Genomic DNA, 126,795 nt, shown 5'->3' with positions numbered 1-126,795 from the left:
CTACGCCACTGTCTATGGGGCATGTTTGAAATTCTACCTGGGTGTTCCCCGGATGTCATATCATCCTTGTTTACCGAACGTTAAGGAACACTCGGGTGGAAATCAGAACACGCCTCTGAGTGAGTAATAAAAGAAAGCTAATAAAAAAGAAAAAAATTATAGCTTTATAACTAAAATTATGCAAAACAATGAAAACAAATTGTAATTTTTCGGCTTCTTGACATGGATTTAAAAAAATTTTATATTATTTTTATTTACTTTTCCACTAAATATCTTTAGAACTCTAGTAATAGAATCATCTTTCTTCATATCTGCCCACATAATACAGAGAGTTCAAAAAGAATTTAAAAAGAATTCAGTTGTTATGTCATCTCTCTCTTCTTTCTCTCTCTCTCTCCCCCCCCCTCTCTCTCTCTCTCAATTTAGAATTCATTTTCAAACACAAAAAGAATTTTTTTTCTAAACAAAAAATTCTGAAAAGAATTATTTTTCCATCTGAAAATAAATTCGAAATTGTGTGATGACAATACGACTGAATTCTTCTTGTTCTATCTGGGTGGCTTACCATTAATAAGGAAACACGCTGTATCACAGTCGTGCCTATTCCGATTATTAGAAATGCGCAAGTCTGAATGAGACATATAATTTTAAAGCAATCATAAGAAGAAGATAATGACCTATGTGTGCATACATGCTATTATTTTATGACATAACACAAAAACGAATAATCGTAGGTCGGATATTAATAGTCGGTTTTTACATTTAAAATCATCTTAAATACATACCGAGAAAAAAATGATTTATTGATTAAATTAATTTAGTTCGTCCTTATTTCTTTCATTATAGAGAATGTATATGTTTTAAGTTAAATATAATATATTTGTTTTAAATATGTGTGTATATTCTTAAAAGAAATAAAGACAAAGTAAAATTAATTTAGTCAAGCAAATAATTTTTTTTCTCGGTATGTATTTACAATCTTACACAGTAAAAAAGAAAATGTTAATTTTAACATTTTTTACATGTCCCAGGAGATCCACTCTAAATTTTAAGTTAAAGTAACTCATTCGTCTTGTGTTATTTATTAACGAACTAGTAATGTTAAATAATTGACACAATACTTTACATTTATATTTGTTATTTCGACTTTAGGGATGATTTAAAACTAACATATAAAATAAGTAGAGTACATAGAAGAGTAGTTGCAGTAAATCGTAAGAAAATGTTAATAAAACATTTTTATTCGTACAATGTGAATGAAAAAATTCTTAGACGTTAAATTTACTTTGAGATATATAGATTAATTGAAACAATTGTGTTAAAAACACTCAAAATAATATTCCATTTTTAATTGACATACGCAATTGTTAAGTTAGAAAGGTGACATGAATCTAACACATCAAAATATTACAAAAATAATAACATATCGGTTGTATGTTGATTTTACATTGAAGTAATAATCAAAATGTGGTAACACAAGAAAAATTCTACATATGGATGCACGATTTTTTACTGTGTAAATGTAAGAATCAACTATGAATATTCGATTTATATGGCTACGATTGTTCGTTTTTATGTTATACTTATAAAACAATAGCACATAAATGCACGTAAGTTAAATAAACAACTTTTTTTTCTCAGTGTAACCTTTCGATTTTTTAAACCAATTACAGAATTGTATTAGCATTTTAAAACATAACTTGGAACGATTTTGAAATAAGAACGAACTATGAGTAATAAACATAATTCATAAGCTTCGAGACTATCGAAGTTTCGTAACATAGATAACTATATGGGTAACTATATAGATAACACTAATTTCCTGATATAGATTCGATTATCCTACATACGTTCGAGTAGTATATAATTCCATAAAGTGCGAGTAGTATATAATCCCATAAATATCAGAATTAAATGTACATACTTGGTATAAGTCATTGCATGCTTATCATTCTGTAAAATGTTTCGTCAAGTTAAAATGTTCGATAAATAAAACAGCCGTTACAAAATTAGAAAAAAAAATTAACAGATATCATCTGATAGACAATAAAATAATATTTTGCAACAATCATCTAATTGCTGTTTACAATCTGATTTCGTAAATCAAATTTGCTCAATAATATAATAGATTAATATCTGTTTAATCTATTTACACCTTTTAGACGCGCAGCCGGATGTACCATCGGATGCAGTTATTGTTGTTATATACCGACTCTATGAAAGGTCAATTTACAAAGAAAAAGACAGACATTGACCTAGAAAAAACAGATATTATCATCGGCAGAATATTTTATCACTCGTGTCGACAATTTTATTTATCTAGAGCCATAATCTTATTATCAATTGGATTACGATTAGCGCTAACATTTCAATCAATCAAAATAAAGCAGCCACCGATCGTTTTACGCTGATTGGTTGAAACGTAATCGTGAATCACAATCGGCGATCGCTAATATGATTACGGCTTAACGTATAGAATACAGAATCGTATAAAATATACGTAGTTAATCAATGCTTTATTTTTGCTTTGTGTCCAGTCGATGAATGATCAGAGAATCTCCAGTGAAAACAATAATCGAGATGGTCCTAACTCACCCCCGACCAACGTCTCCAAGTTGCCGTGGCTGGGACTCATAAGGTTTTTCGGCACCGGCACGTTAGCGACCAGGCACTTGATCGCCAATCGCCACCTGCTGGCCTCCCGCAGATTATCCTCGTACTTGTCGAAGCTGCGGAAGCGCAGAGTAATCGTCGTACGTTCGCGCCTGAGCGTGACCTTCATGCGCGTCTTCTTCAACGTGTACGCGTATATGTAGAGGTACGCCGACGTGTCGAGCTCGTCGCACTGCTGGTAGAGCTCGGCCGACTCCACTAGCTTCATCTGCGACTTGGACGCGCCCGGTCGGCAGGCGCAGCTGCCCGCGTTCCTGCGCTTCGACCGCATGCATCTGCAACCGATGATGTCACCTAAGGCGATCGTCTCGATCTTCGTCGCGCCGTTGTGCTCCTTTTGCAAGCTCAGACCCTTCTCCGTCAGCTTCACCTTGTAATACGTGTTCCGTTTCGACGTCACGTAGAAGATCTCCTCGAGGACGGCGCTCGAGGTTCCTTGCACGCTGTCCTCCATGGGCCAATGCTTGCGTTCCACCATTTGTTCGGGGAACAAGTTCCGAGACTATGACTTATTGTTAGAGAAAAAAAAAAAATATATATATATATATATCACCCCAATCCGAAATCACAGCTGCAATATCTTTTCTTTCTCGCTTTATCAGTCAAGTGTTATCGCGTCGGTCGGTCAGTCGGGTCGTCACGATTCTTCGCCGCTCTTCTCTGCACGCCCGCTGATTTCTTATTCGCGCGCATACGGCGATCGATTGAGCGACGATCGCATTTAAATCCTAAAATAAGAAAGAAAACGAACGATGAATTATCGTAAACAAACAAGATATCCCGGGCAGGATTATTTGCACATAGATGTTTATATAGAGCGTTGTGAAACGCAACCGTGCGCGGTTTATGTTCACTCTGTCACGATAACGTAATCAACGTAAATGTAGTAATGAGAGATCGGTCGACCGGCGTTTTAACGTATAGATAGTACTCGTGGCGGTTAGCACGTGCAGGCGAGCGGACAGACGGACGGACGCAGGTACCTCCTATAAATGACTATCGCCGAGGCACCGCGTCTCCGGCTCAACAAAGCTCGTCGAGGTATACTCCGAAATGACGGCCCCCGAATGTCGCCCACCGTGTCCTCCGCCCGTGGAAAACTACTGAATTTTCCGATATATCAAGAAATCACAGACATTGTCGACGATCTTCTTGTAACCACCATGCACACCCGCTTAAGTCGCGAACTCGAGCAAAAAGGTCCACTCTCCGGCGAAGACTACTTATCAGTCACTGCTCGGACAGACGCGCGCCACCGACCCGCAAACGGCACTCCAAGTGACGTCGGCCGATGTTATTCAAATATACGGGTGTTCACGAAGCGACAAAGCCGAGAGACGATTTCCCACCCCCCTCCCGCCCGCACTGCCGCCACCCCTCTCTACGATGCATAGCCTGACTTACCTCTCCCCTCTCCCGAATGTGCGGATTTCCAGCTGCGCGGTGAACTTTAAGGCTGCACCACGCCGACGAGGTTCAACGAGGTCCTGTAATTCAGTCTTAACCATTTCCGGTTAACTTTGGGTACTTTGTACCTCTCTCTTTCAGCAAAAAACACAGATGATACAAGTATCGTACAATGAATTGTAATTAATCATCACATTCTTAACCGCGGGTCGATTCACGCTCATTACGCTCGTGGGCATTATTTATCTTTGTTTAACTATGATAAACAAGGATAAAATGATTTCAAAGTCAAAGTGAGCACGAATCGAACCGCAGCACTCGTTTGTCAATATGGAACAAAAAATGAAATGATGTTATACTGCTTCTCTTATCGGAAAACGATATTCATTATCGGACAGTGTCAAATTAAAAAATTGCTAATTGCAAAACTTAAAATTAACTAATCGTATTATTTTATTTTCCTTGCATTATACTAAATTATAATTTGCTTTTTTATTTAGTATTATAATTTAGTATTATTTTTGTAAAATGTAATAACTTTTTAATTAATATAATTAAGTTTAATTAAAATAATTAAGAAATCAGGATATATATAGAGATAATTAGTTTTCAGCTTTGCAGAATTCTTATAATTAATTGACTAAAAAAAATAAGCAGAGATAGGACCGGCTCGAATTTAAGATACAGCCACAATAAGAGGAATAAGGAATTAGGAATAAAAAAAAATAAAGATTTCAATATCAGAAATCGGATACACCGGAATACCCGGTTTCTGATAGGTTGAAATCGTTATTCCTTATTCTTGATTTCTTGTTCCTTCTATTGTGGCTGCACCATAAGAATTGCGTTTTAAGGCCGGAGCACAGATCTTTGCATAACGCATAATGCATAAAGTATAAGAAAATCAACCAATCAGTCTTTTATTTTATAGAAAGGGAGAAAATGAAGGACTTTGATTGGTTCATTTTCTTACGCATTTTCTTATGCACTGTACGTTATGTAAGACTCTGTGCTCCTGCTCTCTTAAGGAAAACTTTATATAATATATCTTTAACATATTACATAAGTAACATGTTAAAGATATAATTTGACGATTAGTTTTTGTCATGATAAAATAGTGATTTGATAAAATAAATAGTAATTGGCTCGTTTATAGATAATTGTAATAAATTGAGTTTACAAGATGTTCGTGCAATGGTACAATTAGCAATAATCTTTATGAACTGTCAACATCTTTTACTTGAACGTCTTATAAACTTCCAGTTCTTTAATACTTGTTTTAGGATTTTTTTTCTGTAAAATATATAATTTGTTAAAATAAATATTCCTCTTTTAAACACATTACATATACATGCGCAATTGTATCGAAAAAATATTTGTAGGCAGTAAAATTAGGAGTAAAGAAAATTGCTTTAGAAACAACACACGAGATTAAACTATTTTATACTTAAAACTATAAAACACACAAATGGGAAAAATAATATACAGATTTCGTGATTCTAAAATATTAGTGTTTTTTTTTCTCGTACTTTGTGTTATAATTATTACAAATATATGAGAGCAGTTTAATAAAGTTAGTAACTTTTTAAAAGAAGAGTATATTGAAAAATAAGTCGAATTTTGGTAAAAAAAAAGATAAAAACGTATTTCATTAAGTATGCAGTAAAATAAGATTCTTCCGACAAAGAAATGTCAGAAAAAATGAAAAAAATATTATTCATACTAAAAAGCATCATGTTTAAAATATAATTTAAAAGAAACTATGATGAATGTGTAATACGAAAAATAAACAAGATATATGAATGCCTGTTTTAGAATAAACAATATTTATAAAATACTTACAAAATATTTATAAGTTTTATTTGAATATTTACGAAACATTTATCAAAATATTTTGCAAATATTTTTTTGGTTTTAGATTACATAGATTATAAAGATTTATCACTATTCATTTATATTATGAAATATTTATCATAAATATTATGAAAATATTTAATAAAAAATTAGCCACTAGATCTTTAATACGGAAGCCGCTATTTCGATGATCCATGAAGACGGAATGTTAAGGAGAGGGATATTTGATCAATAAAGGTGTTATCAAAAAGATGGAACATATAGTTCAAATATATTTCTTTTGTAAATGATCTAAAATAGTTCTATTTTGGCGAAGAAAACTTCTAGTTGCAAAACAGTATTTGCTTTATTACTATGTAAAATAGGATGTTGATTTACACTCCGTGAAATAGATGACATTTTCAGCAAATACATTTTAGAAATATTTACAAAATTATTATAAAAAATATTTATTTATATTTATCATAAATACTATAAAAAACATTTAGCCTGTATATTTTAATAATACTTCCAATAAAGCTTATATAATAATTTACTTGTATATTTACTTATAACATACTTATATAATAATTTAAAAAAATAGTAATAAATATTCATGAATATTTATCATAAATATTCTGTGCTATCTGGATAGAAGTCTGTTTAATTTAAAAAAACAGAAAAAAAACTTTATGCAGTAGTGAGTAGAGTATACATTTGCTTTAAATTAGCAAAGAGGAAAAGTAATAGAGAATTAATTTCTTAAACATTATATATATTTAATGTTAAAGTTAACTTGAAACTTTTGCACTTCGTATTTTCTCGGATTTATTTCTTTCTTTTTCTTTTTCAATTAGTTGTCTGTCACAATTTAAAATACAATACAATTAGCTATTCAATTAATTTTATTCTTTCTTTCTCTCTCTTCGAACTGTCTTAAAACTCTTATATTTAATAGAGGCAACTCAATGAATTATTAACACTATGTACTAACACTATATTTTGACAGCGTGAGGCAGCTTTAAAGTTCTTCGCCATGTAAGAAAGAAAAAGAAACAAAGTGCACAGTTGCACGCTAAAGTGACGGACAACGACACAGTAAGGGCCCTTATCATGAATTTTACGATCTACATAATGCTATATTATAACTGTAAATAATGATAAAATTAAAATATATTTAATATTAATAGGATTTGCGAAATAAAACCAAACACTTTTGAAGAATATAAATAAGTTTAGTTTTTTGTTTATTGCCATCATTGTTTCATTTTTTATTTCAAATTTCTTTTAAATCTATTTTCTCAATTAAAAAGACGCATCTATGTCTTGGTGTAAGTTCTATTTGTTATCATTATACTAGCGAAAATAAAAATCGGAGCGTTAGGTATACACCACAACTTCGCATACATTCGCTAAATATCGATCTACATTCAATATGGATAATTACGTATGTCATGTATGTGTATGATGTTTGCATACGTTAGCCATATCGTTTGGAAGCGCCTTAGCCTGAATATAAAGGAAGATAACAGAAATGTCAACAAACCTCCTATGAAGCGTAAATTGGAACGGAACGTAAAAAAAGTGTTCTAATTTATGCTTCCTAAAAGTTTTGTTGAAAAATTTCAGTTATACTCTTCCTTTACATTTGGTTTATACTCCAATTTTTATTTTCGCCAAGGTAACATCAGTAACTATAACATACTTATATAAAAATATTGATATTATAAAAAAATTGAGAATGATTTTAGAAAAATTTAAAATTTCATTTCTGGAAATTATTTCATTAAATATAAACACATATATAAGCAATTTATTATTATTATTATGTTTTTTACTATTATTATTATTATTATGTGCATGAATCTTTATTTTATTATATTTTCTTTGTTTTTATTCGTGTAATATACGCAAAATATATTCTGAGCATCCAATACCGATTATATAAATTATTAATGGCAACATTGTATAATTATTTATCGTATATAAATAAACTTTGTTTCAGCATTAATTTTCCAGAATAATGATCTCATATTCTTATAAAAAAATGTACTAATTGGAATATTTTTGCATTATTCACAAATCTAATTTTTTTAGATATCTTATAGGTATACATAACTTTGAATTGCTAAGAGGAATATGTATGTACAAAAGAAAAAGAACTTCATGCAAGTGCAATTAAATTTTATCTCTTTGGTTAATTTTTTGTTGGACTATGAGAGTAGTCCAAAAGAGTTTTTGAAATTAAAATACCGCAGCAAGAAAATTTTAAAAAAATAAACTAAAGGTATATAGTAAATAAATTACAAAAATAATAGTATAAAAATAATAGTCCGAGCAGTAAATTTTTGAAATATGAAGGTTAAAAATTAGACAATTATAAATTACGATTAAACGACCGTTTGTCTGCGCATCAATATGTGATGTATGCTAATAATTGCACACGCGTTCATAGACATTATTAGGCAAGATTGTGTGCGTAAAAAACGTTCACGTAATACCGTGTGTTACGTGTAACATTTGCCAATTTTAAGGTGAACGTAATACGTTTGTTACGTCATGTGTATATTAATTAAAATCATCATTAATGTAATATAATTCTATGTTTGGAAGGGATTTAAACATTTTTCAATTGCATCCAAACATTCGCGATTTATGACTCAGAATTGTGTCCAATTGACATTTTTTAATACTTAACAAATGTGAAAAATATTTAAGTATAAACTGAAGAAATAAATAAAGGGTGTAGTTCACTTAACATTACAAATGCCTTGAAGGATTTGATTGATCAATCAGAAGAAAGAATTTTACTAATTGATCAATCAAAGAATGCTTCAAAGCATTTATAGTATCAAGTGGATCGCAGACCAAATCAATTAATAAAGATATGAATGAGGATTCACTTTACGTAATATATGTACGAATATCTACAGATATGCATCAAATTTCAAAAATCTATTTTACTTATATAAAATAATGTTTTTCAATGTTCTGACAAGATAACAGTTGTGCAAATACAGCTTTTACGAAGTAAAAACATATAGTGATATTACAATGACGTCAACGAAAATACAAGAATAACAGTGTATTATGAAAAGTTTTGGTTGTAGAAAAGTCGTACAGGCAGATGTTTAAATCTAGAAGATTACACCAATAACAACAAACACTCACGCAATTATAATCTGCTAAACAAGTCCAATAGAACGTACTGCTATATATAATGCTATCTTACAGTGACATAGCAAATTATATTATAACATATTTTCTATTATTCTTTTGATTTCTCATTTGATAAACGATATGATAAAATCTTATAAAAATAAAGAAATAAAGGAGATGCTCTAAATGTTAATTAGTATTATTCAAGAAATAAAACATAATATAATTTGAGAGCATTTCTTTTATTTCTTTATTTTTTAGTATGTAAGATTTTATGTATGTTTACCATACAAATATAAATAACAAATGTATTGTAATTTTGTTGTGCCAATGCAAGATAGCAGCCTTCAAGGATTAACACTTCCTCTCCCAACTAACGTCAATCATCATGCTTAGTACATAGGCTTAGTCAGGGATGGGAAAGTTACTTTTAAAGTTACTTTAAAGTTACTTTTTATTTAAAAATTAAGTACAATAAATTACAAATAATAATACAAAGTTGAAGCAAATAATAAAATATGATATATGAAATAAAATATCTTAATTTATTGTACTTAATTTCTAAATAAAAAGTAACTTAAAGGTAATTTTAAAAGTAACTTTCCCATCCCTGCATTTAATGTGCCACCAATATACATGTATCCATATATAAATACATACGTCAAATGAATCCGTAAGAAACTGTGCGTGTAAATTCTTTTGCGTTAGGTATATACTTGTCATTCCGCTAATTCTAATGAATTTTGTGACATCAACCAATAAGAAAGATTAATCCAACCAAGATTGGTGCAAACCCGATCGGGCCGAAAACGCTATTAGATAATAACAGGTGCATTTTCATACAATTTTCACAAGCTGTTCAAACTAGCCGTTTCAGCGACAAAAGTCATCACGTAATCTTTTCTTTTATCGCTGAAACGGCCAGTTTGAGCCACTAAAATATAATATATTTCAGTAGTTCGAGCGGCTCATGAAAATACACCTTTATCGTAAAAAGCCTATAAAGTCTGATCTAAAATTGCGTAAGCGTAGTTGTAAGAATTAACCAATCGCAGTCAAATATGAGGAAAATATTTGATTGTGATTAGTTAATTCTTAAAGTCTATTCTACAATTGCGTAAGTGTAGTTGTAAGTGGTTGTAGTTGTAAGAATTGACCAACTACAGTTGAATATTTTTCTTGTATTCGGCTGTGATTGGTGAATTTTTACAACTACAATCACTTAGGGCGGAATCAGACTACGCATTGAAGAATGAGATTGAAGATTGAAAGATCAAAGTTTGACCAATCAGAACAAAAGAAACTAAAATTTCTTTGTCCTCATTGGTGAAATTTCATTCTTTAATCTTTAATCTCAATCTTCACTGCATAGTCTGATTCCGGTCTTACAACCAGAGTTGGAAAGCATTACTTTTTCTGTTACTTTTTATAATAAACAAGACAACGAATTGCAATTTTTTATAACTAAATGCTAAAAAGTTGTGCCAGGGTTGGGAAAGGACTTTTATCAAATTGTTTATTATTATAAAAAGTAACGGAAAAGTAATGGGCCTTCTACAATAAGCCGTAAGTCAGAAGTTCTAAGTGATCTTAAGTCATAATCGGTGAAGTTGGCCAATAGCCAACTTGAACGACTTGATTAAGACTGGTTAAGACTTCTGACGTTCTGACTTGCGGCTTATTGTAGAAGGCCCATGATGGAAAAAAATAACGCTTCCGAACTCTGCTTACAACTACGTTTACGCAATTATAAAATGGGCTTTATAAATGATCATAGTTGTAAAGGCCGCAGCACAGACTCTTGCATAATGCATAGTGCATAGAGGAAATCAACCAATCGAAATTCTTCTTTTCTACAGAACGGAAAGAAAGGAAAGCTTCTGATTAGTTGATTCGCTTATGCACCATGCGTTATGCCTTATGCAAAAGTCTGTGCTGCGGCCATAAGAATTCAGGAATCACAGTCGGATATTTTCTTCGTATTCAACTGTGATTGGTCAATTCTTACAATTATTTACAACTATATTTACGCAATTGTAGATCGGGTTAGAAAATATTAGAAGAATAATTATTAAAATTTTAACCTACCAGAAACTGTGTATTCTGGTATAATCAGTTTCTGACAAGTTAAAATCTTAATACCTACTCCTGTTCTCTCCTCTAATCTTTCTTCCATTTTGCGCAGTCTCTTATTCATTGCAATGGTTGCCAACGATTGTGCGATTGTCACGTACTCTTTGCTTCTCGTATAAAAAATCGTTATTCGAATTCTGAAATGTTTCAATTTTTATGAAACTTCGAAAAACAAAATATCATATTCTCGTTCAAAGCGCGTTCACGAATACAATCGGAGTAAAACTTGTTGAACGGCTAACCTATAACTTTTATAAATCTGCCTGCCAACTTCTACAAAGTGCAGTTGGGGCAACTCAGAGGCTTAATTAATTTCGTCAGAAGACGATACTATTATTATTATTATCATCATTTTTTCCTCTACTTATCTATCCTTATCTAATAGAATCTAAAACGCAAAACATTACGTCGTTCCATCGTACGCGTTCTGAGTGGAGACAAAGGATATACAAATAACATCAGAATTGTTAATATATCGAGAAAAAAAACCTATTTTACTTGATTTGATTCAGTCGGTGGTCGACGGTGGTCGACGGTGAACGCGGTGGACGTGAGCAGACGTGGTGAGGATACGTCGCTACTGCGCGGTGTAAACAAGGTGTAATCAGGTGTAATACGCATTCGTGTGCGGCACGGACGACGTGAGTGCGGTGAAGCCACGTTTATTATGGCGATTGCACGCTTTTAGCGGTGAACAGCTGACTCGACGAATGTTTTCCCGCGTGGTGTATAATAACGCGTGTACACACGACTCGTGACGAGTCCTCGTTTGGTCGATCGCGAGCCTACTGTTTTTGTTGACATCCGTCGGCCGCGGGAAGATGTGTATTGACGTGTCCTAATGACGTAATTGGTCGAAGAGGCGAGACGGCTCTCGCGAATGTCCACGTATGTACGTGTCAAATGCGATCAATCGCGCGTCTCTCGTATAACCGCGTACCCGAGAGGGCGATGAGCACGTTAAGGTCACCGGCGTTTATAGGTTTGTAATGAGGTCTCGCGTTTGAATTCTCGCCGAAGCTATGAAGTCCAACGGGAGGATGGTGTTCCTGCCGCTCCTAGCGTTGTTTCTCCTGAGCACCGCGGAACTGGAGACTGGTTCGAAGAAACGCGGCGATATCACGCAGAAGTCGAATACTAATGAAGAAACGGAGGAGGAGGTCGCGATCGAGGATATCGAGAATGCCTTCGAACAACTGCGCGAGCTGAGTGCTCTACGTGACACGATAATGAAGCTCGTACCGACGTCCGATCCGATCTATGAGAAGATCAACAAGCAGACTGGTAAAAAGGAGGATGGGGAGAGCAAGACGGAGACCGCCAACAAGGAGACCCTGGAGAATCCGGGTACAAGGAACGTATGGATGAAGACTATGATAGCTCAGACGAAAGATACAGACTCTATAGTTTTACATGAGAGACCATTGGATGAAGAGGATATGGAATCCTGGGAAGCTCAAGAGCTGTATGAAACGCTCGAGGAGGAGGTCCAAGAGCCATTGTCAGTGGAACAACAAGCAGGTACGTTAAATTTAGACACGCTTTGTTCTTATCAGATGACACAATAAAATTTTATTTGTGTTATTTCTTAATGATCTTTGCTGTAATAAATTTTTTTTTAGCCGAACAATTGTTTAAGAAAGCAGAAAGTATCATAAATGCGATGCGCGCTAACAAAGAAGAGGGTTATAGATTGCTCGTTGAAGCAGCAAAGTTAGGCCATCGTGAGGCAAAATCTATATTGACATGGGCAAGATTACTTGGGTCTCCCTTGGGTTCGACTACTCTGGAAGTGGCTATTAACGACATACCTAATATATTTAAAATATTCAAAGAACTTGCGGATACTGGACTCCCATCTGCTCATATGGTACGTACATAATAAGTAACATTAAATTTTGGCAGAATTTTATAATCAATTTTCTTATATTTATACACAGGGAATGGGATTTTTGTATGCAATCGGTATTGGTGGAGTTAATGCATCTCAAGCAAAAGCTTTACTTCATTATACTGTAGCTGCTCTCGGTGGTGATGTTCGTGCTCAAATGGTGATGGGATATCGTAATTGGGCAGGTGTAACAACACCAGCCTCTTGTGAACGTGCTTTAGACTTTTATCGAAAGGTAGCGAAGAAGGTTGCGGAAGAAGTCTCGCTGAGTGGTGGTCCGGTAGTTCAACGGGTTCGACTCTTAGACGAGCATGAAAATCCAGGATATACTTCCGGAATTTTTGATCAAGATTTAATAGAGTACTATCAATTGTTAGCCAAAAAAGGCGATACTCAGGCACAAGTTGGACTTGGACAACTTCATTATCAAGGAGGTAGAGGAGTTCCTCTGGATCACGAAAGAGCGGTGCAGTATTTTCAACATGCTGCTGACGCTGGCAATCCAGTAGCTATGGCATTCCTTGGAAAGGTAAAATGAAAAATTTTAACAACAATATTTATATCTATAATATTATATACAAAGTTGCATGGTTGTCAAATATATTCCAATTATATGATATTCCTTTCACATGTTTTCTATTTGCAGATTTATTTAGAAGGAAGTGATATCGTTAAGCAGGACAATGAAACAGCGTATAAATATTTCAAGAAAGCTGCAGAATTAGGCAATCCAGTAGGCCAGAGTGGATTGGGTCTGATGTACTTATACGGAATGGGAGTAGAAAGAAATACTGGTAAAGCGTTGCAATATTTCAGTCAAGCTGCAGAACAAGGTTGGGTTGATGGACAGTTGCAATTAGGCAATATGTATTTCAGTAAGTATATGTATTTATATTTGCATAATTATTCTGTCATCTCTTGTTCACATAAATAATCGTCTACTACTTTGTTATACTTGAATTCATTTTTAGGTGGTATAGGCGTGAGGCGAGATTACAAAATGGCAAATAAGTATTTTAATTTAGCTAGTCAGTCCGGTCATGTATTAGCATACTATAATCTTGCTCAGATGCATGCCACTGGCACTGGAATGATGAGAAGTTGTCCGACAGCCGTGGAATTAATGAAAAACGTTGCCGAAAGAGGAAAGTGGAGCGACCAATTGATGGTCGCACATTCTGATTATAGAGACGGCAGAGTGAACGAAGGATTCCTCAATTACGCCCTGTTTTCCGAAATGGGTTATGAGGTTGCACAGAGTAACGCAGCATTCATTTTAGATAGAGGAGAAACTGGTATTTTATCGGAAGAGCAAGGCTTGGTTAGAGCTTTGGCATTATGGGCACGAGCTGCTGCACAAGGCTATTCCGCTGCGCAGGTGGGTGTACAAATCGAAGTTGAAAAATTTACCTTTGTACTTCAACATGAAATAACTTCTATTTTACTTCAGGTAAAACTTGGAGATGCGCATTATTACGGCAGAGGAACAAAAGTTGATTATGAAGTTGCTGCGAGTCATTACCGTTCGGCATCCGAACAACAACACAATGCTCAGGCAATGTTCAACTTGGGATACATGCATGAACGCGGTCTAGGTTTAGCTAAAGACCGACATTTAGCTAAACGATGCTACGATTTAGCTGCGGATGCTAGTCCTGACGCGCGAATACCTGTAGCACTAGCTTTGATCAAACTTTCTTTCCTCTTCGGCTTCGATTACCTACAAGAATTCAGTTTAGTCGATCAATTGGATAAATGGGATCAATTGCTTGGACAAAACTGGGATTTATATCTTATTGGATTTCTCACAGGAATGCTTAGTCTTATTATATACTTTATACATAGATTTTTCTAGACTAAGCTTGGAAAGAATTTTATAAGAGATTCATATTGGAACATCATTTTTGATAACATCCTTCCTATGGCGCAAGTTGAGTAACCTCGAGTTCAATATTTCAGTGCGTTAAATGTATATATCATAGTAATTTACTTCTAACTCGGAGATTACTCCTAAATTTGTTGAAAGTTATATAATGCCATAACTGATAATTGGTGATTTTTTAATATAAATTACTTTGGTTAGTTCTCGTATGCTAATGTGTGGACTCTAAGCTTAGTTCCTAGTTTATAAAGTTCCATTATTAAGCTCACAACACAATGTATATCATGTGAGTAGGAATATTGTCCATAAATGAACGGGTTTATTACATATTTAGAGTTTCCTCTTTTTGCAAAACAGTCAAATTTATTCAAAAATTTGCAATTCTGTATATCATATTTTCTTATAAATATAAATATAACTTTCTTATAAATTTGACTACCTTTGCAATAATCTTATTTTATGATGGTTTTGTAAATCACTTATATATATATATAACTTTTTTCAGTGACACGTTTGTAATTATCTTAGATTACACATGATACATATTAAAATATTACAAAATATTGCTGTAACATAAAATACGAATTAAAAGGTTGTTGATTATTTATCTAATAAAATTGTTTTATTGCCAAAGAATATTACGATTTTTGTGCACGATATTGCAGTGGCTGTGTAAATAATTGTAATTGTGCAAATAGATTGGATTGTATATATGCTAAAATTGAGTGAAATGAAAATGTTAGAAACGTGTAAATGTTATTGATATGTAGTATATATATATATATATACATATATATATGCCAAGTATGGAAATATTTCTTACATTACGTATTCTTATTTACAACTTGTTCTATTGCATTATATATAGGATATACCAGAGTTTATGATATAGCTTACAATATTATAATGAGTAAAATTAAAATACAAATTTAAACAATATCTTTATTTACAAATTTATTTCTTTGTTCTATTATATTATTGTCGAATTATATTAATTGAAGCAAACGTAATTAATATTTAAAACAACATTAGTAGATTAGAATAGTTGGAATATCCTGTATATAAATATGTAGTATTATTTGTTATTATTCGTTAATATTTTCTTATGTAATAGATCTTTATTGTTGTATAAGAATTGTTATTTTAATTGATATTTTATGTTACTCATATTGTGTTGACATTTATTCACGCATATACCTCATACTCATGGTAGTCATGCATTTATATTTTTATAGAAGATATAATGTAAAAAGAATTATGGAAAATAATTACTTGTAAGATATATTACGTTCTTTTTGAACCATGGAAGATATATTTGGTTTTGTTGTCTCTATGGCAACAGAGGAACGGAAATACGCTAAATCAGAAGTTGCATCGATATTTGACGTTGTGTACCGAACAGTGGAGACAATGCAGTAATTTCAATCGAATTTAAAAATCTTCTTGACTCGACTTTTTATTAAATTTCGATTTCCTACGACGTATATTTCTGATATAAAAGTAATTTAAGATGAATTAATAAAAAATTTCAAAACATAACACATTTTATACACAGAGAACGCTTAAGTAGCGTATAAAAATAAAAAGATGTTTAAAAAGAAGAAACGTGGAGGTGACAAAGAGAAGAAAGTACGGAAAAAGTGTTTAAACGAACGAGAAACGGTATCTTACGAACAACAAATTCTAGACAACAATAGACAACTGTCACGGTTTGTTCATTAAGATTGAGGCTGGCACTTTGATTTTTCTTTCTTTCTAATTTGAATTTAATGATGTGTCCCTCCCGATATTTTAAGGCTACGCAGTCGAAATGAGGAGCTTGAAATCGAGGTAAAGAATTTGACGAAGAAGTACGAGCAGTTGAAAGAGGATCGATCCGATGTTGTGGCGCATTTAAAACGAGACTTGGAGGGAAGAATAGAAGAAGCTCGCGAACTAAACGAACGTTTATCGGCCATGGAAGAATTGAGAAAGCAGGAGCAAGCAGAGTATAAAAAGAAAGAAAATGCGATGGAACAAGAGTACCGTACTATGGAAAGTAATCTGAGCGCTGAAGTAAAACTTGCAGGTATAAAATTGTCACGATAAAAGAGCAGAGAAAAGGCCATACGAAAAATTGCATGTTCTGTTACTTTATATCAGCTGGGAAGCTGAATGCGTTGGAGGATTGGAGATTAGCCCGCTTGGATTTAATGCGTAAGTTTGAGATACAAGAGGAAGAAATGGCGAAACAAGAGGAAGTACACAAGACGACGCTTTATGAAACAGAAAAATCAGTCATTGTTACTAAGGCTAAGTAAACAAATTAATCAATAGCTTTTTATTATCGCAAATGTCACGTCTGAATAACAATAGTTTTCAGAAGTTGTGCAGTCTTATCTTTATATCTTTATTCTTCAAGGTTTACATGCCTTGGAAATAATTTTTAACAAATTATTTTATCGCTTAATTTTTTTATTTTAATATATTTATATATATATATATATTATATAATATTGTTTAATATACTTTAACATCAGACAAATCCTATGTATTGTAGAATGCAGAAGGAGATGGAGGAACGATTGAGGCAGCTCGCTCGAGAATTCAAAGAAGCGACCAATATTCGCATAGCAGACATGATGCATAACACAGTCAGGAGGAACATCGCGTTGAATCACGAGTTGAATTCGATGTTGAAGATTTGCCAGGATCTGGAAAGAAAGAGCGCGCAATGCAAAGAAACCGATCGTACACTCAGGTTGCAGTGCGAATTGCTCGAAGGCGAAGCCAAAATAGCGCAGGAAGATGTAATAAAGTACAGACGTGCGATGCATGATCTCGCCGAAGAGCACGTGGACACGGTCCTCGAATACGGTCGAATACAACGTGAGAACATGAGACTCGGCAATTACGAGCAAATAATGAGTGAATACAAGGCGAGATGCACGGAGTCGGAAGAGAAAGTGAAGGTTCTCGAGCGACATTTACAGGAGACCAAAAAGGCCCGGGAGAAAGTCCTGATGGAAGTGCGAAAAAAGTGCGAGGAATTCGATAACTTGAACAAGATTCTGAACGAAGCCAAACAAAGCATCCTGGAAGCGTTAGAGGTATCGTTTCTTTGAACAGACATGCGAATGTGTAGAGTTCTTCAATAGCACATGTACAACTCATGTCAAACCTTAAAACTCTTGAAGGAAAATCACTCTTTGGACCTTGGCTTCTTCCTGATTTTGTTACAGTTACAATTTTTATCCTGTAAGCTCATTGGGTAGAAATATATACGTGGTCACAAATGAATATATGAAAAAATTGAATTGTTGTTATGCAATAACAATAACATGTATATTTTTTATGTATTATTGTTATAAGTTAATTATTATTAAATTATCATTAATAGTTACATGTAAAGATTTAGATACCAGCATGTATCGCAAATGTGTCTCAATATACGTGCAATTTAAGATATTTATATCTTTCTCATGTATATGATAAAATACAAAAAACTATTATTTTCAGTTACAGGAGCATGTCTGCACGAGCGATACTTGTACTTCATGTTGCGCTGATCAGAAACAGAAGATTATTTATTCGCTGCAGAATATACTCGAGAAGCATAATATTTCCGATGTAATCGAAGATGATGATTCACAGGTAAGTTGTGTCACGTAATAACATAATGCTACTACGTAAATAAGAAGACATGACGCAGAATAATTTTACATGACTTCAGTATTTCTTAACACGATTTCTATTAGGTATTATAATATTAGAAAATTTTGAAAGATTTATATGAGCAACAAGAGAGATAATACACACGCACGCACGCACACATTTGTGTTTTATTATTATATACATTTAATATTTATATTCATATAATATATTAAAATTTAGATTCTTAAAAATATACTAGGATAACAATAGAATAATGTTTGCTGTTTTAGTTAATATATGAATAGCTCCTTGAAAATATTTAAAAAATCTTAAACATTATAATTTTAGGTGGTGAAAACCGAGCATAAATCTTTGGAGTAATATTTCTTGTTCTAATACACGCAGAGAGTTGGCTTCTGATTAATATTGATATATGCAGAAAGACGGCTCGATTCTATCAAGATTTCTGTACGTATCTTGCGATATATTCATAAACTGATTACGCGAAAGAAAATACGCGTATGCGCAGAACAGAGCGCGTGTAGCGTTGTTTATTTCTTTGAGGGGCTTGAACTCTCGCTAGCAATCTCGTCAAGTTCTCATTGCTTACATTATCATACAGAAATTGCAAAAGCAATTAAGAGATGTGCAAGGGAGCAACAAAATTTAGTTCTTTGCCGGAATACGATTAAGGCTGATATACATAGCAAGTGCTGCACGTGTATTTACGGAGCGAGGTTACGCTGGATGAGTGTACATTAGCTGCATAGTACGGTCGGGCTTGAAATCATCGTAGGAAAACACATGAATATCTAAAACATCGGCATTATACAAGGCAGTGCGTCATTTGCATTACACGCAGTCGACACTTGCGATCGTATCACTTGCGCCTCCGTGACTCCGCGAGCTTGCGTCCTCCAGTAAGAGATGTGATACGCGATTGTCGGAAGTTTGAACATTATGGAAGATAGAGGAAAGGAAGAGAACATAGCGGGCGCAGTTTTAAACGACGATCTGGAGTTTTGGATGACTCGGTTTCCGGCGCCACTCAAAAATATACCCATAATACATCTGGCGATACCCGGTACGTTTAAATCACTCTGCTTGATGCGCAGTTACACTCGTGCCTGTAGAAATTGAGATATTTACACGAAAGATAAGTCTCATTATTATTCGATTTATATTCATTTGTAAATAATGAAATGTATGATATTTTGACTTAATAAGCCTCGATAAAAGATAAGACTAATTGCAAGAGAAAGTTCCTTAATTTATATATTCATCTACAAATGTTGACTTAATATCTTTACATTAAAACATTAAAGATCCAGCTTTGACCATTATAGGCATTTAATTTCTAGTTTATCGATTGTGTTCTCACATATACGGTCTAAAATAAGAGTCTTATTAATATCTTTGCTTTTTGCATTATTCTCCGAAATATATTTGTGTAAATGAAACTTAGGTTTTGCTTAATTACCTACAAGATACTCATACAAATTGATAATTTCCAGGTTCTCATGATACCATGACTTATACGATTGATAGACACAACGACGTGGGACCAGACGAACCTGCTTTCATTCGAACGCTCGGCCGTTACTGTTCATTCGTTGCCAAGCCCATTATTTTAAATTGGTCTATTACACAACGCGATGATATCAAGCAACAGCTTAATGGCGGAATCCGATATTTAGATCTGCGCGTTGCCACAAAGCCGGGAACTAATAATTTATACTTCCTTCACGGTCTGTACGGTGCAGAAATAAGCAAGCCACTTCTCGACGTGGCCAACTGGCTTAGCTCGCATGCGAATGAGATCGTTATCCTGGACTTTCAGCATTTCTATGCTTTCAAGGAACTGGATCATCATCGTCTCATAGACAAAATAACTCAAATTTTCCGTGGAAAATTGTGTCCGGTCTCATCCAGATTTCATCACATAACGTTGCAATGGCTGGTCCTAAAGAGATACCAGGTGTTCGTGATTTATAGGAACGTTTATGCGCGTAATTATGCGAATTTATGGCCATCCGGTCTCTGGCGTACCATGTGGCCCAATACCATCCGCGTGGACGAATTGATTAATTTTTTGAATATTGAACTACAGAGCAGATCGTTGGACATCGCATTCATATCACAATGCCTCCTGACGCCGGATACACCCTACGTCATGAAACATTTGTGTGGTACCTTGCAAAGAGATCTGGTGCCTCGCTGTCAGAAAGAAATTCTCTCCTGGATAAGTCAGAAATATCCTGGCCGCGGCGGACTTAATATAGTCATAACGGATTTTGTGTCGGATAGCAACTTTCTATTTTCCAAAACAGTTATCCAGAGTAATATGAAACTTCTGCACAGTTAGTTTAATTTTACTTCTGCTTCAAAATATAAATAACATATACCAAAACTGTAGATCAAATATTTTCATCTTTCTTAGCGAAGGAGATATCTTTAAATTCAAAGCTACTTAACTCTAGCTATCAATGTTTTTTATTCACTAAAAACACCAAAATTGAATAGTGAATAAGTAATATAGTGAATAAACTACTATGAAAATAAAGAAAATGATGAAAGACCAAATATTTCATTAAGACGGATTAAAAAGTAAAAAAATTTCAGAATCCTATCTTTTTACACAAAACATATAATATTAATATAAAAAATGACAATTTGGTACTTCTAGTATTAAAATATTTTTATCGTCCTTATGCTTACTTAGTGATCATTAATTATTGTTCAAATCTTCAATTTTACACTTGGCGTATAAAGTCGTAAATAAAATTAACATAAAAAAGGTTAACGTTCAAACTTAATACGTATATTTCGAATTAATCGGTCTATTGCTTAGACAATTACATATTTCTGCTAAGCATTGTAATTATAAATATTTATGCTAAGTATACTATGGCACATTACTTGGAAAACAAACGAATAATTATTATGCATAATAAATAATATATTTTTATCTCGCATTTTACAAATTTAATGACTTTGCCTCCAAAAACTTTTATATTTCAATTTATATTATGGGAGGGAGATGTAATAATATAAAAAATATTAAACACATCCAAACAATTGTATTATATATTATTGGATGTATTGATAATTTAAATTATTTATAACTGAACTAATGATGCATTTATCTCAAATGTGAGAAAAAGAAAATTTTTGGAATATTAGATTTCTTGAATACAAATGCTGTTGGTGTTAAAGGACAATGATTTTATGGATATTTTATCATATCAGTTCGTTGATATACAGCATTTAAAGAGATATGATAATATTATATATGTATATATAGTATTCGTTAAATTTTATTCTTTTCTTTCAACAGGGAATATTATATATCTCTATAATATTTAAGTATGTAAGCTGGCAGTAGGGCAAAAAAAATGTACGTTACACAACAAACAACTTACAATTTGCAGGATACATTTTTTCACAGTCGTTTGTACTTTCTTTAATAAGTTCGATATTTCATGTAAGAGAACACTGAGTAAATATATAAATCTCAATGAAGACATAAGTTAGAATATTTCGTAGATAATTTGGACGAAGTACAATCCCATTGGAATTATTTACGAATTTTTCTTTTTGAGAATATAGAGAGAGTAGTAGATTTGTTCTTTAAAATGTATATATCCCACTTGTTAATTCTGATTATATCACAAAGCTTTCACTTTAAGTTGCTTCATTCTTGGAGCACGTTTTTTAGCCAATCTTCGTTGTTCCTTTTCCTCCCACTTCCGTTGTTTATCGGGATCCTCCTCTTGCAGAATTCTTTCCTGTTCAGCTCTCCGACGCTCTTCTCGTCTTTGAGCCGCAGCTTCGGCCCTTGCGGCGTGCGTCGTTTTCAGGAAGGCTTCTTCTACTCTGAGTCGATTTTTATCCGCTTTATTTTTACCCTACATACATAACAAAATTCATAATATAAATTACAATAGTTTAAAGATGTATATTCCTTAAAGTAAAGAAATACAGACCTCTTTAGATAACTTAAAACGTCGCAACTTATCAATTAAATAGAAAGCAAGTTGAAGTAAAGGTTTGAGTTTTTCTTGAGTCTCTGGATTACTCGCGCGACCCTTAAGACTTATATTCAGACTCATCAACAATATTCTTTTAACCTCAGGCATTGTTAACTGAGTAGTATCTCTAGAATTAAACAACATTAATATTGGAAATATTATTTGACATCAAATTGACTATTTATTCTAAAATATGTACATTCTATATATTTTATTTACTTGAATCATTGTTTAATATGCACAGTTCATTTTTACTTACTCCTGGGGTTTGCGTCCACTGAATTGATCACTAATGTGAATATATTCTATATAAGACGCAAACTTTGTGAAGGCTTGCTGAATTCTGGTGTCCAAAATAGCTGCCGTTGCTTCTGGAATCTCAGACATTACGTAAAAGCCTGATGGAAGACCGAATTTTTCCCCAGATCGTTTCTCTGGGCAATATACGCTAATATCAGCCATGTCGCGCACTAAATGCATCGCTAACCGCTTTGTGGCAACTGCTAAAACGAAATTATCTATTTCGTCTTTTGAGAGTTCCACTTCTATGTGAATTTGATCATTTTGTGGGCGTACCAATTGAGCTAATACAGCGACTAAGTCTTGTCTCTTTATTAATTTCAACTCTATAAGCATCGAATCACAGCCGACACGTCCAGAACAATACAAACTGTACTGCGATTCACTCTGTCTTATGAAACCATTATCATTTGCATTCTCATTTGATTTGCCTGAATGACCGATGAGAGAAAAATTATCCATCAAAAGCTGCTTATGATCTATTAACCATTGCTCAACTATATGAGCATTTTTTGTACGTCCTACAATATAATTTATAAAGTATACCACTAGTCCAGTGATCATTAATATTTCTAAATAATAACTGTCCCATCTTTCCCGCAGATGGAATGGGACTTTTGTAATAGTCAATGTGGAAGGTTCATCGGTTTTTGGACCAGTGTTGCCCCCAGCAACGTCCAGTCCTTCAAATTCCTCTTCATCTTGGAAATGATCAAATTCACTGTCACCATCTGTAACTAAGACATCGTCCTCTTCGAAATCTTGATTTAATTCTTCTTCTGGAGGCAATTCTGGTACACGTTCAATAAGCACACTTGGCTTTTCCTCTTCAAAATCTTCAAATTCTGCAAACTCATTATCCTCGGGTACTTCTTCCTGGAAATGGGCTGTAACCCATAGATTAGTAACGACCAATGTGATGTGTGCTATCACGATCCACAATTTCATGTTACCTAAAACAGTAAGCAGTAAAAAAAATATGTAATATTATATTTTGCACTATAATTGTAATTCAAATAATAAGCTTGCTATAATATAAACATATACAATTTCTAGATACCCAACTAATTCTTTTTCTATTAATCTCTCGATTCTAATTTTTTGTCAATATTTAGTCTAAATTAATACATAGAGTAATACTGTTAATTGTGAAAATAAATGTATTAAATAATACATGAATGTAATAAATATATTATATAATATCAAATAAATTATAAGAATGTATTATATGTTAGGATTTTCTTTCCAAATAAGCTCTGATATAGCAATATCTGTAAAAACAAACTGATAAATGAGAACTAATAATTGAGATCAGTTATCCATTTAACTTATGGAATTATTTTTAATTAATCTTATATTACAGTAAGATAATATATTTATCAAAAATATATTACGGCAATATATACAGAAAATATCGCAACATATTAAGGCAGTATATACAGAATGATAATAAAAAAATTGACAAATCCAACTGTTATTTTCCAATGAAAATAGAATAAAATAAACACTGCTCTGCAGAGAAAACCCATCATTTTTATTAGTATATAATACAAAAAATACATATTTATGAATTTGTAAAAATAAACATTAAAAAGTTGAAAATTTAGTTGGTTTCACTGATTCAGTATGTATGTTTATGGGTATGGTCAACGCGATGTTGCAAACGCTTTAAAGCATTTTTTAATTGGTCAGTTTGTAAAATTCTTCTAATTGGTCCATCAAACGCTTCAAAGCATTTGTAGCGAGACTTTGACCACAACCTATATCTCAACTTGAATGGCCATTTCCATAAAAGGAATTTATCTGAAATTTTTTGAAAACAGTTTACAGTTATTAATGTTAGAAAATATATTTAATTTTGAAAAGCTTTACAATTATTGTATAAATTTAGATGATAATCTTGAAAATATCAATGAACCACATAATCAAGCAAATATATTAGCAAAATTGATAGATTTCTTCCACAGAATAGTGTTCAATTCATTTCGATTTGTCCACTCATCACAAGATAAAATTATTTATTTTTCAGAGCAATCTTCTGATTGTCAACCTGTACATTTAAAGAAAGATTAATTATTGTTCTCTTCTTCGACAGATAAAATTTTTGTTTCATTTAGTTTAAGTATGTATACAGCGTTTTGCAAACATCAAATGTCATAAATTAAAATGCAGTCAATGGCTAAGGTTACTTTCTTTTTAGGAGACACAGTCGACATACTTAACACAAATCGACACACATCGCTTTCCATTTACAATTTTGTTCAAATTCAATCGACATACTTCGCCCCTGCTCAGGAGGAGAGTCAGTGTGTTTTGAGTCTGTTCAAGTGTGATTTTGATGAATTAAGTGGTATTAAAACGCACCCGCAAACTAATTTCCATCATTTTGTTCTGTTTTCAATATCTGGAGACACGGTAGTGTCTCGGTACTTGGTCGACGAATGATAAACATTGTTGTTAATTTTCCTTCAAATATTATATTATTATTTTTATATATTTTATTTAAAAAGTAATAAAAATAATAATAAACTTTATTTTTAAAATATATTTTATCTGATAAAAATTTTGATATACAATGTTTATAAATACCTGTAAAGTTTAAAAATAATTTTGAAAAGTTTGTAACTTGTAAGATGTTAAATCTTTTTTTGTGGAATACCTCCACCAATTGATACAAAGTATGTACCTTTACTCGAAAATATACACATCACTCCTTGCAATAATCGGATCTTGTATGTCCGTTAAGGTCAAAATTTAAATCTTTTAAGGTTAGGTATTAAAAGTTCGTACACACGATACACACACTGCACATATCGCGTTTCATTTAATAAATGTGGCAAGCTGTGTTCGAGTGTGTTATACTGTGTCGAATTGTGTCTAAAAGGAAAGCAGCCTAAGTTTGACACGATTAACCTATCGTGTGTCATAGAATTCTAATGTGATACGACGTCTCACCAGTGGATGCAGATTTTTATGTATAAAAATGTCAATTTCTCGTCATCAATCTCAATTTGAAATGATGTCCGATTAATTACAACAGATATTATAATGACAAGTTGACGACCTCCTTATCGAAAAGTAGACGATTCGCATCACTTCCATTTGCTCTATGACATGAAAGTCACTGCAAGTCGCCGTGTACCTGACGTCACTTCCTCAAAACGAAAGATTGGCTACGTTCAGAAAACAGCGATTTGCTGAGCGAAAGCGGAAAATTTACAAATATCGATCTTTATCAAATGTAGATTGATAAAGAATATATTATATTATTCTCTATAAGGTTTACATATTTAATTAAAAATTATGGATAAAAGAGGCTATATTCGGAAAATTTTTATAAATTTTTATATAATGATAAAAAAAATTATTCTTCATTTGAACAATTAGAGAAGAACAAGAAGAAAAATTCTATTTTCCTAAAATTTTATTTGTTACAAATATATGTTTTACAATGCTTCATGATGGAAAATTACTTTTATAAATTATCACATGTATTACATTACATTTTTATGTAACATAAAATCGCATATAAATATTGTACAAAACATGTAATCTACAATATGATGTTACAGAATTCTTTTTTATTTTAATATAATTTTTACAACTAAGAGCCACTTCGGCCAACTCCAATTAACTTTGATCAACGATTAGTCCATCGAAATTGACCAATCGCATTTGTCATTTTGTTTAACAATAGATGCGATTGGCCAATTCCAATCGACTAATCGTCGATTAAAATTAAATAGGAGTTGATTGAAGTGGCCCTCAGAGTCTTTTATTTCATGGAAAGAAAGGAAATGAAGAACTCTGGTTGATTTTCTTAAAGAATCATTTATACTGATTATAATCTGTCAACTTATGTCGTAATCTATAAGAATTGACCAATCATAGTCGATTATTTCCCTCGCATTCAACTATAATTGATCAATTTCTTAAAACACTTATTGTAGGTCCGGACTTAAGAAATCGATCATTCACAGTCGAATGTGAGAAGAATACTCGACCATGATTGGTCAGTTCTTTAAGACTTAAAGCTTACTATACTCTATTGTATTTGCAGGATAAGTCCGAATCTACAATAGGTGTTTTAAGCCTTAAGGGTCCTCTACATAGAAGTCGTACACAGTCGTGGAGTCCTAAGTCATAGGAAACTGACCAATTCCAGTCGAGTATTCTCCTTATATTTGATTGTGATTGGTTGGTTTCCTACGACTTAAGAAGCCACGACCGTCTACGACTTCTATGTAGAGGACTCTTTAAGGCCCAGTTTCACAATTCGGTTAACTTTTAACCGAGGTTGAACTTATTCATTATCTCTTTCCAATTCTAGAATTAGAAAAAGATGAGAAACAAGTTGAACCTCGGTTAAGAATTAACCGTGAGTTGTGAAACTAGACCTAAGTAGTAAGAAATTGACCAACTACAATCGAATACGAGAAGAATAATTGATTGTGATTCGTCCATTCCTTATGACTTAATAAATATCATATGAACACATATATACAAATTTTCTAATTAACTAATCTTTTATATTAGGTATCTATAACAACATTATTTGTTCATGCAATCTCTAGTTCAAACCAAGATTGTTTTATATGTATAAAGTATAAAACAAACTTGGTTTATACATATAAGGCAAATTATTGCGAGTCGACGTCAGAAACCGATAACAAGACTAATTTTCCAACTTTTTTTCACATAAAGATTTTGGACATAAAGTCGATCGGTCTAAACTACATTATCGCTTATGTATTTTAATTGTGGAAGATTTTTTAATCTATATAATATAAAAGCAGCTAGAAAAATACTTGTTTGAAAAATAAATCGGTAAAAAAAAACAGACGATGTACCGCGAGGGCAATACTGAGTCGATAAAGTAGAGTTCGCTCGGCGCGCCAGACTCGACTTTCCCGACTCGTTTCGTCTCGTTCGATGACGGGACGAGATATCGATTTCAAGACCAAGCACTAGCCATCTAGCCGACACTGACAGCGGCGACAGCCGACTAGCCCGGTGTCGCGTCGCGCGGCGACGAGGGATTCATTCGCGTACGTTTGACATTGACGCGTTTGATCTTCTTTCCTGTCAGAATTGTCAGAAGCATGTCACTTTCGCGTAGCGCGAGTGCCGTAAAGTGAACGATCGCGCGTATCGGCGTGCCGATTTAACGCTTCGCGATTCGCGATACTCGTCGACTCTCCCCTGTCGCGCGCTCTGCGCGAGAATCAATACATGCGGGCAAGAACGACGGCGACTCGTTGACAACAAATCCTTTGGCTAAATAATGGATCAATACCGACACTTCACAACGGAGGGAAACACGTAGAAACGGTAATAAATCAACGCAAACGGATTCCTTACAGTCCACCGTGCGTATTTCTTCCGATCGGCGGACACAAGTGAATCTTTAGAGGATTCTGCTCGTCGCTTCTTCCCCCTTGACATTACGTGACGTTACGTGACGTGCATGTACATTTTGTATATTTAACCCTTGACCGTACGGTAAGTACTGCGGATTCTATCGTCTTTGCGTCTTAGTATAGCGTATAAAAAAAGATGGTTTCGATCACTTATTTTTTTGTGATTTGTTTTAAAATTTATCGGGTACTTAGTTTTTTGCAAATCCATACAAGCTCTCGATCAACGTTATCGATAGATAATTATAAATATACTTTTCTTAATAAATATCAAATTTAATATGTAGCTTTTACGTTTTTTCTTGTCGAAAATATTCTATAAAAATGTCCTAAGTTATTGAAAAATCTTTATTGTATCTTGGCACAGCGCATAAAAAAGGAAGGTTGCACGATTATTTTCTTCTGGTTATTTTATTTTCAAATTTATAGAATAATTCCTTGCGTTATTACAAATTCTCTCGATCGACGAAAAATAAATATATCAAAAATTTAATATGTATTTTTTTTCTTGCAGATATTCCATAAAGCTGTGTTTAAATTATTGACAGACTTTGCATCTTGATACAGCCCATAAAAAATGGTTTCGCGACTTTCTTGTGATTATTTTATTTTTAAATTTTATAGAATAAGTTCCTTGTAAATGACTGTAAATTCTCAATTGACAAGAAATTTAAAAATGAATACCAGATATGTCTCGATAAATATTAAATAAATATTTTTTTTATTATATAAACATTTTCTATAAAGTTGTGTTCAAATAATTTCTCGAAGAATAGAATAACGATTATAATTTGATAGACGAAGTATCTCGTATGATGATTTTTAATAGAGAATAAAATAAATATCTGATTATTTAATACAAAATGCCAAACGAGTCTTTCTTGTTTGTGTGGTGACGATTTGTTTTGAATTCTAATGATACATCCTGTTATTTCAATACTATTTCAAGACTGGAATGCAGTCGAGCGCACTTAAAATGTAATTGGAAAATGGTCGATATATGCCTTAGACATCTGCAGGCGATATCGAGGCTCCAAAATCTATTTTCAATCCACAGAACGTGTAAAGATTACACTTGCACTTTTGTTGTTTTTTTTTACACAAAAAGGAATTCGAAAAGTAATACTATATAATAAAAATTCAAAAAGTATCGTGTGAACATTAGTAATCAATTACATATAAATAAAAAATGATTCAAATTTTATGATGTAATGTACGGTTAATATTGCATAGTATGACTTTTATAAAACATTTTCGTGCCAAGTTTTATCGATTTGGAATGTTGTGTGTGTATGCATGGCGACGAAGTATTCACGAAAGTAATGCGTCATCTACAATACTTGGAATAAGACTAAGAAATGGACCAATTACAATCGATTATTCTTACATTCGACTATGATTGTCAATTTCTTTACTCTTCTTACTCCGTATTGTATTGTAAACAATGCATAATATTGAGCAATCGTAGGTCACGGTGGACTGATTGAAGAATAAGGTTGTACTATTTAGACGTATATCTACGTGATGATGCGTGCAAAATTCTTTAAGTTTCTTATTGCATGAAGTTTCGGTAACACAATTGCCATTCTTTGTTATTTTATTTTAAATAAAATGCTATCATTCACGGAAAACAACTAATACAATCTCATTTGTTTTGACTATTGTCAAACATTCTTTCATCTTGAACAGATAAATTCATTAAAGAGATCGATCGTTATATGTAAAATTGAATTATGAAAAACGTTGAAAAGATTGTTATAGTAAAAAAGAAGTTTATTTTCATTATAATTGATTAAAATTTACATAAATTACTAATTTATATAAATTTTAATCTTTCAATAAGATTAGAATTCTATTAACATGTGAATACATAATTTGTAAGATGAAACTTTTAGTTTGAAATTATGTATTCAAATTTTATTTAGAGACAATTTAATATTCAAACGCAAATATTTCTTTTAAATTAAACTTCATGATTTTTTTCTAAGAAACACATGATCAGTAAGTATAATGATAATAGTGCAATCAACACGATAGCATGGCTTTTGAAATATTATCTAGATATCTATAAGGCAAGAATATCGAAATTTTAAGATAATTGGTATGTACATGTATCGACTTCGATTGTACAAAAAATAGTTTAAAAAAAAAAAAGAAGAAAATATTAAATACTAATTAGCCAGAGAGCCATTTAAAGCAAACAAATTCAGTCAGGATGAAGCATGATCAATAAATCCGTGCTTTGCAGAGGAGAGCTGTGTACTTCATCGCCGGTATGGAAAAATTAGACAACCAGCAGAAGACCTGGAAGAAGAAAAGCATGAAGTCGAGCGTGGTCACCGAGGTAGCGACGCAATGCGTGCAGGTGGTCGTGCGATGCCGACCGATGGACGAGCGGGAGATTGCACGGAATCACACCCGCGTGGTCGACGTGATCCCGTCCAGAGGTGCGGTTGAGGTGCGACATCCACGCGACGACCCGTCCAGCGAGACCGTCAAGGTGTTTACCTTCGACGCGGTGTACGACTGGAATTCCAGCCAGCAGGAGCTATACGAAGAGACGGTTAGGCCTTTGGTATCCTCGATACTCGACGGTTTCAACGGCACTATCTTCGCCTATGGTCAGACCGGCACCGGGAAAACGTATACCATGGAGGGTTCGAAGACGGATCATGAGAAGCGTGGTGTCATACCACGCTCCTTCGAGCACATATTCAATCACATCGGCAGATCGGAGAACATGCAGTATCTGGTGAGGGCCAGCTATCTGGAGATTTATCAAGAGGAGATACGCGATCTGTTGCATCCGGATCAGAGTCTGCGCTTCGAGCTGAAGGAGAAGCCGGACGTTGGGGTGTATGTTAAGGACCTGTCGACTGCCGTTTGTAAGAGCGCGGCGGAGATACAGCACTTAATGAACGTAGGCAATCAAAATAGAACGATCGGTGCAACGAATATGAACGAGCACAGTTCGCGGTCACATGCGATCTTTCTCATCACTATTGAGATGGGTAATATCGGTGACACCGGTGGTATTAGAGTGGGACGCTTGAATCTAGTCGATCTCGCTGGTAGCGAAAGACAAAGTAAAACTGGTTCTTCGGGAGAGAGACTGAAGGAAGCGAGCAAGATTAATTTGAGTTTGTCGGCCTTGGGTAATGTGATCTCGGCGTTGGTGGACGGCAAAACCACGCATGTGCCATATCGAGACTCTAAGCTGACGAGATTGCTGCAGGACTCTTTAGGTGGTAATTCGAAAACTATCATGGTAGCGAATATTGGACCAGCTAGTTACAATTATGACGAGACTTTGACGACTCTACGATACGCGAGCCGTGCTAAGAACATCAAGAACAAGCCTAGAATTAATGAGGATCCGAAGGACGCTTTATTGAGGCAATATCAGGAGGAGATAGGTCGACTGAAGGAGAAACTCGCGCTGAAAGGTGGTGGGGTGCAACGAAAGAAGAAGAAGTCGAAAAGGAAAAAAGAAGATGAGACGATTGATTCGGAATCCGAGGCGGACGACAGTCGAGGCGAAGACAATAAATTGTCCGAAACCGATAAAAAGCTCATAGCGGAGCAGTTAAAGGCCGAGAAGCAGGAGACCGAGCATCTTGTCCAAAGAATAAAGGATTTGGAGAGCAAGATGCTCTGCGGCGGTAAGAATATAATTGATCACACAAACGAACAGCAAAGGGCATTAGAACAAAAGGCGGCTGAAATTGCGGAACGTAAGAGGCGCGAGGTCGAAATGCAACAGAAGTTAGAGGACGAAGAGTTGACAATGGTCGGCGTGAGGGAGACTTACACTACGTTGCAGCAAGAAGTGGATGTGAAATCCAGAAAATTGCGAAAGTGCTTCACCAAGTTGCAAGCTCTAAAGCAGGAGCTAGAAGACGTGACCAGCGACTACAACAGGGACAGACGAGATTTGGAGCAGGAGCAGCACGAATTGATGAAGGAGCTCAAGCTCAAGTATCTCATAATAGAGAACTTCATTCCCGAAGAAGAGAAGACAAAGATTTTATCAAGAATTCATCTGGATGAAGAAGAGGATTGCTGGGTCGTGAAAGATCCCGAGCCATCGAGTATAGATGCTATCAAACGACCAACTTCCGTACCAGGTGCGCGTAGACCAGTTTCGGAGTATGCGCGGATCGCTCTCGCGATGGGACGAGGATGTCGTTATGCGGGTGAGAACATTCTGAACTTGGATCTCGACATGCCGGCACGGACGACTTTGGATTATCAGGGACCCGCGATTGCACCGACGATTCAAGCTGTTTTGGAAGAAGCTCTGCGCGACGAGGGCGACATAGACGTCGACGCTTCGAGCACGAGGCTGAGAACCAAAACGCGTTTGCAGTCGGCGCGAGTCAGACCGAAGAGCGTCACCAAGATGCAGCAAATCCCGGCACCGGTTTACCCCAAAACCAGAGGCCTTGTACCGAAGTAAATGAAATTGTTGAAACCCCGATCGGCGCGCTTCTTTTTTTCATTTTGTAAAGGGGAGTGTACATATTGTATGAACCGCATCTTGTACTTTATTTAAATCTTCGCGGTTACCTGGACGTACACGGACAAAGAACGGAATATGTCTACAATTCTCTAGTCATTGTGCAATGCGTAAATATATATCGCTACGTCGAGCATGTAACTGTTGTAATAATACAGTATAAAATAGCTCTTAAAATTTCTTTCCAATTGAAATATTTTCCCTAATTTCTACACATTGTAAGGATTATTTTAGAAAGATACGGTATATATATTTGATAAAAGATACTATTTTTATTTAAATTACTAAAGATACTATTTTTTTCTTGTTAATTTCATTTTTTTGTTAATTGATATGCTTTTCAATCAATTATTTGTCTCCATAAAAACATAGGATAAGTTGTTGAAGTTCGTATTACTTTGAATTAATGAAAAATACATTACATACTATTAATGTGCTACTCTTGTGATATATTTATTGAAGAATTACACTTTGATTATAGTAAATGTTGAATCCTAAATATCGTGCAAAATATTTCTACCTAAAGCGCCTTTTACACAATTTTATTGTTAAATATTGTCGCAATTTCTATGCAACAAAAGCACGATTTTTATTAGATATATTACAAATATAGTAAAACTATGTTGTGATGATGCACACGCTCTGGCGATTAGTCGGTTTGTTTTACTTACTTTCGTTTGGTCGAAGTTGCACGATATATGTAACAACGACACGTTCACTTCGTGCATATACAACTCACTCAAACACGACGTACATTCGGTCAATATACACAGTTTAATAAGACTCACTGACACGCACCCGCGCAGCGGTGATATATGAAAACTCACGCGAAAACGTAATGCGAGTTGTGGATGAAAATGCGCTCAACAAATAAAAAAGTTTTTCAAACATTATTACCTAACATACAATTGATACATTCTTGCGAGTCATACTCTCGAAACGAGATTCTATCTCATTAAAAAATGGCAATATAACAATGTGATTTTTTTTACTCTGGAATTTTGATGTGTGGATATATAGATGTTAGATTTATATAAATAAATAAAATTAAATGTAGAGATACACGGATGATAGGATGGAACATCTATAATCACAATTTTGTAAGTACAACTTTTTCTGATCAACGTTATGGGAGCAAACTGAAACGAAAGTGCTGTGCATCTATTATTAACTAATTATGAAATAGAATCTGATTCATTTCATTCGTAAAAAATATATGAAGCGCGAGTAAAAACGAGTGCAGAACTTATATAGACATCTTAGCATCTCTGCACGGAAAGAGACGGGGCTTCGGGACTTCGTTCGAGTTCATACTGACCTAATGCAGACCTGATGCCCCGCGTGAATGTTCATTGAAGTTATTGACGAAGCGATAGCACATTTCGTTCAATAAAACCGCTGTTGTTGCATGTAAGGATCGTATTGCTGCGACGGAGATTGTTGAACATAGTTCGACGGAGGCGCAGTTTGTGGTGCACCGTAAGAACCGTACGTTTGCTGAGGGTACTGATTTGGCGGTCCTCCAAATTGACCTTGATTAACTGAATTAATTGGATTTCCATAACCTTGATAATTATAACTATTATCCATATATCCGGGATTATTAGAGAACATTTGTGGCTGTGTTGGATAATTCGAGAATTGTTGATTCGACAAGTTGGGATAGGTCATCGGCTGTTCTTGCGACCGCGACTGATTGTTATTTGAAAGAAAATTTTGATTGTAAAAAGGCATTGCACCAGGCGGTCCTGGCTCATTGGAACTTGTTAGAGACTCGATTTTTTTTTCGCTTAAACTTAGCGATTTCGGAACGTATTTGTTCGGCAGGTCACACATAATGTTTGCAATCAAACGTTTAGTTTCATTTAGTATCGCGTTGGGATCATTCGTTTTCGTAGTTTCCTTTGATTTTGATATTGGCGAGTTTGATCGCGATCTCAATTTCGATCTTGATCGTGACCGCGATCGCGATCGAGACCATGATTTCGGCGAGAAAGTACGCGACTTCTTCGCTTTTTCGTTCTCGCTCACATTCTTGTTTGCTGCTTTGTAGATATCTTCGTACGTATAGTCGTCGTCATCATCGGACAAATCTATCGTCTTGATCTTAGTTTTATCCTCACTATCTTTTTTCGTTTGTTGTTCTTCGTCTTCGTCATTCGCAAACATGTCCAATTTAGGTTTCCACTTATCTTCATCGTCTGTTGGATTCTGATTTCCTTTACGAGAGGAAAACGGGGAAGTACTCTTTTTACCTTTACCAATGGACGCTTCGATCTCCAAACTTGGTGATTTTATATTTCCTGTTATCAATAATGACTTTGGCGATGACGTCATGCCGAGATTAACGAAGTGTCTCAACTTCTCCACCCTCGTCGGATCGCTCGCTTCAAGCTTCTTGAGAGAATTTATGAGACTGTGTTGTTCCTCTGTGCTCAGATCCTTAAATTTTTGCAACTTCGTTTTCAAATCGATATCCGACAAATTTTCCGATTCTGTTTTCGAAGCCTGAGATCGAGTAGGTTCAACTGGAGGAACGGTCGCCGTTTTGGCAGGCTCTGTTACTTGAGGAGTGGTAGTGCCGCTATTCGTTAGACCTTTGACAAAATCAGCAGTGGTGACCGGTTTATCGGAGTGTTTTGATGCCTCTGCCATGCCAACTACAGCGTTAATCAGAGTTTCTAGTTCTTCCTGCGAGACATTTGATCTGCCTTGCGCGACGAGAGCCGCGGCAATCTGTTGAGCAATAGCAACTTTATCAACTGTGCCGACACCTGGTACGCTCACTGGTTCAGATTTAATGGCCGGAGCAGCTATCTCTGTTCTTGAATATGTGGTTCGATTCATGTAACTTGTTATGGGTTTAGATGCTTCCAAAATTTCTCGTTCTTTCTTTTTCTTCTCTTCTAGTTTCTTCTTACTCTCAGAAGCTTTGTGCAGCAACTTAGCGATATTCTGTATAGCCGTTTTAGTTGCCGTAATCGCCATTTTCTCTACCATGCCCGCGAACAGTTGACCCTTGAGTTTTTCTTTGACGGTTTCGAATAGGACGCTCACTTCTTCATCATACAGCAGTTCTTCAGCGGAATTTGGCTTTGCTTTCTCAGCCGCTAAGGCTTTCGACAAAAGCGATACTATTTTAGGCCCAAGAGAACCTAACTGTCCTTCAAGCGCTGTGAGTAACCGCAATAAACCGACTACTTCAAGATCTTCCGTTAATACTTCTTCCGGGATAGACGACTGAGTGGTCGAGTCATCTTTTATAGGATATGGCGTTGCGTAATATATCTGCCTGCGCGATGGATAATGGTTATATCCTCTTCCACGTGGATACGTAGGATACGCGTAATCTCGGTCCCTGGTTTCATGGCGTTCGTAATAATCAGGCTTGACCACCGTTTTCGTACCAACGTACTCTACTTCATCGTCACTTTCTATGGTATGCTTACCGCGCTTTGTAGGTGAACGTTCCCGCTCTTTTTCTCGTTCTCGGTCTCTGTCTCGTTCTCGCTCTCGTTCTCGCTCTCGCTCCCGCTCTCGATCTCGCTCTCGCTCTCGCTCTCGCCTCGGTGGAATCCACTTCTCTGGCGGTTTGTCTTCAGGTAATTCCAATCTCTTTTTAATCTCTTCTTTTCGCTGCTGAAGCTGCTCATTGTGGATCTCGCGCATCCGCTTGTTCCAAAACTCAATCCATTCTGGCTTGAAGTCATGCTTGCTTGGATCGTTACCTTCAGCTTGGAGCTCCTTGTACCGTCTGTTCCAGAATTTTTTCCATTCATCTGGATAAGACGGATGTTTTTCAGGATTCTTCTCGTGAAACTTTAAAGCACGATCTAGTGTTTCTTCGGCGCGTCTAATTTGTTCGCGATATTTGTCCCACTTGTCGCGTTCCCTAAGAGGCTGTAAAGACCGCGATCGCGATCGTGATCGCGATCGGCCGCGGATACGTTCGCGTGACTGTCGCAAGTTACTACGATACTTTCCTGTGTTTCTCTCGATGGAATTTCTTTTATTTCGATTTGGTGAGCGCGATCTTGAACGGGATGGTGACGGACTGCTAGATATGCTCGAAAGTGATGAAAGCGACTTGGTGTCATCAGAGGGTCGTTTTAGTGAATCTTTTGAATCCTCCTCCTCAGGTTTCGGTGAGGTTTTACGAAGATTCATTTTGTCCTTATTGACTATACGCATTTTGAAACCCCTAAAATAATAAGAATTTTGAAGGTAAAAAATATCCGTATTCATAAACTATAATTCTAACAGAAAATGATAAAATAAAAATATATTATCTTTCTATGTGTTAATTTACAGATGTATAAACAATAATAATAAGGAAAAAATAATCAAATTTGAAACAGGTTAAATTACTGAAAAATTTTTGATAAACATTCTTAAATTTTTATTCAGACTAGTTTCATTTAGAAATGAGTTAATATTAACAAAAAATTTATAAAAATTTCTCTATTAATCACACTTTTAAATATCTATATTTTGATTTTATTATTTTATTTACTTACGATTTCGAAACTTCTCCTTTAGATTCTAATTTTTTAGCTTCTACTTTTTCCTTTTTCTTCTCTTCTTTTTTATTTTTATCGTCAATCTTTTTGTCAGGAGAATCTTAATGGAAATCAATGATTAAAAAAATCTTATTATTAAAAAAATTTAATTATTGTTTCAAAAACAGTTATATAATGCATGTGTACTCACCTTTCTTTTTTAAATTATTACCATTCATTTCTGCCATTTTTTCATCAAAATTTGTTACCCATCGCACATCATAAACGTCCATAAATGTACACTCTGATGTTTCCCTGCATATAGGAAACAGCCAAATTGGTTTTTTATATGATAAAGTAACATAAAAAATCAAAATGGTTAGAAATTAGAACATTGTATTATTAATGTCAATGTCATATTGAATATAAGTGACAAACTGCGAAGATCAACGACAATAATATTGATTGAATACTTGGACTTACTTAAAATGAACATCCTGATATACCCTCTTGATATATTGCATCTTATTCTTTTCAAACTGAGATTTGTCTACCATTTGCGGCTTCATTCTTCCAAACTTTTCTTCGATTTTTTTCGCCACTAACACCGAAATTTCATTGGCCCCGCGCTTATAGTTAGGGGTACGCGGTAACTCCGCAATTGCTCGCGATATAGTTGAAAAGTGTCTATTCAGATACGTGATTCGGTGATTGTAACTGGTAATGTGAGCCATTACTGTACGTGGATCGCCACGCTTGTCGCACAAAACACACGTGTAACTCGGTTCACAGGAGTCGTTGTCCACCAACTCCAATAGGTACTCGAGACCGACGAGTGGCGAGCTTTGATGACGATCTAAACTCATCTGTATCGATGTGCTCCGCGTTATTTGATCTTCCATACCAGGTGGTACTGGCTCACCAGGTGCCAGGGTATCGGTAGCGGTAGATTGCACTGGCGCGATCGTCTTGGCCACATCCGGTCGTTTGGACCATAGCATAACCGGATATGGCCACTCGTCCAGTTTCATTTTGTGACGATTACACAAATTATGACTTATCAATTTATGGGCCCCGAATAAAGCAACGTTACAGATATGACACCATATATCACCATCTTCAGTCTCGGAGTAAACGGGTCTGAGTGCGCCGTCTTCGGCGGTAACGCTGCATCGCATTATACGCTTCCGATCATATTCTTCCTATGAAACATAAACGATTCGTAAGGCAGATTGATCTTCCGTTGTCGAATACTAGTCTCAAAAATATCCGTAATTCGCAATGGTCCATATACTATTTTTGTGGAGAATGGAACGTTAAATGTATACGACATGATAACAGACATGTGCGAAACAATTATTTTGATTGAAACTTGGACTTGCATATTTTACAAGATATATTTGTTTGAAATTATACTACAATTATATACTAGCACAATTTATAATAGCAATCGTTACTATTATTATATATATACATAATCGTTTTTGTAGCCATCACACATCCTCTACTTACCTTTTCTTTAGCCTCTTCTGATACATGAGAAGGATTACGTCCCTCTATATCGAGATCATCAAAGTTCTGCATGGTACGGCCGTAATAGCGGATGACGCGGTCACCAGAAATATTCTCTGAAAATATCGAAATCTTATAAGGCCAAAAAAAGTGATGGCCATGGCACATCAAAGTTGGCACAAAATTGCAATTGCAAGATTCGCTTACAAAATTCGCGAAGGTAACTTTTTATGAAGAAGCACATTAGAAGAAAATCATAATGCACCAATAAAGTATAAGCGAACGTTACATTCACAGATATCACCGAGTTTATCTGTGAATATAGTTTCAGTATTGTATTAGCCAACCCTGCAGTAGCGGTTTCTGGTAGCGTATCAAATTTGTTAGTTTATTATAGTTTAGTTGGAAATTTTAATTAGCCGTACTTACTTACCATTATTACTGCCGCATGTGCTAACAACTAATATTTAATCGAAATCAATATTTACAGTGCCATATATATCCAATATATAACACAGTCATACGCAAATGTTAAAGACAGATGTCATACTTAACTTTAGAAGTATATTAAAATTACGAACTTTTACATATTCCATGTGCACACGTGCGAGAAACACGTGGCACAAAGCAGAATACATTATTTTAAAAATTCATTATACTCATAAATATAAAATAATACAAACTATATAAACTCCGATACTTCAAACAAATTAAAATAAAGGAAGTTATGGGAGTCAGACATGGTAAGTGTACAGATAAAATTTTATGTCACATTTACTTAGTAAATCATTTAAAATTTTACAACATTCTACTAGTACGTTTAAAAAAAAATATGTCTCAAAACAAGATTTTATGATTCTATTGTAATACAGTATAAAAAAATATAGAAACTGCATAAACGGCTAATAAGCTTTCTACAATAAGCCTAAGCTTTGAGTCTTAAGTCTAAGAAATTTACTTAGTGATCATTAGACTGCAGATATTTATGTAAAATACTTAACTGAATATTAACTATCGGACAGTTTTAGCAGTCAATCGTTGTTCGTTAAAGTGTTATTAAAAGGTGAAGTAAAAAGATTGAGATTGCCATCTGTAAATATGCAATTTATGCAAAATATGCATTTTATGCAAAACATTCAGTTAAGTATTTTGCATAAATATATCCACAGTTTAGTGATCATACTTGATTATTATATTCAACCGTGACTGGTCAATTACTTACTGCTTAAGATTTAAAGCTTAAGTAACGGCTTATTCTAGAATGTGTATTCTACCTATGTATGTATTATACTACATAACGAACATAGATAAAATAATTTTTATGTATAATTTTTATGTATAAAGTTACAATGTTTCACATACAAGGGAAGGTAAGGCGTTTTATCTTAGCATTTACGAATCGCTATGAGTAATCGCTATTTACCACCTTGCTGAAGTATTTGAACAATCCTCCAGCTACTTACCAACTATAAGAGAAATATTAGAATTCCAAGAACCGTTCCACTACAAAAAACCACCAAAAAACCACCAACTTAAACTGAACTGATTTCCATAGGAATCACAAGTGGGGCAAAGTTAAGACGTTCTTTAACTTCGCCAAATTGACTGATAATTAACAAGATAAAATATTCCGCGAGTCAATCGTTCGCAACAACCATACCGTATAACACTCCGCGTTATACAAAATGTATGTGTGTGTGTAAATATTTTAATCCGGCACTTCGTCCCGGAACAGATAGACCGCGATCGCGCGTTATCTAGTCAGATCGTACAATCAAACGTAGGAGGTTAAGACGTAACGGCAACGTTTACACCATTACGTATCCTCGTAGAAGCGAAATACGCTTGTTTCGATAACGGAGTATCCGCGACGATACATAAACACTAACGAAGGCGAGAAATGACCCCTGAAAAATTGAACACCTCATCGCCTCACGTCATCTTGGATACCGATCGTTGACTTGATCATTCTCGTTTTATATCACGACGTTCGGCGAGCCGACGGAGTTGACTTACCTAATGTCTGTTCCCCGTCGCTCAGTAAGACTGCTAATGCCACAGCCTGACCGTCTTTCAAGCTAGTTTACGAAAAACAGTAAAACAGCTTCCTCATCGTCATGGCGAAAGCCGTACTTCCATGATCCGTGGCGTATCACATTTGCGTAACTATAATTTATGGATGCAGGTTGCAACTTGTCAATGACTGAATGGAACACGAATAATGTCCCTAGAATACACTAGGATGGACACGAAATGGACAGTGCATCTTTTTTGGATGCGTTCCGAGTTATGTATGAAGCGCATGATGATCGTTTTATCCTTCTTTATTATTTGGTGAACAACAAAGACAAATGATGCATCATGCTCTTCATGCGAAACTCGGAACACACCCATTATGACGTACGCTGAAATAAATCTGTGAATGATCGTTTGATGGTAATTCAGGAAAATATATGATACAACAATTTTACGTATTAACGTATATTGGTAAGGCAGAATTAAACAAGTTAATCGCATAGAAATAGGGATTCAAAAAAAACGTGAAAAGAATATATATATATATATATATATATATACATATAAAGTTTGTATTAAATTTGCGAAAATTAATCTTTTGTAGAAAAAAAATTTAATTGAGATGATTTTTGTTGCAACTTCGAATTTTTAATTCTTTGGTAAATAATACTTAAATTTTTAGTCCCAGGAAAAAATGTTATATATAGACATATTTTATATATAATTATATATACATAATTGTATATAAAATATGTCGATTTTTTATATAATTATATAATTATATATGAAATTAACATTTTTTCCCGAGATATTTATTTAAAACCAAAATAGTATTATTGTAATTAATTGAAAAATAAGATTACAAATTATAATATTTACAAATTTAAATAAATATAGACATGTAATTTATAAAAATATCACCTTTTTATTTTAGAAATAATACAATTTAAAATGATTTTCGAATTATTAACCAAAATGAGTTAAGTAAACATTACCCTATCGATTATTAAAAGTTAATTAACTTTTAATAATCGTTAATTTTATGAAAATTGCAATTCAAAACGGAAATTTTCTTAACTGTGAAATGAAAATGACATTTAATTATATTATAGTAAAAAGAATAGTATGTTTCCCTTTTTTTTTTTGGGAAATTTAAATGTTTTGTTGTGTTATTTTTAAAATAAAAGAGTGTGATATATGAAAAAGGTTTGTAGAAAATAATTTTATTGATTTTTAAATTTAATAGAATCGATTTTATCAGAATCAATTATCAAAATATCAAAATTATCATAAAAAATTTTATATTTTTTATAAAATGATTATTTATCTACTTACCAAATGCAAATTACAATTTTATAGAGATAAATAATTTTATTTTTGTCACTGAAATAAAACGATCAAAATTAAATGAAAAGATAATTCCTTCGTTCCAATTTATCGAACGTACTATATACCATTTATTTTTGCTATATGTTTATTTTTGCTTATTAAGTTTATTTCTTTATTGCTTTTTTATTATTAGAATTAGAGCTTTTTTTCTTCCTTTTTTTAAAGAATCTATGGGATATTATAAGAAGATTTATATAAAAAAACCTCAAAATATATAATTTCAAAATATTGTATTAAATATGATCAAAGCACATTTATTGACAACTGTCATGACACGTATCCTTCGTCATCTGAATGAAAATCAACCTACATACGAAAACGTATTGGAACTCATACGGGGATATCGTAACCGGTGGCAGGAGAGGCCCTGAGATGCGTGGGCCTGACACATTCGCGTGGTCCCATTGACGGTCAGTCGGCGGCCTCGATCTTCACTGTTAGCGTGGATGTGTCCTTACGACTTTGTGCTATCATCAGGAATGCGTTTTCGCAAGTACCGATAATCCGAAGGCGCGATTATGCTATCACGCTACTATGGGATATTTATTTTGTGTATCGCCACGGTAGCCGGAACATCGTTTTCGTCGGTGGGGAGATGGTGTTCTATCTGGTTCACGCTAAGTAGCGTTAGCGTGCTACTCACCTTACCGGAGATCACACACCAATGGTCGCTCTTAGGATTGAATCTCTGGTCGAATCATGCAACGGATAAGCCGACGTCTAACGAGCTCTTTGAACGTGACGCGACTCGATTTTCCAGGGGTGAGTACATTGCAAACGTTATAACATTACACAAACGAAGTGAAGAAATTGAAAAGAGGAATATTCGTACACGGAAAGAACGATTTTGATGAAATATCTAAAAATTTAGCTATACTGAAAAAAGATTGTTCTTGTTTGACTAAACCAATTGGTTATTTGACTAAATTAATATAAATATTAATTTATCTTCGATCTTTATTTCTTTCGCTAGAAAATATAATATGTTTTAATTAAATACATAAATATGTATATATATTCTTTTTATCGAAAGAAAAAAAGACGAGCTGAATCAATTTAGTGAACTTTTTTTTTCTCAGTGCAAATAAAGATCTGAAAATAATTTTGTTGGATCATCAAAATATGTAACACTCTTAAGCGTCAATGGCAAAACATTCTAGCAACCATTTAGAGTGTTTTATATAATTATTTTGGTAATCCAAACAAAATTATTTTTAGATCTGTATCTAGCTAAATTTTGGATACTTCAGCAAATCTTTTTTTTATTTCCTTGTATAGTTCTCAATAACGTTTTAATAATTCGCGTTTGTTTTCTGAATTGAGAGATATGTAAATGAAAGAATAAATCCCTTTCTTTACAGCGTGCATGCAATTTTAAGAATTTTGCGAGGGTACTTTTCCAAATGTATTTTCTGCGTATTAAATGATACATACATATGATGATAAATTATATAATACGATTCAATAAATAATTGTGCAAATGCTATTTATTAGTTTTTGATGATATTTTTACAATTGAATTACTTGTTTGCTTTTTTCATCAATCTAATGCTTTTCATTTCTAAAAAATGTATAATTGATTAATTCGCAGCACTTGAATTAATTATTTAAAAAATCGAGTAAAAATTGATAAAACAGCGAAATTAAATTTTTATTGAAGGCCTTTTGGAGAAGTCCTCGTTCGAACGTAAAATGTAAAGCAATGGTACTTAAATACAATAAAAAGACGCTAAGCAAATAACGCGGATTGCAAATAATTCTACATTGATGAATTGTACTAAATTTTAATAAATTATTTTTTTAATAGTACTAACTAAATATTTATTAAATATAAAAATATATTTATTTGGTACAAGAACCATTAATTTGATTTATTATTTTTATTGAATAAATATTTATTTACTGTAAGTAAATGTTTAGTTGGTACTATTCAAATAAATATTTATTAAAATTACTACATTTTTTCTTAATATATTACTCGAAAACGTTCTATAAATTTGTATCTGTAGATTTTCATCAAATCGCGTAACCAATTTATCTATTTCCTACATTTATTTACATTTCGGAAAGTGACATTGTCTACGGTTAGAACGGACGAGGGAATTTTTCCCAGTTTATTTGACTCGTTTCGCGTTTATCCGCAGTGCTGAACTTCTTTCCCGTTCCGGTCGAAGAAGAGTGCCTGTCCGAGGACAAACGACGTCAGGGAATATGCATGAACACATATGAGTGCCGTATTCAGCGCGGGCAATCTCACGGACCGTGTGCGCTCGGTTTTGGCGTGTGCTGCATATGTGAGTATACCTGTCATTCGTACGTGAATATAACTTGTCATGCGCATCATCTTAAAGCGATGTCGTGAAACCTATCTGGAGGACCTACAGAAGCGCCAATTCATTCTGGTTGCAATAAAAATGATCTCTCTGAATTTGTATTCATATCCTAAATATTTCTAATTCCTAATGAAATTATTAATTTCTCAAGATATTATGCGTTATTTTTCTATCCTTATTTGTTTGTTGCGCTTAGAGAAATTTCTGATTTCAGGTATGCAATTATGAACAATATTCCGTTTAGGTAACTCAAAATTATCTACATAAAAATTAGATAAGTTGTACATCAATACATTGTAAGATAAAGACAATTTCATTTTTTATTTATCTAAATAAAAAAATGAAATTATAAATAATTTCTTCTAGATAATTTTAAGATAATATTGTTTTTAAACAAAATAATTTAAGCCATAGAAACAATATATACACATTTTTATATTTATAATATAAATCTTTATTTCTTACATACAAATAAAAATTTTTCAAATTTTTTATCTGACAATTTTCGAGTAATATATTGATGCCAAGACGCTCCACTGATATATAACAAAATATGTTATACTTGAAGAAAATCTATTTGAGATGTGGATAAAAAATAAAAATTTAATTGTTTAGATTTAAATTTTAAACATAAAACTATTTCAATGTTAAAATTAAAAGTGTACACTGAAAGAAAAGATTTGCTGCTGCAGCAAATTAGATGGTTAAATATGGCATAGCATTTTTAATTGGTTGCAACAGCCAATTTTTGGATGCTGCAACCAATTGTTGGTTGTATTAGCCTATCCGCAATGTCAGTATAAGATTTCGATTGACTAACGCAACCAAAAATTGGTTGCTACAGCCAATTAAAAATCCTATGCCATATTTAACCATTTAATTTGTTGCAGTAACTAATCTTTTCTTTCAGTGTATGTACATATATACTTTCTTTTTTTAAATTAAAAATAGTAAAAAGAAAGCAATAGGCAATAGCGTTGACACATCAAGTCAATGCTCAAAATTACAAAATCTGGACAGCATTCATCTAACAAGATTAAACGTCCATTTTACATACATATATAAAAAGAAAGATGTTTTAAAATCTTACATTCTAATCTCGCTATACATTGATATAAATTATCTTATACTCGTTTCCTCCAATGTACATTAACTTCAATCTCGATTTAACTTACTCTTAATTTTTCTCTAATTTTTACAACTAAGAAAAAAATGAAGAGTATAAAAGTTGAACCGAGATTAAAATTAATCTACATTGGTGCAAAATGGATAATACAATTAATATAAGATAATTTGAAAAATAGCACTTTTTTAATTTAAGATAAAGATGGAAATAATACATATTCTAACAATTTACATAAAGATAAGACGAAGCCATTTCTTCATCTAGATACTTATCTAGCAATTTGTATAGATAATTGCAAACACTGAACGTTTTTTTTTTTCTAATTTAAATAACTGATTGATCAGATTTGCTATCTTACGTCATTATTTCTTTTATGCGACATTGCTGTTTAACATCGTCTCAAAATAAAGCGGAAAATATACTTCTGGTTAGAAGTCGTACGTTATTTTTAGCGTCTAAAATTGTATCTGTGCAACCGCGATTGTTTTATTCGCTTTGTCGATTTGATGCCGAATCGATCAGCGCTTTTCTGCTAAGTTTAACGGTATCGCGATAGCCGGGTGTAACTCCGAGACGATCTCAAGCAGCACGTTCTCCTCGATACCGTGAAAGGGAGCACTCGAAGAAGGAAAGAAAAAAAGGAGGAACGGTACGCTTACCCGGTGAGTTCGCACGAGGAAGAACTTGAAGGCCAGGTTATACAGTTATTTAATTGCCTTTCGGTGCGGACACAAGTGTTGTACTGTACGAGCTCCACTGTCTCCCTATGATATTTTGTTTACATTGCTCTTAACAATTCGCAAATATCGAGCGTGACCGAGCATACCGTTCTTTCAAAATCTGTATTGCAAATATGCAGTTCCATGTGTAATTGAACTGCGAGATTTGTGTCTCCTCTAAGCGCGTTATATCGTAAAATTTTACATTTTATGGACACGTGCGACATACATATTTATCCTTCTAGCAATAAATTTTCTGTAGAATTTAAACTCAACTTTACATTCTCACAAAATCCATTGAAATTTGCTGAAAGATATCAACGGTGTTCATCTCCAATTCTAAAATTTACTTCGCTAAACGTTTAAAATTTGCAACGTTAAACTTAACAACTTCGTAGTTGGCTGCTGTATTAAATTCTCATTAATTAGAGAAGGCACCGACTTGAAATTCGTTAAGTAATGCACCATTTATATACATTAACGGTGATTAGATGACAAACTATGTAGACTTCTAGCGGAAGATAAATTTAGTACAGATTTTACTTATTTCTAAAAAATTTAATATCGATTTCATTTCCTCGAAAAAAATCTCCTCGGATTAAGATTCTATTATGCAGCTAACGATGTTAATTTTCTTTGTGAGGAGGTAAAATAATTTAATTAAAGCTAAAATAGAAATTTTGTAGCATTCTTTTTAGGTGTACATCTTGATGGTGATTAAACTTTTATTATAACGAACATCCTCATTTCATGCCGCTACTTAAATTTAAGTTTCATGTAGCGCGGAAAAGTTCTTATATACGCTAGCCTGAAACCGTTCCACCGTCCGTCTCCGTTTTATAAAGTCTCTCGTCCAATCGCTCCTTGTTGCTTTTTATTCGGTCTGCATCCATTCGCTTTTTCCGTCACGATACATGCTATTGCACAGTCGAAAACAGGGCCATACCGTACGTACGGATTCTTGACCGATTTCGCGAATACAACTTCTTGCCATCCGTATACGCATCCTGAAAGTCCGAGTTTTACTTATATCGGCCTATCGCCGGATGCCGTCATTCCGCAGAAATAATTTAATATCGCGAAATTTAATGTGTTACGGAAGAAAGATGATGCATGTGCACGAGCAAATTTACGAGAGCTATAACGCGAACAAATAAATTTCTAATGCTCTCATGGTCAAAAGACAGGGACGTGACCTTTAGATATAAATAGCTCATTGCAGTTTTACGGGATTAGAACAGCAATTATGTAATAAGCAGCGGACAACAGTATAAAAAAGGATATATATATATATATATATATATGTATATGCTTTTAGGTACTGATATTTTCTGACTTGTAACATTTCTGTCGAAGAAGACTTTCAATATACGCGATTTATTAAAGCGCTCTTTGCGCTCTCAGGACTTACTATCTGCCTACGTTTTCATTGAGATATTTAGGGTCGGTTGTTGCTTAGGTAAACAATATAGTAATTTATCTAATGGTTAAAAGAGAGCTTATAGATAAAAAGAGAAAATGAGAGCACAGAGTGAATGAGCTAATATTTATCAAAAGGTGGGGACAAACTGGTCTTAATCTTTAATATAAATTAGACGTTGTAATATTTTATGTTAAAAATGTATGTGTATGTTAAAAAAAAAATTAAGGATGTATGTATTACATATTAAAGCATGACTAAAAATATAAAAATTTCATAAATTATTGCCTCGGTGGTCTAAAAACTTAGAACGCTCGTCTAAAAAGCAAGAGATCCGGGTCGAGGTAATATTTTTCACAATATAAGAATTAATTATTTACAGATTTTAATATGTCACTCAGCATTATTAAGATCGTTCAAAGATGCAAAAAAGCACCAAATTGCTAGTCAATTTAACTTGTGATATTACTGCGGTAGTTTAGCGTTTCAAGATCGAAAAATTATTTCGACATGCGTTTCAAAGGATTACATACGTTGTATATAAATTAACACAGAATCATACAAGCATTTAAGATCCAACTAGACCGTTTAAGGCATTGATTTCTACAGTTTGTGTTATTACATATACGGTCCTATAATATATTACATTGTTTCATAAATTGTATTATTACGTTTATTTATGTAAAATTTGAACACAATTCTCTTATTGGTTATTTAATTTTTTGTTTGCTTTGATTCTTGTATAAAATGGCATTTTGTAGTACTTCACAAATTTGATAAGGTCATAGATTGTAGCGTTATAAATTAAATCAAATTTTTTATATATACTAATAAAACTATAATAAATATAATATTAAAAATATTAAAATATTTTATTTGGTTCACTTGCATTTAAAAGTTATTTACTGCAGCAAATATGATTACTTCGATCAGGACTTTCGCATTACTGCTTAAAGCCCTGATAAGCCAATTCATTGTTTTATTTTTTGAAATTGATTTCAATGTGTATTGATAATAAAAATTTTTTGGCTGATGCTGGCTTTTTTAGCTGATATTGTGTACAGACAAAACCTCCTTAAAAGTTGTAACACAAAAATGAAAGAAAATTAATTGCAAATTTATCAAAGATCTGTTATTAGAATTAAAAATATAGATCGGAGATTCTGAGATATCGTATTTATCCAAGTAAGATTCTACATTACATATGTGCATACATATGTATATATTAATTTGCATACACAACACATATTATATATAGATACGGTGCGTATATGATTCGCGAGCTTCAGATCAAAAGGTTATCTATCTTGTCTATTTTTTGCTTTTTTATACTCTTTTCGTTGAATCGTTGAATGCACACTTCCTGCAACGCGACATCAGCCGCTCATACATTTTTTATATTGCCCACCGAGTTGTTTCCTTGGACCACCAGAGGAAGTAAGATCTACATGCGAAGGCAGCGTTTCTTCTAGCCGGCGGGCCGTTGAATAGCGTCTCGAGATTCTAAAACGGTCACTGAATGCCTGAATGGAGAACTCGTTATCGAAGCCGGAGGCTGTTCGTGAGAATATCGCACAGGCGACGCCCACAGTGGATACTTTACGAAAGTGTTAGAATGTCTGGCATTCGCATTTAATCCGTCCACATAGACATGAATTTTAAACAGGAAATTTCGGCGAAAACCTAACAGGTTATTCTTGATCAATTAATAGTGACTATGTCATAATTTCTCGCATTTGTACATCCGTGTTTTTCCTGACGTAGATCAATCTACATGAAAAATTAATAGATTTTGGAAAGACGTTGCAGAAAAGAACTATTTAAAGCGTAATAATAGGGGAAGGAAATCAAGTATAAAAGTTTGTTATTCCTTAGAAAAGCCACTATAGAACTCAGGTGTCTGATTTCCCACTTAACTTTAGAAGGCTAACAACGCATTATTAGCTTGAGCTTTAAGCGTTCGAGCATTAGTAGTCTGAGCTTTAAATGCGAGGCAATTCATTCTTCGTTCATCAATTATCTAATCTTTTATTAACCGTCGCTAATATTAATTTAACGAGTTTAGCGATAAACGCTATTACTTCGTGTTCGGTCTTGTTTGAATCAGTTTAAATTCGGATGTAAAATTCTACGGAATTGTGCGCGAGGCCTTCATATCGTGGATTCTTACCCCAATTAAATATTCCGAAGGGTATACGAAACTCAAACGTCCTACAGTCGGTACAAGTATTTTGTTAACTGTGTCAGTAATTAATATGGTTTACAGTCACGGCAAGCTGCGACAATGAGGTACAGAATAATCTGACCTACGTGACCAGTCCTGGTTTTCCCAACCTCATCGACCGGCCTATGAACTGCTCAGTGCTTGTACGGAAGATCGATACGGAGGTCAGCCAGTTGAGGATCGACTTCGTCCATTTCAACATTGTAAGTCTCAGGAATGTCTCATTATTATAGTGTTATCTACTAGGAATAGGCTAGTTGCAACTGTCGATTCCCCCGAGTGCTGTTTAGTACATCTAATATTCCATGAGTTATCAAGATAATGTCGATACTAACACGTGCGAAGAATGCAGAATTTTTTTTTCTTCAAATAACTACGCTATACACACACAACATTACTTTCTAGATACTGTTCAATATTAACAGCATTTGTGAAAATCTTCGTCAGTGCCGTTTTTCACCCAGACGGCACAATGTTTAAAGTTTAGAACATATAAAGGCATCTTTAAGACATCTTATATCCCGATTTTGAACATTATGCTACCTGGGTAGATATTACAGTTTAATTTTACTATAAATAAATTTGGAGAAAGAATGAGTAAACGAGGAGAAAGAAAGAAGGGAAAGAAAAGAGGAAAAGGCAAAATACACACAAGAATAAAGTAATTATGAAGAAAAATTGTGTATTAGTTCTTATATTACACAATTCCAGGTGGCAAGCTGATGTTATTTATCGTCATTTTTTACGACAGTAGACGTCATTTTTACATAAATGGCGACAAATGACATTAGCATATTTGAAATATATCGCATTTAACATAAATAAAACACACACGTAATTCATTTGAGTTAGCGATGTGTATATATGGAGTAATCGCAAAAGCAGAAAAGGTACACGGAAAGAAAATTAAATTAAAGAATAGTTTTGCTAAAGTATCTAAAAATTTAGCTAGATTCAGATCTAAAAATATAATTTTGTTACACCATCAAAATTTTGTGCGCTCAAGAGAGTTGCAAGAATGTCAAAACTTTTTGCAACATTGTTGCAAACCATCAGCACCTCTGTGAGAAGTCTAGTTCTTCTTTTTGTTATTCGGAAAATTTAATAATAATATGGTTGCTTATACACAACTTGTTTGACTTCATCAATCGACGTCCAAATTTCGACAAGTTTACGACATCCAATAAATTAACCATTAACTCGTGTTAGAGCATTCTCTTTTTAATACGTTTTTTCCGAATAATTTGCGATTTTAATTTTGTTTGTGTTTTCGATGTTTCTTAAGTTTATTATACTGAAGAGGATCCGAATCGAGGGTTGAAACGTATATGTATATTCACTTTTCTAATAAATGGTTTTGTTAATTTACACTCGAACATCCTGTGTTGGCTCACATCGGCATTATTTGTCGTGATATATTTTTTTTATTTTATCATAATTATTTTGATAGTTTAATAAAATTATTTTCAGATTTAAATTTAGTTAAATTTTTAGATACTCTTCAGACAAATCGTTCTTTTCGTGTACGTAATATATGTAAAAGTAAAACCTGTTTTAGGGTCAGCCAAACGCCTTGACTGGCGTGTGCGATGGAGATGTCATGGTAATTAACAGTAACAGGACATCTTTCGAATTATGCGGATGGAACAGCGGGCAACATGGTGAGTACTGCTTGTACAATTTCTTACACAAGCTTTATAATTGCAGCTTTTGTAGTACCGCGAATCTAATAGCGTTAAAATTGGATTTTTCTGCACGCGCGGGACATCACTCGCACGTGTACGTTTTTCGAGAAATTTAAATAGCACAGACTGCTTTATATCTCGACACAGTATACGTGGACGTGGGCGAAGGGAACGAACCAATCACTTTAAACTTCCGGCTGCCAAGCGGACTGCAGTCACGAATGTGGGAGATGCGGGTGATACAGCTGGGTTTCGAGCAACGTGCACCGGTAGGATGTCTCCAATACTTTCGCTCACCCAACGGCACACTGAGGACATTTAATTATCTCCCGAACGGCAGATATCTCGCCGAACGCGATTACCTATTATGCGTACGTCAGGAAAGAGACATGTGCGGTATCTCTTATCAGCCTTGCACGCGAGACTCTTTTCGGATAGGTCCTAATAGATCTCAAAATATGTCCAATACGACCAATAACACAGTTCCCGCAATGATCACTGCAAACAGCGGAAATGCTTCTACAGCTGTCAATCCAAATGTCACTCCTGTAAACGGTTCCGGCATGGACATTGTCGAGGGATCGGGAGCAGGATTATCTGAACAGGAAATGGCTTTTATTTCCAATATGAATTCGATACCTTTCTTCGGAAGACGGTGCAGAGACAGGATACTTATTCCTTGCGATTTCGAGGAATTTATTACAGTACGTTATGTTTAATAAATATTTTCTTTATTATACTCGAATAGCACGTATGTCCAAAATTGAGACAAAACGTTTTATATTCCGATTTTAAATATGTGCTGTCTAAGTAATTATTATGTAAAAAAGTCTAGTAATACCTAGTAATGTATATGAATTGTATTTATAAACGTCATCTTGTATTATTTCAAATTTATTATCAACAATTTTCAATTTGGACTTACGTGATAATTTGGAAACTGGAATTTTAGTATAAGAGGATTAACCCTTAATACATGCGATTGATATTCTGCGTATTCCTTCTCTTTGAAATACGGGAACATTTCATTAAGTAATGGTCTTTATTTATTCTTTTTTTTTTAATATACAACTTTATAAATATTTTTTAAAGACGTTAGAGAGAGAGAGAGAGAGAGAGAGAGAGAGAGAGAGAGAGAGAGTATTATAAGAATTATTTAATAATTTCTGTATACCTATAAAAGTGAAGCCGAAAATTAAGCTGGGCCACGAACAACTCGTCGTATTTAGTAAAGGACTGGAATATCGTCGTGTGTACGAAGGGTTAATTACAGTAACTTTGGCACACTTTGTAAGAAAACAGAAGCGATATCTCGTTTAATAGTTCAGCTGTGCAAATGTCTGTTTTAGCCGGGAAACAACATGGCAGGTATCTGCAATTTGGAGCGTTGCGGCAGTTCACTGTGCGGCCGAAACGAACTCGACGCAGAGGGTAATTGCCGAGTCGAGACTTGGACTACTCCCTTTCGTATAAGGGTAGCGTTTGGTCCGGGTGTCAACATGGACGGTACGTTGGAAGACAATGCCGGCATGTGCCTCATGTACCAACAGTTAGCTTGTGTAGCTTGAGCGTTATAATTATCCCACTCTTCGCAAGGCGCATAAAGCGCAAAGCAGAACGCTAGACGACCTATAAATGCGGAGACAACTGTCGAACAGAAGAAGGAAGCATCATCGACTGCATCTGTACTGTCTGCTACACTGTTTCTGTAGCATTGTCAAGCGACGTCGTTGTCGCTTTCGCAGCGCAAATATAGGAAATATTTTACGAACGGAATAAAGAAGATTTCGCTTACTGGGATTTTGCTCATTCGGCTTAGACTAATGGACGCGAGATTACGGGACGGGAATTATGGGATTGAGGTTGAAGTATTGTGCTGTATAATTAATACCGCAAAAAAGTCAAAGAGTCAAATAGTTTTTATTTACAAATGAACTAGCTTAAATCGTAAACGCAGCGCACAATTCTCGATATAGTGATATATGTATATATGTATATATACATATATATAAATATATACATATATATATACATATAATTCGCCTTTGTGTCCCGCTTCTTTTTTTTTTCTCTTATTCGATTACCCGTCACGATCATCGGCTACAATACGCAGTGTATTAATCACGGGATACCGATTTCTCACGTCGAGATTTTCCCAAACGCGAGATTAGCGGTAGAACGATTATTTATATAATAATGTATGTACGATGGTAGCTTCCGCTGCGGAAGGCGCCGACGACAATCACGGCAATCGTTAGCGATAACGATAATGACGTTACAAGAATAAATTATAATGTCGTTAATACAATAATGTCGACGATGACAACATCACCTCGAATTGCTCTTCCAGAAGAAACGTGCGCTCGTCATCTTGCCTCCGAAGAAGTCAAGATCGCGTTAGTCTTCCTTTTATACAAGCTATTTCGCATATATCTATATATATACGTCGTGTATAATAATTATAATTCGTAATTCATAATGATAACGATAAGAAAAATTAGCGATAATATAATGGAGACAATTCGACGACAGTGGTGAACTGCAGCGGTTACTTCGATGTCGTCGTCGGCGACGTCGCTGTCGTATAATTCGAAATCATACGTATCTACCTACGAAGTCAAAAGGACTGTTAAGTAGCATAAGAGAGGGCGGTGGTCGCGACGAACGTGTATGCAAATATGTACGTGATTACGTGTGTCACTGTGTACGGTCACTTAGTGCGGGGGCACATGTTTCTGTCCTATAATACTCTACAATTTTTCGGATGTCCGTGGGGCATTTAACCCGCGAAGTGCTGAGGCCATATATTTCGAGTAAATCTACACGGAAGTTGAGCTTAAATAAATAACAATACACGACGTAAAAAGGGGTTTATTCCTCCTTTTTTTCTTTTTTTATTGAAACGGTATATCAATTTTTATTTTACGGCTGCCATATGTAAAACGCGTCACATATAATAGGCTTTCTACAATAAGTCATGCATTACCTAAACTTTAAGTCTTAATCTATAAAAAATTGACCACAGTTACATGTGAGAACAATAATCGACCATGATTAATCAATTTTTTACTTAAGACTTACAACTTAGATAATATTATAACTGCTGTCAGCAGAAAAAAACAGCTTTGCAACTGTTATAAAATTCTTTAACATGATTAATTTTGTCTTTAATGCCTCACTGGATCTGAGTGTATAAATCAATTATATTCAAGAATTTTACAACAGTTGCAATGCTACTTTTTCTGCTAAATGCAGAAGCTAATGGCTTATCGCAGAAAAACCTATAAATGATGTATCAGTTGAAATGCTCAAGAAAAATGTCTAACAATAATTTCGTAATGAAAAATTAACGTTCGATGAATGTCTTCAAAATGATTAAGTACCCCACTGCATCCGATTGAGCTACGTGTTCCCGAAGAACTGTCGGACGTTCGTCGTTGTATTTACATTATCGAGCGATACAACGGAGCAATGTACAATTCATGGCGTTTACGGTATGCGCAGGTAACGCGAGATTCAAGCAAATGATAGTTGACAGTACGATATCGGATCTCGAGATATTTTGTGGAATATCCGATAAAAGATTCAAGTCTGTTCAAGGTGAATTTGACGAGAGATTCGGATGTTCGGTAATCTCCGATAAGTTTTTTCCGAGGTTTAAAAAATTGATTTACGTATAACATGAAAATCTGATTCGATAAGATTTTTATTTTTGTTTATCCTTATATGCGCTTGTATCGAGAGTTATCAAAGAATCCGAGAAGTTGTCACATATCCGGAGTGTCCGTTGGGATATATGAAACTTTTATTCAGAATTATTAATGTCCAATTGATATCCAAATCGCATCCAGAGAAAATTCGTCCGGATATAACTTGTACCTCCGTATAAAACTTGTATCCGCGTAACCTGCGCATCCCGCTATCAATTAACCGAATTCTACGTATTAGAAAACCTGGTATTAGAAAACCGGACTTTTACTCTTGATCCTGAATAGCAGCGAAACCAACGGAAAACGCTTACAGAAAGGTAACGAGAGCCCCAAAGTCGATCAGGATTGCCAGATTTTTCTTTTCGGACCGCAAACGATGGATCCTGGATTTAGTAGTAACGCGAAGGAAATCGGGTCTTTCATTCTGGGTCAAATTGGCACAGAATACGTAATATTAAATGGAAAGTAACAGCACGTGAGTAAACACGTAGCGAGAATAAATTTAACGCGTTTGTAACGAGTCAGCAAATGGATAATCAATAATGATTAATCAATTTCGATTAGCCGTGGCGTTAGCACATCGCGTTATCGTAGACCCGCTTAAGCCAGGCTTTAAAGTGGGACGCTCGATGTTGAAAGCGAGGGTGTCGAGGGTACGTGCGTCAGGAAGAATCGGAACATTTTCACGAGGAGGAAAAAAAAAGAAAAAGGTCTTGACTATCCGGCAATCCCTCGGTCAACGTAAATAAAAGCAAGGAGCGAACGCGATGGTAAAACCGCAAGCGGCAAATGTACATTACTATCAATTATGCTAACGTTACTGGCCGTCACGAAATGAGTAGGTACCATAAGACGTCGCTACCAATGATGCAGCATCAGAGCAACAATGTGTGCGGATCGCACATACACACGGAGTCTGTACACACTCGCTTTCTCCCCTTAAAAACTGTTGTGCGTGCGTGCTCATTGTACCCGCCGCCGATATGCATTTTCTTTTTTTTTTCTCCTTCCCCCTTCCCCTCGCCCATTTCTGGTCGTTTTACTGGGTCATTTAAGGTAGGGGAAACGACTGTAATTCGTAAATTGATCGATGATTCTACGCGCGATTATCGAAGAAGAGACGTCATTCGCATTACTCTATATTCTATTTCACTCGACTTCACCTTAACTTTCAGCTCTATTATTCATTCGCACTCAAAAAAAAAGATATAGTGGTAGCAGCTATAAAAGTGACAGTTACCCAAGTTTTTTTATACGTAGAATTAGTGTACGTAGTTATTGTAACTGTAAAGTTGTAAACTATGTACATTAAGTCTGCATAGAAAACTTGTATAATCACCTTTATGGACCTTTTTTTATAAGTTATTATCTAAGCTTAAGTCTTAAGCCGTAAGAAATTGACCAATCATAGTCGATCATTCTTCTCACATTAGATTATGATTGGTCAATTTCTTACGGCTTATAAGACTTAAGCTTAGGTAGCGGCTTATTGTAGAAAGCCTATTATAGTTGCTATCGCTACGTTTTTCTCTGAATGTAGTAAAACGAAGATCGCACTTTGGATCGAACGGCAATGCTTTCCCTTTTAAATGTATATTCCCGCAAAATTCGGCACAATTTGCTGCATCGGACAATTTACAAACATCACGTTGGACTTATTGGTTCGAGACATTTATCACGGAAGAGAGCCGAAAGTATCAGCCGAACGTTACAGTACGACTCGGAATAGAGTTTCCGCAAATGTAGGTACATTGTACGCGTACAATGTACTTGAGTCCAAATGTCTCTCCCGATCGGGCCGCGAAGGAAAGAAGACATTTGGAGTCTTCGGCATCGATCTAACGCAAGCCGCGCGCGTTTTCCCGTTCTCTTATTTCGAGTCAACAGCGTTGAATATTGCAACATGCATGCGAGCATTCCGTGAAATATAACGTATGTGTGCGTGGACGTACTCGTATCGCCGATACGGGATATATAGTCTAGTCAGGGTCGAATTATGGCTGGCTTCCATTTACAGGGCTGCATAAACGGGGGGCTCTGTACCCGCGGTGCTCTGTATGTCACAGGAAATTGCAGGCGTGTTATTCCCATTTAAATAATATGCAAACACCCATTTGCACCTGTCTCAATTTACACGTGGATTGCACTTACATCGTTCTATTGCTTCTCGTTTCAAACATGATTCTTGAGACACACGTTCTGAATGTATACCATTCTATCGCTTTTATGTGTATACGTAGCATTTTAGATAGGCACAAAGTGGTGAAATAAATGATACCACAAAATATATTCTACACACTCTAGACACTAGAATTTAAATACTTTCAAAATTATAGCTTCTAAGTTTCAAGATTTATTTAATTTGTTAAATAAATACAAGTATATATGTTCAGATATATCTTTCGAATTTGAATAAGGAGCTAAGAAAAACACGCGTTTAAAAAATCCGATTTGAAATAATATAACAAAAATTGACTACAATAAGATGTAATGATCCGATGGTATTTGGATTTGTTTATTGACAAATTGTGTGTCGAGAACTACACAAATTACGTATTAAGTTTCCTGTACATCTCCTTCTTCAGAGTTGTTCAACATAGCAACTGCGTGGACAGCATGACCACAGCATAGACCGTGTATAGTCCCTAATGATTAAAGTGGTAAAGACGTAACACAGCCAATGCACGGTCGGTGCAACCCTGGATAGGAAATCCAGTCTTTAAGGCACAAAGAATCGGGGCAATTGTGAGCAGCGAGCAAACTCAAGCCGATAGCACCGCACATAAATGAGGGTAAATATAGAAAACTTCCATCAACAAATTATTCATATTCCTTATTAGGCGTGACCAACGGGAGTGACGTAAGAATACTAGTAGACTTCGCAAAAAGTGTAACGCGCAAATATCTCCGAAACGGTTTGGAATATCGGAAATTTTTATACTTTATTTTATGCGAAAAATGAAGGTTTACTCGTGATGTGTTTGTGTGCGTTTTCTTTTATAACGATTAAACAATTGAATTAGCTAAAAAGGATTAAACATCAGGTATCGGATAATAATTGAGCCGCTTTAAAAAAACATGAAATTTGACTGGCCCATTAAATTTCAAAGTATAGCTCTCTCTTTTACAATTTTTTAAAAATTCATGTTTATATTCAAGATATATCAAATTGTTATCGTATTCCAAACTGACATATTTAGAATTCAAATACTGAGAAAAAATTGAAAAAACATTGAGTAAAGCTTCGTATAACGTTTTCTAAATGTTATTACTCAACCGATCATGTCTGTGCAAGAAAAATAAATTTTCTATTTGCGTGGAGATCTATAAGTGTTTAAGAGTTCTCATAGTTTAATTAAATATCTGTATCAACTTGATCTCCGCGAAACTATTTAAATGTTAATTTGCTGCAAAGTTTTCATATTAACCTAATTTATAATTTATTCAATTTCCATATCCGTCGGTAGTATTCACTTTTATAATAATATGAATAATTTTTATCATCCGTCTAAAAGTCTAAATATATTTTCTCTTTATAATAACATACGACTGTATACATAGTTTCTGTGAATGCAATTGAATTATTTTACGCGACGGGTCATTTATTTCGCGTCTGATTAATTTCTTCCTTCAACAACGCATCAATCTTTCTACTATAAACGGATTTAATATGTAGCTTAAGAAACTAAAAATTACATGCAAATGTATATATCGGGCAGTAATATATTTATTGTAAAATGACACGCGTAGAAATTTGTGCGTGCATTCCTGAATTAAAAAAATTATCTTATCAACTAATGTCATCATTGCATTTTAAGCAGATAAATATTAAGGGACAAGATTCGTGAAGCCAAAAATACGATGACAAGGTAAAGCTCCTAAATGTTTAGCCACCAAAATAGAAAATAATAATTATAAGTAAAATCAAGTACTGCGATCTACGAATGCGTTTGGTAGCGCCGTACAAAACTTAATTACAGAAGTAAATGTATATGCATTTCAATATATATAAAAGCAACGTTACGATTGTGCGTAATAAAATATCAGAATTGTAACATATGCCAATAATACAGCTATGTTATTCTATGTGGAGAGATAATTGTGGTATTATTGTATTATTTAATATATTATTCGAGTAAACCAACACGCTTACGGTTTAATTAAATTTGCAACCCACGAAGAATATGAATCCAACAGCTCTAAAGTTTTTTAAAAGATTTTTTTTTTTTTTCGTTTCAATATGTATGCTAGTATCGATAATGATTTTTATATTATGTCGAGATGTGTGCCATGAATCAAATGAAATAAAAAAACGACAATATACGAATGTTTAGATATGGTCGTTATTGAATTCGTGAGATGTAATCAACCAATTCGCAATTTTGGTCCAAAAGAGAACGGCTGTCTCATTTTGAGTTATTCAAAAAAAGAAAAGAGGGAAAAAAAAACCGGAAACGCGTTAACTACACGATTAATTCTGTCGGAGAAATGACGATTGTCTATAGAGCGTCCGCCGACTGTTCGCGAGATCCGTACACTCGATCGCACGTGTGCCTATATGATATGCTTTTGTTGTCCCTTCCTGCACTTCCTTCTACCCCCTGTTCCCAGGCACAACAGATATATATGTATAACGCGGAAAGACAACGCTCTTCCTTCGCTGCTATTAGAGGAGCCGCACTATAATTCCGCGCGCGAGGGACAAGAACAGGGAGTTGTTCTTTTTCACTGATATTACAAACGATATCTCGAATACTGGGGAGGGAGGAGCTCATGGATTGGTCCCGGCGATATTCACGGTGCGCAAAAGTGATTATAGGTCCGCACCCTCACCGCATTTACCACGAAAAGTGGCCGTCCGATTCGCATCGAGATTCTCACGTGTCAATAACGACGTCCATCGTGTTTCACATTTTCACCACTCATTTAGGGTCGCATTACCGAACACGTGGGTGGCTGCATGATTTGAAATTTTGTCCGATATAAAGTCCACGTACAACGTCAAAAATTAATCGACATTGATAGGAATTAGATAGCCACCAGTTATCGCTAAATATGCGATGAGAACGCGGATCATAGGATCGGGCAAAACACAGCCGATGCTAAACGTGCAGTGAACAACAGTCGTACGTTCACGGGGAGGTGAAAATCTATGACGGTGGTGTACCAAAAAGATACGGTGCATCTATCGGTATATCTCTTTTGCTATATAAAACGAGCTGCAATGCAGGGATGCAATTTCCACTGTCGTTTATTCGATTTACCGTTTACACGAGTTTCCACGAGAATGGCGCTAACGATAGAAATAATATAGGCGCGCGATATAGACGATCGCTGGAAGATAGAACGAGGTTCTTCCACGATGAGTAATCGATTTTTTCTTTTAATCGAGGTAATGTGTATAGACCGAGTGATGATATCGACAATGGAAACGTATATAGCTTCGAAGGTAATAAAGTTTACGTCCCCGTTTCTACTGTGCGCAGCATATCCTTTGCCACAATGTATCTTAGATCACCAACTATCTTAAATTTAGAAGCAATGGGTGATGCGATGTTTACGTGAGTCACAAACACGGTGGTCTGGTGGACGGTATAAGACATTCGGCTGCACTCTTGTGGGATATTTTCGTTTTACATTTGCGTATTAATCGCTATACTCGGAACGAGATGAAATTAAAGATAAAACTTTGAGAAAAAGGAAGAAGAGAAAAAGCAAATAGGAATAAATATTGAAGACATTCTTGCGTCTCTCTAATATAAAAATCCGCCTAACTGGTATTCGTAATAATATTTAGCTGAAATTACTTATAATTAACGCGAATGTTATTCAGTTAAGAAACACTCGCGAAAAGAGATTACGGTCATTTTCGTAGTAAATATTTAAGAGGAAAGCAGATGGAATAATAAATTATAAAAATACAAAATTTCTCTAGCAGAAAGTATAAATTATAGCGTTCACTATATATCAAGCATAAAGGGAAAAATAATCTATATAGAATAATAGATTCCATGAGAAAATTCTTCGATTATGAACGATATATAGTGTCAATACATTGATTCATTTATTTGCTATTAATGAAATGTATTATCTCTTTTATGAATATTAAAAAATATAAATTATGAAGCGAAGGAAGGAGGAAAGTTCTCTATTTGCTACACAAGTTCTCCTTGACTTTCTACACAATTTGCTTATTTAGATCAATAGATGGCTCGTGGTATAACCGCCGAGAGATTCCTCTCGTATTCACCTCTTCGTCCCGACGGTATATATATAATAATATTTGAAATGTAGAATTAAAATTAAAACGGATACAACCGTCGAGCACACGGTGTCTCTGGATGGGTTTTTTTTTAAACTTCCCTTCTCTTAGGGGTGCAGAGCTTCGGAAAAGTGTTTCTCTACCGTTTCTATTAATTCTACATTCCAGATAAATAATAGATATACCCTTTGCGGTCGTATATCTGGTGACAGCCGCCGCAAAAATTTTTTTTACCGTTCCGATTGTCGGGTCTCAGCCGCCACGCTTCGCCGGCAGTGTTTATTTTTTGCCTAGCCGTTGAAAATGGGCAACGGAAGCCGTGATGCTTCGATGCAGCGAGGTATCGTTTTTACATTTTTTTTTCTTTTTTCCCTTGCCAAAGCATGCCTAATGGAATTTACGGGATTTTACAGGACAATCTTTGATTATAAGGTGTATACACGCCGCGTCGTTCGCTCCAAAATAATTCCGACCAGTTGTGAGAGATACCCATGTCTGAGCACGCTACGACCGCAAATGGTTAATCCAAACCTCCGGCTCTCTTGGTCCCGTTGGTTCGTAGGTTACAATTCCTCCGGTCTTCCTCTGCAACCCACCATACGAGAAAAAAAAAGAAAAAGAGACACTAGAGATTGGCCGGCTCGATTGACGCTTGAAAATCACGAAATCGCGACCTCGGCTAGTTCTATCGAGTTTGCCATGTTTCTTTGCCGTCGATCTTCCGACGCACTTCGTGACTCAAAACGACCCCGTATCATTTATGCCAATAATTCTTTTTCGCTTCCACGTCGTTTTTAAAAAAATATTGAGATTTCTTTCTTACGTAAATGACATTTATCGTGAGTGTTACCATTGCGCGTTTGCAAGACTTTGTTCTGAATTCTGCTTGTGATTTTTATAAAGTGGAAATTTATAAAATGGAAATTAAGTAGAGCACATTAGAGAAGTAAACTGATATTTAATACCTAAATCTCGCGCTTTGTTTTATACTTGCTCGTATGTGTATTTGTTAATTATGCTAAATGTATATGCAAGTATGACTCTACGCGCGTTCTACTGCAATAGTTTATTTTATGTGTGTCACGGCATAAGTATTTATTAAACACGCGAAATTTAAACTTGTCCACCATATATATATATATATATATACATATATACAAGAGATTATCTAGATATAAGTGAGAAACGAATGCAATCGGATTTCATTTGCAATTAGAATTTCATAAATTATAATTTATGTTAATCTTCTATGATAAGTTATTTTTGTCATTTAACTCGCGTCGTTTCAATCCGTACGAATAATTATTGATACAAATTTTAAAACAATACAGTAGGATTAATTTTGCCTTTAGCAATTCTCAGATAAGTTATCTAAAAGTTCAAGTGAAATTCATCGCGTGATTTGGTCTTTCGTGAATAAGGGTAAGGTATAAAACTACAAACGAATATGATAATCTATAAACGTGCGTGTTCCGAATTAAGTTATTTATCGAATTAATTTTTCACAGTTTAACTTGTTATATTATTGTTCAGACTCGCAAGAGTGACTCAAAAATATAAAAGAGAATTCTCAAGCTGCAGTTTAAATTATATTCCAATTACAACATATGTGTATATTTTAATTTTTTTTGTACCATGTACCTCCCCATTACTCGTATCACGTGGACTAATAAGTTAAGTAAAAGTCGAGCTCACGAATCGTGCAAAACAAGTGAATGAGTGAACGCCTTCGAGTTACCTGTTTTCGTGGCGAACGGATCCTTGGGATGATTCGTCTTAATGGCGTTCATTCTCCGATTCTGCGGTCCTTGGCCGCCGCCAGTGCATCCGACGCCAGGCGTTTGGCCCATGCCGAGGCCGTGGGGCCCAGTGGTAACCGTGCCCCCGGTGGACTGCAAGTGTGACATTTGCTGGCCGCATCCTGGGGGCCCGACGGTCCCGGGCCCGCCGGCCACGCCGGGCGGCGCGCCGGGTGCCCTCACACGTGGCTGTTCGACTGGCAATACACGGCGTCTCTTCTTCGGTAGTTTGGCTCGCGCCTGCGTGTGACTGTAATACATCGCAAAGTTGCTAACGATCACGGGCACCGGCAGGGCGATCGTGAGGACACCGGCCAATGCGCAGAGAGCGCCGACGAACATCCCGATATACGTTTTCGGCACCATGTCCCCATAACCGACGGTCGTCATCGTCACCAGGGCCCACCACAAACCAAGGGGTATGCTCTTGAAGTCGTTCTTCGGATTGTATTGGGTGCGCTCCGCGTAGTACACAAGGCTAGCGAAGATGACAATACCGAGGACGAGGAAGAACACCAGCAACGTGAGCTCCTTTGCCGAGGCGCGAAAGGTCTGTATCAGGATCTTCAGGCCCGAGGAGTGGCGAGTGAGCTTGAACAGCCTCATTATGCGTATGATGCTCAAGAACTCGAGGATATCGGCGTTCTCCAGGTGGGCCGCAAACCGCTGCAACGCCAGGTCGACGTAGAAGCTCAAGGTCGCGACCATGTCGATTAGGTTCACCGAGCTCTTGATGAAGTCGCAACGATTCGGGCTCGCGGTAATACGTGTCAAGAACTCAAGAGTAAACCAGGCGTTACAGACGCATTCGATGTAAAAGAAGACATCATGGGCATTGGTGCGAGTCTTGTCTACCACCCAGGACGTCACGTTGTCAGTCTTTACCGAACGATTCACGATCACCGGCACTCGCATGTCCGGATGGGTTTTCAAGCAAAACGAAAGTATCGAAACGCAGATGAAGAAAACGGAGACTATACTGATTACCTGAAAGATCCAGACATACGATCAACTTGTAAATGTTATATAGTAGGAAACTTTAATAACACAAAAAAGAAACAATATATATTACTTATATATTAATAAAAATTAATGATACACTCATGAAGAAAAAAACTATATTGGTGATGTTTTATATGTAGAATTAATGTGTATATATATATATAGTTGAATAAATTATTTTATAATTATTACTAAAACTGAAGATGTGAATAGTTACGAGAACTTTATTAGTATAAACTTTTATAAATAAAAATGTTTTCTTTCTCTAAATGTAGATATGTAACTATATTAGTAAAGTAAAATATGTTAAAGTTCAGAATTATGGGAAATTTTTTTATGATATATATAAATATATATAATAAATGTGTGTGTGTGTTTATTAAATTAATTAAAATTTGTAGAAAATAAAAATAAACAAAAAATATATTTTTTACAGTTTCAAAGAAAAATTTAATTTCGCACAAATTAATATTTTAATTAGTATTATAATTATTTGTCTCTCTAATGATAATATATCAAACTGAAATCGTACCTTAGCTGCGACGGAGGAATAAGGTTCATCGAAAAGTGACCACATCTGAGGTTTGAGCTTCTGCCACCACGTGAGACTTCCCTCGTAGTATGCTTCCTCAAAACCGAATTTCCTAGCCAGTTCCTCGTCGGTGGGCCTCTCAGTGTCGAGGTCCAACCTGTCGAGGACCGTCAGCGTTTCCTGCGTATCCCGGTGCTGCAAGGGCGTCGGGGCGAAGGGGATGGGAAGAGAGACAGATGCAACAATGATTGTTATTCGTACCTGCGAAACTCTTTCTCGAGTGTGCTTTCTTTCGTGCTTTGCCTTGGGACAGATAAAGCGCGCGTGAAAAGCATACGCGAGCCGTTGTGTGCCTCCTCGCGTGAGTGATAAAGATATCTGCTCGGCTTTGATCAGCCTTACCGGCGGATTTGTCCGATGTTGCACGTACGCTTATTTGAGTCTATCCCACATCGGTCTATCCAAACTAGTTCTCAGATTCTATTTGCTAACAGTATCCTCTTAGACCATGTACTATTGGATCACGCGTTTCCTCATTTTTTATCAAACTCTAAGATGATAACAGAAAAAAATGCATAGAAAGAGATGGGTTCTTTCATTAATACTTAATATTTATCTATCTTTTATTATGTTTTTTTTTGTTTATTTATTATTTTCATCTTAGAGATATTTTCAAACAAATGATCCTATAGTATAGAGTTTATGGCCTCCTATTGGAATTAATTTAAGTATAAAATATATCACGTAAGATGTCTCACATTTTTTACTAAGTAGATTCTAGAAATAAATTAAAATTAATTTAAAAAATTAAAAAAGAAAACAGTATAACTAAAGGCACTTTGGTGAAAAGATGTTAATGTCATGCATTAAAATCTGGCACATTTATGAGCGTGATAATAAAAGACGTACAGCACTTTCAGACACAATATGATAAATCACTGACAAACTTTTCCATTTGATATACTATTCCGAGTCAAAGGAATTATATTATATCTACATATAAGTATATTGCCATTCGTCATTTTAATCTGCTAAATATGTTGGAAAAGTTTACCGGCTACCTGCTTGGCCTTGTATCCTGTTTACTCGAATCTCTACATCTATATACCGTACTCTGTACATCACATTATAAATTTACGCGTCCGTTTCGCTGATTTTGCGTGCAGCCACGCTTAGGCGTGATTAGGCACGTGCACGACATCGACAGTCAGACGTTATTCACGATATACCTGCGTGTAGGTCATCCAACAGCAAGGCTCGACCTGATTCGAGTCAAGACCCCAGAAATCGAGCTCTTCCTCGAAAAGCGGGCCGCATACATCCGTGGGGTAGTGCAGCTTCCCGGTGCGATAGTAGTTGAGTACCTGGGCGAAAACACCCGGGTGTCTGTCAAAGAAGTACTCATTGAGGATCGGGTCATAGTTGGCGAGGGCCTCGGTCAGTCTCGAGAGCCTCGTCGCCGGGATCTTCTTCAGGGTTGCCTTGTACGTCTCGTGCCGGATTCCTCCCACGTTCAGAACCACGCGGTTCTCCGCGTCCATGTTTATCAAGTTCATTTTGATCACGGCTCTGCTACCGCCGGCCCCGACTTAAAGAAACCCATGCGATCTGCAAACAATTAGCGCTTCCGTCGCGTCATCTAAAATTAGATGGAAAACCGTCGTTTCCCCATCGCGTAGACCTTATATTGATTTTATACCGATTAACCTTCCTAAAGCTCGATCAAGGTTGATACAATTTATACTCTTGTAAACTGAAAATTAACTTATTTGAACAGAAATTCACTTTGAACCGATCGATTCTTCATTTAAATCTTGTGTGGATCACGCAATATAATTTGTAAAATAAAAACGTGAACGTTCAATATATAAGAGTTTTATTTATTAAGCGCAAACTATCCGCGCGCGTTTCTGTTTTATTGAAATGCAAATAATTCATTAACATTTTACACAAATTTATGCAATAATATCCGACCGTGCAGCTCAGTTTCAAAGTGAAATGTAAAACGTACAATTTATGATCTTATTCCGTCATGTTAAAACGGATCACATCCGTTCATGTGTACTGATAGTGCCTAAAAGGATCAAGCGAAGCATTCTACGCGTAATGATTTTATCGTAATATATCACCCCGGTTTTATTGACCGGTTGCTTTGACATCCATATAATCTCATTTGGATTATACGGCGCGTAGCTGACGGAAAGTGTCACAATGGTGTCATTGCTGCTTCAAATCCTGCGTTTCAAAGACTGACGCAAAACGGAATGCGAGAGCTACTCTATTTAACATTACTGTCATGATAATTGTGACATTTAACATTTCATTAAAAGTCCCTTATACATCGATATCATATGGTTTAGGAATATGCTTTACAAATACCAGCGTTAGGATTTCTCCGGCTCTTTAAGTCCCGTATCTCTGGGAGGAATGTATTCATTCAACTTTTTCATCTCGCGTTCACGATACGGCGCTGTGAGAAGAATAATTCTTGCCAGGGACATGGCGTGTTAAAGCTACCGTTATGGAACAAAAAAAAATTATGCAGTTGCGATTAAAATATACGAGATTAAAATATCACAAAGAGTTATAAACAGAATTTAAAAAAATTTCAAGTTACAAATCGTTAAAACATTTAAATACTTTACGTATCATAATCACTTCTCGCTCATGTGAAATATGTTCGCGTCTATCAGATTTCCGGACCAATTACTTTTTGTTAAGTTTGTACGTTATTTATAATAAGTAGAGCGTCTCTCGGGCAGAACATTTTTAAGTAACCTTCCCTTGACATCAATACATCTGCATACCAATTATGTACGCTTCTGCATCGATAAACTCGCCGAACGTGTAATAAAAGGATAATATTTCAGTTTAACAAAACTGTTTTCATTTCTAAATCCAAGCTGAGAGGAAAAGTAAACATTACTTTTACATCATTCTCTATCGCATAATTAAAAAAACAACGCGTTAGTTAATAATTGTCAATTAAAGATAAACTTAAATTTTTAGATTTTATTATAGCAAACAGCCAAAAATTATATCTTAAATTATAAAACGATGCTATTAAAAATGAGCTATATTAAAGGAAGAATTATTATTTATAGAGGAAGAAATTAATGAAATTATATTAGGATCCCTTTCTCTCGATTTAAGCAGCATATTTCTTTTACATACATTTAGATTCGGCGACCCGAAATAGCCAAGTTTGAAAACCGTCGACGAGGTGATCCGTATTCTGCCCGTGTAATCTTTTATACCGCGTAAAAAAAAAAAAAAAAAGCAGAACCGTATAAAGAAGGCATCGCGTGAAATCAAAGGGACAGGTGTATCGGTTTTTCAATCCCGTTGTCGCTTTGTATGCCGACTGTGCAAAGTTGTAACGGTTATAAAGGGTAACAATGTGGCTCGCGACTGTCCCTGACGAGAGTCGAGCTGTCCGATTATCAAATCACGCGCTCGGGATGCGTCACGTCGAGCGAACCACCTGCCAGATACAAAGATACACGTCGGACTCCGGCATGCCGCTATCAGGCGATGCCGAGGTCGACGTGCCTGAGTCCTCGAATTAACGCGCATGGACGCGATTTCTAAATCAACCCTGATCGTCAACCACCGGCGGGTAGAGCGGTGACGGTGGCGGTCGCGGCGGGAAACAGTCTAGCAACGACGAAATCCGATCGAATCTTCGAGGTCGGGCCGTCGGGGCGCATTCCCGTGACGTCATCCGCACGTATTTTCGCACGTGCACGAGCGAGAGCGGCATTTCGGATGATCGACCATGAGAGGCGAACTCGAGGGCGCGTTTTTCCCTTCTTACGCAGGCGAGCCTAACGAAGCGTTTGTCCATGGCCGAGCTCGAAATTAGCGCGAGGAACGACTTTGTATCCTGTATGACGGTGACGGTGGCGGTGGCGGCGTCAGGCGGCGCGGCGTCGACCAGCCCCTTGTCGCGCGAGAATCGATAGTCTGCGTGCACGAAAGGCCGATATTGCGCCCTGCACGCTGCTCGACATTACCACCCGCGGCCGAAAACACCGTTTTTGGCTTCCCTTCCGCCGAATTATACTCCAACGCGCGGCGGGGCTGAGATACGCGGGATCTCGCGAGTACTGCTCGCCGGACTTGCGGTTATACTCGGTCACTCGGTGAAATTGTCTCCAACTCGCGACAACCGTGCCGGTTGACGATGCTGCCTGCGACCGATCGAAAGAGAAACTTCTCATGGATTTTCGAGAAATCAATGAGAAGACGTCAGATTGAACGAACGTTGGAGTAGGTCAGGCGGAATCGACTGGTTCAATGAGCGCCCAATAGTGACGTGAACGGATCGCGCCGAACAAGAGAATAATAATTTGTAACCCGCAGCAGGATGAACGCATTATCGGTTCAACGAGATAATTCACAAGGACTCAGTCCCTATTATAAGAGCTTAAACGCATTCTGAACACTCGTGGGGTTGACGCGTGTTCGTGTTTCCTTCCCCTTTCAAAGGAAGGGCATCCTAAAGGGATACCCTCGTGATTGACACGTTTCCACTCGAACACGCAAGGGTTTCTCTCCCTCGACCCCCTCGACGTCGAGATCCTCCTGTAATGTCTCCTCTTCGGAACTGGCAAAATACCCACCCTCGGTCGCGCTCTCTTCATGTCTCGGAGATCTTCCGCGACATCTCGACGGCACTGCTCCGATTCCCCGTATTCTCCATGTCGCCGAGCTGCGACGATGGCGATGGTGCTCCGTGGAGGTATACCGTAGGTGACAGACGGTCTCGCACAATAGGCACTATGTTGTCCTGCGTGCTACGTCCTGCGTTCGCACGAGCACGAGTCCTCTCGCTCGACTCCTCTCGTACTCTCTCCCACCCTCAACCCTCTCTCTCTCTCTCTCTCTCTCTCTCTCTCTCTCTCTCTCTTTCTATCTTCAGCGAAAGGTCAGGTCAGGCAGGGAACGCGCCGTGAAGGCAGAGGGCGTTTTCCCCGTCGCCGTGTTCGCGAATAGATCATCGGCGGAACGGTCAGGCCTTCATCATCGTGGTGTCACCCGATGCCGTCATAGACGGCCCGTCATCGTCGCCGGTTCGCGTCGTCCCCGTGACCGACCGACAAGCGGATATGACGAGGACCTCCCCGAGGGTGGCTCGGCTGCGGCTCGTCGCGCGTACAGAACTGAAATCACGAACGAAAAGCAACGTCGTCTCTGCCGACGAAGGACGGCAGCGGCGGCGTTGTCGCCGAGGTGGGGGCTGGCGTCGCGACGGCGACGGCGTGCGGAGGTTGAGCGCGCGCATCCGTTTTGTACGCGTTATGTCGCGACGAGACCACGTCCAAGTGGCCCTCGAGTTCGACCGAGTTGGTGACCGAGGCGATGACTTAAAGTTACCTTCGGAGTTGTCAAGTCGACCGTCTTCTCGGATTTCGCATTCGACGAATGCGTTCCCCGATCGTGATCATCTAAAAAAAAAAAAAATTTAATGCTATTTATAGTTTGTACCTTATAATATTGTATTCCACAATACACGGATGTGAGTCATAGTGTTGACATGTTAAAATAATGTAAAAGTTTTTTATATATGTGTAGTATTTTATGAAAAACCCGTGATTTTTTTTTATCTTAAATTTGTTACGATTAATGACTTTTTAACTATAATATCATTATTTCTTTGGATGTTGCAACCTTTATTCTCATTATTTGGTAATACAAATCGATATTTAATGGTACTTGAAACATGTGTTCGATCAATTAAAATTAGATAATGAAATGACTGATTAAAACTACAAAATTAAGAAATAAAAGCACAATACAATTTATAATATTTCACTTATTTAAAATTTCTTCAATGAAGAATAATAATATTTCTTCAAAAACAAAACTTTGTACGAAATAAAGAATTTGTTTTCTTTGTAATCACTGATGAAGACTTTGTAAGTCGAAACGTTTGAGATTTTTTAGCGTTATACGTATGTAATTATAATTTGAATTTTATTAATTAACTATTATTGCTCGTTTATAATAAAAGCCTTGACATTTTAATTAATTGCATAGCATTTATACGAGCCTATTTCTCTATAGAAATAAAGAATTTTTTTAAATAATTTCCATGTATTCTTGCACAAAAAATTGTCTTATCTTTATACAAAATATTTCTTTAGTAATAATAAATGTCAATATTTAATTAATATCTGCAAATGTGAATAAAAGATTGGGTATCCAATAGATATTCCATTAAATATTCATTAAGTGTGTGCGATATAGACATATAAGTCTCCCATATATAAAATTAAAAAAAAATCGATATTATTGGATTGCAGATACTATTAAAGTTTGCCTGTGAAATTTATGATTATCCTTTTATATCAATCCTCTTATATGATTTAATATGTCGATTTAATATGGCTATTTGAAATTAACCGTCTGTTTTTCCAAGGTCTTATGTTCGATTAAAATCGTGCGATTCAAAGTTCTCGCTTTTCTTAATTCCAAATTCGATGAGACTTAAGTCGATTACATAGATATTCTCTTTTTAGGTCATGCGATTATCTTCTTCTACTGCCCTTTCGAATTAACTTTCTACAAAATTGCGATTTTTCGCTGTGAGACGATCAAAACCCGTGGGAAAAATCGGAATTACCTCTGTCGTTCAATGCTTTTTATAGCTCATAAAACGTCTGTCTCTTCGCTTCCCATTCTTCTTTTCTTTTCTCATCTGTTCCCTTTCTTCCCTTTTTCCATTTCTACTACATATCGCGCGATAAAAATGTGTAAAAGGAAGACTATAGGTATCGATAGTAAGAACATATTGATTGATTCTTTTCAATTTATAATAAAGATGATCACGTATTACTCACACGTTTCATTAACTTAAGAACAAGCCGCTCGTTTCTTATCCTTCTGTACAAGCTGTTCTAGAATAACGGAAAGTATTTGCCAATTCTTTTCATTTATTCCCATCGTTATATCATAAATCAAGCGATACTGAGAAAATTAAAATCAGATATCTTTATTATTTTATTATCCTTATTTATAAATAAAATATTAAAATGAAATAAATATAAGAGTAAATTGTCTATATGAGCCTCCACAGGTGTTTGTAAATTATATATTTATATGATGATAAAATATAATTCGCAAGCAATTGGTATGTACTTATCAACAAAATCAATTACAAAAGCAATTAATTTGCAATACATTCTAATTTTTTGCGAATTATATCGCCTTATAAATATATTTTTTACGCACTAATCGGGGAAGTTTATACATTCAATTTACTTATATTTTAGATCTTGGAGAGAGAACCATACAAAACTGTTTTTTTTTTAAATAAAATATGAAAAGTAATTGATATATTCCGCGGTTGCAAATATTGTATTACTTTTTAAAGTTTCGAGTTACGATTTTATTAAAAATACTCGAGGAAATAATCAATTCTACAGCAATGACGTATGTAAACTTTCGAAAAAAATATATGCAGATATGTTTAAATTACACGTTTTGTATTTTATGTGTTTTTTTTTTACATTTTATATATTAAATATTTATCACATTTATATTTATATCAAATAAATTTTTGGGGTGAATATTCAGCGAATCAATATAATTCCAAATTTAAGTACTATAATTTCCTTGAAAAATCAACATTGTAAACAAAATCAGACAATGGAAATTACGTTATAAAGATCTCTTTAATTAATATTAAAATTGTATAGATTCCCATTTCTCTCTAATTAAAATATTCTCAATTTATATGAATTAATTTAACAAATAATAGTAAATGGACGATCATTAACTAACCAATGATAAACAGTCTTTTCGAAAAATCAGATTTTCCTGCCACGAAGACTCATATTGACAAATTGTCGGAAAAGTAGAAAAATGTTCAAGTACTCGTTACGAAGTAGGAATACAATACTTGTGCGTATGTACACAAGGTGCCGCGTTTACGCGTCATGTCTCACGTGTGGGTTACAAGATATAGCTCGAGGTCGTACTGAGTGGGTTGCTCTCAAGTGGGGTCGTCGCTACTCTCAAGCGAATTTCTCCACCGGTCGATGGCTTACGCTTGCGCGCTGTTGCCTTTTCAGTGGCAGCCGTTTCTCCCGAGTTGTGTGTGTGTACCAAATTTACGCCGTGAAAACAACTCTGACACTCACCCATTAGCTGCCAGTGAAGAAGATTAACGTTCGATAACCCGAAAATAATACCGATCATATTCGATACAATCTCGAGACGTCGTCCTCTTTTGTCCGCTTTGAACTTTCTCAAACTTGGTGTCGAAGTTTATAAACTTATTTTCTGGTATTTTCTTTATTAAGGGTGACTTCGATCAGACTCTGGTTAATTTAATGGTAGTTAAATCGATCAGCAGAATCGTTTAAGACAAAATATTTAAGACAGTTCGTTGTTCTTAATCTTTTTTCGATAGATTAAACATAATTCTATTGATTATAATTTAATAATTTTATTCATGTTACATAATAAAAGAGTGTTAATTAAATTAATTTTGTAATTTAATCAAAATCGTCTTAAAAAATTAAGTTATTAAAGAATAAAAGAATTAAAAATTGTTTAATAAATAAATTATGTGGACAGATATATAATTATCCGGAATTGATAATTGACAAGACTGTCATTATTTTCAAATGGAAGAAGATAATTTTCGTTTTGTCATTATTCTTTGATTAGAAATTTTATACGGATATTTTTTTATTTCACTTCTAATATATTTAACGAGTAACTTATCACTTTTACGAATCGTAATTGGATAGTAAAAGGTTTCTAATCTCTTATTTTTTTATTAGATATTTTAATTGTTTTTTGGTATCATCACAAAAGTATTATAAATAACTATGCAAACAGGTACAAGTGGTATTGTTCTCAAATCCCCGAAGATACATTTTACTATCAAATCGATTGAATGTATTTCCATTTTGAGTCAGGCTTTTCTCTGTTTAATTTAACTGAAATATTTTGGTCATAAGAAACGGTAAATTAAATTACATGAATATGAAAAGATATAATATTTGCAAGTTATTTTAGAAATGATTTATGTATAATATAAAAAATATGTAATTCTCTCATCAGATTAATACCTGTAATCATAATACATCTTTTAATCAAGTGATGATTGATCGAGATGTTAAGTTCATTATTAATTTATTCAGAAGTTAAATTCTCTCTCGGTAGAAGTTGGTAATCCACTGTAGTGTCAACATAATTCTGATATGGCGATTTTTTTCGTCTTGGAAAAAGTGGTAGAAGTTAGTCTTTCTTTTTGCTTCGACAGCTTGTTGTGCGCTTAAAAATTTTATTTTTTATGTTCCAACATTTATTTTTAATTTTATATAAAATTAATTTCGATTTTATCGTAATTGGATAGCTATATATAAATTAATAGATGTTTACAGAGAACATAATACGTGTGCGAATAAAATGTGGAAAAGTTGCTGACAATACCGGAACTAGAAGAGGAATGGTCAAGACACTGGCGAGAACACACAGTCTACCGATAAACATGCCGGGAAAAGTTTTCGGTGTCATGTCGCTGTAACCTACAGTAGTTGTTGTAACTAAGACCGATCATAAACCTCGCGGTGCACTGTCAGAATTTGTTGTTGAGAATTTCTTGCAGTGTTACAACATAAAAAGCCAGGTCATAGCTTTGATATCTCACAAATTTTGCGAGAAAAATATATTTAATCCTCATTCTCAAAGATCAAAGACACCAATAGTCTGGTAGAAATTTTCTTCAATTTATTTAACTTTATCTTTAAAGCTAATATATATTTATATGCAATTATATAGGAAGAACAGTTTAAATCAAAGTCTAAAACTAGATTTTAAAAGTTTTTTTTTTTACAGAAAACTAAACTTTCAGCAAATTCTACTGTAAAAGTTCTACTTCCGTTTCATTTAAACCGCACCTAGAACTGTGCCCTTAAAATATTTAGCTCTAGCTCTCGTGAAATCAGAAGTTGAAATGTACCTGCGAGCGTTCAACGTAGAACATGAGACTGGCAAAAAACAGGATTCCTAGTATGAGGAAGAAGACCAGTAAAACCAACTCTTTGACGGACGCCTTAAAGGTGTGGATAAAGATTCCGGACAAGTGCCTCGTCAACTTGAATAGTCGTAGAGCAAGCGCTATTGACAGGAGTTCTAGATAAAGGTCTGGTTTTGTCAGAAACCTATAGAAGCTCATCGTTACTACTAGATCGATTACATTGACCGATGACATGGTAAAGCGCTTCGGGCTAGGACTTACTTGCAATTAAGTTTCATAGTGCTTATTATGTTAACACGGTCAACGATAGCTCGGTTAATTGATTATAAATTAGAACGAATTAGCGTTATAATAAAATATTTAGGCCAAATATATATGATACATACTTAGAGAATAAAATATGATATATACTCAGAGAAAAAAACATAGTTATAGCAACTATATAGGTGATAACTATACAAGTGTTACGTTATAATAGAGTTAATGCAATATATATATATATATATATTTTTTTTTTGGATAAACAATTTTATAGTTACAATAATTATAAACTAGTTTATTTAATCATTTACAATGGTTGTACTGTGTTTTCTAACTACATCTCAACTATGTCTTTTTCTATAAATGTATATATTTTATGTAGTTCTCTCCTATCACTATACTCTTCTCTGACAAGAGAATTTCTCAAAATGTTAAATTCTGATTTTAATGAAACTTTGTATGTATACAAAATATATAAAGCAAGTTTAAACATTTTTTTCATTGTATTTCAAAAATTGTTCAATATATCAAGAAATTGTGTTATATAATTATAGTTTTATAATAAAATTATTTCTATTTGTCTCCGCCAATAATATTAAAAAAAAATAATTTCTTTTTAAAATTCATATTTTTAAAATTATTTTGAAAAGTATTATTACCATTAATCAATTTATCAACAATATTATTATAGATAAATAGAGACAATTTTACTATACAACTTTCATAAAGCACTTTTTTGGTATATTTTAAATATATTTTGAAATATAATAAAAAAAGCTAAAAACTACTTTAAAGAATGACTTCACCTTTAAAATCATTTATTTATTTAGCCGCAATTGATATTTTCTACTTACGTAAATTTTTCTATTTACGAAACTTGTATGTATACAAAATTTCATTAAAATAAGAATTTAATACTTAAGAGATTCTCTTATGAATGTGTGTACGTACATTATCTTGCTCGCGCACAGACAAACCTCAAATATTCAGCAAAATGCAATTAAGGATGATAATTAAAAATTATAGAAGCAAATATAATAAGACCAAAGCAGCGGAGTATTTTCAGAGTAAATCAAGCAATAAAAAGTTATTACAAGCCAGTAAAAATCAACGCTTGGTGAAAATGACGGTTCGAGTAAGATATATAAAAGACTTTCCTTAAATTTGTCGTATACAATCGTGTTTATTTCTTAATAATTCCACTGGCCCGTGATTCTTTACGCAGAAACGGAATACCGACAAATGGATGAAAAATATCGATACACAGGCTATACGTTTGGCTTCTGCTGAAGAGTACGGTTCATCGAAAAGAACCCTCAAATGCGAGACCGTAATCTTTGCCATCTCGTTAAAGTCCTTTTACGATACTCCTCGAAACCGAAAACCCGAGCGATTTCTTCGTCGCTGAGCTTTTCATCCTCGATGTTGAGCTTATTGAGGATTGTCAGGGTGACTTGCGCATCTTAATATGCTATATATATGGCAATAACTCGGCTCTATCTAGAGACAGTCATCTTAATTAAGAGATTATTAAATTATTCCATGATATAATTACTTATAAATTAATTACGTCAAATTGTTTCTATATTAAACATATTACATAAAATGTATAAAAGCTTATAATAATAAAAACATTTTAATAATTAAATGTATGATGAACACTTTATTAAGAGTTTTTATATAGAGGTTTGAATTTTCCTGCGGTTTAACATTTGATCAAGTATCAACAAAGTGATGATGTTTCTTACCACTAATTTTTTCAAATTCTTTTCAATTTATGCGTGAAAGAAAATATAGGTAATCTTATTTTAAAATACAGATCAGCAATGTTTTCTTTATTTTTTAATTTTTTGCTTAATCCTTTTAGAAAACTGGTGCTAATTAAATTATTATTTTAATAAAATAAAGAAAAAATTATATTTACATTAAAATTAATCTATTGTTGATACGACAGATTGTAAGCATGATTACAGTTGCTTTGAATAATTGACAGAATATTGACACAAAATTATTGAATTTGATATCTTTAATTATATAAATGATTTAATTGAATTAATACTGTATGTGTATCTTATTTTCCTCATATTATTTCTCATGGCATATATAATTTTTAATTGATAGTTAAATGACATTATGCAATTTATTTGGAGCGAAATGATTGAATTAACCTGATCCAACGTAATCCCAAAATTTCAGTTTCTTTTTAAAGAATGGATTGTATATGTCAGCGAGATAATACAGTTTCCCTGTGCGATAATAATTGAGCACTTGCGCAAAAAAATATGAATGCCTGTCATAAAAGTATAAGTATTCATCCAACCGGATCGTAATTCGTTAACATCGATCTGTTAACCGTGACAATCTGCGTGACAAGTTGCTGCGATTTTCTTCAACGTCACTTTATACGTTTCGTGTCGAACACCACTCACATTTAATGTCACTCCATCGTTCCATTTTCCGTCTTTTATTTTTTTTTATCCTGTATAACGTCTCCTCGTAGAATATGTAAAAAGGATATCCGTTTGAAGAAGAAACTTGCAAAATTGCAAGGAGCAGCTAAATAAAGCGTAGCATTTGACGTCGATCTTTTTTCTGCTAATTAATAAGTAATTACTGTTAAACACTATTTGATAAATTTTATTTTTACTCACTTTATCCGTGCGCATTTTCGCAAAACTCTTCAATAATTTAAAGAGGAAATATCGAAAGGCAAAATAATATTTTACAGTTACACGCTTTATTTCAGCGAGGCTCATTCAACGACTATTCGACAGTGCATGAAATCATCAAGTTCGATAAAAAGAAATGAATTGCGTCGCATACGTGTTTTCTTGTTTACAAATTTACGCGTGTTTATTTGTATAGCTCGCCACACACTCAAATCCATTTATCGAGCTAGAAATGCAGAGTCACGTAATAGATAGAATTTGCCTCTTTGATATCCCGTTAAAGTGACAAAAAACAGTGCGCAGACATCAAACAGTTTACAGATCTCTTTTATTTTATATGCAATGGAAATTTATTTTATAAGTGTGCACGAGAACAATATCTGCAATATAATATTTGCTATGGAACGATGTTGACTATTAGATATCCATAGAATTACAGAATTACAGTTTGATAAAGCATTTATTTTACGGTAGAAATGTTGACGAATATTTACATTATCTCTCTTTTCGTATGTATTTAAAATTTGTTATGGATGTCCATGCACGTCAATTTTAATATACATACATATACATATAAAGTATATAAAATATAAAAATAGAAATGCAGGATACTAAATGCTTTAAAAACGTTTCGAACTTTCAGAAATTTCTCCAAATGTCATTGTATTATTATTCAAGAATGTAATATAATGTCAATTTAATAAATAAATAATAATATAAAAACGAGATTATAAGAGTCAAGTTATTTTGGCAAAAAATCAAGCAATTATTTTTGCGAAAAATTAAACAATATAGTGTAGTCCATAAATTAAAATACATAATTATATTCTTCAGAAACGAATGTTTCGGCTCCGCTTTAAGTCATTTTCAGCGTAAAGTAAAATATAATAATGGAATATCGATTTTTTCTTATCCTACGTATACAGCTCCGTGCAAGCGATTTCCTTCTAATTGCCTTATTCAAAAGTTCCAACTTAGGAAAGTTATTGGCAACAGGCCACAAGCATAAGAAGAAGCATTAGAATACAAATTGCACATTGCGTCTTTAATTAATAAAAAATGGTCCTTAGTGTAAAAATTAAGTTATAAAGTCCGTAAACATTCTTATAATTGATATAAAATGAAAAGTTATATAGTCAAACTGTTGATATAGATTCTGGAAAGTAAAAAATTTGTCAACTTTGTAATGTTTTCAAAATACATTTTTAAAAGACCTTCCAATATATTACAGATAATGATGTCATTTATTCAAAGATACCAGAAGTACCCGTGAAAGCCTCAAAAGCACATTACATCATTTATTATTAAATAATTCAAAAAAGATATTTGTTCTCCATTACCAAAGAAATCTAAAACTTAAATATATTTGTATAATTAAAATATGTATCTATATATAATTATATCTATATATAATGTAAATTATATCATCTTTATATATTCGCTTTTATGCTTTGATGTGCAATAATTATAAAATTAAAATGCTAATATCCCTTTGTAATCTGAAATCTGCCGGTACATATGAAATCTGCATCGATTTTATACACAGATATGCATTTGTCATACGTGCGACCTCTCTGCATCAGTGAAAGAACTACAAATACGTATGTACAGGATGCTCCAAAACCATTTACATAATATATAAATTTATATATATATAAATATATGATAATATAAATATATTCATAATAATATATACACACAAATTTTACCTTTGAAAGCAATTCTGGTAAATGAGATTTTTGATCCATAAGAGCAACAAATTTGAAAACAGTATCATTAACTGGATATAAATATCAAGTACCTAACTTAATAAATTACATGAATTAACTTTAAATTAAAATAATATTAAAATATACACGTACATATATTACAAAAATAAAGCTGAAAATTTAGCAAGCAAACAAATCAGTAACTCAACGAAGAAGAAAATAGGATTAAAATTCTATCATCTGTGATTAAAATTATATCGACCAAAATACTTAGTCGCTTGAACTTCAGAGGGTAGTTCCGGTCGTGCAACAAACAGGGTGACGGCGGAAGGATGTGATGTGCAGGAGCTCCATCTGGTCTCAACGTAGCCAATCTTATACTCTGCTCCTCTTCCCCCTTTTTAATCTCATGCTCTCTCCCTCTTTCTCTCGTTTCTCCTTCTCGCTCCTTTTCTCCTTCTCTTCTACGCTCATCCCATAATCGTAGGCGTCGGTACTTCCACGCGCATGTACGCCACAAAACGTAGGCGTCGCAGCTTTAAGGACGACGCTCGTCTATGACGTCATATTTGTTTCATTCCACCGTGCCAACACGCGTCCGGCTTGTCTTTTCAATATTGCAACTGTGTCATCTCGTTTATCTCGCTCCCTCTACTGCTCTTACCACCGCCATCCGCTTTCCCCGCGGCCTCCTCATTCATCGTCGCAACGTGCCAGTTCTATCACAGTATGTTTAACATGTCGCTTTTTTTTATCTTTCCTCCCAGCTAATGCCATTGTCCCATATGCACACGTGCCCGCAACGGAACGATTCTCGCGTTCATTTCCTGGTTTACCTTTGATTCAGCGACAATGCTATTAGCCCGATTACTGTTCACCTAATTATTTGACTACTATGTTTTAACATTGGAACATTCTGTGATATAAACTAGGCGTTTCAGATGATTAAGGATATATATGGGTATATATGGTCAATTCTTAGTATAAAAAAATAAGAAATTAAGTGATTTTGTAATTACAAAAAATTTCAATATAAATACAATATATACTACAATTATATATTTATAAGAAATATAATTCTATAATATACAATAATTATATTTGTATTAAATGTAAATATGTATAATTTGAATATAAATATTATATAGTTGTACATGAATTATTATGTAATTATGAATGTTTTAATTGGACATGGACATAATTAATTTGATCACGTTATCATTTAGCGCAATCTCGGATAACACGAACAAATGCTTCTCCACTTTGACTAATGTTTTACTGATTCCGAAGAGAATTAATTATAAGATCTTATAAAATTTTCAGTAGAAAAGTGTTGAGATTGTCATTAATCAGTTCGACAGAGTTCGCCGCCATATGATAATAATCGGGAAAGAACTATTTATGAACGACGTTCACCCCATCGGCATTAAACGAACGAGATACGGATAAATATCACGGTATTAATATGCTAGATAGAGAGAGAGAGTAAAACGTACCGTGCAGCTCACAAAGCGAATACACGAGTCGAGAGAGTAACGAAGGTTACAAATATCCCTACCGCGTCAACTACCCCCGTCATCATGATCCTTTTTTTGCCGCGAACATCCGCTATGATTTTCCTCCCCGTTTCAATTTCTCCCACGCTTCCACTCCCTCCATTCATCCCCCTCTATCACGTCGCTGCTTCTTCCACCCTGTCTCTACCGTATCTACCCTCCTCGTATCACGCGGTCTTCCTTGCACCAGCACGCGCACCCGGCGCACCCTCCAGTTGCGTCTCTTCCAACTCATAGGAGAGAGCTCGTCATCCCTCGCGTTCTCGCGAGGACCACCGAGACGCGTCGCTTCGGTCGTGGTCCGACGTATGCCACAACGTCGTCGTGGTGGCCGTCACCATCGCCACCTTCGCACTCGTCGTAGTCGGGTCCTCCGCGGCACGTATCAATCGCCAGGAGTCTGCCGACGACAGATTACCGCGAATCCGTCGAGGCGCGAGTGTCGCGTAAGGACAGAGTCGGGTGGTGGACCCGTCATCCCCGCTCGTGCGACCATGAAGGTCCTGCGGGCGCGAAGCGCGCCGACGAGATAGTCTACGAGGAAGCTGGCTCGCTCGCGGGAATCTCTCGGTTCACTTCCGAGAGTGGGACAATTACTCTCGTTCGAGAGGGAAAAAGCGGGTAGATCGATAGGCGGCCAGCTGGTGTGCGTGTTCGCAGCCGTTTTCGTAGCCAGTCGGTGTGACCGCGCGGGGTGCGGTCCAGGATGGTGAAGGCACCGAGCGTGGCACCCGCCGGTGGTCCGGCGGGTGTCAGGAGGATCCATCCCGGTCCCGAAATTGCCATGAACCCGAGGAATCTGCCCACGGCATCCGCGAGCATGCCGCCTGCTATGCGAGGAGATGCCAACGCTGTCGGCAGAACGACACCCGTTTATTATCCTCAGGTACCATCGAGATCCTAATTATAATGATAGACATGTTTATGCGTAGAAAGAACGTGAATGTATATCCAACTGCCGGAGCATTCGATCAGTTGCGCTGTACGGCTATTTTCCAAACCAACAACCGCGTTTTCCATTCGCAGCACTTCTTCATTTTTATTTATTCTGAAAATGAAACGCGTATTATAAATTATAAGAAATAAATAAACTCTGAAATAAATATAAATGAATAGACGTAGTCTTGCCGAAAGTTTCAATTTTACTTTAACAAAAATCGTGTTTTGTTTTCTTTTAATTTATGATTTATGCCTTGTGGAATCGTTACTCATACAGAAGAACAAAGTATTTAGAATTTGATTTATTGCAACATGTACAACAGTTTTACGACCATGATATAACGTTACATTTGTATATATATAAAATAAATTTTAAGTAACAATATTGATACCACCATACTAAACCAAACAAAATTCTTATTTTATGTAACTTTTGTTTTATATCTTTTTCCGCATCTGTATTATAAAAAGAAAAAAGTTGGAGCGTCTTGATAATTGAAACTTATTTACCACGTTTGCCGTTGTAATCAGATTGATCTCGACAATTGTTGACAAGATAAACTTGAGCTTATTCATTGCTTGTTATTTTTGACATATTTTACTAATTAATAAATAAATTTATTAAAAAATAATGTATATTTTTTTTAATTAACTTTTGGAAGAAAGTTTCTGAAAGATATGTTGTACTTTCTTCTATGCGCAGTTAATTATATTCTTTTGCTACTATCATATATCTTTATTGTTTTTATATACTTATCTACATGTCTAACTATATTTATTATTTTTAAATCAACAACAATTTTTGTTTATTATTTTGTTCATAAATACTTTTAATTAATTAAAAGAATGAATTAATACCGACAATGACAAGAGAGCTTACTTAGGTAAATAATAATATTATTTTCTAATCTTCTCATCCTTGGAGAATGAGGACATTGCTCGCGCTTCAAAATCCGTTTCCTGGGACCGAATGTAGGTCAATCTCCTCGAGAGAAACGCTCTTCGTTGGCGACGGCTGAAACGTTTCCCTCGTTCGTCTCGTTGATCTCTACTAAACGGAGAACAAGCCGAATGAATCTTGTTACCGGAAACTGATAATACGATAGACATTAGACTACATTGTCATCACCATGGCGCAGGCAGAAGATAGCGGAACTCCATGCTTAGGAAAGGAATAATGCAAGAACGGTAATGAAGTCCGGGAAATTACAGAAGTTTAATGCAGCGACTATTGCGATTTCCGATAACGTAGTTCGGTACAATGAGCCTGTATAGCTACAGAACTTCAATGAATGAAGCAGTTTACAGTACTCGATCGTGCGCGCGCGCGCGCGCGAAAAGCGATACAATTTTTAACTGCCCTGCGGAAGACAATACCGCCCTATACGAGAACGTTTTGTTTTTTTCATTTTTGACAAGTGTGATTTCATGTTTCAACATTCATAACAAGAAATATTTTTAATTCGGTATTTTCAGTCTTGAATATCAGATTTCTAGCAACGAAATTTACCGGAAATTTAATATTGTCAATAAATGTTTTAGATCTTGTCTCGATCGGAAATTGTATCTATAATTAATATCCTGTACAAATTGAATTTTAATCGTAATATTGCAAATAGATCTTCGTAGCGAAAAGTAAAAAAAATAATAGTAAATTAAACCAGACCGTTACGTGAAGTGAAGAATTGATAATTCAGTCAGAGCTGGAAAATGTGAAAACTTTATAATGTAATTCTAACTAAAAAAAGTAACACAAATAAAAATGACAAGTCTCCGTACATGTTCTTGCAGTAATTTCATTTAGAGAGTTTTCTCGTTTCCTGATAGCATTGGACAGTAATTAGTTTTCAGGTATTTTTCTTCCCTCGCGTTATTTCAGTTACATTGTGGCTTTTCATATTAATTTTTGAAAAATAAACTCCTTTTATTATCAATTTTGAACACTGGATCGTATTAAAGCATCAGAAAGTGCTGTCGTCAAAATCACCTATCAGTTATCAATACAAATCAGTCTCGCACAGGGATTCCTTTGAAATACCATACTCCTATCACATCCGCGTAGATCGCTCCGCGTGTCAATCAACGTCCGTAACCCGTCGGAATTGTTCTCTGGTTGGGTTTCCGGAAATTTAATCGCGGCTGTTTGCGACAGGTGGACGTCTCGACGCAGGTAGACCTCCACAGCGGCTTCGGCGGTCCTGGTGGCGTTATGGACTCCTGGGATCGTCGCGCGACGCCGTTGTACTCGCGCGAGGACATCAAAGAGCAATACTGCATCACCAGCCGGCAACTGGACGCCGTCGAGAAGTCCGGCGGCGGTTTCTTCGGATGCCTGTCCACGAGGGGACCGTCGCCGTGCAGCTCCACCAGGAATTCCATCCTGTCGGCGTGCGTGCGTAGCGTTCCCAGCGACGAGAACCTCTGTGACGCGCCCTATCCCCGAAGGCCCCTCCAAATTATGTACCGTCAGCCTTATCCGACCTATTCCCGCGGTCTATCGCGGTACGACCTTGAGGACGAGGCGGACTGGATCGAGAGTTCCTACTTTAGACGGCGCCCAAGATCGTTTTGCACCGTACCCGATCCGAAGAGGTGAGTAAGAAAGACAGATCGATCCCTTGCGGTAATACACTTTTTCCTTCAGAATTCTAAACGCGAAAAACGATCCTAATCTATCAGCGACAAGTCGAGAAATTTAAACGTTTAAGAACTTCGAAAAGCTGATGTGGCAATATATTTATTAATTTCCAAATATTGCGATATATGAAACTGCAATTCTCCGATAACGATGAAAAAGTACTTCCGCAAATTTATAATTATATTAATGAACGTGATATATACGTGAGATATTTATGTATATTTTTTAAAAATCAAATATGACCTGTTCGGTTTCATATTCCATTACCAATAATTACGGTAATTACTACATCGCATGCAGTATACCTGCATACGCGAGATTGACACCTGCGAAAAGCGATATTACCTTCGACTATTTGGCAGTCGAACTGCTTCGGATATTTGGGGCAAATTACTCCGTCGAGACGCGTTTAGAATGTATATCTACTAATCGATTTATCGGTAAAGACTTTAGTAACGTAATTGATCGAAAGGCGTGTCGCAGTGCAAATGGTGAGCGTGTAAAAGAAACGAAATTGAAATCTAAGGGAAAGAAACGTTCTTTTATCTATAATACAAATGAGAAAGTTGGAAATCAAAAAATTATTACAAATATGTATTATATTGTTGTTAGGAAAATCATACAATTTTACTAGAAAAATCGATTGTGAGTTTTTGCTAAGAAATCTATAAAAATCTGCATTGTTAAATCTACAACATCAAATTTAACTTAATTCAAGTTGCCCCACTGCTCCTACTCAATATATCGTTATTTTATACTAAACTTTGATACCATGTAGTGCTAATTTGACACTATAGAATATCAAATTGGCACTACACATGGTGTCAAATTTATCCATTGTTGTTTTAGTATAAAATAACGATATATTGAGTAAAAGCAGTGAGCGACTTAAATTGGGTCAAATTTGACACTATAGATTTAACAGAGTGATGACTCTTTTTTACATAATTGATATAGCAAAAAAGTCATATTCAGAAATTTATCTTCATACTTATATTGATCCGAGTATCTTTTATGGTTTTAGATAGACTTTATAAAAACGATATTTATATAGCACGATGTTCCATCGACTGTTACGTGTAAAGCCTTCCGTGGTCTCCTCATAGCATAGTGTCTAGGGTTGGGTTTATTTCTGATTAGCATGAGTGTTGCACCGCCCCTTTATCAGCTTTTTAAGGTCAACTGAAAGCGGTCGATTAAAAAATTATGGTTGCGCAAAATCGCTGTGTATGTGCAGAATATGCGGAAAAAAGTCTGGAGCTAATAGATGTGAATAACGTAAATATAGCATCTCGTGCTAACGATCTTATTTTAAGTTTATTAATTTTTCTGTTTATGCGTTTATTTTTCACGTAATTGCTTTACGGTAAAAATTATCTTTGTGCAATAACGTCATTTTTTAAAGATTAAAATGTATAAAATATACGTGTTTTAACGTAAGATGGTCATGTGCGCTTCGATAGAATGACACGTTGTCATTCTGTTTCCTTCACGATACATCCGTAACGCGTGTAATCGAATCATATTTGCAACAGTACGACCTATACTCGCTTGATATTTTATAGCCTATTTAATTTTCATTATTAACAAAGATACATATTTTATTGAAAAATTCTCAACAGTAACTAAACTGTTAAAATAATTTACAAAATTTTAATTAATGGTTACCATATGTCAGTGATATAAATTTTATAAAAAGCAGCACTTATTTTAATAAAGATTGAATTAATAATTTGAAGTGATAATAAATTAAATTGAAAAGTGCTTTAGACATTTATAGAAGCATCCATCCCCAATTTTGCTGATATTAATTGAGATATCGATTGATAATATAAATTATTGTTTAATGGTATTATAATTTGACAGTCTAAGCTTTTCATCGCGATAGGTACACTTGGGTCCCAGAGGACGAAGAATCCATGAAATTGGAAGGTCCACGACCAGTATTACCACCAGTAGTACCTCCTCCTCTTGCCTCCATGACAACGATGCAAATATCGCAAGTTCCAAAAGCGAAGCACGTGAGCTTCGCAAGATCGCACACGCTTACATCGTTTGAAGTCCCAAGGAACATAAGCCCTCCGAGGCCACATAATCCGGAACGTCTTATAGACTCGCAGCCGACTATGCAGAATACTATACTGCCTTCGTCCTTGCCCTTAGCTCATCCTTATCCTGGTGTTGAGCCACGTGTTCTCGTACTTGGTAAGTCGCGTATTTTAATATCGCGTTAGAATAGTTTTTTAACACAAACTATAAATATAAGATTATAAAATATTAATTATAAAATTCAGAGTTGCGTAAGTTAACTTTTTTTTAACTAAGTTAAATTAAAGTTAACAGCCTTGAAAATTTAACTTAATTGAGATATAAAAGTTAATCCATAGTGACATTAATTTAATTAAAAGTTAAGTTAATGAAAAAAAAGTAATTGAAAAGTTAAAAATTAAATTTGTTTTATTTCATGATTTCAAGTTAACTTTTTTTTAACTAAATTAAAAAATTAAGTTAAAAAATTAACTTTTTTAACTAACTAATTAAAGAGAGACATATATATTTCACAGATTTTGATCAGTTGTATGATCTTTTGCATGATTATATTCTGGGGCACCAAAAAATAATCCCTATAAAGCAGTAAACTGCACTTTTCCAATAAAATCGTGATTTTAGCTCACAACGACGCTTTAAACCTCTTTACTCTTTGTTTAAATGTAAATGAAAAATATTTGAAATTATTTAAAATTAGAAAAATACATTTCCGATAAATACGAATGTACAAGCATATAATCCGAGTATGGGATCCATATAACGTATCGTATATCAACTACCCCTAATGTTAACTTTTAAAAAATCAAATTAAAAGTTAATTGTTACCGATAAAATATAACTCTATAAAGTTAAAAAGTTAAGAGTCTAAAATGTAACTAAATAAAGTTAAAATTAATTAATTTTTTTAATTTTTCAACTTAACTTTTAACTTTTTAACTTAGCATTATCTAATCTTGATAAAAATACAAATAGAATATTTTTATATTGGTTCTTAGTTGAAAATAAATTATTAATTTTTATTGAAATTTAATCTGAGGTTCCATACTGTGCAGCAACTGCGCACGGATGATCGTCCCGCTATTTTGATCTCAAGCCAAGTATCATAGATTATGTGGGGAAAGTAGTTAAAGCTATTTACTCGCGGTCGGTTTGTGACGGCAAAGCCTGCTACACGCTAGAGTGACATGAATTAAAGAACTATAATGTAATAAAATTCTTCACAATAAAATGAGCGAAGGAATACACTTGAAGTTGCAAGTGCAAAATAAATTTCTGTTATTATACTACGTTGTCAAAAAATATTAAACAAAATACATAGTGAACTAAATTTTATACCAATAACTTTTTTTTTAATTTTTTGACAAGTTTAAAATTAATTTTGTTATTATAAAATTTGCATAAGAAATTTATTTAAAGATTATTTATTTATAAATTAACTTGAGAAAAAATATATTATTTTTACATAAAAATATTATTTGTTCTTTATTTAAATATTCAAAGTACCAAATATTTAAAATTAATTAAAGTTGATGTAAAACAATTTCTCTCAAGTTTGCTATAATAAATCGACAAACTTTTTTACAGTTTACAAATCAATTCGCGGCCGATTTTTGTAGCAATTTATTTGTTTCAGAGAAACAACCTAAACGCGGTGCCATGAAGACTCAGGCGACGCAAACCGAGCTCCCGCCAATGTTTCGCGGTCGTATACTTCCGGTGACTCTCAGTCCAAGAACCATCCATCGTGTCAAGATGGTTTCGCAAGGTGCTCAAACTAATGGTGTTTTCAACGGTAGAAAATTAACCAAAAGTTACTCGGAAGCTGGACAGTTAGGAACGCCGCTTGGTGGCCAGGCTGGTGCGCCAGCGAAAGAGGAAACTGAACACGAGCCGCTCCATAGAACTCAAAGTGAAGAGCCACCAAGGTCACCCTTTCTTATTTCAACAACACCACCACCTATTCGCTCTATCACCACCACCGTTGTCGTTGAAGAAACTTTGCCAAATGGAGACATCGCAATTGTTCCTATTGGCGTTGTAAGTGTATTTTGATATCAACTCTTATATATTTTACACAAAAAGCTTTAATCTGGAAGTGTAGAATCATGCACATTTTTACATCTGACACAACGTATAATTTCAACGAATCGATAAAGAGTAATGATAGTAAATCATTTAATAGTAAATTATCTATTCTGTGTTTATTCCAGTGTAATCAACATCGTAAATCCCTCGATATAGACGATCAGGAGATTTTTATAAATTTCAAACCGGCACCGGTGTCGCCTGATGCTCGCGCGCTTCTTAGCCGGATCTCCGAGCCCTCTCGTCGATTCCTTCCTCTCCAGAAGACCTTCTCCGATGGCGAAATTCGTGTCGAGAGACGTGAACTTATTGGAGAAAGTAGCGAGCCGAGTTATCCTCACACTTGCAGAAGGAATCAGCAGGATTCTTGGGGCAGAACTGTCAGAACACCCGTCCAATTTTCCTCGACACCCGAGGATCTATCTTTGTTGCGAAGCCTCTCGCCTCACGAGGATCATCACGAAGAGGTAGATAAACATTTTGAAATGTATTTTGAAGATTGAAATTTATCGTAATATATCAAATAAAATTTTTGTAAAATAATTACATCTTTTTAGGAATTCCATGAAAATCTAATACGTCGGGGTCTCTTTCGAAAAAGAAGCGTATCCCTTGAAGATGGTGTACAAGGTTTATCATCAGATGATTTTATGCTTCCTAGGTCACTTCCAACTTCCCCTACATCGCCAACTGCAGCAGCAAGTGTGTATTATAATGCAGTTAATAACCACTTATGCTTATGTTGATGAAGAAATTCTTGTAGAGAATGTAATCAACGATACTTTTTAGCAACACGAAGAATTTCGCAGACCCCGAAGGACGATTCGTTGCCCACCTGCGCCTTACTGCACGCTGCAGTCTATCCGCCTGCTTTTAGTACTGGGACCGGCGTCGCCGGTACTAGTATCGTCGGCCAGGTGACTTCACCGTTTGCCTCCAGTGATTCTTTAACGAATGACGTGACCAGGGACCACAGCGACGGAATATGGAACGAGTCGCAAGCGACAGTTCTTCAAGCTGATTCGTTAGCTCTACTGACACCATCCTCGAGGAGAAGACATCTCCTGCTTTTGCAACATCAGCAACGTTCCTCGATGGATACCGAGGCTCTGGACGTGGAAGACGAGGTGGAACCTTGCCCGCCGAGTCCGAGAATACGTCTGGAACCAGCCACTCCGGTGCAACCCCTCACACCAAGGTAGATTAAGATTCATTTTAATAGAATCTCTTCGGTAGAGAATATTAAAGTTATTAGATAGTTGCGGAGCAACCAATCCGATACTCTGATCAAAAGATATCAAGAGATTTTCGTATTCTGTTTTGCGTATTATTTTACTTATAGGAGGTACTTTTTACAGACGGTCTTACAGAATACAAGATCTGTTACCAGTACAGTTTCAACAAATTTACTACAATGATGTATCCACAGCAGCACATTTTTATGCGTACGATATGTAAGACTACAACACATTCTGATTTGGTTTCATAGTAGTTCCCCAATTTTAAATTCGATATTTTCGATAAATCATGCTTGGAACACACATCTCAAAATATATTATTGTACATAATCATTTTGTACATAAATTAATATATTTGAGTGGACATACATTTTTGCATACAATACAAATAAAATGATAAGTAATAATTTCAATAATTAATATCACTTTTTCTATGATAACTATTTTTATAAAAGGATAAATTGCTAAAAAATTCTTTATATATATATATATATAATTAAATATTTAGTATGGAAATTGCAGAATAATGTTCGCTCAAGTGTGTTCATTCCTCCCAAAAATTGATAAATACATTAAATAATATAATGCAATATATTATGTTATAATTTTTTAAAATTATGATTATAATTTTGTAAATATTTTTTTTTCGGTTTTGCAATCATTATAATTAATATTTATATATATTTTATATTTTATATTTTTGTTTGACTTTTTATTTTGTGTTTGTACAATAAAATGTTAAAAGATACCATTATAATCTTCCAATATAGCAATAGTGGATACGTGGTTAGGAATTTGTAGCAAGGAAGACATTCATCCTTACGTTCCCTTAAAAAATATATTATCGTCAATGTACATATTTTTTCCTTAGTAATGTTGCAATCAATGTGCATAAAATGTTTATCCCACAACATTGAAATTGATACCCCGCTTTTTCTTCAGGTCTTTTTCTCCACACATTTAAATTAAAATTTATGTTCATTCCTCTCCCCAGTATCGAATCATCTATTTCTGCAAGTAACAGCCGACCGAGAAGTGGATTACGCCGCGCGAGTCCAGGTCCGCCGTTGTCTCAACCCCAGTCGCAGTCGTCGAGCGAGTTCGGTTTGAGCCTAGCGAGGACCGACTCGGGCGGACGCACGAACACCGATATTTCCGAGACCTCCGAGGATTATGTCACTGCCAATACTTCTACGGAAACCGGGACCACTACAGGCACGTCCGCCACGACCAGTTCCTGGTCGAGGCCACCGCAGACGTCCAGTGCCGCGGCGTCGGCGCCCGCTTCGACCACCGCGACCGCCGCCGAAGGCAGCTCCTTCGAAAGCGCAAGCTCAATTTACAGCCTGGCGAGGAGCGAGGTAAATGCTCGTTAATTACATTTTAATTATGCCGGAGGGATGTCATTCAAATTAAACAATTTAAATAAATTTACAAGGTAATCGCTATACATATACAATATAACTGCACATTATCACTTAATTTTTTGCTACCTTTGACGCAAATTTAGTTTTTAATTTTAATTTCTAATTTTTTCTTTAAATTAAAAATGTATTCAAAATGGACTTAAGACTTTGTATAATTTTTACTTTATATTATCGATCTAATTTAAACTTTAATTTAAACTTTAATTTTTCGCAAAATAAAATTCATTTAAAGTTAATTAAGCAACAGAATTTTACGATATTAGCAAAAAAAAATTTAATTAAAATTTGTACTTTACGTTATTAGGCTGTTATCGAGGAGCCGTGTAGTCCGCCACCAATTTTAGAAGAAGCGGAAATTGCATTTGGATTAGAACTACCTCCACCGGCAATGAGGTCTAGTAGCAGCAGTAGTTCAGGTAGCTACGACCTAAAGGACGCGATGACGGACCTGAATAATGATTTAGAGCAAGTCGCTCCACGCAGTGGACATACCTCAGAGACTGAATTGGATCGAGATGTAAGTTTAAAACATTATATAATTTATAAAAATATTTTTGTTCAAATTTGTGAAAAGTTCGAAGACATTTACAGTCAAATTACATGTAGCTGTAAGATATATAAAATAAAATAAAATATTTATTAATCGCAAAAGATTTATTGTTTCATTTCGGTAGGAGGGTCATCGATCGTCGTCCGGAGGTTACGCCGAGTCGCCACCTGACGTTCGCATGTGGAGCGAAGAGGAACGTCGTCGAAAGAAGAAAACTTTTAGCTTAGACTTCCTCGGAGGAACATCGAGCAACGTAGAACTGGAGCACTCCGCGGAGCCGGTATATCCGGAGAACGTCGAGGTCAGCCCGACTCCTAGCCATCGTCACAGATCGCGCAGCAAGCCAACGTCGGCTCGGAGTCCTCATCGGAATAATAGAAAACGGGACTCCGTGCAACAGTCGACGCAAATGCAGCAACAACAAGTGCTCAGAAGTCCACAAAAGGAGGAATGGAGAATAGAGCAAGCCGAGGATGGTCCACACGCGCCGACGTCCGATGATTCAAGCTGCAGTCATCATTATCATATGCATCATCATCACCATCATCACATGCATCGGGAAGGTGCAGAGAACGCGAGACATCGTCGGACCAGGGAAAGCCCAAGAAGAAAGACCAGTGGCTATATTTCTACCAGAAGACGCAGCAATGAGGTAAGCACGACGATCGTTAATGTATTCGGCATATTTTGTTATTCTTTTATAAAGAAAAGATTCTTACACGGAAAGTATCGTTTGCTGATGTAACTAAAAATTTGGTTAGATCTGAAAATAATTTTATTGGATCCTCAAATTATGTAATAATTTGATATCAATTATGTATTGGAACAAAAGTGCTACTCCATTTGTATGTATCATGTTTACATGATTTAAAAAAATTTAGCAATTAAAGTCAATATGCTTCTTTTATTTAATCAGCGATAACTCAGCAAAAAATCTTAGGAACATTTAAAAAAATGATTTTGTAAAGAAAATTTTAAGCTTTCACGTTAGAAAGTCGAAAATTTTCACAAATTTTTTTTTTGGTTACGTGACAGGCCTACAAAATGAGAAGAAAATTTCCTACTTTGTCCAGCTCGTCGTTTTCTATATCTATATATATAAATTATCACAAGGGCTCAAAAAATATAGTAGTCTCGTGAAAGTAGAGATTTTAAGCTTTAAAACTTTTTTTAATTTAAATTTCGTTTATTTTTAACAAAGTTACAACTGCTTGAATTTGGAAGTTCGTAGCTACGAACTTTTTATCCAATCCAATAGAACGCTTAAAGGCAAGTTTACGGTTCATATTATGTAACCATAGCATTTTGGTTACTGTAGTTACATTGTGAAACGTAGCCTAAACTGATTACTAAAATTTTTAATAAGAAAAACCCAATATTCGGTCGAAGCTGATCTCAGTGCTTAAATACATATTTTCTTGTGTAAATTTATATACATTTTGATTCCAGAATAGTCACTTATTAAATTATACCAAAATATCATTTATTAAATTATACAAGCGATTTAATAATTTTTTAATGCTAATAAGTATCTTTTAACAAGAATATTATAACATTTTAAATCCGGAAAAACATTTTGACGCACAATATGCAGAATCAGAATGTATTGTATATAAAATCACATAAGAAATATGTATTTAAGCACTAAGATTTGTTTCGATCGAATATAGAGTTCTTCTTATGTAAAATTTCATTTATATTTAATACGGTCTAACAATTGCTTCGTATTATAATTGTTAGAATTATGATTGTTAGAATTGTCAAAACTTCTTGCAGCACTCTATTCATTATGTTTGAGATTTTTATTTTGATGTTTCAAAAAATCATTTTCTGTATTTAATTTAAAAAATTTGTGGATATCTCTCTCTCCTAACAAAATTATTTTTCTGTGTAATTCTTTCTTCTTCGCACATGCTATATCTATAAACAATCGCGTTGCAGGATAAAAACGCGGCTATAACGGGCAGTTTACCGCGAAGAAAGTCCCGTGTCGCGGACGACATAGTTTGTTCTAGTCGCTTGAGTCCTGGACGTTATCAGCGTAGTCCAGGGCACAATGGTCAGCGAGCGCTCGTCATAGAAGCACAAAGTCCGGAGGCGAGACTGAAAGCACTGTCGGCGGAATCGTTGAGATCCGTCAGTCCGGGCAGCGACAGTGTCTTTTATAGCGAAAGCGCCGATCAGCCTTGCATCTCCGTTGCCGCTTTGGACGCTGCGCACTGTCATCATTGTGGCAGAGAGGTGATATATTACTTATCGTGCATTATTCATTTGTCTTTCATTTTAACCCTTTGCTCCGAGATGACCTCTTTGCGAGGACAATATTGTTTCGTCATTCGAACGCGCTCTCTAGAAATGGAAATATGTTCAATTTTATATCGTTTTAAGTCTTTCTAATTGTGTTTTTGACTTTTATGCGATATTAATAATGCATTACAAGAATTACTTTGAATTGTCTAAGCTAAGAGGAAACTTTAAATGCAAAGAGTTAATAGGACTTAATGATATTATACCGTACTTACTTACGATCAAAAGCTTTCTTGTAACAATTTTTTTAAATTAAAAAGATAAACGTAAAATACATTTCTGTATAGCTTTATTGTAGTTTCAAATTAAAGCATTTTCTTGCGAGTAAAAGATATGCAAAGTATATTTGTTACACATTTAATTTCTGCAACTTTCTAAATATTGAATCAAGAAAATCATTATTATTTCATAAAAATTTTGACGTTTGGAATGTCGTAGTATTCCTCTGAATAGTTGATTTTAACCCCTTAAAAATCTCATTAATTTTTTGTAGTCTACTTGTACAAATGTTAATTACACAAATAACTTTTTCTTTTGCTTGATATATTAATGAGTTGTATAAATAGCGCTTATAGAAATAGCGTATAGATTTATGCTCTGCTTTTGAAACTAACTTTGATATATTTTCCTACATATTATTTTTACGAACATAATTTTTAAAGAAAAATAAGACTGTATTACAAGTAAAAACATTTGTATTAAAATAAAAATATCTATGAAGTTTACATAATTTTCTTAAATAATAGAAAATGTTTACATATATTTGAATAATTATTAAAATATCAAATCTCATTCTACTTTTTTCACTTTTTGTATAAATAAATTTTATTGAAATAAATAAGTGTTCCATAAGTCTTTTAAAAGATTGTAAATATTTGTCTTAAAAATTAAAATAATCGAGAATATACAGAACTTGAATATCATGAGCTGTTAGCATCTATTCATTTCTATAGACTTGTAATGTCATAAATGCTCAACTGCACGTAGAAAATTAAATACGTATGCGAAGTAGTACTTCTTTCTATCTACTTATCTGTCAGTCTATCTGCCTTCTTTCTCTATCGTGTGTGCCCTCCTGTTGCTTCACTCCCGAGGTGCCGGAAGAGATCGTTCGACCACCGGCAGGTTTTGCGGACTCCCCAGAAGGACACAGAACATCTTCCAAGCACGTTACAGGACATCGGTTGTACAAGAAGTTCGACAAGAGGTACAGATCGGAAGATCGAGGAGACCGTAGACATCGCCGTAGCAGTGCCGGTAGATCGGATATTCGGGCTAAATCGGAAGAAAGAGCCACTCCCCGACCAGGAAGTAGAGGTTCAATCGATGACATGGGCAGGAGAAGGTTGCAAGCTCGAAGTACTGACGCTAGTATGGAAATTCTTACAGGTAAATTAAAAAATATATGTTAGAGATAAAAAGTAAAATATTTAAATCAAATTTATACATCATTTGAAAGGTTGAATTGTATCTTCTTTATTTTATTTTTCAGTTATACTTTTAATATAAAATTTTAAACTTTTTTAAAAATAAATAATGTTAGAATAAAATAAGAGTAAAATTTAAGTAAAGAAGAATGAATAAGAGTAAAATTGAACAAATAATATATTTATCATTTAATGCATTTAATGAATTTAAAATTTAATGAATAATATTTGTCATTTCTTTTTAATGATAGGAAGAGAAGATGAGGATACTTATGTAGAACCGTACTTAAGTAGCGAATGGATTTATATCGGGGATCTCGAGGAAAGTCACGTATGGAAAAGGCCTGACAGCAGAGATGGTGACGACGAAGATAGTATCCATAAGGAGCGACGGGATTCTCAAGAATCTACGGAGAGCGAGAAGAATTTTAAGAAGAGATATCAAGCAGCCACGCATAGGATGGTACATCGAAAAAGCAGCGGTGAAATGTACAAGAGGATACAAACGAAATGTTTCGGTAAGTCGGAGATTAAAATAGTTTCTAAAATAGTTTTGAAATTTAACATAAAGTTTTTATTTTCTTTTTCTCTCATATCTTTTATGTTTTGTTATTTTATAATGGATTACTGGCTATGTAAAAAAATTGAAACTTTTTAACGAAGCAACTTAGAAGAACTTTATAAGAAATGACAGCTCAAGTGAAAAATATTTGGAAAAATGTTTGAAAGAAATGATAATAAAAAATATAGCTTGATATCTCGATGGTTCCAGTTTAAAAGTACATAAATCATATGAACTTTCGAGATGTTAATCTTTTAAGTGTAAATCCGTGAACGCCTATTAGCACGATCGTTAATCACGGTTTTATCGGTGCAGCTGTTCTATAATCGTTCGTGTCTATGTTAGAAATTCTTAAGCCGCATTCCAAAATCTCTACGTCATGAGATCATTCGACGGATGGCGGATGACGTCCACGCAGCACAAACGTGCCGCTTTAACGTCGATTCACGCATCGCCGAAGAATATTCTTAAACCGTTTCGCGAAAGCATCCTGTGATATATCTGCTATAAAAAAAGAGATTTAGATAACGAGCTAACGGGGGCAAGATGAAGGCGAAAAAGAAATGTAGGAAAAGAAGTAGAGGAAGGAAAAAGGAAAAAGGAGGTATCACAGAAGTGACATGAGGTAGAAGAGATACATAAACAAATAGATCATGGTGTCAGAAAGTTAAATGGATAAAATTTATTCCAATCATCTGACATAATTCTTCTGAAGACAATCAAAGAGATTGTGGAGAATAATACAAGTTAAAAATTGAATAGATGCAGAAATAAGGATTATAATAAAATTACACTTATAACATTATATTCATAACCGTGAGTACAAAGCGAGTTATCATGAATATTCAAAATTATTCAAATTATGAAGAAAAAAGAGAGAGAGAGCTAGAGCAAGGGACACAGAAATTAAAATTAAGAGGTCGAGAGAAGAAGAGAAAAGAATTAGGTCATGACAACACGTCGAAAAAGACATGGATAAAGAAAGAAAGGCCGGTACAGAGGGAGAGAGGCGTTCTTCCCGATTCTTTAAATAAGCTCCGCGTAATACTCCGTCGTCTAAATATAATCCACCCGAGCAGCCATCGAGCGAGACGTTAAGTCCGGCTCGTCCGTGGTGAAGAAGGAAACCGAAGTTAGGGGAGAAGTGATTTGTGCTCGCGCGAAGACGACGAAGAAGCGCAGCGGCGCTCGCGAACCGCGGGAACGTGCGAGGGTACCGGAGGGACCGGCGCGGGGCGGTGACTTGAAGAAGGAGCTTTTGGCTGGCAGTCAGTGGGTCAGGGCGCCGAGTCGCATTCCACGAGGCTGCTGGCTCGAGACATCGTCTTCGCGAATCCGCCGTTTTCTGTGTACACCCGTGAGTTCATCCTCGACCGCGCGCGAACGGAGCTTCGTCTTCCGGAGGTGCGGTGGCGGTGAAAGACATTTTCCCGGTATCAAACTACAGATTAAGATTGAGATCGAATTGAATTCTAACTAATCAGAAGAAAGAAAATTAATACATAAGTTTAGCGAACTTTAAATGGTCAGAGATTCCAATTCAATCTCAATTTTAATTTGTGGTCTGATTAATTTCTCTTCGATATCGAAAAAGTGGAGGAATTCGAGAAGAAGACAGCTCACGAGTGATAAATCTCCTGCTGTCTTGAATTTGTTCCGTTGACAACCGACGATGGTGTGCAACTCCGCCGGTTCTGAGTGCACGACGGAAGTGGACAAGGACGTGACATTGAAGCGAGCTCTGGAGGAGCTGCTTAAGTGCATGCTCAGAGTCTGGTGTAGGGAGGGTCAAGCTTTGGCGAAATTTGGTGTGACGACGACAGGTAATGGGATGAAGTTTTATTTTCAAATATAGAAAAAAATGTTTGGAAAAAGAAGTAAAAATGACAGTTGGATTGATCAGTAATGACGAATGATGTTTACGTTAATGTTTTAAGCAGAATTTTTTCAACGTTAAAAGATCTCGTATTAATTGATCTCGTACTAATTGTATGGAAAAAGTTGTTTCAGTCAAATTGACTTCATGATATTTTGTAACTTATCAAACACTGATCAAATATCTCCATAAATATATTTAAAAATAGAAACATTTTTCTGTAACATCATTTGAAAGCTGCTACTTTGGGTCTAATCGGATCTATAATACACAATATGTGTTTTAACCGTGTAGGTATTTATGTATATATAACTATACATGTATCACATAATACATAAAAATGTTAGACATACTAATAGATTAGCCATCAACACACATACACACACCTACTCCACTTTTTTTCTTCTCAAAGTTGAAACTTTGCAATGTACAAATCATACTAAGATTCAATACATCAATACGTTACGATCGATAACGTTTATTCTAAAAAATATGTTAATACACAGAAAGAACGGTTTTGCTGAGGTATTTAAAAATTTAGCTACGTAGATACAGATCTAAAAATAATTTTGTTGGAGCATTAAAACAATTATGTAGGACGCACAAACTGGTTACTAGAACGTTAAAACTTTTTGCAGCATTGTTCAGCTTAAGATTTCTACGTAATTATTTTGATGGTCCAACAAAATTATTTTCACATCTGTATTTAGCTAAATTTTTAAATATTTTACCAAAATCGTTCTTTGTATATAAAACAAGATATTTCCTTTTAAAATCTTCTTTCTTTTGAATCGTAACATTTAGTGGAGGTTACCTTTTCGGTCAAACGACAGTTAATTATAATTACGACATTCTCTAGAGAGTCTTACAATTATTTGAAGAGACTGCGGAGATAATTTATATTTATGACTTAATTTCTATTCATAAAGCACTATGTGGCGCCAAATTAACGACGAACAAATAACTATAGCATAGGTGCTATATTTCGATACAAAAGTTAAAAGGCGTACCGCTAACGACACTGAACGTCGGCCAAGAATTGCCGAGGCATGATTTAAATGTCTCAATAAGTGCACCTGCCATCACAAAGTATCTAGTACAACTCGTGTATCGTAAGAAGATCTAATTCATTGATAAACGTTTTACGCCTGACATTTACGATTATGGCATTATTGGTGTCGCGACATTTTTCTAATCGGGCTCAAATCGATCAAAGCATCCATAGATGGGACATACGGCGATGAATCTAGGGGACACATGGGGTATTACACCACCTCATTACCTCTCGACCACTGCCTCTATGTATATCCATACCCGGCAGTGCTTATGATGCCGTATATGACGAACTTCGCGCGCACGAGTCGTGCTTTTTCCAGCGTCTTTCACGTTCATGATCAAAGCGAGGACTAAAATGGACAAAGCTTGCAATGGCGCAAAAATAAAAGCGGCACTGTGGTGGTACGATGACGGCGACCGGAGTCACCTCTGTATCACGAAGGAAAAGGTCTGAGCTCTAAATATGCTCGATTACGTTTGTAGCTCATGCTGACGCGGCACCCGGCGCCTTTTGCATTGAACGTTTACGTCGCGTGCCATCGTCGATACATTTTTCTTCCGCTTCGGCCCTTTTCTGATCTAGAGCGACCGATTTGCTTGCCCGATTGTGCTCGCGTGGACATAATCGTGTCGCACTATTCTTGTGATACGTCACTCGATACCACATAGCATGGCTGTAAAGCGCGAGGCTTAACAATTTAAACCACTTCATGTACGCGAGTCCCTTTGTCCAAGTATATTATAAGCTTCGCGACAAAATGTAATCCGCTCGGATTTGCATATTAAATGCTACTGTAAGAGGAATTAAAATGTACTAATCTTTTGTGTTTCAACATACGAAATTATGATAAAAAGAATATAATGTGCGTTTTTCTTCATAAACATTAGTAGGTATATAATATTTAATAAATATTAGAAAGTATTATATATAGAATAATTATTATAATATACAAAATAACTGTTATAAAATTTGAGATTAGTTAAATTTTCTTTGCCAAATTGTAAGTGTAAATATTTAAGTGTATTACTAAAGTGTATTTAGTGTTAAATAAATTAATAATTATAATTACCATCGAATAAGTAACAATCTGTGAAATTGATTTAACAATATTTTAAAATATTTCTTTTTAACAAATGTAATAAAAAAGATAAAATATATGTGTTAATTTTAAATTTTGTAATGCAAAATTCGCTAAAAATATAAAAAAGATAATTCTGCTAATTGCGAAGGGTTTCAACTTTCTAATTTCCTTGTTTTCGTGAGAAAAAGCTGTAGCTATATACTTAATGTTTGCAGAAAGCGACAAGAGGGTAGTTGTGAAACGCGAAGCTGGCGGCGAATTTGGATTCCGTATTCATGGCTCGAAGCCCGTGGTAGTTTCCGCGATCGAGCCAGACACGCCCGCGGAGAGTTCCGGTCTCGAGGTTGGCGACATCATCATGTCGGTGAACGGCAGAAGCGTTATGGACGCCACGCACTCGGAGGTCGTAAGACTGGCGCACTCCGGTACGGATGTTCTGGAATTAGAAGTCGCAAGAACTTGCAACGTGTTGGCGCCGCGTGTTGCACGCACCGGAGCGAAGGAGAGCGTTGAAGAAGCACCACTCTACTCGGGATACTTATGGAGAAAATCCACATCGTCGAGTACGGAAAAATGGGTTCGACGATGGTTCGCTCTTCGTCGTGACAACTGCCTGTATTGTTATAAGACTGACGCGGTAAATGAAATTTATTACTTTTAAAAGCAAATTTGTAACGTTAGCTTATTGCGTACCGGGCACCTGCGAATATCTACGTAGAGAATTTTTATGAAAAATCATAACAAAGGAAATATCTCCAGGTATATTTAACAAAAAATAAAACAAGGGATACCTTTTTAGTTTTTATTTAAAAGTAAAAAATAGAATCGATGTAATTTTGAAGATTCGAAGTGGAAATTGCCGAGAATTGATTTACGCAAGTCGAGAGTCAATTTCGATTTAAAGTGCACTTATCGTAACAGGATTCGCAACCGGTGGGAGCGGTAATGCTTCTCAAGTACGATGTGGAGCAGACGCCTGAATTGAGAGTGCACGGTTTCGCGATAAAGAAAAAAGGTGCTCCAACACTACGATTGGCGGCCGATACCGAAGAAGCGGCAGCTCGATGGATTACGGTTATTCGCGAAGCTGTCGAGAGGAACAATCAGGTAATGCAAAGTGAATTGCTATACGAATTGTTTAATGTCTTTTCGACTATTTATTTAAAATAATTACATTTTAAATATAATTTTTGTATAAAGTATATCTACAAACACATATACACGTACAATGTTCTTTGTAAATTTTTTTATAAACTTGTTTACTTTTTCCCATTCATTTAGCCAATTTTTTAAATAACTACTCAATGCTTTCGTCAGATTGACACTTGGCTGGACTCTTCGCTAAGAATGAGAGAGATGGCTGCGTGCGCTATTCAGAGGCCAGATTGTTTCGGGTATTTGAACAAACAACAGGAACACGCACGGAAAACGTCCTCGCCCACCGGTTGGTCCAGGCGATATTGCGTGCTGAAGGACGCCGCACTATATTTCTATGATGACGCCAACGCCGACAAAGCATTTGGCGTGGCGTGTCTACACGGCTTCAGGGTACATAGCAGCGCTCCGAGTTCCGGCGGCAGGAAGCACGCTTTTGAGTTGCAACCACCGGATCCCACGCAAAGAAGTTATATCTTCGCTAGCGAATCAGAAATGGATAAAAAACGGTAAATAAGCAGATATCAGTCATTTTCAACTCCAATATGATAAAAGTCCTAGTGATCGGACATGTATACGTATATCCGGACATTTACACCAAATTTATTATTAATCTAAAATATTTTTTTACTACAATATGATAATTTAATCGTACTTAAAGATTACAATTAAATAATATTTTATTTAAAAAAAAACATTTAAGATTAATAATAACAAATAAAATTTTGCGTAAATGTTTGGATAAAGATATATGTCTGGTTATTAGGATTATTTTTTTGTACACAGAATAAATGCAAATGTAATATATTTTTCTTTTTAAAATTTAATAATTAATTAAAACTTTTGACATTTATTTTCCTTATTATTAGTGTATATCTACCGAAAATAATTTTCTACTATTATTTCAGGTGGTTGGCCGCCCTTGAATACTCGATTGATCGGTGGATAAAAATAGGTTGATGCGAAACAATCCGCCCTACGATGAATCCAACGAGTCGCAGTAGCGAAGATCGTCCAAGGAAATCCTCGTCCGTATCCGTTTCCGGTTCCTAACACGTTGTGGATTATCCGCGACGATCGCCGTTGTTACCTCGACGATCACCACACGCTCGTGGATGTTTGCCAAGATTCTTTCATTTCAACAACATTATTAAGTCTCATCGTCATGATCATTACTGTAACTGCTGATTAACAGTGACGTTACTTTAAATTGTTCAAATAAAAGTTAACGCTAAAACAAGATAACTTGTGTTCGGAATTGTCTTGTGTCGTCGGAATTGTTTATCAGCAGTAATGCAATTCCATCGAACGTCACCGAGACCATTTGAGCAGAAAGATCGATATAATCTTGATGAGTTGAATGCTATGGGGGTAAAGAAATATACTTTATGTCGGTTATTTATATTGCGTTTCTTTCTCTCGAATGAACGAACGAATGGACACTTTTGTGTTTCCGTTCCATCAAAATCGGAACTCATCAAAATTATACTGATTCCAATTTTAGTAATAAATTTTCAGATCTCATCGCGCGTCAAGTTTTCCCATTTAATCTCCATCCTGTCCATTGCACATCCCATTATTAGCACAATACTTTAATTTTGCATACTTGAATTTTGATCAAAACATGGTAGTAAAATAATGAACATTAAAAAGAACGAAATCTTTAAAAGAACTTTAAGTATTATATAATATGATTCGCGGCAATCTCGATATAATTGAGAAAACGAAAGTCCTCCGAGGTTGTTTGTCGCTGAAATTCTATGCGCACATGAAGATAACTTTACGAGGAAAGATCTTCAAGAAACAAGCGACAGATTCATCGGATCGATTAATTCTAACGGCGAAAAAGAGATGCGTTTCGCCAGCCGTAAAATGCGTACGTGCATGCGTAGCGGTAGTTACGCATATGCGACACATGTGCATGTGGAATTGCCATTACCTATATCGCTATTCTTACCAACGCCAATATTTATAACGAACGAAAACTACGGGGCTTACCTGTAAAAACGAGAGAAATAAAAGGATCGCGTGTGTGCGGGCGTGTCCAGATTGTGTGAACACGCGCAATTATCTATCCGATAGAAACAGAAAACCCAAGATATTGTGCGTATCTGTTGAAAATCGCGCTCATCTTCTCGCGTGTATAGTAGGAAAGTACGAGGAGACTGGCGTATATACATTTTAACGAGAAGATAGCCCTACGCTGGCACATCAAGTTCAGGCTGATCCTGTCCGCTCTTACTGGTGCATATAGGGTGTCTCTGAATTATCGGCACACATTTTATAGATATAGAAATAACACACAGATTAATAAGAAATGATTATTTCAATTATTTTCCAATCAAAATGTCTAGGAAACTTTATTTATATTGAATGTATATTTTGAGTAAAAAATTAAACAAGAAGTATTTAATTTATAATTTTATTTGATATCGAAAATTTGGAAATGTGTATCTATGAGTACTCTTATAACGTTTTTATTGTTCTAATAAACTTTCGAAAAATGTAGAAAAATTCAGGTTACTCTCCAACATCTTTGTTACGTTACCAAATAATTTTTTACTTAAATGTTGATTTAATAAAAATTGAAATTTGAGAAAAAATGAGGATAAAATTTAAGAGAAAAATTTCACTTGCGACTTTGAGCAAAAAAGATTAAGATTGCAAACAAAGGGTTAAAAGGTCGATTGCAAATGATTTAACTGAATCATTAAAACATGTGTCGATGATCTAGAGACACTTAAAAACATTGAAAAAAATTTTTTATTTTTAAACTTTCTTTGGATACCAATATAATACACAAAAATTATACAAACTTATTTCCTTTTTTAAACATGTTTTTACTAGCGTGTATTGTGTTTTATTTATATATTGATAAAGATAAACATATTGAAAACAAGTTAACGTACAACGGCAACAGGATGACGCACATGGGAGAAAAATGAAAAATCGTATTTTGCCCTCAAATCTTAATTGATTTTAATATGTTTTAAATTAAAGCTTATTCAATTTTTAAAAAGTTGTCAAAGCCAATTTTTAAGATTTAGGCATATTTTTAAAAAAGCAGATGTAAAATAGCAACTGAAAAAAGAAAGCATTTACAATTTTAATCTAATTTGTATTAAATTAGTACATGTATGATTTTGATGTAACAGATAATGAATCTAATTATAGTTGCAAAATTCAAAATAGTACATATATTCATTATGACAAATGCTTAAATTAAAAATACTTTTTATTTCTGTGAAAGATTATATTACAACATTTAAGATTGCTGATTATTTGCGCGAGTATTCTGGGTATTTGTCCTATTACGCAAGTACTCATAATAGCTATACTTATTCTCTTGTACGACAATATTTGCTTCACAAACATATCACAAAAGTCCGACAATGACTTTTGAGCTTCATCGTTAACAGCTTTCGAAGGGCGTTTCCATTCTTTCCGCTGGCTATTTATGTAAGAATCAGACGAAGTTAAAAGCTTCTTAATTATACCGTCGTTTGTTGCATCTCTACATTTAATGTTTTCAAGTGTAGACTCTTTAAATCGTTTGAAATTTTTGTTATGTGCTTCCTGTGTTTCTTCAGATAACTCACCGATTGGTAATAATAAATGTGAATCTATAATTTTGCTCCCATGAAAAAAATTTGTGTACTAAAGCAAGCATGTAGTATAAAAAATAAAGTTTAATTTATAGTTCTGCAGTTTTAAAAGCATAAATAATTTTCAAATTTAACAGTATTTATCTTTTTCGTAAGCAAGTGTGCGTGTATTTTCTGCAGAATAATTCTAAATCTTCGAGTGAGGACTTCCTCAACACCAGTTATCCTTGAATCATGTTAAAGTTTCTGAAAAATCTTCTCGCCGTATTTCAGTCATTGGTGGATAATCCAGAACTTTTTTCTAAATTATCTACATATATAGACTTATTTGCTTTCAAAATTCCTCGAACATTCTTGGTTTCCTTCACATCGCCATTATTTATTATTTTCCAGCTCACCTACAAAAACTTAGCCGATAAGATATATGGCAATATACATTCCATAAATCAAATCCATGTATACAATGTTGAAAGACGTATTTAAAATTTTGAACAATTTCTTACTTATCTTTTAACTGAACACACACTGATATTTATGTATTATATGAATATTCCACTTTCGTCCTAGATACCTCCTCACACATAGAATATAAAGGGAAGGGAGGAAAGAAACGAGGAAAAGGAGGAGAATCACATCTCAAAATAATGAACGGATCGAAATAAATTAGATCAAAAAGTTCAAAGAATAAAAATTATAATTCTGAAGTCATAATATGTGATTTTTCACAAAAATAAAAAATAAAAAAATATTTTTAATTTAGAGGCATTTGTTATATTGAATGCGTTATTTTGAATTTTACAACTTTGGTTTTAGATTTGTAATTAACGACCTTGAAAACTTTTATGATTTTTATCAAAAATTAAACATTTTTTAATTTTGTATCCATTACTTAATTAGCTATTTTGAATTTTTTAATATTGCAACTATGTTCTTAATTGTTGTAATTAATTCACAATTAACGACCTTAAAAATATGTATTCACATGCAACTCCTGTATAAATCTATTCATATATAGTATTAGATTTATTTATATTAATAACATTTTTAGTGTTTATGACGATCATATTGGATTTATTATAATGTTGTAATTGTAATATTATATTAATAATTTGCCCCATTAAAAATAATTACATTTATACTTAACTTAATATAAATCAAATTAAAATTATAAATACTTTCTGTATTTTAGCCTCTATTTTATATCAACTATTTTGAAAAAAGCCTAACGAAAAAATCGATAATTTTTTCGAAATTGAATTAAGCTTTTATTTGAAAAAAAAAGAACATTAATATAAAATCAGTTAAGATTTCAAGGCTGTGGATAATTTCGAAACATAATTTCTCGTTTTTCCGCACTGTATAACTGTGCGAAATTCTCAATGTGTCAATCCTATGCGTGCGAGAAAGGAACGATAGATATAGGTTTAAGCGGACGAGACAAAGCGCGCGCTCTCGTCGCGACGGCATGGCGCTGAATTTAATAGCATCTTCGATGAACGCGACCGCCGCAAACACGAAGAGGCAGCGAAGAGAAAAACAGGAAGAAGATGCAGGCGCGAAGAACAAGGCACACCGACGATCTCGTCGTTACGAACTACATTGTTTCACGGTCGGCGCGTCGACTAGAGTGTATTAGAGAACGACACGTTTAAAAACGAAAGCTTGTATAAAAATCGAACGAAGCCTGGTCAACCGCTCAAAATTTCAGATAATAAAATAGAAAATTTAATACAATTTGAGATGTATATGTTATTTATTCAATACTTTTAAATTTCTTCCCTCTTAAGAGTATTAATTTATTAAAAATATTATTTAAGAATAAAAATTTATATACAAGGTGGAACACGAAATGTCATACCATATAATTTACGCACACACACACATATATATATATATCACATTTATTTTTAATAAAATTGATACATTGATATAAAATTAATTATATCAAAGCCCGAAAATTTGATAATTAAATGACATTTCATGCTTTATAGAATTTCCTGCCTTTTGATATTTCAGATTAATTTATATATTTGACATTATTTTAATATCATACATTTATTCATTTTGGAGATATCTTCTATCTGATACAAATAAAAAATTGCGATACTTCGTCGATGTCGATAGTTAATTAAGAGCTGTGGGAAAACAGCATCGGTTTTAGCGACACTGAAATTGCGATTCCGTTTCGCATCGCGCGAAGCTCGCCGTGGCGAGAATCATCATCGGGAGTTATGATTAAGACCCGACGTGGCGGCACGATCGAAGGGCACGATCGATCGAATGCATATATCCGAGCCGAGCGCGGAGAGTCGACGGTAACCGCTGAACGAATAGCTGAAAAGCCGAGATCTCAATTACGATGATCGCAATGAAATATCGCGAGTGAGATTTTTAAGAGCCGAGCGGTGCGGCGCGGCGATGCGCGCAAGATAAATTTGGGCCTTGCTTGGGGCGCGTTGCGCGCTTCGTCCGTGGCTGGACCGGTGGTATCCGTTTGATAGCAGATAGCAGGCCGAACGATGCTGGTATGTTCTCATTACGCGTCGTGTAGGTATGCGGCGGCCGGCCCGTGTTCTTCGTACTTCGAGGCCTGCGCGCTCCACGTCCACTCCTCGCATCATCCGTTGCGCTTACATTCACGTCGTTCTCTCTCTCTCTCCCTCTTTTTTTCTTCTTAGCTTTCTCTTTTTCGCTGGCGAGTCGTCGTACCGTGTCTACAAAGTAGAGTTTCATCGGGTTCCTTCCGCGACTTGTGACAAATGTAAAATGATAAAAAAAAAAAAGAAAAGAAGAAATTATGCGAGGAACGTAGATAATTATCCTAGGAACACCTCGTAATATCGACTTGCACGTCTTCCCGCTCGAAATTCCATAGTGATTCGACGGATTTCGGAGGAATCCTCACTTGAACTCTCGCTGTCTTTCTTGGTACCACTTCCATCTCTCGTTCTGTCTCCTAGCGAGATGGTGATCTCGATGACGTTGCTGCGGGCATCGCGCTGTTGCAGCCGCACAACGGCGAGCTAGTGATGATGATGGTGGTGGCCATGGTGGCGATGTGGTGGTGAGATGGTGGTGGTTGCAGCGATGGTAGTGGTGGTAAGATTGTGAGCTTGGTAGTGATGGAATGAATCGGCGAGGTAAGAGGAGAGGGAACTAGTTCAGTGAACAAAACGACGTGAGAGGCAGTTGCACGCTGTAACAACGCTTCAACGTCGTATTCGCGCTACGGATACTCGCATGAGCGCTCGGATGAGGGAAGAGAGCTTTAACCCTGATATTCCCTATACGTGCGACACACGTATAAAGAGCTCTTTTAATTTTATATTAGGCTGCTGGATACCTTCGAGCGAAGTTTAACGGGTTGCGGTGAAAGAACTCTCGCGACACGCATTGGATTATCGCTACCATGAGCTTCGGTTTATGCTTCGCAACCATGTTACGAACGTTGAAGACCATGTCTATTGTGCGCGCACGCATATTACGTTTTTGTATAACGCACTTTTTGCATCGCCTTTTTTTTTTACAATTTTTTTTACAATAGCTCGGCACTAAAACCGGTCAACTCCATTTTCTTTCATTTACTGCAGTATTAAGAAAAAACTATTCTACCAAATATATGCCAGCAAATATTTCACAAGAACCATTGAAATATAAAACTATTTTATTCGGAGCTGTCCGTTTCTTATACCAAAAGACGTTAAATGTTTGGTATGTTAAATTCATTTGAAACATTATTTTCGAGTCTCTGAAATTGTGTCAAAAAATAGAGTAGACCAGTAGATCCTTTTTTTTTTGTGTTGAGTCCCTTAATGTAAATATATATTATAGTTTTTGCTTATCTATGATACATTTAACTCTAATATTAAAATAAAAATAAATTTATTAAAACTTGAAATCTATTAAAAAATAAAAATAATTCCAAGTTGTAATAATTAGAAGGAAATACATAAGTTTTTTTATATCTATCACATCTTTCTTATTAAATAGCATTATATTACTAAATTATTATTATTATTATGGATATTATGGATATTAAAGTTATTTAAGAAGAATGGCAAGCTCACCTTTCTAATAAAACTCATACTACAAAGACCAACACGGCCTTTCGTATTTGACAGCTTTATACAAAGTATAAACAATATTTCACGTGCGAGGTATTATCATAAAATAATAGCATAATAAGCCTAATAGCCTAGAAGGCATGTACTAAGCTATTAACAAATCAGCTATTCTAAGTTTACAAGCGAGTTAAGAAAGCAAAAAATTTGAGCAACCAAGTTGAGATCTTAGAAAATATTAGTGCTGGAATTTACAATCTAAACTGTATTGGAATTTACAATCTAAACTAAGTTTATAATTTCTAAAAATTTCTACAACACGGCTTCCGGAATTTTGTTCTCGACAAGTACAACACTTTTGTCTCACGCCGACAACTTATAATTAGCCTGACAAGTACATTCCGTTAATTAGCGTATACGTTGAGGAAGCCGAGTGAGAGAATCGTACCGTCAATCAGAGCCCGAAACAATGACGCGCCAATGCCATTCACACATTGCATTCTGCTACAAAAGGCTAATGCTATGTAAATATATAAAGTCTCGCCCATTGAAGCGCGATCTTCTTCTCACGCGAGAATAGTTAAAGGCGGCCTTGTACTTGGCGTCCCGACCTTTTAGGAAAAGAGATGATGTACGTCATCGCGTACCGTTACGACACACGATCACGCCGACCGATTCGTCAACGTTCCACCGTGTCTCTTTGTCCCCTTTCAGGTATCTACCGTGTCGGAACGAGTCGCGAAATGAATTCACAAATGGACCGTTTGAAGATCGCCCGACAACGAGGCTGGGCCTTCCAGCGTTCGACCAAGATCCAACTCGCGCGGAGCAGCTACGGGCGTTTGAAAAGCTGACGGGCATAGAAATATATACGTACTATCAATTTCCATACGCTTCGTGCCGCGTGCTCGTTTATACGGGAGGCTACGACGCCGCGCCGGTGAGTTTTACGACGTCGCGCTTTCGTAGCGTAATCCAGTCCCGAATGGTTTCTACGCCAAGTAGACGCGGCTCTCTCGACACGCAGATTATAATGCGTTATAACGTAATACGACACTACTCAGTTATACCTCTTCTACGACCAAAGACGTTCAAACCCGTTTCAGCAATGAGGTTTGCTAATAAAAAAATTCGAAAGAGGCGATGCCGTTCACTGGGCTTTACAGGACGTGTATATCAACCGAGTGTGAGAAAAATTCGATATTACGATTACCAAGACATGTTCAGTTGCATGGTACTTTCGTTTGTTGGCCTTTTATCCACATTATTGCGCACACGTAGGTATTTAGAATTGCGGCATGCAACTTTCGCACTCGCTAGAACAGATTTTTATACAGTATATATTGGAAAAAACTGCTCAAGAAGTAGTAAATACATTTATCGAACAGATCAGTTAGATCCAAGATGACGATCGAAATGGTCAATAGAAAAATGCGATAAGAAAGCAGCCATTAAAAAGAGGTTGTCGTCATTCGCTCAGATAAAAAAAATACGCTACTTTTATTAATAAAGTACTTTAGTCCGGTACCGTTACATATTTCGATAACAAGCTTTCGTCTTTTTTTTTATTAATATCTATTAATGACTGAAACATGATATCACACTTTATATCGACAATGTTTCAAGCAGGTGAGACCTTATCCTTAATGTATCCGACAGAATAAAGGAATGTAAGGAAACATTTTTAGCCGATTACTTCTTGGTCTGAGCCAGCTGACGGCAGTATTACTTAAGAAGTTCGATCTGATATCCACAGGATTTCGTCGATCGATATATCAAATTTGCCACTTGAATTTGCTCAAAAATAAACGTCATTACTGACTTTTGTAAAATTTTTTTACAAATTATAATATATCTTAGGATTCATAGAATAATTAATGTAAATACAATAAGATAAAATAAATCAAATAAAATAACGGAAAATAATATTATAATTTATTAGATACAAACATATGTAAATCAATCGTGTTTAATTATACGAACACACTATATATTCGTATAAAGTATATTGTAGCTATAAAATTAATGTCGCGTAAATTGTATGTTATAGTTGATGGTCTATCGTAAATAAATGAAAATGTTTTAGCTTTATTACAGAAAGTTTACAGTGTCGAACACATCTGGAGCGATTATTCCGCCTGACAAGAATAAAACGATAGCAATGCTGAACTAAATGAGAAGCCAATCGTTGTAAGTGGCCGCCGCGTTTCTTTCTCTCTCTCTCTCTCTTTATGGAGTCTAAAAGTCCATTACTCCATAGACTAAAAATAGCCGGTTAAACGACAAAAAAAGGCCATTCAGTAGCAGCAAGAAATTCATGTCTCGTGCAAATCAACCCAACAACGGCTCATCTACGACGAATATAATCGCGCCGCTTATTCCATCCAACTGGAGCAAATTCCGCAATCCATGAACTAGAACCGCGCTCGTTCCAGCGAGACGTACGTAAGGTTGAATCGATTTGCCGGTGTAAAACCGGCTGGGCGTCGGCGGCTGCTGCCAGTAGAAAGAGACGGAAAGGGAAAAAAAGAAAAAGGGAAACGCCGAAGGACAGTGGGAACGCGCGGGGAGGCTAACATTGCGCTGGTATGGCGGGGTACCGAAGGAACGAAGAAGTCGAAGGTAGAAGCGGGACGCTTAAAGACGGGGAAGAAAGATGGAACGTGGCTGAAGGAGAGATCGAGGAGGACAGGGAGAGAGAATGAAAGACAGAGACCGAGACTCGATCTCTCTGACTGCCTCTGGCTGGCGGCGGGGTGCACGGACCATACTCCCCTTTCCGCCCACCAAAGACCGATCTCCTTCGTCAGTGCCGGCGTGGCGCGGGTTTCCTACAGGTGCGTTTACAACCTGCCTCACGGTTTTCTCATCCGCCTATCTGACAGTGAGGACCGCGGCGACAAACTTGCTTCAGCCACTTTGGCGTCGCGCGTCTATCTTTGCAAACGGAAGCGCTACTCCGGAGAATGAATCGTAACGATGGTACAGTGAGAGTTCTAGAGTTTACAAGGCGAGAACGTACGATTCGTAAACGTTGACTTGATCTTAGTTCAAGTAGGACTTAGTTTAGAGCGTCCGCGAATTCAACGATTCCCATCTATCGTCGAACTACCGGAATCTTGGAACCATATCTTGGACTCGGATCTACAGCGTATACGTATCAGGCATGGCTGAGCATCGAATGCACCGAGGTGAGGAAATTCCACGGTAGCGGCGACGGAACCAGACCGTGAGAGGAAGAGAGAGGGTGCCAGGTTTCGCGTTTACGCACCTGCCCCTCATACCACGTCCCTACCTAAACCTCTTGCGTTCAACCTGCGCGGCATCGCTTCATAGGCACTGGTAGATAGGATACCAGCAAACCCCCGCGCGTGCCCTCGGTCCACCCTCTCTCCGCTCGCTCTCCGGCTATCCGTCGGTCTCGCTCTGGCGACCGCAAGCCGGCCGGAACCCACCTCTCTCGCACCAAAGGCGGCTCTAGAGTTGCGGCACAGCATCCAGCAGCAGCGCTACTAGCGGCAGCCAAACGGAAAGACTCCCAGGCGAGTCGCCCTGGTGTATAGGTGTACGCGCCAATGTGTGTGCGTGTGTGCGTGTGTACGCGTGAGGTGTGCATGAGCCTTACCTGCGTGGGTGTGTGAGCCGAGGAAGCTTACCTGGCGGCGTCCGACACGCAGTTACTCGCGCGCTTCTTCGCGTTCTCCCGCAGGAAAGAGCGCCGCGCGCGTATCGACATCCCGCTCCAGTTGTCGTCCTCTCGAAGCGGAGTTGCTTCTAGGGTACCGACCTTGGGAGAGAGGAGCGCGTCGCCGCACGCCTTGTTCCTTTCGCGGTTCACCAGCCGAGATCGGAGCAGAATCGGAAGTGCGACGAAAGGAATCGCGCTGCTCGTCTACTCCGCGCTTACCGCGTGAAGTGTATGTGTGTTTACGTGTACACGGGAAATAGATAAGGAGTGATACGGCCGAAGACCTCTCCAAGTCCTCGTCGTGCGATAGTGGATGTCCGTGGAGGTATATAACGGATGTTTCCGTCGCTGATCACTGAAACATCGATCAATAAGGGATTTCGAGCGGAGGAAGAGATGCGTTGGTGGTTTGCTGGAGGACACTGAAAGGGAGACCTGGAAGACTTCTCCATCAACGTCCTCCAGGTGAGAGAGAGTTTTCCCAGGTGGAATCTATCTGGAGAAGTCCTTAGAGGAACTTGTAGGGCAATCGTGTGTCTGCCTCGTTGCGTCCCTACGGACATTCGCGATTCCAACATGGCTGCTGGGACTAGCCGTGACCACTGGGTCCGCGGAAGCCATGTTGGCAGGTGTGCTCGGTTCGAGATAACCAGTTCACGTTCGTGAAACGTACGCGGCATCGATATTCCGGATAGTAGATCCGAATGAGCACTTTACCATTGAATTATCATTTAAATCGCTGCGCGTCTGCCGTCCTTTGAAAAGCCCACTTGCGAAACAATATACGTGCGATTTCGCAGGTAAAACGAGTTTGCGAGATGTGATTAATAAAAAGAAAAAGCCTCTTTAAACGCTGTCCGTACCCATTTCCTATACGATTGCGAAAGTTTACGGTGAGCTAGAGTACAGTGGTTCTCTCGATGTCCATTAGACGTTCGTAAAATCTACGAATAAACTACAAATTATTTACACGTCTCTCTATTTCTTAAGTAAACATATAAAGAGTTAAGCTATGCGTCAAGGAATGTTCAACATATTATAAACTTGAAAAAACAAAATGATAGCGCTGTTAATTACGACGATACGGAAAAATTATTTTTATCAGTTTAGGTACATGCATCTTTAAAATTTAATGCATTCCTTGATCTTTTTTTTATTGAAAAAAATAAGAAATACCTTTGGAATCAAGCCCATCTTACCAGTACAATATAATACACGTTAGATCTTCTTCTGACCTGCCATTCTATTTTTTGTGCTTCTACGTGCTTTGTAGGCCTTTTTTTGGAAAACTGTAATTTGACTCTTACATGATACGCTGAAGGTTAGAATAGCCGAAACTTTTGTTTTTTGAATCTTTGTAAATTTATTAAATTAAAGTATTTGTAATTTATTTAACGATTACGCATCGCTTATTATTGCGTTGATTTTCTAAAGCCCAAATGTTGCCATTTTTCCTTTGTATCTTTTTATATAAATTATAACTCGGCATAAATAATTATACCAATATATCGCATGTATGTATGTATGATTATTTATGAAGAATGTCTAACAACTTATTGTCAAAATAGAGATAATTCAGAATTAAAACAAGAATTTTTCGTGTTGAATTCGTTCTTATGTATGTTTTTTTTTTATTTAAATTGTTATCTTAACTTTTATATAGGTTTGTAGAGATCGTATAATATATAGAAACATAGTGCAATACACACAAACATAAAAATTCAATATTTTTAATAAAATTTGCAGTTTTTAATGAATAATTAATATATTTATTAGATTTAAATATGTATTAATTATCACATTAATTATTTTTGTATATATCATGTCATTTTCTTATATTTAATGATTTATAAAAAGCATAAAAGGTATTTAGAGGATAATTTTAATAAATTTATTAGAAATAAAAAATAATTTTTAAATATACATATTAAGTTTTTTGATATCTTTAATTATAGTTGTAAACACTCGCCGATATTTAATATTTAAAAAATATTAAACAATAGTCGTGTTTCAATATATATATATACATTATCGATACTTAAAATCTATAGTTCACGTTACGTATACTATAAATTTTCGATACTGGTAATATACATATATCGGAATACGGCCTGTATTAAGCATTGCGTCTATTTCTCAATGCTTAAAAGAAATTCATCTTGATTAAAAAATTTGAGATTATTAGCTTGATTTTACACGACTGCGTTACGATTATTTGTACAAAAACGAGCGCAAATCTAAATATAGAAATTCGGAAATATATAGTCATAAACAGATATTTTAAGAATCACACGTTCAGTGGAACAAAGAATTGATTATGTTATTTATACTAATTTTATCTTTATTAATTTATCAGGGTAATTAACGATTTTTAAAATTTTTTAGGTGCAATCAGTATGCCAACCGACATCGTAGTTACGTCGGCTTCGGCCACGGTTTCAGAGGAGACAAGCAGAGGTCGGGACCTAGGCCTTGGACAGTCTCCAAGATCAGGCCCCTCTTCTGCAGCCTCGTCATCCTCCAATTCTAGCGCGGCGTCAACCTCAAGAGGATTTGATCCATCTAGCACTCTCGCCTATCACCATCACCGCCACAGCTTGGTAACTGGTCTGGGTCATGCTCATCACCGAGAATCATCAGCCTTTGTGCCTGTGGTGCCTTCAAGATTACAACTCACTCCGTATCCAGGTGAAATACATCCCCATCTACCGGGGCCACCGCCCTCTTCCTCGTCGTCAACGAATTCGGAACACGAAGTCGGCCCTGAATCTTCAGTAGCCAGAAAAAGTTCCTCGAGTTACGATATCATGGCGATGATGGCCGACAAGAGGAAAGAATTGGCGAGAGGTCTCTTACTACCACCGCATCCTCTTCTTGAGCCACCTGGGTATCCGGTATTTGCCGGTCCTTTTCCAGGTAGTTCCGCATTATATCCCCCGGGTGGTCCATTAGCCCATCAGCATCTGGATCGAAGGTTACTCAGAGCACCTGGCAGGGCATCCAGACCGAAGAAACAGTTTATTTGTAAATTCTGTAATCGACAATTTACGAAATCATACAATCTTCTTATTCATGAGAGGACTCATACCGACGAAAGGCCGTATTCTTGTGACATATGTGGCAAGGCGTTCAGGCGGCAGGATCATCTTAGGGATCACAGGTACAATATACAGTTCTTTGTTAAATTAATTAGAATCAATTGGTTGAATTAAATAAATTAACTTCACATAAAAAGTATATGATAAATTAACTTATTTAAATTTTTGTTGTATGTTTATATTGTATTAATTTGTTTTGTAATATTAAGTATCTGCAATAAAGGTAACAAATAAATAACAGATAAAAATAAAATGAAGATAACATTTTTAAAATTTTTAATTATAATAAATAGAATGTAGTTTTTTTTATTTATTAACTATTGTTATTTCTTGATTTTTATTTTTTCCCTTAGGTATATCCACAGCAAGGAGAAGCCTTTCAAATGTGGTGAATGTGGTAAGGGCTTTTGTCAGAGTCGTACTTTAGCAGTTCACAAGATTTTGCACATGGAAGAATCTCCACACAAATGCCCTGTTTGCGCGAGAAGTTTCAATCAGCGCAGTAATCTCAAGACGCATCTTTTAACGCACACGGACCACAAGCCTTACGAATGTACGTCATGCGGCAAAGTATTCCGCAGAAATTGCGATCTCAGGAGACACGCATTGACACACGCCGTGGGCGACGTTCCTCCAGAGGCACTGGAAGAGGCGTTGAGGGACGATGACAGTCCCGAAGAGGATTGCCCTGAGCCTGGACCATCTTCCTCATCGACGTCCACAACACCGTCCGTATCTTCTGCATCTTCTAGTTCGTCTGGATATCCTTCCCAAGGATCTTCAGTCCCCCCACCTGCGCCTACAGCATCGGCATCAGCACCACCTCTTCCTCAGAGACCTCAACTTCAGATTAGAAGGGATTTATTACCCGCTGTAAAGACATCGACGGTGACCAGCGGAGCTTCTGCGGCTCATTCTGTCACTCAAAATCCACCGGCTGCCCTTCCGCCACCACCCCCACTCATTTTGGCTTCTTACCGACGAAGAATTGGCTCCCCAGGTCCTTCCAGAGTATTTCTAGAACTTCAAGAGCGTGAGCGCGAGAGAGAACGAGAGATGGAGCAAAACAGAGAAAGAGAACGTAATAGGGAACGTGACAAGGAAATAGCTAGACCACCGAGAGCACCAACACCACAACCGCCACCACCACCACCTAGACCTGCACCAGCACGTCAGGGTTTCACCATTGCGGATATAATGGGTCGATAGAAAATTTGTCGCAGGTAGTTTTCCTGTGCTTGAATTTCTCTTTTATATATAGGCTCTATGGATTACACGAAGTAGAGGTACCGGTCTTCACAAAGAACAGTCTTTCTAAAGATTCTATGAATTCTATGATATTTTTGGAATACGTGAGAATATGGCTAATAACTTGTTAAATTTGCCGAAAGATCTTATTTGTTATTTATGCATATGTTATTGCAATGCATTTTTCATGTAAATATGAGAGAATTTAAATGAGAGAGTTTAAAGATAAGCAGACGAGAAAGATATCTCCATAATTTTGTTAAAATTCTGCGTGCGCTCGCAATTCTAAAATAGTTATTAGACTCGGAAAAACTTAACCCTCTCAATCCAAAATTATTAGGCATAATTAGATAATATATGCATATATTTGTATGTTATTCTGTTATGCCCAATATACAAGTAATAATATAGAGAAATATAAACTATAAAATTATAATTTTGTATATACGGATATTTGCATAATATACAAAATAATAATTTTACATATAAAAATTATGTATTATATATTAAATAAGATAATTTTTCAAAAATACGTAACAAGAAGATATTTTCATTATTACATAACTTTGAATGCAATATTGAGAAATAATTTCCTAGGAATGAGACGGTTAGAATAAATATATACCAAAAATGTGCCTTAATAGTTCGTCGTTAAAAAACAGGTGCTCTCACTTCATGCTACAGTTGTAGAAACCACGATACTTTCTGCGACACACGCGTGAATCACACGATAACGATGTGATAGGGAAAATGGAAGTCCAGAAGATATTAAGAAAACTGCGACTACGACGAGAAGTCGTATTCTTTTGTCCCGCAGTTGTTCGAGAGAGGGGATAATGCAAATTTTGCGGTCGGGGTAATAACCTGTGCCTGTGCCACCGTGGCAGGTGCAATACGGCTTTGTACCTGCTCGATCCGCGTGCGAAATACCTGCTCCTTGCTACTGCTGCCGTTGCTTTTCCCTTCTAAAAATATTCCGACCCTAGACGAATATCAATATTTTTTTCTTCCCCTTCTCCCCTCCCTCCCCACCCTGTACCCTCGACTCGAAGAAGCATTAATGGTCCTTTTGTGAGACCCAAACTGTATACTGTTCGACCGCAGAGGCGACCCTTTCGGACTATGCCTCTAACGCCTACAACACAAAGGTATATCTTCTTTTCAGTCTGGATTTTAAAGAATCCAGTAAGAATCCAGAACGATCCCTCGAATATACATTCTAGAATAGCTTTCCGTTTTTAAAGCGTCCATTGTGATTAAATAAAATTTCGATGAATGTTCGAATGATTTGGCCAACTATGCGTTAACGCGCGTTACGGATGAAGAATACAACATAATCGGGTACAAAATATACTCTATGCTTGAAATGATATTTAATAATAGCAATGTATTGTCGTCTTTCTTAATTATAAAGTACATAGATTTTTATAAATACTGAAAATTCAATATTCCGTTAAGGACTGTCTAAAAGCGAACAATCATTTCTACAACGCTTTGTTTTGCGCGAGATTATTAGAAATAAATTAAATTAAATTTCTATTCTTTTTACGGATATATGCTTATAACATTATATCTATAATTACAAGTTTAATATTAAACAAATTTGAAATTACTATCATTAAAGATATTCCAAATCTGATTTTTTTTTGATAAATTAATTTAATTTATTTCCAAGTTGTTTTAATGACAGCGAAACATTGTGAGAGGAATATCATGAATTTTATAAATAGCTGATATGAATGTTTTACATTCGCCATCCGAATAGTCGAGTAATTGTACATGAGACTATTTGCGTAATGTTTTATATGTGTAATAATAATAATGTAATTATTATACTTTAGGTATACTACGAATTTTCCAAAAGTGTGGGATTCGAACGTTACATTACTAATTAGAACACAATTATCAAATGAATATTAATAACAAGATTGTATCACGTGTTCAAGTTATAAAATATGAAAATGTATGAAAGTTACGTACGAAAGTAGTCAAGTGAAATTAGTTCTAAAACTCCATCCAGATATGACTTAATATGATAATGTTAGTAATCTATGTTTCAAACACAAATGTAATTTTTTTATATGTATGCATATGTGAAAAAGAATGAAAATGTACAATGTGTGTGTGTATGTGTGTCCGTACGAGTGTATATGTGTGTGGGAAAGTGAGTGTGATAGCGATAAAGAGAGCGCAAAAAGAAAAAAAGCAACGAAGAAGACGAAAAAAAGGAAAAGAGAAAAGCATGTAAGAAGACACATTTGGTGTGCTTTGCGATGCAATTTAATGTATAGTGATATATGCAATGTACAATATACTGCGTACAACGAGAGCCTGCATTGAAAATTACAAACGTGCGAGCAATCAATTTCCTGTTATTTTCTACGTTATTAGTTTATTCCTTATATCAGTAACTATATTTTTAGATTTATATGAAAGTTAATAAGCAACTTTGTAAATTATATTAAGAAAGATGAAATAAAAAAATATACAAAACGGTAACAGCTGTAACATATTCATTGAAAAAGCGTCTTACAAGAATAAAATTACATTAAGAATACTACATTAACTTGTATTTTGTATTTATACAAACAATGATTTGTATGATTAATTTAAATTAAATATTAATTAAAATTTTAAATCGCAACTTTTATAGTTTTAGTAATTTTATAATATATTTTACAAACTATAGCAGAGTAAATATTTATATTATGTAGCAAATTTTTTTAAGATATAATTTAGTAAATTATATAGAATGTGTAGAGATAACTACAGTTGTAAAATCAATTTACAATAAATTTAAATTAACAATAATACTTATTCATATTAAATATGCAACGCAAGATTTCAGTTTGAACTGAAATATCGACTGAAACAGTAAATCCTTTTTTTTTGGAAGAGTACTTCTAAAGGTATATAGCCGACAGTAGCTAACTTATCTGCTCAGATAGAAGCAATTTATATTAATAAAATTGTAAAATAAATTCTATAAGTATTAAATATAACATATTTAACTCTTATATAGATTTTATTATAGTATATATTATAAAGAAAAAAACAAAAAATTAAATTGCATGATACGCAATGGTGGTATTTACCAACTGCTAGTTTCTTCATATACATTTATAATCTTCCAATACTTTTATCTAGATAGCGCAAGAGCTTCTGTACAAACACGAAGAAAGGTAAAAAGAACAGAAATAGCTTGGCATTTTTAATTTTATGTTAAACTTACAGATAAGTCCAAAGTATTGTAAACTAGGAGATATAAATATTCACAATTCCAAGGAAACCGAAGCCTAGGTTTAAAGATACAAATTTTAAACGCGTCTTTAAGCAACTTAAAGCATATTGACAATGTCCACTATGTTATCTTAATCCTTTGTGAAAGAAAAAAAAACCTTTGTTTGACGGAAACCATCCGTGCACTACAGTTCAAACAGTATGTAACTGAATAAATGAAGATAAGATAATTTCGTGATGGCTTTAAACTTTGCTGGATTTTCATTTTTTTGCAGAAGAAAGCTTGAACGCAACTAACATAGAAAAATATTAGCAAAAAATGTTGTTTACATTATATCTAATTCTTGTATATAATTTGTTTTAATTATGTAATATTTTTTCTAATATTCTTTTCTAACATTTTTTTAATTAGAATAATATTGATAAAATTTTAATTTGTATATATGCGTATACATTGTTATAAATAAACATTGCTTTTATAAAATAAAAAACCTCGCTATCTTCAAATTGAATTAATTATCCATCATAAGGCGAAATAAAATTGTGATTTTTTACACATTATTATATTAATAAAATTTTATTAAAATACTTATATATTGATAGATTAATAATATATTTATAAATATCTTTTTTTTGGGTATTATTTTTTTCAATTAATTCTATCTTTGAAATAGTACCAAAATATCTTGAAACTATTTTAATAGAAAACTGAAATGTTATTATTCATTTATTTGTACTGCAAAGAAAACATCCTCTTTTTATTGCAGAAGTGCATACAAAAATTTCTCGTTAATTAATAAAAACAAAAAAATTGTTTTTTTTTACGTAATGTCGAGAGATTCATTGTAAAAATGTCAATGTGTTTTCGGGTGAACTTCCGTTTTGGCTCGAATATTGGGCGACTTACTTGCGAGAAAGTTTGTTTGCACTTAAACGCATGTTGTGCCGCTGTCGGCTCGGCTCATACATTTTACGAGCCGGGCTCCGCCGTTCGTAGACGGCTTTATGGCGGGGGAGGTGAGTAAAAATCGACAAACAATCTATTCCATCCGTACATGTCGGGCGCGGCCCGTCGTCGTTACACGAGATGATAAGTCCTACACGAATACGTCGTCTTCGTCGTCTTTCCACTTCCTCAGCCGGCCTCGTTGTCGGTCTCTCTGTGACGGCGGCGACTTTCTGTGAAAATTTCGGCGTAACTCAAAAGCTAAGTCAAACATGGGCGTGTTTCACGAGGTGTCTCAGTAAATCCGGTAAAGCCGCGAAGGCAAATTCCTGCGAGCGACACACGTCACGCTTTGCTTTACGCATCGAGGCACGCATGTGTACGTATATAGATATATATACATATATATGTATATATTATATACATATGTATCGCAAACTGGATGTGTCTACTTAGGCACTTCGCACGTCGAAGATTGAAGATCACTTTGTCGTGATAAAGTTATAAATGTCGAATAATAAGCTTCTCGCAAAAGCTATTCTCTTTGACAAATAATATTTCGAAGAACAATACTCATTTGGCAAAATAAATGTAGACAAATAGAGGTATGTATATAAAAAATGATTAATTTTTTAACAGTATTGTTTATTTATAATCTTTTTTGTATAAAATGTGTTTAAAGTATATAAACTTTCAGCTGAATATATAAATTTGCACTTTTTTTCTAAAAATTTTCAAAAGGACGAGGTTTGTGAAAAAAAAGTTATTAGCTCTTTTCTGAAAGCTACAGACAATTTTAATATTTAGTATAATTATTCGTCGTTCATGACTTTTTTTATATTGTCCGGTTATTAAATTATATAATAGAATTGTACGATAGAATTATTTTCATATAGATCGGAAGTAACATAATTGCGCACACATAAGATTACAAGACGCCGTCGTGGAAGAGGTCAAATTTGCGTCCGGCATTATGGTGGTCGCCATAACCTTACGTCGCCCGTACATTTGCGGGCGTAGCATTATAACGTGTGCACGTTGCATACTTACGTGGCCAGCGGAAGGTGCGGCTTTAGTCCATGATTCTTCTTGGGTTCGTCCTATGCCCATTATGCGAGCGAACTCTTCGTGGTGTCTTTCTGGACCTTAAGATAAAGTCTCGCTCACAGCGACGACCGTTTATCACTCGCAGAATTTTACGCGAGTGATTTTCTGATTTTCTATAAATATTTTGTAAGTACAGACTTACCAAAAAATTTTATTATTAGATATTATTTGAAGGTATATATATACTTTTAGAATAACTTCATTATAGGAAACTAATGTGTATCACCACAGATTAACAGTTAACTATCTGAAAGCTTATCAGGAATATAATTCTTAATAAAGAATATTAAGAAAATTTTGACAAGATTAGTGAAAAAATGGGATTACATATTCGACTTATAAAATTAAAGAAAGCGAGGAGGAAATGCTAATTTAATAAAAGTTATTTTATTGTAATATTTTAGATTTCTATTCCGTAACTATTAATAACAATAATGATATCGTTACTGCCATTAAAAGTTACAGAATAGGAGTCTTAATCTGTTATTTTATTTATTAAGATTTATGGAATTTTTATTAAAATTTATTTGCATTATTGGCATGTGAATTACATTAATTTAAATAATAATTTTGTAATTTTACCTTTCATTTAAAATCTGAACATTTAGTTTCAAATGTTGAATGTTATATTATATTATTGAATATAAACGCTTCTTTAAATCAATACAAGATCTTGAAAGCCGAATATAGTTTTCTGACAAATTGGCAATAATGCGTGAGACAAGTTGAACATAAATTGCGAAAACATCCAAGTTAATCTTTCGAGTTATAACGTTAATGGCTTTTCCTCGCGAAAACAAGTGCGCAGATGATAACGTGTAATAAAGTTAGTAAATCCAGGATTGTAAGTTATGTATATATAGTGAAGTATGATTGCCGTTCGTAAATGTATAATATAGAATCATTGTAAATTTTGCAATTGAATTTAATTTAAATATTTTTGCAAGTCAAAGTTGTAGATACAAAAATTTTCTCTTAAAAAAAATCTTTATTTGCGTGTGTGACACTAATTCTTCCTGTATCTCTCATAAAATATAATAACTATCATCGAAATGATTTTATTACAACACTGCAGTTATTAGATTAAATTTACATCGCTTTCGATAAAAAAAAGAAATGTTTTAATAGACTATTAAAAAAAGTTCTACGTCCTTGCACATCTTCTGCTCATTTAATTTTGTCAGTAAAGATTCGATAAGTTCGAAAATGTGTGTGTTGTCTGCCCATTGAAACGATTGTAAAGTTGTCGCCACGTCTCAGTTCGTGCTTCTAATGCTATTTCAAAACGCAAAATTCGTACGCTTAGGAAATGGTTGTGAAACGACCATTAAAAGATACGAAACATTGTCGTGTGTGCACACACACCTTTCCATTAGGCACGTCCACGTATCTACGAGTCGCGACTTCACGCCGACGAAGAATGCGAGTAAAGCTTTGATGTGACCGCCATTACTGAGGGCACACTTATCATCGTATACATATACAGTTGACAACTTAGAATCCACGACAAATTCTTGTCGATGCTTTATACTTTATAAACACTCTACGAACACAACATCTATCCTTCCTGATTTATAAAAGAATATTCGCTCATATAGATAATAATTTCTGGTATTTTTCTATTTGATTATGTATTCACTATTTGATTCGCATATTTTTATTTATGATAGGATACATCAAGGTTAGTTGGACAACTTTTTATTCAAAAACGATTATAAATCTTTACACGATTATAACAGACTAATGAAAATTATTTTAAAATATTTTTATTATTATTGAGTTGAATAATTAAGCGCTTATATAAATCCTTAATATTTCGTAAATAAGAAAAATTTGTATTGAATACAGTTAAAGTGATTCAATGTATCATAGGGCATGTTGTGTCATCCCAAAGGATAGTATTTAATAAAAATAGTGTTGATTATAGATACCATGGCTTAATAAAATTGAGCCATAAAAATAATTATCTATTATAAAAAAAATAGAAGATTTAGATGTGTTATTTTATTAATGTGTGTGTTTTTATTTCTTATTTATAATAATTTGTTAACATTCTTTTCCTCTTTAAATATTTTAATTGATAAAAATTAAAATATAAAACTAAAAACTTAACTTTTATAATAAAAATTAAACATAAAAAATATTTTTAGTCGTTAATAAGCATTTCAGTTTATGAGCAGGGTTAATTGAGACATTTGAGTCTAACTATCTCACCCATATTGGTGTCCGCTGAAATAGTTTTTACAACTATAAAAAATTATAAATAAAATAACATCTTAAACTTTCAAATTAAAAAATATATGTAAAAAAACATTTGGTTTTTATTAATCATTCCAATTGCTATGTAGACCAAAAAGAACACTCATCTAATAATTTTACTTTTCATGGAAAAATGAAAAAAAAACGTACGTGATCATTCAAGTGTAGACTTGCTTATGTAGAGTAGTATATATAATCTCCGTCTCCGTCTCCGTGCTCTGTCTTACGCAGGCATCGACGTGTTCATACATATTTCGGTTAGGCCTATTTCCATCAAAGTATATAACTTTAATCTCGGTTTAACTTAAGCTATTTATCTTTTTCTAATTCTCTGAACAATAAATTAAATCGTAAAACAGTAAAATAAATAAGATTAAAGTTAATCTTATATTGGTGGAACCAGGCCTGAGGCCGATTTCGAACTACCGATTTTTAAACTTTAATATACTTAATCAGCACTATTTTATTAAAATAATACAAATACAAAAATTTAATCAATTAATAGAATTTATGTTTGATGTATCAAAAAAAAGATTTAAAAAAACGTATTGTACCCAAAAACTGGTTATTCACAAATGTCTTACAATACAACTTAGTATTTTGAAATAAAACACGTTCTAATGAAATCGCGATGGTAATAATTGCGTTATTGAAGACATATCAACGCGTGTCACTGGAACGTGTTTGATTTTAAAATGTTCAGTTGCAAGAAATTTGTAAGTGACTAGTTTTTAGGTCATAACAAACGAATTGTATATTAAAGATTTTATTTTGAACGATTCTGCCGTTTGAGTTAAGTTCCGATTAAATTAATAGGAGCTTAACTCAAGCCGCAGAATCGTAGTTTATACTATGGTTTTGGAGAATATAGGAGTTTATATTATGGTTGAAATCGCTCTGACATATTTGTATGTTTCAACTTGTTCCTATTGTTCGATTAGCCTCGTTTTATTCTTGTCTTTATCAAGGATTATTCGTATTCGATAAATCTTTATCGCGTATTTTTCCTTTGTTTCACCGTTGTGCAAGAATATATCAAGAAGGAATTATACTTTCCAAATAAAAATGATCGATCTATACAATTTTGTAATTTGAAAAAAAGAGGTAAACAAAAATATTATATTAACAAAATTCGTATGTTTCTTCATTCAAATTATAGAGTGATGTTAATAAGATTGGAAATAAGACTGTTCATGTTAGAAACATTACTTTAAATACGAAGCATCACTACGGTCTGAATGTTAAGATGTGAACTATTATATATATATATATTCATTTAAATAAATTAATTTCAGAAATTATAATTGTGTACCGATATGGTTGTCGGACTGATGTTAATTGATCGCATATGTTTAGGAGAGTTTCTTAATTCATCGATCGATCAGTCGTATTATATTAAAAAATACAACTTTGCTCTGTAAAAGTTGTATTTGCGTATAATGCGATAAATCAATCGATGAATTACAAAGTTTATCTTTTATTGTAAAAATAATTGAAAAACTGACATGATTCATACTCTTTTACTGCCGTTTACATAGGATGCGGAAGCGACATCACTTTGTAAATTCCATCAGAGAAACGGATCGGAAAAAAGAAGTTTCCTTCGCTGTCATTTCCGCTCGTGTTCGCACACATTCTGACCTAAATAACATTCCCCATTTTCCGGGTCGGTCCCATTCACGATTTTCCTTTCGGATTATGTTATCTCGGGATCGACGGTTGGTGGTTTCTCACATCGTTGTTTGGACCTACCTGCTAATTCGACAAGACCTGTCTCGATCGGTTCTCGTTATCTTTCACGCTGCGTGGCATGCGGTGACGTCGTTTATCGTGCCCGTATCCTAATCTATCGGT

The 126,795-nt window shown here is 35.1% G+C and overlaps 11 protein-coding genes and 1 pseudogene across 16 annotated transcripts in view; 7 read left to right on the top strand and 5 right to left on the bottom strand.

The window, feature by feature from the left end:
- Nucleotides 1–3,197, bottom strand: part of Sk2 (Sphingosine kinase 2) — a 16,897-nt gene extending 13,700 nt beyond the window's left edge. Inside the window, exons 1-2 of one of the 2 annotated variants that reach the window (XM_018517149.1) lie at nt 3,044–3,110; nt 2,596–2,948 (exon numbers count right to left, since the gene is read on the bottom strand). In XM_018517149.1, coding sequence (XP_018372651.1) covers nt 2,596–2,944 — 349 coding nt within the window. In that variant the 5' untranslated portion in view covers nt 2,945–2,948; nt 3,044–3,110. Of the gene's footprint in view, nt 1–2,595 lie in introns of both variants that reach the window. The other variant, XM_018517148.1, reaches the window with a different exon arrangement.
- Nucleotides 3,198–11,273: 8,076 nt separating this feature from the next.
- Nucleotides 11,274–14,951, top strand: Hrd3 (HMG-coA reductase degradation 3). The gene is made up of 6 exons (XM_018516939.1): nt 11,274–12,726; nt 12,828–13,075; nt 13,146–13,625; nt 13,743–13,971; nt 14,068–14,474; nt 14,547–14,951. Exons 1-6 carry the CDS (start codon nt 12,228–12,230, stop codon nt 14,949–14,951), a joined length of 2,268 nt encoding a protein of 755 aa, XP_018372441.1. The 5' UTR covers nt 11,274–12,227.
- Nucleotides 14,952–16,344: 1,393 nt separating this feature from the next.
- Nucleotides 16,345–19,039, top strand: LOC108767340 (golgin subfamily A member 4). Its single transcript, XM_018517150.1, has 6 exons — nt 16,345–16,687; nt 16,775–17,046; nt 17,121–17,274; nt 17,518–18,067; nt 18,477–18,611; nt 18,960–19,039. Exons 1-6 carry the CDS (start codon nt 16,566–16,568, stop codon nt 18,990–18,992), a joined length of 1,266 nt encoding a protein of 421 aa, XP_018372652.1. The 5' UTR covers nt 16,345–16,565; the 3' UTR covers nt 18,993–19,039.
- A 520-nt stretch (nt 19,040–19,559) lies between these two features.
- LOC108767341 (PI-PLC X domain-containing protein 3) lies at nt 19,560–21,013 on the top strand. The gene is made up of 2 exons (XM_018517151.1): nt 19,560–19,695; nt 20,126–21,013. The coding sequence occupies exons 1-2, from the start codon at nt 19,572–19,574 to the stop codon at nt 20,974–20,976; spliced, it is 975 nt and encodes a 324-aa protein (XP_018372653.1). The 5' UTR covers nt 19,560–19,571; the 3' UTR covers nt 20,977–21,013.
- Nucleotides 21,014–21,922: 909 nt separating this feature from the next.
- LOC108767327 (coiled-coil domain-containing protein 47) lies at nt 21,923–26,080 on the bottom strand. Its single transcript, XM_018517123.1, has 4 exons — nt 25,898–26,080; nt 22,902–23,895; nt 22,598–22,769; nt 21,923–22,519 (listed from the first exon to the last, which is right to left on the bottom strand). Exons 2-4 carry the CDS (start codon nt 23,888–23,890, stop codon nt 22,280–22,282), a joined length of 1,401 nt encoding a protein of 466 aa, XP_018372625.1. The 5' UTR covers nt 23,891–23,895; nt 25,898–26,080; the 3' UTR covers nt 21,923–22,279.
- A 1,825-nt stretch (nt 26,081–27,905) lies between these two features.
- Nucleotides 27,906–33,083, top strand: Klp68D (kinesin-like protein 68D). Its single transcript, XM_018517122.1, has 2 exons — nt 27,906–28,273; nt 30,608–33,083. Exon 2 carries the CDS (start codon nt 30,635–30,637, stop codon nt 32,816–32,818), a length of 2,184 nt encoding a protein of 727 aa, XP_018372624.1. The 5' UTR covers nt 27,906–28,273; nt 30,608–30,634; the 3' UTR covers nt 32,819–33,083.
- Nucleotides 33,084–33,317: 234 nt separating this feature from the next.
- LOC108767325 (uncharacterized protein CG7065) lies at nt 33,318–41,071 on the bottom strand. 2 transcript variants are annotated; one of them, XM_018517121.1, is made up of 6 exons: nt 40,906–41,071; nt 38,890–39,005; nt 37,861–38,579; nt 37,589–37,692; nt 37,396–37,498; nt 33,318–37,079 (listed from the first exon to the last, which is right to left on the bottom strand). In XM_018517121.1, exons 2-6 carry the CDS (start codon nt 38,959–38,961, stop codon nt 34,265–34,267), a joined length of 3,813 nt encoding a protein of 1,270 aa, XP_018372623.1. In that variant the 5' UTR covers nt 38,962–39,005; nt 40,906–41,071; the 3' UTR covers nt 33,318–34,264. The 2 variants fall into 2 exon arrangements, with proteins under 2 accessions (XP_018372623.1, XP_018372622.1); XM_018517120.1 differs by lacking the exon at nt 40,906–41,071 and having other exon boundaries at nt 38,890–39,162.
- Nucleotides 41,072–42,774: 1,703 nt separating this feature from the next.
- Nucleotides 42,775–53,757, top strand: LOC108767280 (uncharacterized). The gene is made up of 6 exons (XM_018517039.1): nt 42,775–43,056; nt 44,439–44,588; nt 50,159–50,319; nt 51,675–51,777; nt 51,949–52,505; nt 53,151–53,757. The coding sequence occupies exons 1-6, from the start codon at nt 42,813–42,815 to the stop codon at nt 53,367–53,369; spliced, it is 1,434 nt and encodes a 477-aa protein (XP_018372541.1). The 5' UTR covers nt 42,775–42,812; the 3' UTR covers nt 53,370–53,757.
- Nucleotides 53,758–53,846: 89 nt separating this feature from the next.
- Nucleotides 53,847–70,273, bottom strand: LOC108767355 (potassium voltage-gated channel protein Shaw). Of its 3 annotated transcripts, XM_018517199.1 has the most exons (6): nt 69,732–70,273; nt 66,336–66,714; nt 65,107–65,301; nt 63,512–64,559; nt 62,263–62,358; nt 53,847–54,410 (listed from the first exon to the last, which is right to left on the bottom strand). In XM_018517199.1, the coding sequence occupies exons 2-5, from the start codon at nt 66,660–66,662 to the stop codon at nt 62,294–62,296; spliced, it is 1,635 nt and encodes a 544-aa protein (XP_018372701.1). In that variant the 5' UTR covers nt 66,663–66,714; nt 69,732–70,273; the 3' UTR covers nt 53,847–54,410; nt 62,263–62,293. The 3 variants fall into 3 exon arrangements, with proteins under 3 accessions (XP_018372701.1, XP_018372702.1, XP_018372703.1); XM_018517200.1 differs by lacking the exon at nt 62,263–62,358; XM_018517201.1 differs by lacking the exons at nt 53,847–54,410; nt 62,263–62,358 and adding an exon at nt 57,950–58,156.
- A 134-nt stretch (nt 70,274–70,407) lies between these two features.
- On the bottom strand, nt 70,408–78,030 carry LOC108767199 (potassium voltage-gated channel protein Shaw-like; annotated as a pseudogene).
- Nucleotides 78,031–81,636: 3,606 nt separating this feature from the next.
- On the top strand, nt 81,637–104,020 carry LOC108767362 (uncharacterized). Of its 2 annotated transcripts, XM_018517213.1 has the most exons (18): nt 81,637–82,184; nt 84,390–84,829; nt 86,764–87,080; nt 88,558–88,961; nt 89,135–89,476; nt 89,567–89,711; nt 89,799–90,207; nt 90,368–90,463; nt 91,242–91,608; nt 91,979–92,191; nt 92,349–92,876; nt 94,166–94,465; nt 95,626–95,920; nt 96,210–96,476; nt 100,750–101,171; nt 101,456–101,641; nt 101,852–102,198; nt 102,598–104,020. In XM_018517213.1, exons 1-18 carry the CDS (start codon nt 82,005–82,007, stop codon nt 102,647–102,649), a joined length of 5,310 nt encoding a protein of 1,769 aa, XP_018372715.1. In that variant the 5' UTR covers nt 81,637–82,004; the 3' UTR covers nt 102,650–104,020. The 2 variants fall into 2 exon arrangements, with proteins under 2 accessions (XP_018372715.1, XP_018372716.1); XM_018517214.1 differs by lacking the exon at nt 90,368–90,463.
- An 8,969-nt stretch (nt 104,021–112,989) lies between these two features.
- Nucleotides 112,990–117,716, top strand: LOC108767398 (protein bowel). Its single transcript, XM_018517275.1, has 3 exons — nt 112,990–113,508; nt 115,429–116,203; nt 116,495–117,716. The coding sequence occupies exons 2-3, from the start codon at nt 115,440–115,442 to the stop codon at nt 117,348–117,350; spliced, it is 1,620 nt and encodes a 539-aa protein (XP_018372777.1). The 5' UTR covers nt 112,990–113,508; nt 115,429–115,439; the 3' UTR covers nt 117,351–117,716.
- The last annotated feature ends 9,079 nt before the right edge of the window (nt 117,717–126,795 follow it).

Source organism: Trachymyrmex cornetzi, unplaced genomic scaffold, assembly GCF_001594075.2.
Source record: "Trachymyrmex cornetzi isolate Tcor2-1 unplaced genomic scaffold, Tcor1.1 scaffold67, whole genome shotgun sequence".
Lineage (NCBI taxonomy): Eukaryota > Metazoa > Arthropoda > Insecta > Hymenoptera > Formicidae > Trachymyrmex > Trachymyrmex cornetzi.
This window is presented reverse-complemented; position numbering and strand designations above follow the sequence as displayed.

What these genes read in the sequence shown, in the direction of transcription:
- Hrd3 (XM_018516939.1), top strand. Translation starts at nt 12,228, where the DNA reads ATGAAGTCCAACGGGAGGATGGTGTTCCTGCCGCTCCTAGCGTTGTTT. An exon ending in GTCAGTGGAACAACAAGCAG is followed by an intron (nt 12,727 to 12,827) that starts GTACGTTAAATT and finishes ATTTTTTTTTAG; the next exon opens with CCGAACAATTGTTTAAGAAA. An exon ending in AAGGCTATTCCGCTGCGCAG is followed by an intron (nt 14,475 to 14,546) that starts GTGGGTGTACAA and finishes ATTTTACTTCAG; the next exon opens with GTAAAACTTGGAGATGCGCA.
- LOC108767340 (XM_018517150.1), top strand. Translation starts at nt 16,566, where the DNA reads ATGTTTAAAAAGAAGAAACGTGGAGGTGACAAAGAGAAGAAAGTACGG. An exon ending in CGCTGAAGTAAAACTTGCAG is followed by an intron (nt 17,047 to 17,120) that starts GTATAAAATTGT and finishes ACTTTATATCAG; the next exon opens with CTGGGAAGCTGAATGCGTTG. An exon ending in GTCATTGTTACTAAGGCTAA is followed by an intron (nt 17,275 to 17,517) that starts GTAAACAAATTA and finishes TATGTATTGTAG; the next exon opens with AATGCAGAAGGAGATGGAGG.
- LOC108767341 (XM_018517151.1), top strand. Translation starts at nt 19,572, where the DNA reads ATGGAAGATAGAGGAAAGGAAGAGAACATAGCGGGCGCAGTTTTAAAC. An exon ending in AATACATCTGGCGATACCCG is followed by an intron (nt 19,696 to 20,125) that starts GTACGTTTAAAT and finishes GATAATTTCCAG; the next exon opens with GTTCTCATGATACCATGACT.
- LOC108767327 (XM_018517123.1), bottom strand. Translation starts at nt 23,890, where the DNA reads ATGAAATTGTGGATCGTGATAGCACACATCACATTGGTCGTTACTAAT. An exon ending in AGTGGACGCAAACCCCAGGA is followed by an intron (nt 22,770 to 22,901) that starts GTAAGTAAAAAT and finishes GTTTAATTCTAG; the next exon opens with AGATACTACTCAGTTAACAA. An exon ending in GTTTTAAGTTATCTAAAGAG is followed by an intron (nt 22,520 to 22,597) that starts GTCTGTATTTCT and finishes TTATGTATGTAG; the next exon opens with GGTAAAAATAAAGCGGATAA.
- Klp68D (XM_018517122.1), top strand. Translation starts at nt 30,635, where the DNA reads ATGGAAAAATTAGACAACCAGCAGAAGACCTGGAAGAAGAAAAGCATG.
- LOC108767325 (XM_018517120.1), bottom strand. Translation starts at nt 39,057, where the DNA reads ATGTGCCATGGCCATCACTTTTTTTGGCCTTATAAGATTTCGATATTT. An exon ending in TAATAATTTAAAAAAGAAAG is followed by an intron (nt 37,499 to 37,588) that starts GTGAGTACACAT and finishes ATTTCCATTAAG; the next exon opens with ATTCTCCTGACAAAAAGATT. An exon ending in AAAGGAGAAGTTTCGAAATC is followed by an intron (nt 37,080 to 37,395) that starts GTAAGTAAATAA and finishes TTATTATTTTAG; the next exon opens with GGGTTTCAAAATGCGTATAG.
- LOC108767280 (XM_018517039.1), top strand. Translation starts at nt 42,813, where the DNA reads ATGCTATCACGCTACTATGGGATATTTATTTTGTGTATCGCCACGGTA. An exon ending in CGCGACTCGATTTTCCAGGG is followed by an intron (nt 43,057 to 44,438) that starts GTGAGTACATTG and finishes GTTTATCCGCAG; the next exon opens with TGCTGAACTTCTTTCCCGTT. An exon ending in ATTTCGAGGAATTTATTACA is followed by an intron (nt 52,506 to 53,150) that starts GTACGTTATGTT and finishes TGTCTGTTTTAG; the next exon opens with CCGGGAAACAACATGGCAGG.
- LOC108767355 (XM_018517201.1), bottom strand. Translation starts at nt 66,662, where the DNA reads ATGAACTTGATAAACATGGACGCGGAGAACCGCGTGGTTCTGAACGTG. An exon ending in ATTCCTCCGTCGCAGCTAAG is followed by an intron (nt 64,560 to 65,106) that starts GTACGATTTCAG and finishes TGGATCTTTCAG; the next exon opens with GTAATCAGTATAGTCTCCGT. An exon ending in TCCGTTCGCCACGAAAACAG is followed by an intron (nt 58,157 to 63,511) that starts GTAACTCGAAGG and finishes TTTAATCATTAG; the next exon opens with GGACTATACACGGTCTATGC.
- LOC108767362 (XM_018517213.1), top strand. Translation starts at nt 82,005, where the DNA reads ATGGTGAAGGCACCGAGCGTGGCACCCGCCGGTGGTCCGGCGGGTGTC. An exon ending in ACCGTACCCGATCCGAAGAG is followed by an intron (nt 84,830 to 86,763) that starts GTGAGTAAGAAA and finishes TCATCGCGATAG; the next exon opens with GTACACTTGGGTCCCAGAGG. An exon ending in GTGCAACCCCTCACACCAAG is followed by an intron (nt 90,208 to 90,367) that starts GTAGATTAAGAT and finishes TACTTTTTACAG; the next exon opens with ACGGTCTTACAGAATACAAG.
- LOC108767398 (XM_018517275.1), top strand. Translation starts at nt 115,440, where the DNA reads ATGCCAACCGACATCGTAGTTACGTCGGCTTCGGCCACGGTTTCAGAG. An exon ending in GATCATCTTAGGGATCACAG is followed by an intron (nt 116,204 to 116,494) that starts GTACAATATACA and finishes TTTTTCCCTTAG; the next exon opens with GTATATCCACAGCAAGGAGA.